The sequence below is a fragment of the Ammospiza nelsoni genome, chromosome 23 (genome assembly GCF_027579445.1).
Source record: "Ammospiza nelsoni isolate bAmmNel1 chromosome 23, bAmmNel1.pri, whole genome shotgun sequence".
Classification (NCBI taxonomy): domain Eukaryota; kingdom Metazoa; phylum Chordata; class Aves; order Passeriformes; family Passerellidae; genus Ammospiza; species Ammospiza nelsoni.
In genome coordinates, this window is record NC_080655.1 from 6669744 (window position 1) to 6791639 (window position 121896).

Here is a 121896-nt window from a genome sequence, read left to right on the forward strand (position 1 = left end):
GAGGAAAAATTTCCTGGTGCTGGATGCAATGGACCTGGCCCTGTGCTTGGGGTGCTTCCTGGGTATCCCTCAAAAGGCTCTCCTGAGACAAAGACAAGCTTAGGAAACACTGAAAAAGGGCCCAAGAGCAATGTGGGATCTGCAACACCTTCTGTGCAAGATCCAGTCTGCAAGGCTGGGTAACTGTGGGATGGGAGAGGCACAACTGGGGTTGTGCAGGAGCCCAAACCCTGCCTGTTCCAGGGCAGGCAGGCAGGGACTGAGTCCCTGTGGGGCTCTGCCCCCTCTTGAGCCAGCCCAGATCCCAGAGGAGCTGCCCTGGACTGGGGATTCTGGGTGCCAGTGCCAAACCCTGCCCTGGGGCTGTGGCAGTGCCAGCAGCAGTGTCTGTGCCTGGCCATGGGGCCAGAGCACAGCCTGATGATCCCTCCCAGCAGCTGGGAAACGCAGGCAGAGGGGCTTTGCTGAGCCAGCCTGTCCCTGCAGGGGCTCTGTGTGTCCCATCAGGAGCTCTGTGTGTCCCTGCAGGGGCTCTGTGTGTCCCATCAGGAGCTCTGTGTGTCCCTGCAGGGGCTCTGTGTGTCCCATCAGGGGCTCTGTGTGTCCCTGCAGGATCTCTGTGTGTCCCATCAGGGGCTCTGTGTGTCCCTGCAGGGGCTCTGTGTGTCCCATCAGGAGCTCTGTGTGTCCCTGCAGGGGCTCTGTGTGTCCCATCAGGGGCTCTGTGTGTCCCATCAGGATCTCTGTGTGTCCCATCAGGGGCTCTGTGTGTCCCTGCAGGGGCTCTGTGTGTCCCATCAGGGGCTCTGTGTGTCCCATCAGGGGCTCTGTGTGTCCCATCAGGAGCTCTGTGTGTCCCTGCAGGGGCTCTGTGTGTCCCATCAGGGGCTCTGTGTGTCCCATCAGGGGCTCTGTCTGTCCCATCAGGATCTCTGTGTGTCCCATCAGGGGCTCTGTGTGTCCCTGCAGGGGCTCTGTGTGTCCCATCAGGGGCTCTGTGTGTCCCATCAGGATCTCTGTGTGTCCCATCAGGGGCTCTGTGTGTCCCATCAGGATCTCTGTGTGTCCCTGCAGGGGCTGCTGATGCTGGGGGGTCCTTGGGGCTGCTCAGGTTCCTGCCCTGGCCTCGGTGCTGCCTGCACAGTTCAGGCTGGAGCCTGGGCCATGGAATTCTCTTGCATGGGAAGCCTGGGAAAGTCAGGCAGTTCTGGTGCCTGGATGGGATGGAATCCCATGGATCTGAAAATGCAGAGTGGGGTCTGTGTTGCCCTGAAGCATCACAGGCACAGAAAAGGATTCACACTTTGTGCTGTGGGATGGGAAGGGGCAGTGCCAGGGGCTGCCTGGCTGTGGGATGAGGCTTTGCTGGTGGAGCCCCATGGATTATTGGGGATGCTGGGGCTGTAAGACCTGTAGGTTTTCCACGGATTTGGTGCCTGCTCTCTTTGGGACACCAAGTGCTCTGTGGGTGCTGTGCACCCTGTAGTATCCATTTTCTCCCCTGGATCCTGCTGCAAGTCCCATTACAGTGAGCTAAATCAGTGCTGTGTGACTGTCAGCACAGCTGAGCCCCACCTTGCCTCCTCCCTGTGCTCTCTGTGTGTCCACAGACTTCCCTATCCAAAACTGGCTTTTGTCTCATGTCCACACACAGGATGCAGACCCCAAAAGGACCCAGTGGTTTCTTGGGATTCATTTCACCTGCTGCACATGGACAGAGATACAAACACGGGGTTGTGTGTTGGTTCCAGTGGTGAGCAAGAATTCATTTCCCAGCTGGAGATGTGTTCTGAGCTACACTGTCATGAACTGCCCTTCTCAGTGTCCAGGGAGCTACTCAGGACTGGGCAGCAGGACTGACCTGCACCCCTTGTAGACAGATTGGGTAGAAGGCAGCTCCCAGCCTTAGATGTGACTTCAGGTGGGATTCATGCCTGAAGAAGCTGCACACTGGACATCTCCAGCTGTGATGTTTGTGATGTCAAATTTAATCCTCCCTAGGACTGCTGGATGTGCTGCTCCCTAATGGGCTTTTATAAAACAATTATTATGTACCACACTCAAGGCCAGTGACAAACACTGCTGCTGTGCCAGGGCCCAGGAACATCTGAGTGATCACAGCTGAAATGCAATCAGGCTTTGAAGGGCTGTTGGGTCCACCCAAAGCTGGTTTAGACATTTGAGTTTGGATGCTTTGCCTTTGTGCTTAATCCTTTAGTGCTCACCCACCCTGAGCAGCCCGAGCAGAGCAGCAGAGGGTGCTCCTGGAAAGCAGCTCTGAGCCACATGCAGGGAGTGGCACCTGTCCCTTGTCCCCTGCATGGCTCACAGAGTGAGCCCAGCCTGTCTGATGGGCTGCAAATCCTCTGTTCATGAGATCCTGGCAGTGGCAGAGGATTATTCCTCAGCCTTGCCTTGAGTAAATACCAAACACAGCTCAGAGCTGAGCTCATTCCCCTTAGCTTTGAAAACTCTCTGAAGGACATCAAGAGGAGCTGTTCCTTATCCCCTGTGTGGGGCTGCTCCTGTGCTTGCCCACTCCAGCCCTGGCAGTGCAAAATCCTTTGTTCATCCTGCACTGGGCTCTGGTTCCTGCAGGTCTGATGGAAAGACCAAATCCTTTGATGTTGTCACCAGCAATTCCATGGAGCAGGCTGGGGGTCCCCAAGGGCGCAGGTGCAGCTTCCAGTTTGGTCCTGAGTAGCAGGAAAAGTCTGGGCTCAACAAAACCCACTTTGTATCCACCAGCACAGGCTCATCCTCCAAAACAGGAACTCACAGGGAGCTGCTTTTAAAGGGAAAAGGAAAGGGAGAGTTAAAGTTTCCAGGCAATGTGGGCTGCATTCATCATCCTGAGGCTCAGCCCAGCACATCCCAGCAGTGAGGAACTCCCTGAGGAGCAGGAGATGGCAGCTGGCCTGGGTAAGCAGCAGGAGGAGGAAGTACCAGCAGGTGCTTTTCAAACAGCTAAAGACAAAAATAGGAAAGGCTTCACAACCTCTTCCAAGTTCAACATAAACTACACTAAACCTGCCAAAAGCAGTTGAAGGAACAGCCAGCTGGAGTCAGAAGAATGAGCCAAAAATTCAGAGCATCTCTCAATAGAGGGGAAGGCCCTGCCAGGAGATTGGGGGATCAGTGGGGATGACAAGAAGGAGAAGTCAGGAAGGAGAGGAGCAGAGAGGAGCAGTTATTTACCTTTTCCAGTTTGTGATGCTGGTGAAAAATGGGGAGGATTCCTACAAGCTGCTCCACCTGATACATCAGTGACATTCCTGAGGATGGAGGAATGTCTGTGGAATTTTGGGGAGGTAAATGACAGACAAACATCAACACAGTGAAATGTTGATACATGTGGGGTGAAATAATCTTTTCTTTTGTGAGATGGGCGTGGAGGTGACTCCATGGACCATTCATGGCCAGCCCATCCCAGTGACAGCTCAACAAAAGCTCAACCTCATATTCCAAGGGAATATTCCAAGGGAATATTAGCTATTGTGGGAAGGGGCTAACAGCAAGCCTGTTAGCTAAAGGAGTGAGAAGAAGCTGAGAAGCAAGAAGAAGCTGATAAGGAGCTCTCTCCAAGGCTGCAACCAAGAGAAGACACCAAGAGAAGTGAAGAATTCAAGAAAGATAAGAGAACTTTGCAGCTGGACAAAGAATTTTTAGAAAGTTAGTTGAAGTCACTGTAGCTTTTCACCAATAGTGTTATGTTAATTTATTGTAGCCAACAGTTAAGGTAGAAGAAGTATAAACAATTAGAAAGTGTATAAAAAGTCAGCTATGTTGGCTAATAAAGAATTGCCATCTGTGACTGCTTGTGGTCTCTGCTTTGTGTCGTGACCACCTCAACAATGAGAAGGCAAGGGCAGGGTTGGAGCAGAGATCAGCTCTGTGATGTCCAGCACAGGCCTGGCCTCACTCCCCCTGTGCCCTGTGCTGGCTCCTTGGCCCAGGAAGGAGCCATTCCATGGGGCAGGGCCCCGAGGAGGGCACTGAGTGCCAGGAGCTGCTGGGTCTGAGCGAGGAGCTCCGCTGAGCTGGGCCTGCCCAGCCTGGCCCAGAGAAACTGGGGAGGATCCCCCACCCTCACCTCACCTTTGAAATGTCAGAACCACAGAGCTTCAACCACAGCTCAGGTGGGGCAGGTCTAGGGAAAGCTGAGGGGTTTTCCCTGCTGCAGCCTTTGGATCCTTTCAGCAATGGCACAAATGACACCCATGGTAATTAACTTTTCCATGGACTGAAGTCATGGCTGTGAAAGCTCTTGGGAGAGAAATCCACTGAGGATGAAATCATGGAATCATGAAGATCCTGGGCTGGGAGGGGCCCACAGGGATTCCTGAGTCCAACCCCTGCCCTGCACAGACACCCCAACAATCCCACCCTGGGCATCCCTGAGAACATTGTCCAAAACCCCCTGGAGCTCTGGCAGCCTCGGGGCTGTGCCCATTCCCTGGGGAGCCTGGGCAGTGCCAGGCTGGAGGAAATTGGATTTACAGCTTCCCTGCTCCTGTTGGGTAAGACAGATCAGTCCAAGCTGATTCCTGCTGCAGGGTAACAGGGTTTTTTCCATACCTTTCAGACCTTTCTTCTTTCCTAACACTGGCAAAACAACTAAAATAAAACCATCCAAACCAGAAAGCTTGAAGAATTTCAGCAATTTTTATTGATTTCAGCTTTTCCAATGAAGCAAATACATACAGTACAGCCAAAACAAAACTCTGAGACATTTTTCTCACATACCTATATCTTACAGAATACACTGTAGAGCTATGGACTGGGAAGGCTGAGTTGGTCTCACACTGGTGTGTGTTCAGAAAGGAATGAAACTGCCTTTGACTTGTCCATGAGGCTTCTGAAATGCTGGGGTGGGATTGTACACACACAAAATAAACAAAGCATTTAGAAGGAAATAGACCAAAAAAGCTCTGCTGTGCCCAGGACAGTGAGGGTGGTGTTTATTTACATGGCTGGGTGTCCAAGTGCTCCTGCTGGCCACACTCCTTCCTCCTCCTCAGGAATTCTCCATCCCTGTCTCTGTGCCCTGTCCCTGTCCTGGGGTGTGCCCTACCCCGGCTCTTCAAGGAGCAAGGAACAGGAAACCAGCTGAGAGAGAGGATGTCACAATTAAAATGATGACTTAAAAAAAATACCTCCCCAGAATAAAAAGAATTATAATATTGGAGGTGAAAACAGCATTAATTTATGTTGGGGAGAACCTCACTGGGCTCCCAGAATAGCTGGTTATGAGCAACAGCAGTTACTCCAATGTCTGAATTTCCCTTCACTTCTCAGAGTTGGGCATCAAAGTCACTTCACTGACTTGGGTGTCCAGATTTTAGAGAGACTGGGAGGAAAACAGAGGGTATCAGAGAATTTCCCAGGGGAGATCCAGCTGCAGAACAGCCCTGAAATGGCAGAATGGTTGTGATTTCTGCAGCTCATGGCTCTCCTGAGTGGGCTTTGCCCTGAGGTTTGCAAGCAGTGACAAACAGCATCCTAAAAACAGCTCAGGGGGAGGAACCTCTCTGGTGTGCCCAGCTCAGGGCAGGGACAACATCCCAGCCAGGTGAGGCTGCTCAGGGCTGTGCCCAGCCACATTTGGAAGAGCTTTGAGCATGGAGACAGATTTTATTTTTAGCTTTAAAAAACCCCTGTAATAAAAACAAGAGTAACAATGTTTTTTGTAATAAAATTTATGTGAATGATGAATCTGCCTCCTGGAGTCCAATACTCACTAATGAAATCTCCAGCACCTGTAAATTTAATTGTGAGTTGATGATCATAATGCTGTGGCTCTTTGTGCCTTGTACAGTGACTCAGTAAATGCATTAGGGGAGAAAGCAGCTGCACTGTTTTAAAATAAAGCCTAAATCACAGCCAATTAGAGTGAATTTCCTCTATATTCCATCATTCAATTTTGTAGTTGTTTCCTAATTAGTTTTCCAGAGGAAAATATCTGCTCCCAGGACTTGTGTTGGATGTGTCATTACAGATCAAACCTGAATGCAAAATTGCACAGAACACTTCACACCCAAACTGAACCAACCCTGTGGATGCTGCAGCCCTTGGGGACATCCACAGATGGGCCTTGCCCAAAGCATTTCCAACATTTTGCATCTGGGAATGCACATGGAGCAAGGGAACTGCTGGAAGGGCTTTGCCCACAGACAGGGGCTCTGTGCTCTGTTTGAACCCTCCTGGAACACTTCTGTCCAACTGGATTCTCCTGGTTCTGCCTCTCCACTTCACCTTTCTCCTTTGGCTGCAGCTCAGCACAGACTGACTGAGAAGGGTGGCTGCTCAGTAAAGTGCACGAGATGAAGCCACCCTTTGTAGCCCAAGAGGAAAAGCAGCTGGAAATGACCTCTCCCTATGGGCAGGAGCTCCCTGTGCTCCAGAGGGGAACCAGCAAGGGCCACCTGGAACTGCAGCAGAGCAAACCCAAACCTCACAGGGGGCTCTGTAGTGGGCACAGATCACCCCATGGATGTGAACTGAATATCCTGAGTCCCACCAATTAATGAGCCTGACACTTAAAATGAGACTGCTTTTCTATTTCCAGGCTCATCATCCATCCTTCCCCAAGCACCTCCTGTGCCCCTGATGTTTGAGAAACAGGGCCCTGTGCCCCTGCAGCCTTTGAGGAATAATAACCAGCACAGGCAGCACAGACAGCCTCAGCTGCTCCTTCCCTGTGGGTCTGAGCTGTGTCCCCTCCATGGGAAGGATATTTTTCTTCTGGAGAGAGGAAGGTTGTGAGAATTGAGTTGCTCTGAAATGAGCTCAGCAGTCCCTCAGCACAGCCTCAGCATCACAGGCAGATGAATGCAATTCAAGATCCCGAGAAATAAAACATTTCCAAACCTGACATCACACAAGTGCTCACATTCCTTTGCACATCAGTACCAGTTCTTTACATTGATCAATAAAAACAAAGTATGATTGAAGAGGACACATCCCTCCCCTCTTTCATTCCTGTGGCAGTCATTGATTCCAGGGGGAAAACACTTGGCCTGTCCTGCTCAGCTTCTCAAATGCCACCTTTGTCCAGGCACAGTCAGGAACTGGAATTGCTTTGGTGCCCAGAATGGATCAGGACCTGGGAATGTTCAAGCTCTGCAGCTGTGTCCCAACTGTCCTCTCACAAACAGCTTCAGGGAAGGGTGATGGAGGCCTGGGAGAGAATCTGCAGGTGTCAATTTGCTTCTTGAGATAAAGAGTTCATGTGACAGGAAAGAAAATGTTAACAATTATCAGAGAAAAATCCTAAGCAGAGAAGAAGCCCTTGTTCATAACTGTGAGGAATAACCAGCCTTGGAAAGAAGAGAATCCTTGTGTGTATCTGTTAATAATGGACAGATGCAAAGGGGGAACTTGACCTAAAATTGACTTTTTATGTGTTTGTGGACAAAACCACGTAGTGACAAAATTTTAGCATGGCAGTATTTGGTGCATGGATAGGGTGAAGTTGAAATAAAATCCTGCAAGGGGTTAAACTGCACAATCACCCTGACTTTGGGTGGAAAACAGGGGACTAAGCTGGAGGAAGATCCTGCTCCCCACGTGTGCTCTGTGTGCTGCCTGCACACACCTCTACATCACACCCAGAGTTACACAGACACACTCTTGGCAAAAAAAATAATTATTGACATCGAGAAAGTATATAAAAGTCCCTTCTCCCCCCTAAAAAGAAGAAAATGCTTAAAAATATCAGTGTCATCCACATGAAATCCACATGTTTGGTTTGCTTTACAGTTGAGTTGAACTCAGAAACTCTCTACATCTTTAACATCCTCAGGAATCATGGAAGTGTTGCTCTTCCTGGACATGAACCGACTCCAAATTCTGAAATGGAAAATAAATAAAACAAAGAAAAAGCAAAACTCCAGATAATTAAAGCATTCAAGAGATCTTTTCATAACAGCAAACCCCAACTTTTAATCTTTTCTCTGAGCCTGGCTGCAGCTTCTCAGCTGCACAAACCTTTTCACCCTGGACTTGCACCCTCCTCAGAGTCCCAGTGCAAACATCCCAACAGAGCAGGAAGGGAAATCCATTCCTGGGCAGAGGGAGGGAAGGAGCTTTGGCACTGTTTTCCCTTGGTTTGATCACAAGGAAAATGCTGGGGAAGGCAGCAAATAATTCCCTCTGCATAATCTCAGACACTATCCAAGAGACCTCTGGTCTTTCCAAAGTGCTTAAAGCTTTTCCCTTCAGTGGGAATCATGAGTGAAAAGTGCCTGATGGGTTAAATCCTCATTTCTCACTGAATATAAACCCATAACAATGCCCTGGAAATTCTGCCCATGGTTTCTCTTCCCTGATGCTCTATTGGGATTTTCAGCTGACAGAATGTGGTTCTCAACTCTGACCTGAGGTTGGCAGGCAGATTAAGGGCTCAAACAATTAGTTAAGGCTAATGAAGCCATGGATGTGCTGGAATTCACTGCACATCACTGGCACTGTCTGGGTAACACTGCTGAAAGCTCAGCAATGAGGGCAGTGCCAGGGAGAATCCCAGAAGAGCCTCACCTGTGAGGGTTTGGGAAATGCACAAAATCAGTGATTGCTTGGCAAAGAAGGGAGAGGCACAGCCAAGCTTTGTCTGTCCTGTCACATCTGTCCTGTGACACCTCCAAAATGCACAGCTGGGCAGTGGGGGAAACATCTGCCCTGGGCCCAGAGATAGCACAGCCTCTGATCTCTCATAGAAACAGACTGGGATGGAAATCTCACAAACACACTTCTGGGGTGATCAAAAGTAGCAACAATCTCAAAGGATTCCTGTGTCCCAAATCCACCACAAGGGCCATGTTCTCACCTGCAGCCTGAATGTGCATGGAGAGGCTCTAAAATCTGGAGGAGAGGGTCCTGAAGGTTGTTCCAGCTAAAGATCCCATCATGTTCTTATCAAACCCTTGCTAAAAAAGCAGAAACATAAAGTGCATATCAATTTCTACACTGAGAAAAGGAATTGAGCAAAGTGTGCTTCATCCTCAGCCAACCTCCTCTGTCAGCTCCCTGGGTACTTCTGTCACCCTCACTGATGAACTCCACAGAACCATGTGATGGTTTGGGTTGAAGGGACCTCAAAGCTCATCTCACCCCACCCTGTGCCATGGGCAGGGACACCTTCCCCTAGACCAGGTGGCTTCTCCTTGCATTGCCTTCCACCAACCCAGAGCTGGACCCTTACAGGTTTTTGGAGGGAACTTTCACTGAGTATTGTTTCATTTAGTTCCTCATCCTGCAAAAAGAGCAGAAGCCTTCACATGGTGCATGCACCCCTGCAGACTCCCATCCTCCTCCCTGACAGGCACCTCTGCAATAAACCAGTGTGTGAACACCAGAGTGACTCAGTCACACCAAAATGAGCTGGGCTGTGAGCAGAACCTGGCACAAAACCACCCCAGCCCCTGTGCAGAAAGGCCTCACTGTCAATGTGGGAACAGACTTTGGGTGCTCTGCTTTTGCCTCCAGGTGCTCCCCTTTGTAGGGATCCCTCCTCCTCTTTAATTTGGCCCTGTACTCCCTGCAGGTGCTGCTGCTTTTGAGTTGGAAAAACCCAAACTTGTTTAAAGAAAGCCACTGGGAGCTGGAGCTGGGAATTGGGAGCAGCTGGAGCTGGGGGCTGGAGCTGGCTCAGTGCCTGTTTGGCTCTGCACTTTCTCAGCTTCTGTTGCAGGGAGTAAAACAAATCCCAAATACTCCTCTCCTCTTGGTCTGAAAGTTACTCTGACTGCAGGGAGGTGTAACCACAGGGCAGGGCTATGGACAGAGAAGAAAATGAGGGGAAAGAGAGGAGGGACCTTGCCAGGCACCTGCTGGAACCCGATGGGCTGCAGTGAAGGAATCCCCTAAATGAGGGTGGAACAGCCCAGAGTGGGGGAGCTGTGCTGGGGACCATTCCAGCACCCAACCCAGGGAGGAAGGTGTCTGACACAGGCATGACACCCTCTGCTTTGTGCCCAGAGTGAGTCCCAGCAGTGTCCCCCTGCCACCTGCTCAGATGCCAAGTGCCCCAGGCTCCTCCTGGGCCCTGCCCTCCTGGCTGCTGGATCAGGGCCTTCACCAGCTCCCCACCTGAGCAGGTGAACAGCCCAGGGCTGCTCCTGACCCCCAGAAGCAGGAGAGCTGTCCTTACCTGCTTCAGCACACTCTGCAGCTCCCTGTTGGACCAAAGGTCTGTCAGGAGAAGTCGAGCAGCTTCAGCTGCTTTTGGACAGGAGCTGGGAAGGTGAAAGCAACAGGAGGATTATGGCAGGCACAGAGCAGCACCCCACAGGCACTGCTGAGCAGTGAGACAAACCCAGACACTGCTGAGCACTGGGACAAACCCAGGCACTGCTGAGCACTGGGATAAACCCCACAGACACTGCTGAGCACTGGGACAAACCCAGACACTGCTGAGCACTGGGACAAACCCAGACACTGCTGAGCACTGGGACAAACCCCACAGACACTGCTGAGCACTGGGACAAACCCAGCTCCAGCTGGCCATGAACAGGACTGTCAGTAACACCCTCCTGCTCTCTCAGCAATGTTGTGTGACAATTGTCACCAGAGCAGGGCAAATGAAAGAGAGAGGAGGATCTGAGTGGGAAAATGAGCATAAAACTGAGCAGAGTCTGAAATTTGAGAGAGGGAAAGAGAAGGGAAATAGTGCCAGCCTTTTGCTGGAGTGTGCAGGGACTGCCAGTGTGGGTGGATCTCCTGGGAGGGGGCAGAGCAGCGGGCTTGGAGCTGCCTGGAGAGGACAAGGGATGGGAGCCTTTGCAATAACAACATCTGCAAGCAGCCCAGAGCCCTTACTCAGCACAAGGGAACAGATACCTGCTCACGTAACAGCTCGAAACCGTGAGTCATCGCAGGACCTTTTATAATTTTGGAACATTTCATACCCAGATATGCCCTCCCTGCTGGCTCCCATGGCTGCTCCTCATCTCCTGGGCCTCCTTCTGGCTGTGGGACTCCTGCTCTGGGCTCAGGGCAGCAGCCCCAACCTGTCCCACCCAGGATGATGGAGAGGAACAGGACCAAGCTCAGGACCCTCCCTGTCTGATACAGCTCCACAGAACCTTGTGCCCTCAAAAACATTCCTCAAAACAGTCCCCAAAAGCCTACAAGAAATGGGACCAATAGATCATGAGGAACCTGGGACATCAACTCCACACTTGGAGTGTGGCAGGACAGGGATGGAACCACATCCAGTAAATTTTGAGGCGTTTCTCTGATATACACAGTAGCTGTTACCAAAGAAATGATTGAGTTTAACTTGGTCATAAACTCCAAAGGTGTTGTGCAGCTCCTAGTGTTGTGTGGAGGGCTGGAGGACAGCCAGAAATTCCTGAGCAATGCTTTGGGACAGAAAAAACAGGTTTTATTGCCAAATCTCTTCTGTAGTTATAAGCACACTATGCTCTGTCACCAGAATGACAATGTTTTAAAACATTTTTGCCTGAAATGTCTGTGGCTGAAAAGCCATTAAATCCCTACAAACCCAAGGTACCTGTGATCAGACAGGCAGAGCATGAACTGAACTCTCAAGGATCTGTAGTTTCAAGTTGTTTCTCTCTTCCTAAGCCAGAGTAATTCTCTCTTATTTTTGAAAAAAAATTACTTCTAATGATGCTAAATATGTGCTTTTTGCCACTATGTCTCCAGAGAACACCTCAGAAGTTTTGTATTTTCAAGCCAAAATTACCAGCATCAGTACCTGAGTCATTTATGAATTCAGGCAGAAGTTCTGAACTCTTCATTTGAAGAACTGGCATTGACTGTTTCTTCCAGCATTGACTGCTACAATTTAGATATAAAAACCTCAATATGGGCTGGTGGAGTGTGATGCCACCTTCAGTAGGTAAAGCAGCATATCCCAAACAAAACAGTGTGAATATAGTAGTGGGTAACACAGAGCAGAATATCAAGGACAGCTGATTTGGGAGGGAAATTCCTTAATAACAAATTGCCTGAAAATCAAAGTTGATTTTAATACCATCTGTCCTTTACAAATAGAATTATTCATGAAAAATTGTGGAAAAGCAATGAGGGAGATGTCCCCTGGTGGCAGTGGCAGGAGTCATCCAAAAAGCTACAGATGTAACAAAACATAAACAAGACACAATCAGAAGGAGATGGTGGGGAATGGGGAAAAACAGAGTGGGGGCAACGAAGACAAACATCTTATCCACAGATATCAAATAATGGGGAGAAATAATCCTTCCTCAAAGGACAAATGTACAAAGAACTTAAGGTGTGTCACTGAGAATGCCAAGGAATTCCCAGAACAAGCAAGAGGTTATGAAATTGATATCAAGGTGCAATCTTTGGCAGAAATAGGAAATTGGAAATCTGTGGATAAGAACTCTCTGGCACAGGGAATAATCAAGGGAAGACCTGAGGCTCTTGAAAGATTAATTTTGGTGAAATGCTGTGGTGCAATTGAACTGCAAAATAAAACTGCAATAGCAGAAGTGTGAAAAGTGAAGGAACAAAGAGAAACAGAAATAAATCCATGGTAAAGGGATAAACTGCAAATGTTACACTACATAGCACAAGGAAAGATTTTGGGAAAAGCTTTGAGTGCAGCCAGTAGAATTAATGAGGGGAATTTCAATTTAATTAGTGAAATAATGTTGCTTGAAAATGAGTAGAGAAATGTTTTTCAGACAGAAAAGGAAACCAAACACCCTAATAAATCTGGTCCAGTGGCTTGATTTTCAGAAACACCACCAGAAATTGAAGGCAGTATTAAATATTTTGGCAACTTCAATTAAAAATAATGAAGAGTGAAGGAACCCCACTGACCACAAACTCCATGTCATAGAGGAGAGCATCTGCTCTATGACAATTACTTAATTGGGATGCTCCAGGAAGAAGTAGAAACCACATCCATCAGATAAACTGCTGAACTCTTTCTGCCTTTCTGCCAGAACCCAGCTATGAGAAACATGAGGAGAAAGAAACATGGGGAGGGAGGAGAACATGGGAAAGGACAAGATGCATAACTCACTGGTCTGGAACCTGGAGTCTCTTTCTAAGCTATGCCCCTGCAGCAGTTTGAGCAGGTGGAGCTCCTGGTTTGCAGCTGGCAATGCAGTGAGAGCCCAGCTCAGCAGCACAGGGCAGGATCTGTGGGTGGCACAGGAGACACAGGGAGGGAGCACCCAGACACCAACCCAGCCTGGGGGTCAGGGAATGTCCACAGGGACCTGAGGCAGATTACCAGAGAAAACTGCAAAGTCCTGACAGGGTGCAGGGTCCCCCCTGGTAATCAGACACCCCTGAGCCCTCGTGCCCCCATCTCTGCTGCCTGCAGTGCTGGCAAGGAGCAGGTTGATGATGTGGGACTCACCACATTCAGAACCACAGTGGGGACCTGGGGGCTTCAGCCACCCCCCAGGAGAGGTGGAAATTTATTGATTTACAGTGGGGAGGGGGAGGCTCTTTCTGATGTAGGACTGGACAAATCCCACCCTAATTTTTCTTGTTTATCTTCACAGGCAGCATGTGACACTGGGAAAATTTCACCTTGGACCCAGCAAGAGCCAAAAATCTCTCCAACATCTGCTCTGTTGGGATAGCCTGAAATAATACAGCCTGGACAAGTAAGATTAGTCCTGGGTGGAAATTGTTCTCTTTTTCTTTTTCTGTAAGAAGTGAACAGCATAAAAATCTTTGAGGACAAAAATCAATAATGGAGGCAAAGGAACAACTCAAGTTTTGGACATTGTAAGAACTGGGGAGTTTCTCAGAGGACTCTGTGATCCAGGCAGGACTGGAGACATCTCCAGAATTTGGTAACTCCTCACAGCTCAGTGACTCACCTCCAAGAAAGCTCATCCCCAGCAGCCAAGGCAATTAAAGTGTTCCCAGCCCGGGTTGTGCAAGGCTGTGCTGGAGCAGCAAATTACTGAGCACTGGGCTGAGGAGCCACAGCAGGACTTCAGCACGAGTAAATAGCATTCAAAACAAGGAGGGCTTAGGAGAGGGCTGGGTTTCATGGTAATTGGGCTCATTGGAGAGTGGAAGCAAGCAAAAGCAGCAAATAGAGCAATGCTCCTTGGCCCAGGCCCAACCCAAACAAGGAGGCCCTGTGTAATGACAGAGAGTGTCTCTGCCATGGAACAAGAGGTGGATTGGAATAACTTTATCAAAGGATGATGAAGGCATGCAAATGGATTTTCACAACAGAAAACAATGGGTTACTTGTCTAAGGCATTTTAAAACAAAGACAGATGGCAGGAGAGATGAAAGCCTAGGAAGGAGAGAACATGGTTGAAGATAATAGAAGTTTAACACCAGTTTGGCCAGAAATGAACACAGAACTTGGCAAGGCTTGACAGGCTTGTGCTGCAGGGAATATGGATAACAAACAGGACAGAATTCCTACCACCAAACCCCAAACCAAGTCTTAAAATAGAAAGAGGTAAAATATGATGAGATTGCTCAGCTGGTGTAAAATACAGGAGTAGATCAGGAAGGTACCTAAAATAATTCCTGCCTATGTTCCCTCAGAGTTGCCTCTTGAGGAAGATGATTCAACTAAAAGATGAACAGATTTGCCCATAAAAGTTAAGTACAGTCCTTGAGTACCTACAGTGTTGAACCTCAGACCTGACCTTCATGACAAGGTTTGAGGGAAGCCCAGGAGTCAGGAAGTCACTGACATCCCCTGCTCTGAGGGCTGGAATTTTTCATAGATCAGAGAACCCCAGAGTGGTTTGAGGTGGAAGGGACCTTAAACCTCATCCAGTCCCACCCCCTGCCATGGCAGGGACACCTTCCACTAGTCCAGGGTGCTCCAAGCCCTGTCCAACCTGGCCTTGGACACTTCCAGGGATGGAGCAGCCACAGCTTCTCTGGGCAACCTGTGCCAGGACCTCACCACCTTCATGGGGAAGAATTTATTCCTAACATCCAGTATAAATGTCTCCTCTTTTAGTTTGAAACCATTCCCTCTTGTCCTGTCACTATCTGTTTGTGTAAAAAGTCACTTCTCCTTTTTTTCATAAGCTCTCCAAGTACTATTTTTAAAAGACTTTAAGATATTGGTGCTTCAGTTTTTAGAAATTCCTAAAATTCAGCCATAAAGTTTCCAGAGGACCTTCTGGAAATCCACCTTGCAGGATTTGCCTCCATCCTGCCTGTTTTCAAGAAAGCAGTGCTGAGGATTTCTGCCCACCAACACACCCAGTTCCTTTATTGGGAAGGAATAATGCTCAGCCTGGCTCTGTCCCTGCCCCTGCCTCGTGCCCCACACTCACCCATTCCGGCACAGGCTCACTACATTATTTAGCAAGTTGCTGGACAGGTAAGACTTTCCCAGGTGGGGGTTGGACATGATGAGGTTCCTCAGAGTGTAACAAGCTGATGTCATGATCTCCCCATAGCTGCTGGTGTTTCCAGACTGGAACGACAGGAGACGGGACACATCTGGGAGCACCTGGTGAGCTAAAGAGGTGGAGGAATGTTCCAATCAACATTTAAACACAATCTGGCACAAGTGAATGATGCTATTTGTGTTAACACCAAGCAGAGTTATCTCTGCAGGGAGACACTGAAGTGTTGGACAGCAATGGCATCGTTGTCATGAGTGGATTTTCCCAAGACAAAGCGAGGCCTGCAGGCCTTTGGAAGGGCAGTGTCGTTGGCCACAGACACTGAAGTCCAACTCAGTTCCCAAAACACTGTCACCCTCATGGTCCGGCAGGTTTGTCACTGTCCATAAAGCACAGCACGTGTCACACAGCACTGGTGACTGTCCTTGGGGCCAGAGGAAACGACACTGCTCTGCCCAGCTTTGGAGCATGGCTAGGTCTCCTTATGGGGCTTACAAAGCAAGCTGGGCAGATCCCACAGAGCTGAAAGCTGGGATCCAGCATGGGGGAAGGACTTACCCATGGTTTTGTGGAGCACAGGATGCCTGGACATGTTGCTGAGCAGAGAGGCCCCGGAGCGCACGACCTCGGAGCTGTTGGACTGCAGCAGCCGCGCGATGCGGGGCAGCCCCTTCTCCTTCAGCCCGATCATCTGGCTCATGGCATTGGACATCTGGGGGACAACACAGGAGCCCATGGTTACAGGGGAAACAGCTGGCATGATGGTCAGGCCTGGAGGAATGTGACTGCACCATAAAATGAGCACTGTACCATCCTTTCTCCTGCTGTTGTAATCCCACTCTGTCACTTTTACCTCTCTTCCCCACAGCTACGGGAGCCTGGAGAAAAGGAGGCTCTGGGAGGATCTTCTGGCTCTCCTCAGCTCCCTGACTGGACGGTGCAGGGGGTTGGGCTCTGCTCCTACAGAACAAGGTACAGGACAAGGGCAAATGATCTCAAACTACCTCAGGGGAGGTTTAGATTGGATACTGGGGAAAATTCTTCACCAAAGCAGTTGCCAAGCAGTGGCACAGCTGTCCAGGGCAGTGGTGGAGTCACCATCCCTGGGAATGTTCAAAAAGTACGTGGATGGGGCACTTGGGCACATGGGATAGTGGTGAACATGGGTGAGCAGCTGGACTTAGTGATATTAGAGGGCTTTTCCAAGCTTAATGATTCCATTATTCTGTGACATTTGAAAAGTCAGCCTCTCATGTGCTGTGCTGGTGCTGTTCTTTGGAGCCCCAGAGGAGCAGCTGATCACTCAACTGACATTCCAAAAGCTGGAGAAGCTTTGCTTTCATGTCCACGTTGCCTTCACCCTTCACAACCCCCTGGCAGCTCCCTGCCCTGGCCCTTCACAGCTCCTACCATGCCACAATGGGCTGTTGGGGAGCAGGAACAGATAATGGATGCCTTTAAAAAGCAGTCTGAGGAACAAAAATACTCATCTTAGATGTGATCTTGTGCTTGTAAATGTAGAAAGTCTAAGGATGCAGCCAGGGCAGAGGAGCTCAAGCACATCTCCTGAATAAACTGCCTGACAGAACTTAAACTGAACTTCTCAGCTGCCCCACCAGAAAGGCTGATGGAGACACATGTCCATCAACAGTGAGATGGGAGGGGACAGAAGGGTCTGGAAAACATGTGCCCTGTTCCACATTCACACCAGCAGGACTGGGGTGTGAAAAGCACAGTTGAAGGATATTCAGAGCCATCCTCTATGAGCTAAAGGATCACAGCAAGCTCCATAAGCTCATCCCCAGATTCACTTTCCATCAAATGAGAGCAAACTCAGCAACTCCAGCTCCAGCTCTGAGCTGGAATGAGACCCTTGAGGGGAGGAGCCACTTCTGCACACCCAGACAAATTTCAGCCATTCCATACCAGGAGGCTGAATTAAGTTGCTCCAGCACTGTCAGAGCTGGGTTTGGTTGTTTGTCCCTTGTGCAATGTTGTTGATTGCTGAAATTTTCTTTTCCTGGGAGCACAGAACTCCAGCCCCATTTCCCTGACCAGCTCTGCCCATATGTGACAGCCTCTCTCCACCTTCAGGTTCGTGGCACTGCTTAGTTAAATTGCCAAAAGTCAAGGTTCCCAATTATTTAGCATGGAAATGGTTGTGACAAAAGGAGATCAGAGCTGGCAGGTTAATGCCATCCCAGCAGGGAAGGCTCAGAGTGAGTCACCTGTGTCTCTGGGTGACTCCCCACACGTGACACGCCTCTCCTACCTATGGAATCATTATCTCTTTATCTCCCCATCCATCTTATTTAAATTGGGATTGATGGAGCTGGGCACAAACAGACAAGTCAAGGGCTGTCCCAGGGGAGCAGCCTGCAAGGACGTGCCCAGGGCAGTGACGTGGGCCTGTGAGCCATGGCTGTGACGTGTCCCCACGGTGCCACAGCATCACCCAGCCCCTGGCACCGCCACGCTGCGTGCCCACGGGTCAGGACATCTGTCACAGCTGTTTTACAGGTAGCTCTGAGGTGTGGACAAGCCACAATCCACAGCACAACCCACCCTGTCATTAGAGCCACCTCCCCTTGGAGCACATGCACAGGTGGTGGCTCAGCCCTTCTCCCATCTCTCATCACATCTGGCTGGGGGTGCACATCTGGGCTCACCCTCACTGCCACCCTGGGAGAGGCTGCCAAAACCAGCAGCTGCTGGCAGTGTGAGCAACAGACTGGGGAAACTTGGAAACCCAGAGTATGGGTCTGGGATAGATCCTTGGGATGCTGGCTGTAGCTCCCCATGTGACCCTGAGCTTGGAGTTAGGATCCCACTGATCAAACACTATGGAGAGACTGGCTGTGGTGCCCTGAGGTTTAAGGAGGACATTTGCCTTTTTCATGGCCAAGAAGTGATGCTGATCAGGGACCTTAGAGGTCTTCCCAACCTGACTGACTGTCGGGTTCCATGAAGTGCTGACACATTTGGGTGCACACATGAGGAGGGGAGGGAAGCTCTTACCAGCCCTCGGCTCGCAGTGAGGTTCTGCAGAGCTCCAGCACAAGCCTCCAGGGTGGCATCCTTCTTGCTCTGATCCATCAGGGACAGGTAGGTGCGGATGGCATCTGAGTGGTAGAGCCAGCTGGGGCCTTTGGGCTTGAAATCCTCCTCAGGAAGGGGAACCCCATACTCATCATTCTGCAAAGACATGAGAAACGGAGTTCAGATCCTGCTCTTCCTTTGCAGCCCCTGCCTGGGGTTGAACATCACATTCCCAATCCCTCTGTGGCACATCCTACCTCCATTTTCCCACTCCTGCTGTTGAAGCAGCCTGTGAGAGTTTTGTCCATGTACACGCTCCGGGCCATGTGGTTGAGCTGGGTGTATTTGTTGGGAACTTCAGCATCCAGGCGGTAGGAGAGGTTGTGCAGGATGCAGATACAGTTCTCCACAGACTGCATCACCCCCAGAACACAAATGCAAACATCACATTAGGCAGAAAACTATGGAGCAGCAGCAGAGAGGGCATGGACTGGGCCATAATCAGCTTTTTAGCACCATAGATGCTCTTTAGCCTTTTTCAGGGAGCAAGGGATGGGAGGGAATGAGCTGGAATAGATGTGAAGGAGAAATCTCAGTGAGCTGCTGACCCAGAAAACCTTGGGAGGTCTCACTTGCCACAGACAAGTTGGCAAACAGGAAAAGAGAGTGTGAGAGTGGTTGGATCAAACCATGAAATTCTGAATCTTGAAATGCCCCTCTCACCAGGGGTAACTTCCAATGACTCTCTGAGTCACAGCTACAGATCAGGTGACACTTTTTACCAAGAACAGGCTTTAAAGCTCCTTTCTCTGAATGCCAGAGTGCCCAACGGGAAGAGCAAGAGAGAATTTTGGCTGGATACCCATAACCAATACCAGAACCTGTGGTTACTTTTCCAAAGAACTATGTTTTGTGTGTGCTGCTGGAAAGGGGCTTCCTGCAAAAGCCATCCCCAAAAGAGGGTTTGCTCAATCCAGAGAGAATTCAAAATAACTTTGGTAACTTTGATGGTTACATCTGAAAGGTGTCTACAAACACATTTTTGTCCAAGGCAAGTGCTGCTCACACACAGCCATCAGTCACAGTCAGGGGACTGGCAGAGAGATGCCAACTCCTGGCTTCCTGCTAAACATGGTGCCAAGCTGGGGATTGCACACTTGAGTCCTGCTGGATGGCAAGATGTGGGGGTAAAGAGCAAGAGATGGAGACTAGGATGGTGGAATGGGGAAGGGGAAGGGAAGTATTCTGGGGACTCAGGAGACAAAGTGTTTTACTGCTCCTCTGTGTCCGTTAAAATTTTAAAGCTCAGCTCTACTTCAGGCCCAGAGGCCCAAGGACTTACAACCCTCCAAGAGATCCCACTGTGGCTTGGAAGGACAAAAGCAGCCAGAGTCCAGCCACCTCTTGTGTTGGTTGGAAAGGGATTTTGAGGCATTCCCAGGGTTGCAATTGTTAACTGTGGGGCTGGGAGCCCAGGGCAGCAGCTGGTACCTTGTCATCAGGGCGGCTGGAGGCCACGCAGTTCTGGGTGTAAGTCATGACAGAGTCGATCAGGCCAGGGTAATTCCTCATGGTCTGGCGCCCCATGTCTGCAGAGCTCAGGTTCCTGAGAAGCCATCGAGGAGCACAGCAGGGGACAAAGAGGAGAGAGGGTGAGTTGGGCTCTGTTCTGGCTATGGCTGTCACTGAACTGGGGGATTTTTTGGCAGGTTCAGCAAGGCTGAAGAACTGCTCCTGTTCTGGAGGCCTTTGGTGGGACTGCACCAGTGCACACCTCTCTTGCTGCTCCTTGGGACTGATTTCACTTTGAACATGTCCTGCAAGGAGCTCTGCATAGAAGACACCCTCCTAGGGACAGTCCCCAGCAGGAGGCTGCCTCAGAGGCTCTGCATGTGCCACTACATAGACACTGTGTCTCCTGAGTGGAGTTTCCAAAGGGAAGACTGGCTAAAGGCTATCGGGGCTTGTTGTGATCATCAGGAAGGTGCACAGGGTTGTAAGCACAGACCTACCCAGGGTCAGCAGCAATATCTGTGTGGAAAATGGGCTGGAAATGCTGGAGAGCAGCAATGGCTCTTGCCAGAGGGACTGACCCATCTGTGAGGTCGAAATGGGTTCTTGGACATTGGCAGCTGTCAGGACAGGGGAGTTTTTCCAGTAACAGGATATGGGTTTTGTTGTTTTGCTCTGGGTTTTTTTTTCCCTATTTTATTGCCTTATAGCTTGCAAATGAAAAACAAAGAGAGGCTGGCAGTGGTTGTGAGATATTCACTGCAGGCGTTCCAGAACTGGATCTGATGTTCACTGTGATTTGCAGCCTCCTCATTAACATGGATTCATCTGCAATCCAGAAATGCTTGAGCAGCAATGGCTTGGGCCCAGGGCAAACCCAGGGCTGTTCTCATCCCTGTGTTCTGATGTGGCAGGGCAGTGACTCAGAGTAGTCCTGGCTCAGCCCTTGGAGCAGGGGCTCTGGATCCAACCCCAACTTCCCTCACTCTCCCTGCTCCCCAGTCCTGCTCCCTCAGGCCTCTGGAGCTCCCTTGCTGACCTGCAGCTGCCAGTCTTCCTTGGGATGTTGGGCACTGCTGCCACAGGCTGGATCATTTTCAGGAGGTAGAGCCTACCTCTAGTTAAACTCCACAAGATTTTTACAAGCTGTTGCCAATGTCTTTCCCTCATTTTAATGGGATATTTTATGGTGTTGTAGGCTGGGATGGCCTTAAAGCAGAGCAGCTCATACCCACTGCACCCCATACATCCCGATCTGCAGCTGCTCGGGGAGCTGCCTTCCAGGACAGGCAAGGAGGGAGCAGCACTCCCTATCTCCCAGACACGGTTCCCAGCCACAGAAGCTGATGGTATCAGGTCTCCAAAGGCCCTGCCATGATCAGCCTCTCGTTTCATAAGCAGCTCCAGCTCCTGCGAGCTGCATGTCTGGGAAGGGCGCGGCCGGCGCTGCCTCCCTCGGGGAGAGCTTCCCTTGATGAAAGCACCTCATTATACAGGACAGGTTTTTTGCCCCACTTGTTCCCATTGAGACAAGGAGCTCATATCCAAGTGGAGGAGGAAAGTAGGAGAAACAGCAAGTCAGGGCGAAGATCCTCTACAAAAGAACTCTGGTTTCCCGTGAACAAAATAAACTACTCTAGGCTCAGTCTGCACCTCCTGTTTCGTAGCTGAGTCTCCAGATGAAATGAGCCAGGAAAAGTCCTGTACTGCACTAAAACAGTTATCAAAAGAAGAGGGAAAATGCTTGTTTTCCCCACATAGAGAATTCTGTCTTTTTGTCACCTAAATCCTTTTCTCTGAAAGCCTCAAAACTCTATAAGCAAAGTCTGTCCAGTTTCCTGGTCTGAGCTAAACACTGATGGTGATGGGTTTCCCTAGTACACAAAACAGCTTCCATTTTTTTCTGAGAAGAGACTCAGTAAGAACAAAATTATTAAAATAAAAAGCTACTAGAAAAGTATTCTACATGCAAATTTTTTTCTGCACCTTCTCTTATTCAAGAAAACTTTCTCAAGGAGAATTTTTCATGACGCAATTGTAATGAGCATGAATTCAGCTCATTGTAAGAGGATTTAGATGGCTTTAGCTTTTGCCCACAGACACAAGCTACAGTCAGTCCCTGCCTGGTGACTCACCTCAAACACCCTGTGGCATTGAAGAACACTTCTGGGTCGATAATTTCTCGTGTCCTGCTGCAGCTGCCATCAGACCAGCCCGAGAAAGGGATGATAACACAGTCTGTCAGCACAGGCAGAGCCTCCTGTATCAACTCTTCTTTTAGCTCATCAGTGGAGGATAGGTTCCAGAGCAGTCCTAGGAAGGATGTGGGACACAAGCTCAAGCACAAGGTCAGGGCATTAGGAGCTTTGTTTAGCTCAGGGTGATTCCAGCACCAAAATCCTTCTTCCCTTCACCTCTCTGAGCTGAGGATGCAGAGGCTGACTGAAACCTCAGTCCCTGTCCACCCCTATGGGAGACAGGCAGGATGGGTCTACATGGAGGTGGGCATTTAAGCATCCTTCCTCCTCCCAAAATTGCTGTTTATTGCTATTAGGTTGCGGGGGACAGCATCTCTCCAGGGAAAGACAGGCTTGCACATAAAACTTGGGACAGAGTTGAGGGTGACCTGCATCAAAAAACTCCCATGAACTCCTCAGGCAAAGGTGAGGCACCAAGGAGAGAACCCAGCCAACCCTACTGGGGTTGGCAACTTCCTCAGCCATTCCTGGAACAGCACAGGGGCCAGAGTGCAGGGAGGTGTGGGAATGGCAGGGTGACCATATCTGGGAGGGGACCTGGGGCAGGTGCTTCCCCAACAAGCACTGAGGAAGTGAGGAACATGGAAGGGCCAGGACCTCCTCTGCTTTCTGATCTAGGCCCCGCTTTGGTGCAAGAGGAACAGAAGAGCCCCCCTATGTGCTAGGGTAGCACCAGGACTGCAGACCCCAGGCAAGGGGAACCTCATGGCTGAGCAGGCTCGGGGTACCTGTGAGCTGTTTCTGGATTTCAGTGTTCCGTGTCCTGCGGAGGAGGCTCACACACTCCCTGATCCCGTTCTGCCGCCGAGTTTCGATCTTGTTGGTGGGGTTCTTGAACACCAGGTTCCGGAGGGCTCCGGCTGCCGCCCGCTGCACGTTCTGGTTCTGGCTGCGGAGCAGCTCCACGAGCTTGGCAATGCCCCCCAGCCGATAGACCTGGACAGGACAGACACGGTACAGACACGGGACATGAGCATGGGGCATTGGGAGAGACACGGGACAGACACGGGACATGAGCATGGGGCATTGGGAGAGACACGGGACAGACACGGGACATGAGCATGGGGCACTGGGAGAGACACAGGACAGACATAGGACATGAGCACGGGGCAGCAGGACAGACATGGGACAGACACGGGACATGAGCATGGAGCACCGGGAGAGACACAGGACAGACATAGGACATGAGCATGGGGCACCAGGACAGACACGGGACAGACATGGGACAGACATGGGACATGAGCATGGAGCACCACGAGAGACATGGGACAGACATGGGACAGACATGGGACATGAGCACAGCACCCGATCAGACACAGGCCATCAGCACAGAGCACAGGACACTGCTGGGACAGGGACACCCAGAAGTGCCCCAGCAGTGCCAGGGGTCAGACAGCCCATCCTGGGGGAGCTGAAGAAGCAGAGCTGCCAGGGAATGAGGGCCAGAGATGACAAGTCTGGTTCAGGCTGTGGGTCACGAGCTACTGGGCTGGAGGTTGGAGCCAAAAGCTCAAACTGCAGGAGTGGCTGTCTATGAGTAATGGCCATGGACAGAGTCCTTTGCTGATGGAAATGGGCTCCTGCAAACTTTCACCAACCTCCACAGTCTGCACCGAGTGGAAATGCTGCCTTGCCCATGAGCAGAGGCCATTTATAGCCATCTAATGACATGCTGTGGTCATTTATCTGCAGCCCGAGATCACAGGCTGAGCTCAGAGGGATGGTCACGGCCGGTGTCACCACCCTCGAGGTCAGCCCAGGCAGTGGAGGCAGCCCAGCCCCGCAGGACCCCGACACGGAGCTCTGAGGGCGGATCCTGCAGCTGAGCTCTCCGAACGCTGAGCGCTCCCGCTGCGGGATGTGCTCTGCAGCGGATCCCGCCCGGAGCCCGTCCTGCCACAAAATCCCTCGGCTGAGCCTGCTGAAAATGGACAATGAGCGAGCGCCTTTGGGAGGGAAGGAAAACAAGCGCGAGCTGGGATGAGTCACCGACCTGCTCTGGCACATCCTCCTGGGAAGGATGGCACGGCCCAGCGCTCAGAGAGGGTTTGCAACGGTAACAAAGGGTGTGGCCAGCCCACAATGGGGCACCTGAACGTGGGCTGGGCACCTGCACTCATCCAGGCACCGCCAGGGCACAGGGGCACAGCCCCACATCCGGCAGTGCTTCCAGCTCCACTGCTGTGCCAGCACAGGGAAAGCCACTTCTAAAGGGTTGGCATGTCAGTAAAACCAGGGTGGGAATAAACTCTGGTGACATCCTTGCCACAGCAGATTCATCCCTCAGTCTGCCTCCTTTGCTGCATGTTGGCAAAGGAATTGATGAGTAAGAGCATCAGAAAAATAACCTGTGCTATAAGAAGGGCTTCTCTGTAGTCAGGTATCACAGAATCACGGAGGGATTTGGGTGGGAAAGAACCTTAAAACATCCTGTCCTACCCCCTGCCATGGGCAGGGACACCTTCCACTGTCCCAGGGTGCTCCAAGTGCCACCCAACCTGCCTTGGACACTTCCAGGATGGGGCAGGCAGCATTATGGATGTGCAAAATTATCTTTGTACATGGTCACTAATTAGCCCATTGTCTCAGGTGGCTGAAATAGTCTGGAAAAGGGCTGTGGAAAAGGCTGGCAAAGGGCTGCACGGTCACTGGCCAATGCCCAGCAAAGTTCACAGTGGGATTTAAAGCAGCTTTTATCTGGCTCTGACTCTGTAGCTCCGAGATAATGGAAGATTGATGTGGTATTGGGTGCAAGATTGATGTGGAACTGGGTACAGTTGCCCCCAGGAGAGGACACTGGGTGGCAGCTTCCACACTGTCAAGCACCATCACCCTGTGCCAGAGCAGCTTGTGGTGACAACAGGAACAGTCTCCCTGCTACCCAGAAACTATTCCAGGCATTAAATCCTGACCAACTGCTGTTGTGAGAAAGTGGCCATCAATAGCTGAAAAATCTACTTAATTAATACCTGGGCCTGACTAAAGAGGCACAAAGCACCCTCATGAAAACCAAGGGAACCTATGGATCCTTGGCACTAAGGAAACCAGTCCCATCCCTCTCTTGTGCCATCAGCCCTGGTGTGGCACTGGAGGAGTCTGCTCACCTCCTGCTTGGCAGACTCATCCTGGAAGCAGGTGTGCTGCAGGTAGTAAGCCCCCATGGCTTGGTACTTGTCATCAGAGGAGCACAGGAGCTGGATGGCCTTCTGGATGGTCATGGTGCCAGCATCAATCTCATCACCACAGATCCTGTGTCAAAGAGAAATACAGAACTGGGTGAGTGCTCAGCCCTGACAGCTATGTCAGCACGGGGAGTTATTGGGAAGGAATCAATGGTAACATATTATCACATTGCAACACAGACCACACAGTGCACTTCTAGTGGATCTCTCTGTCTCAAAAAAAGAGATGGTAAAAGATGGAAAAGACACAGTGAAAAGCACTAAGGGTGATAAATTCCAGATCCAGTCTATCCACAAGCAAAGGAGACAGAAAATGAAAGCTGGGTTGAGGTGGTGGATGTCTGACCACGCCCAAAATGGAAGTTTAATAAAGAGAGAGCCAGTTCAGTGTTCCCCAAATAAAGGAGTGAGTGGACAGGAGTGAAACCATCCACCAGGTGATGAGGACAAGGTAACACAGGCAGGTAGTTTTCCCACAGCATGGGATTCTTTGATGTGAAAGGTGATGCAAGCAGAAATGTGAGTGCAGTTGATGGTCTTGGGAAGCTCAAGCAGATCCCTCAGTAAAAGGCCTGTCTGGAGTGATGGGATGGACAAATAGGCAGTTTATGAGATGCTAATAATAGCTCTGAGACATCCTGCTCCCAGGGGATGTTCACTCTGGCTGGCTCCAAGCTCTTATAAAAGATGACCACTGCCATCATCCCTGTTAGAGGTAAAGAATGTGCCTGCAACTCAGGAGGAAGGATATGAATTCCTCTGGCTTGTGGCAGGACTGGAACCTCGGGAGAAATACAAACATCTGGAGGTTCTCCCACTTGTTTAGAAACGTGAAGGTCCTGCTCTTTTTGGCTTGTTCTTATTCAGTACCATCTGTGATGGTTTAACCACATAAAATTAGAAAAGGGTCCAAACAGCAAAGCTTGTTTGTGCTTCCAGTTATAGAAATTAATGTAATTGAAGGTTCCTGTCTCCTCTCAGCACCCTTGCAGCTGAATCCTGCAGAGGCTGCATGGGGATCTCAGCTCATGGCAGTGGTGACTGCATTAATTTGCAAAGTCCAGGACTGAGGAGAGTCAAAGCCAAACTCCTGCTTGGTTTTCTGTCAGCAGTGACAGGATACAAATGAGAAAGGCTTCATTAGCAGTGGATGGAATCCAGAAGTGTGACGGCTTTCCCAGGCCAGTGAAGTTGTGGCTGTGCCTGGCTGATGATGTTCCCTGGGACTGATGGGGAGTTTCACCTGGAGGAAATCACTCCCTGATTGAACCACATTTATTCATACACATTTTTTCTACATGTCATACCAGGAGTGACTCTGTAGAGGGGCTGCTCAGCTTCAGACAATGCCACAGATCAACAGAACAGTGGTTTTTAATAAGTTCTTTAAATAAACCCATTACATTTGAAGTGTTAAACTTCACCACAAGACAGTAGCACTTCCAGGCATGGGATGGACAGAGTTGCTTTGACTGTGCCAAAGGAATGTAAAGAATAAAGGTCTGGAAAGGACATGTGGTCACCAGCAGCAGCACCTACAGTGAGATAAAACATTTCTCCTTATGAATCTAAGGGCTCCCCTCCACACAGCACAGAGCAGGGAATAATATGCACAATTCCACAGGGAATTTCACACAAAAGGCAGCATGAAGGACTCTGGTCTCACTGGCATAAAGTTACATTCAGCTTGCATCACTCAATCAAGCACCTGTGGAGTGAGTGGAAAGAATTCAGTGTTTTCAAAAACCACCTTGCCTATGTGTCTTGGACATTTTTCCTAGGAAAGGAAGCCCTGCCCTCTGAAGACACCTCTGCCTCTCTTGGTATGCAGAAATGAAAGACAACAGTCTGGGGTTGGACCTGAAGCATTCCATGTCTAAGACTGGGTAAACCTCATTCCACTTTTATTTCTACACTGCAATAAAACATCACTTCCTCATAAGACTTTCCATCAGTTTGAACCTCTATCAAAACCTGGCACCAAGGAACTTCCATTAAACTTGCAACAGGGAGAGACAAAACTGGAAAGACTAAGTAAACTAGAAATTATGGAGCCCCAGAAACCCTTGGGTTGGATCCAGGATGTGATTTTTTCTCAGTTTTTTTCATGCTCCTGAGACGATTGAGCTGAGAACTGATGGATCCTGCACCAGGGAGGGGCTTCTCCTTTGGGAACTGGGACCTGGACTGGAGGTATGGGAAGAGAGGCAGATTGGGAAAAATACCAGGTCAGTGGCCATGTAATCATAGTGATCTGTTTTGCTTTATAATTATTGAATCAAATGCACTTTTTCTGAGACAGAAGGATGTTCTCTTGATCCAGCTGCTCAAGGAAGGCAATTTTCTTCATATCCACTCTATAGAGGGACAAACCCTCCTTCAGCTGGGAAAAACTGGGATGCAGGTGCAGTTCTGTGGGAGGAAATGGGGAAGGTTCCCTTTTCCTGCTGTGTCCTCAGCAGAAATTCACAGCAGCTCAGCAGTCAGGCTCAGTCACACTGCCCAGGAAGCAGCAGGGATTTCTCCTACCTGAGAATAAAATCACCCTGGCAAAGTCCAGCAAAGGGGAGACTGTTCCTCAGCCAGTCAGGGATATTCCCAACCAGATGCACACTGTGGGAACAACAACCTGCTTCAAGACAAACTCTTGGACTGAGCCATCTCCAGCCTGGGCAATGTGACTGGTAGGAACAGCTCCAAAGGTTGTTCTTCCACAAGAAAGAAGCAGACTAGGAAGAGAACACAGCTAGAAATTATTAAATGGAGACAAAGAAGATCAGATTCTGGAATGGAAGGCAAACAAATACTGAAGAGGATCAGTATCAGAGAAATGAAATTTCCCTCACCTTTCATGAGCAGATTGTTTTGTGTTAATCCCCATCTAAGTTTCTGTCCTGCTTGTTAGGGCTACAGCTCCCAAGAGAGGAGGAATTAACAAATTCCATTGTTCATAAATAAAATCAGAGTAGAGACTCTCAAAACAGTACTCAGCACATCCCAGCATTCTATCCCAAATAAAAACAAACCAAAATGAAGGTGCCTTTCATCGTACTCGGTTCTGCTTTCACCACCTGGCTTAGCCCTGAAGAATTAATGTTTTGATATTGATCAGCTTTAATTATCCCAAAAGACAAGAGATAGATCAGAAACCACCCTCAGCACCTTTCCTGTTTCAACAGCTCCTGTCCTTCCCTCTGTTTGCTGTACTGCCAGAGAAGCTGAGCTCAGGAGGGAATGAATGGCTGTTGGGGACACAGTGTCCCTGAGCTTCAGGCACAGCACAGAGGCTGCAGCAGCTCAGCCAGGGCCAGGTCGGTGTCACCAGAGCCAAACGTGGCACCAAGAAATCCCAGAGGGTTGTCACAGTCTATACTGCCCCCTGCACAGCTGTCAGCTGAGGCATCCAAGACCTCTGCCAGAGCAACTCTGAGATGTTCTGGATCCCCAGGTGCCTGGACAGACACTCACATGGTCTCTAACGAGGTGTTTCAGTCTCCTCCACACTCAGAGGACTCCAAAGGGAAGAGCATCCACATCTCCCAATGGGGCCAAAGGTAAGTGTGGGTTTGCAGGTGCCCATTAAAGGCTCCTGATCCAGATCAGCAAACCTCAGCCAGGGTGTCTGCAGACACCCAGCTCCCCGTTCCATGCTCCCAAAGAAGAAACCCCCCTTCTCCAGGGGTGGGATGAGTCTGGGCTCTCAGCCATGTCTGCAGCTCAGACATCTGGGATTCCCTGAGAACAGCAAGAGGTGTTGGCTTTGTTAGGGGGTAACTCAGGGACCTGTCTCTGAATTCAGCCCCACTGGCACTGGCACCTCAGCTCAGAGAGAGGCATCTCCTGCAGTGCTGTGACCAGCTCAGACCACTGCAGGGCCACTGATACCACGGCCACCACCTTTCCCTGTCTGTGCCATGAGGCCCCTGGAGCACAAAGCACAACAGCTCTAAGCAGAGCTAATACAATGTCAGTCCCTGATGGGCACAGATTTCTTGTACCTCAGGTTCCAGTTGGAGGGGCACAAACATTCCAAATTTCCCAGGAGAATTAAACATCCCCTTGTTTGTTACTGCTTCTTACCACTGCTCCCTGATGACCAAGCAGGATGTAGAAACTTTTATCCTGAGTGGGCATAAATAGTATCAATAACATCAATAACATTGCAACATGTAATTTAGCCAAAAGCTGCCTGCTCAGGGTGCTGCCCTGTCACCTGGAGCATGCTGCAAGTGCCACCCAGCAGAGGAAATGGTTCCAAGTGGGCAGATGTGGGTGGTCTCCACCAGCTGCTGAAATCACTGCAGTGCTGCAGCTTCTAGGGTGAAGTACTGCAGCTCTGGGGGATGTCACAAGAGATCAGGAAGGAGAAGGGTTCTGTGGAGAACAGGGAGTCCTGGCACCAAGAAAACTCCTCCAGCTCTACCAGACTCCAGAGAGCAGCATTTTGGCAAAATGTGAGTGCTGCTCATTGAGAGCAGCCTTTGGGCAGGAGCCACTGGAAAACCCTGAATGTCTGAGCCCAGGCCAGAGATGCTGAGCTTGGAAATGTTGATCCAGATATGCCATAGTGATTACCAAGGCTCAAGTCTCTGAGTGAAGAGAAGTATGTCTGGAATCCCAGAATCACTGAGGTTGGAAAAGATCTCTGAGACCATCGGGCCCACCTGTGGCCAGTCCTCACCTTGTCACACAGCCCAGAGCACTCAGTGCCACATCCAAGGTGTTCCTTGGGCACCTCCAGTGATGAGGACTCCTCCACCTCCCTGGGCAGCCCCTTCCAATGTTCAACAACCTCTTCTGTGAAGAAATTTTTGATGTGAAATTTTTCTGTGAAGAATTTTTTTTTTCCACAGACAGTGTGTCTTCCACAGACACACTGTCTATGGAAGAAATGGAACAGACATGAAAGGTCCCTCTCTGCTCACTGAGGCAGGATCATGACTGGGGCTGGTGAAGAAGAATAAACTGCATGAGGAGTTTTAAATAGTGTTCAACCTCCTGATCTGGCAAACTTTGCAGAACTCAGATTTCATCACCAGGACCAACAGCATGGGATGAGTCAACCCCTGTGTCATGATTTAGTTTATAAGGGAATCATAGAATGGCTTTTCCTGACAAACAGTTCAGTGTTACACTGCTCAGCAGGCAGTTGGAAGAAAGGGGCTGTGGTCAGAGCTGCTGCTGTAAGAGGGAGGACTCTGAGAGATATCAGTTATCAGCTGTTATCAGTTATCAGCTCTTCCCTGTCTCATACAGCCAAACCCAGTTCAATAAATGGCAGCAATCACACAATCAAGACCAGTTGTGGAAATTAAATAACTTTGTCACCAAATGCAGAGGGACTGCTTAGCACAGACAGTTTGACAGTTACTGCACAATCAGAATTTTGATACCTGCACACCACTGTTGCCACCTGAGAACACTCAGTGACCCATCCAGGTCACACCATCCAGGGAGACCAGATCCACAGCAGAGGATGACTGAGAAGCACCACTCTGGAGCCAGTCCATGGGCATTACAGAGTTTTGTGTCACAGACAGACCCAGTGGAGCACAGGTCCCACTGCAATCCCCCTCACAGCAATGGAAATCACCCCATGGATCACCTCAGAAAGCATGAAAAGCATCCAGCCCTTCCCTAGCTCTTGCAGGTTATTGGCAAACCTGCAGACAAGACATCCAACAGATCCCAAACCAGGAGATCTGCAGCACAAAAACTGAACACAGAATTCTCCATGTCATAGAGGGACAAACTGCACCTGGAGAATGACCACAATGGAAGGACAGAGCCCCAGACTGGGAACTGGCAGCAGCTGTGACCCTGCATGGGGAGGTTAATAATGGGGTACCTGCAAGCAAAGCTCTCCTTACTCAACATCAGGGGAGCCAAGGGAAGATTGAAATCTCTAAGTGGACAATCCTCCAGACACAACAGCCCTACATAGCAAGGAGAGCCCAGACATGTTCCTGACCCACCTCAGAAGCCCCTCCCCAACAAGAGCACTCTGAGAGCAAGGCCAACAGTGCCCTGCAAGACACTTGTGAAGGCTAAGAGTCATCCAAAAGAGTAATTTTTTCCAAAAAGGACAACTTTGTATGTCTCCAAAGCTTTAATGACAACCTCCTCCCCTCTGAACACAACTCCTGTACCAGTGCCCCCTGCACCAGCCCAGCTCTGCAGAGCTTCAGCCAGAGCAGGGACTGTGCCACAGCCACATCAGATTCACCCAGGAGACCCAGCCCCAGCTGAGCCCACAGCTTGAAGCCCAACTTGGAACCTGAGGTTTCCACAGCAGAACCAGTTCTGCCAGATGAGCCGTGCCCCAAGCCAGGAGTGTGTAAATGGAGCCACTCCCTAACCAAGGGCAACCAGAGCTGGAGAGGATCCCTCTCAAAACAGCAGCTCTCCTCCCAGAAAATGCCATCATTCTCCAAGTGACCTCTCTAAAGCCATGAGCAAGCCCCTGACCATGGCTTTGGCCAGAGCCTGCCAGGGCTTTTGCTCCAAAGCTGTGTCCTCCCTAGGAGAAGGCAGCTGCAGCCCTGAGTTCAGGCATTCTGCCATCCTTCCCACTACACTTTTCTGCTCCTCAGTGAGAAATTCCCTAGAACAGATCACTTCCAGTTTGTGTAACATCTCTGGATCCTGTTCCAGAGGATTTACAGAGCCGCTGACAGCAGCAAAACAAGGCTACCAGTGCTCTGGGCTGGCCGGGGCTAATTTGGCATGTGCCAAACATGGAGAACTGGGCACATGAGCCAAGGGCTCATGATAACATTCTAATGGGGCAGTGATGATTCTTGGCACCCATGCTCTGGGACATAGCCTCCTACTCAGTCCCAAAGGAGGGAGGCTTATCCAGAGTAACCTGGGACATTCAGATGTGGAAAAGGGCACAGTGTGGCTTAGGCTGCTGAAAGGGAAGGGGATTTTCTCAGTATCTCCATCATTCCTTGGGGCAACAATTCAACGGTTTCAGACCTTTGCTGGGAGTTCTGACAAAGCCTATGAGACCTTACAAACAGTCTCACACACATCCTGCAGTGGGAAATTTCTCCTTGGAACCAGGGACCACCAGGAATGAGTGCAGGAGCTTTTACTGTTTGTGTGACAAAATTCCCCCTGTGAGGGAGTTGTGAGAGCTTCTGGGCTGGTGCAGAGCAAGTCCTGTGTGATGGTGATGCAGCACAGGAAGTGCAGTAACCCTGGGAACTCTTGTGGAAGCTGCAGCCCCTCCTTCTCCAGCTTTCACTGCAATGTTTTGCAGTTCAAAACATGCAAACCATGGTCTTCCAAGGCTTCCAAGACTGTGGTTTGTGCAGACCAAGCCTCTCCCAAGACTGCAACAGGACACGGCTGGTGCTCCAGAGCTGGAGGTAGCACAGGGCATTGGGGCAGTGCTCAGTCACCACCCAAACCAGGTGATTGCCAGTGGGAACTCTGCTGCATTCACAGGTGCAGCCTTGGGAGGGTTTGAGCTCACTGCTGGGATTTACACATCCTGTGCTTGTAGGCAACATCTACAAGAAGGGATCTGATGCTCAAACATGATGGACTATTCTCCACCCTTATATATTTCCTATCCCAAATGGGACTGGATGCTCTGGACAGGAAAGAATTGAACAGCTTCCACTGTCTCCTCTTTCCTGGTTAGTCAGATTATTCCAATTAGGATATTTATTTCAATTTATGGCTCAGATTTTTTCTGGAACCAAAATCAGACCTTTTGGGCAAATGGAGAAGAGGCTGGGTGGAGAAAAGAGAGGGAAACATCACTGCTTAGCAGGCTCTCAGCTCTGCTCTGAGTCAGACCCTCTGGAACTGACTCCTTCCAAGACAGGTTTTTTTTTGGGTAAGTTTTCTGCCAGGCTGAAGCAGCAGGACAGCCAGGACAGACACCATGACTGCACACCAGGCCTTCTGCTCCTCACCTCCCCATCCTCATATCATTGTGGGTTAATGCCACCACAGACACTGAGGGATTGTGTTGCCCAATATCACAGAGCTACAGCAGAGATAGCTGCACTGAGCCAGTCCTATCAGCTCCCCTCCACAGCCCAGGAAATGCAATAAAGCCCTGAAGAGTGACTCATCTGACCCACTTAGCTGCAGGATGCGCTGCTGAGGGCTCTGCAGCAGCTCAGGTGCCCGGCTCTGGTGGGCAGAGCTCCCAGCACTGCCCAGGCTCCCTCAGGGTCAGAGTGTGAAATACCAAGCTGTGTTTGGTGTCAGGTACATACAGGTAACGTGTGTATTTGTGATTGTCGTGTGGAAACCGACCATGGGACAGTTGAGAATTCTAATAATAACTGAGGAAAGCAAAGCATGGAAGAAGGCCTTTGAACCTATCTTTTGTTTGCAATTAACCTTGGTTGATTTAGGAGCACTGGAATTAAAGTGCTAAGGATGTTGCATTTGCTTGTAGTTAATCCTTAAAGAGTTCTGCAATAATAACCTTTTGAAGTATAATTTTAGAATATTGCTTGTATCCTTGAAACTATAGCTTTGGAATATATATAAAGGAAATGTGCTTATCTCATGCCTTAATAAAGCAGAGAAAAACAGCTTGAGAAAGGAAGATGAACATCATCTCAAGGATTTATAGTTTTGACCAAGGGAAGCTGGACATCACTGTTATGAGATTTACAGTCCTTGCAATTAAAAGGTGGATCCACATCTGGAGAGCTGGACCTCACCAGATGGGATTCTTCTTTCAGAAACCAGACCAGCACCATCTGAGGATACTCCTTTTGGGATACATCCTGAGAAAAACTAAATCACAATGGGTATAGAATTGTGACGTAAAAATTGGGAATAGAAACTGCTGATGAGTAAAAATTGGAATAGAAACTGCTGAGAAACTTTATGAGTACCCCTATAAATACCTGTAACCCTCAAGTATTGGTGTGCAGCTGGAGGGAACTGTACCCAGCGCTGTATTGCTCATACTTCACCATATTAATTAATAAATTGATTGCTGCTTGAATATTGGCCTAGTCAAGCTTCTTATTTATATCAAGAGCACTTACTTGGATATATTGGCCTAGTCAAGCTTCTTATTTATAACAAGAGCACTTACTTGGAGCTGGACTGGGCCTGTCCATAGACCCCGTCCTGCTTGCAGCTCATCACGGGCTGGGCATAGACCACGTCGGGCTTGTTGCTCGAGGGGCAGGACAGGGCCCGCGCTGGCACCTTTTTGCTGGTCCTGCTGGTTCCCTGCTGGGTGCTGCAGCTGCTGTAGATGCTCTGGCGGTTGAGGGTGGCCTTGTGCTCGGCGCGGCCGCCGCCGTGCGCCTTGCGCAGGGTGCCGCGGGGCGGCTCGCAGTAGAGGTCGGGCTCGCTGCGGCTGCTCTTGATGTTCTGCACGAAGCAGTAATCGCTGCCGGCCCGGGGGCTGCACAGCGCCTTGCTGTGCGCCCGGCTGGCCCAGCCCTCCATCTGGCTGTACGAGCTGTAGCGCCGGTTCTCCACGTCCCGCTTCAGCGTCCCGTTGTAGAGCTAGTGTGAGAAATGCATGTGTTTTGTGATATTATGATTTTAAGATGAATCAAAGATACAGTTTTGCAAAATTCCTTCTTTAAAATGCTATACAGTATCTTCACTGCTTGTCTGGTCAGTGCTCCTTAGACTGTGGCGCAGTTCATCTGAGCGCATGGATACATGCTTATATTATATGTGTTGTGTTAGAAAGTAATGCTGTGTTAATGCTCTTAAGTACTGTGTTAAATATAGTTTTAGGTTATAAAAAATGTTAAAATAGAAACTATGCTACGTAGGATTATCTTTTAAAGAAAGGACTTGCAGCGAGATAGCAGCCACAGGACACCTGAATCTTTCAGAGAAAAAGAATTCATTGCCCTCTTATCAGAAGAAATGAACTTCTTCCCACCTTGAAGGCACTGTTAGGATTCAGAGGAAGAAGTTGACGATGACCAGACAGAATCCTGTATTTGAACAGAATTTATGCACCGTGTATGAAGTGTATGAATATGCAACAGGCCATTGCTTTTAAGGGTTAATCCTCTGTTAACGTGGGTCCTTTTTCAGGCTCGTGCTGCCCAGAAAAAGGTACCCGGACATCCGTAACTCTTTGTATTTATTGTCTCATATTGTCCTAATTCAATTTGTCCAAATTGTTATTACTCTAATTGTGTTACTATTATTTTATAACCATTTTATTATTATTAAACTTTTAAAATTTTATAAGCAAGTGATTGGCTTTTTTCACAGCTGCCAAACACAAACACGGCATCAGGGCTGAGCTGGGCATGGCCAGGCCTGCCTGGCTGCCTGTTACTGCTTTCCTGGGCCTCCCAAGTGTTTTCATGACCAAAATTGATGGGAGGCTTGTTGGAATCCAGGACATCCCTCAGGCTGCCCTGGAGGGCTCGAGCCCCTGCCAGGGGGCTCAGAGACCTTGGCACAGAGCCCAAGACCCCTGTGCCTTTGATTTTGACCCATGGAAAAAATTACTAACCTTATATGAGGAATTACAAGCCACGAAAGTTTAAGTAGAATGATAGTTAGTTTGTCACAGGGCGAAAAGTAGAATTTGGGGGTTTTTAGAATGGGGTTCAGAGTTCCAAGATGGAGGAATTTGGGCGTGCCTTGTCCTTCTTTCTCCTTCTTCCTAGCCTCCATCTTCTAGCTGATGGTGGCACTTTTGGATTGGATTAGAGTAGGAACACACTGTCTAACATAGGTGATAGGTATTGGAAAATAATTGTAAATAAAGTACAGATAGTTTTTAGTATAAAAACACAACACAACCCTGAAGGCAAGCAGTGCGCCACTGACTGACCTGCTGAAGGAATCTCAGCAGGCCAGGGAAAGAATGTTACAGATAACAGAAAATAAACAACCTTGAAAACCAGAACAGAAGAATCCTGACTCCTTCTTCGGTTTCCAGGCTGGAAAAAGAGACTCTGACACACCTCGGGGTCGGCAGACGCCTGAGAGAGATTATCCAACCTGCAGCCCTTACAAAGGAGCCAAACCCCACCTGGGTACCAGGGACACTGAGGGATCAGGATGTGGCATCCAGGAGCTTTAATTACAACTGAAAGCTGAAAGCCAGCAATAGAGAAAGTGCTTTATTCCCAACACACAGGGTCTAACCCACCCTGTAACTACAGCACCTCACTGCATATCTCTCACCATCATGGAGCCTTCCAGCAGTCCCTGCACTTATTTTTAATTTCCTTATGCTCCTTTCTTCTCCATGCCATCTATTAGAAAGGGAGTAAAGGGAGTGAAAAATGAGTAAGAAGGGATTCTTGAATCTTGTTTCTTGAGCCAAGAAACAAGTGGAGACAATGAATATCAGCTTATGAGTTACAAGGTGTGTAGTATCTGCTCAGATAATGGGATGCTGTGGGAACAATGGGCAATATGCAATAAAAACTGAGATGACTAAGACAGGAAATAAAAAAAGAAAGGATAAAAGATGGTAAAATAAACCATCTACAATTAGCAAAACAAAAAGATGGCTTTAGCTGCCCTGCTGTCAGTTCAAAATGCCTTCATCAGAAGTCCTCCAGATTTGCATCAAGTTTGCCACACCAGGATTGAATTCAATCTTCTGCCATGTTAAACCTTTGGGATGTCAGTTCTGGCTTGTGGGAGCCTGTAGGGTTATGCCCAAATGAGAGACAACTCATTCAGGTGTGTACTACAGAAAGAAAAAGAAATTGTTTTAGGGCTGTTTGCCCCTCAATGCTGAGTTTGTGCTCTGCATCCCCTCAGCAGTCTGGCAAGGAGATCTCCAAGATATACAGCAAACAGGGATAAAAAGAACTAAGGAATAAAACTGCCTTCCCCATGTCCCTTTGATTATCCTGGGAAAGCTTCTCCATGGTCTCCTGTTGGATCAAAGTGTTTTTTTCTCATCCAACTCCAAGCAGGGGCACTTTGGGTGCTGCTTCCTGCAACGGCCACTCAAGGGTCCCTTTGGCTGGGAGAGAAAAGTCAACACTGGCTCCTAATCATTTCCTTGGAATTGTGAAAAGACTGTGTCTGGTGTAATAGTTCATGTCACTGAAAAAAAAAATTTCCATATTTCCTAACCTAGAAACACTCTGTGATGGAGAAATGGGAATCCTCTGCTGGCTAACCCTGGAGTCCCTCAGCTCTGCCCTAACTCCATCCCAGCCCCAGCACACTCAGCATCATTTCTGCCTCCAACACTCTGCAGAATTGTCATTATGTTAATTAATTAAGCTAAATATTTCCATTAACAAACTGATCTTCAGGAATGCAGGGAATCCTCTCAGCTGTGTCCCAGAGAGCTGCAGAGGTAACGGCTGAAACCCTTCCCTGGCACCACCTGGGTGGGACTAAGCTCTTTAGTCCAGCTCTGCTGATGCCCAAATCACTATTCTTTGAGTAGTTTTCATATTTTCAGATGTGCATCTAAACAGGTGAAGTGCTGCAAGGGGACAAAAGGGGAGCAGCTTCTCTCTGTGCCTTCTCCAGAGGACATAGAACAAACCTGGTGCTGAGTGGGGCAGGGGCAGGTTTGGAGCCTCCTGCAGAGGGGTTGGGAAGGACAGGTTGCAGGTGAAAAGAAAAGCCACATCACAGTACAATGTGATGAGTCTTGGGGGCTCTCTGGCAGTGGGACAAGCCCTCTGCTGCCCAGGATAAATCCAGGATCACCACATACACAGGCTCTCTGATCCCATTGCTTGGGATGCAGCACACACACAGCAACAGCGAAGTGACCTTCCATGAAGTCATGAGCTACCATATATTTCCTTCTGAGCTGATGTCATCCTCATTTCAATTTATTCTCCTGGGTTCAGAAACCCTGGGGACAGTGAGGGATGGACAGGGCTGCAGTGGGAAGGTGCAGGGTGGACTTTTTGCTCAGTGGAGCCGCTGGCAGCAGCCACAGGACAGAGAGCAGTTTGTCAGATGTGAGCCCTGCTGGTTTTCTTTATGAGTCAGTTTAAGCTGGGATTATTCTGCAGGGCTGTCAGAAGCTTGGCAGAGCTGTGGAGCCCCTGGGCATCTGCTGAAACCGACTCAGGAAGCCTGGAAGAGGAACTCGTTGTTTATCTAAAGCTGGATTTGCTCTGCAGTGCACTCACTGAGGGGAGGGGGGAGTCTCTGTTTACTGAGACAGAATCACGGGTTCTCGATTTCCTGCTGGGTTTTAGAGTGGCCATAGCGTTGTCCTCCTTGGCAGCCCTGAGACGGGTGAAGCTGTTTGCAAAGACACCTCTCTGCAACACAGGAGCCCTGGCTGCAAGTCCGAGCAGGTCCCAGCAGGGCGGGGGAGCCTTTTGCAAACTCATGGGAAAATCGTTCCCGTGTGATGTGAAGCTTATTACCAAAGGCAGTCCAGGACTTTTATTGCTGATTCTACCAGATGCTTGGCTGAGCCCATTTTAATCTCTTTCAAGTGGCACGGACCTAATTGGTATCTCAGAATTCCTTTTTGCAGCAGGAGCCTGATCCAACGGCTCCAGATCGATGAGGATTCTCCTGCCAGCTCCAATGGACCTCAGACCTTGAGCCTGTGAATCCCTGCAGGAGTGGGGCTGACCTGATCCCTTCCTGGTCCTGGCAAAGCTTCCCCACAGTAAAACCGAAATCCCTGTGTTGAATTCTGACCCAGCTAAGTCAGGGACTGGAGCAAATGTGGCCAAGGGAATGGAATTCCTGCAGCCATCGGTGAGACAGGACACCCAGCGAGGAAGAAGGGAAGCACTCTGTCTGCAGAGATGCCATCTCTGAGAGCAAAGGTGTCACACAGTCTGTGGTTTTAAGAGCTACCAGACAACAGCTCCCAACTTCTGCTGATGCCACTCTGGGTGCAGGGAGCTCTCCCTGTGCAGAAGAGCAGCAGTGAAAGGAAAGAATCAATCTCTGGCCTTCAGACCTCATCAGTGCCCAGATTTCCCACTGCTGTGAATTGCATCTGCCCACTGCCCACAGGTGCGTGCATGGTGTGCCATCCACCCCTCTGCCCTTCAGGAGTGTGGGGAAATGATGGGAAAGACCAGGAAGTCCCTCACAGTGGGGTGGAGACAGAAGGCAGTGATTCCCTGTGCACTGCAGCATCTGGGCAGCATTTTGAAGGGTTCAGGCTGTCACTGAGGCTTCTCCCCACAGGAGCTGAGAAGCCAGGACAGCCTGGAAGGTGTCCCCTTCCATCACACAACTCCTTGGATTGCCAAGGAGCAGCCCAGAAAAGTCATCCATGTCCCAGGCTCATCCCCCAGTGTGGGCTGCAGGGAGGGAGAGGATTCTCCCATCTACACTGCTCTTGTGACACCCCACCTGGAATGCTCTGCACAGTTCTGGTGCTCCCATCATGGAACTGTTGGAGCAAGTCCAGAGGACCCCACCAAGCTGATAAGGGGACTGGAGCAATTCCCCATTGGAGACAGGCTGGGACAGCTGGGAATGTTCAGCATGGAGAAAAGAAGGTTGTGTGGAGACCTCACAGCACCTTCCAGATCTGAAGGGGCTACAGGAACATAGAGAGGGATGCTTCATCAGTAACTGGAGTGACAAGACAAGGGGAAAGGCTTCAAACTGCCAGAGGGCAGTGTTAGATGGGATTTTGGGGAGAAATTCTTCCCTGTGAAGGTGGGGAGGTCCTGGCACAGGCTGCCCAGAGAAGCTGTGGTTGTCCCATCCCTGGAAGTGCCCAAGGCGAGGTTGGACAGGGCTTGGAGCAACCTGGGCTAGTGGAAGGTGTCTCTGCCTATGGCATGGGGGGAATGAGATGACCTCAAGAGTCCCTTCCAACCCAAACCCTTCTGTGACCCTGTGATCCTGTGATTCTGATTCCAGCCATTCCATCAGGCCCTGGGAGTCCCTGTCTTTAGGCTTTAGGATGCAGGAGGATGCTCAGGTGCAGCCAGGCCACCTGACATTCTGAATTTTAGTGTGAACTTCTCCTCCCCACTGTGAAATGAGTGTCTGTGTGAGGCCAGGCCTTGGGAGTTCATTCACAGTCAGACAGGGAAAGCAGGGAGGGAGGAAAGGCACTGGAGATGAGCACTGGTGTCTCTGCTGCTCCTGGCAGGCCCAGGAAGTGCTTCCCTCCCTGGCAGCAGCACCCACCTGCCTTCAGATTAATGAGCATTTGTGGATCTCCAGTTCTCAGCCTGCAGTATGTTCTTGGAACAACAACTGGAATATCCAACACGAGACAGGTAAACAAACATCTTTAACCTCTTATTTCAGCTGGAATAAAAGTGGTACTAGAGAGAAAGTCAAAAAGGCATTTCCCCAGCCATCAGCCATGAGTCCTTTTCTGTTTTTTTTTCTTCCACAAACCCTTTTGCTTGGCAGGAGAAGTCTCTGTCCTCCCCCTAGTTTCCAGAGAAGCAGAAGCACAGAGCAAGGTGCATCAGCCCAGGAATGACACCCGGATCCAGCTCTGCCTTCCCACGTCAGAGCCCTCCCAGAGAACTGGGTGGTTCTGATTCTGCATCTGAGGACGCCATCAGTTCATTACCTGCCTGGATTTTTTTCCCTTGCAATTTGTTTGTTTCTAGAGCTGCAGACAGAGAAGTGAGGGCTCCGTATAAACACGTCAGGAGCAGGTTTCTCCCAGGCTGGAGGGCAAAGCACAGGAGATGCAACCTGAGCAGGTCCCACCCTGAGCGCTGGGTGGGGAGAGCTCCTCACGCTCCTTGCGAAACCCTCTGAGTGCTGCTCCCTCCATGGCAGGGAGAAAAATTGCAAAACCAGCAAATACATTGTTTATCTATTTCTGAAATGCTCCTTCCCACCTCTCCCAGAAGCTGCTATGATTTTTCATCTCTTTTTTCTCATTCAGCTGAGATTTAGGTCTTGCTGGTTCTGTTTGTTCTGGCCAAGGAAGGCAGTGTCCAACTTGCTGCTCCAAAGCCTAAAGCCTCATGCAAACCTCCCAGGGATACCCAGCTCTGACCAAGCAATGATGTGCAGTGACTCTAAGCCTTTGTTTTCTCTGGCAAGATTATCCAAACCACTCTCTTTTGGGTTTTTTTTTTTTAAGCTTGGATGCATTGTCACAACAGACAAAAAAATTTTGATCTGAAATCCTTATGGAACAAAGCTCCCACTGACAATGAGAGGTTTTGTCCAAAGAGGCAAAGGCAGGCAGGGACAACAGTGACCACCTCTTGTTCAGGTAATGCTTTTCAGAGAGAAAGCTCTGACACTTTGTCCCACAGAGGAGTTTTGGTTATAAATATTCCTACAGTCTCTGGTGCAGAGGGATCACTGGTGTGTGTTTCTCATTAGTGCCATAATGGATGCAATTACTACAGATAATTGCTTTAATCCAGTACCACCAGACCAGCCAAATATTCCTTGGTCTGGGAGCATGGCTGCTCCTAGAACCATTGTTAAAATAACACCTGGGCCTCCCCTGGAAGAGAGACACTGAGGGGCTGTAGCTTGTACATGTAAGGGAATGGAGCTGTGGAAGGGTCTGGGGCACCAGGAGTGGCTGAGGGAGCTGGAGGGGCTCAGCCTGGAGAAAAGGAGGCTCAGGGGGCCCTTCTGGCTCTGCACAACTCCTGACAGGAGGGGACAGCCTGGGGAGGGTTGGGCTCTGCTCCCAGGGAACAGGGACAGGACAAGAGTAAATGGCATCAAGTTGTGCCAGGGGAGTTTCAGGTGGGACATCAGGAGGAATTTCTCCATGGAAATGGTTGTTAAACATTGGAGTGGTCAGCCCAGGGCAGTGGTGTGGTCACTGTCCCTGGAGGTGTTCAAGAAATGACTGGACCCTGCACTCAGTGATGGGTCAAAGGTTGGACTGGATGATCTCAGAGATCTTGTCCAAGCTCAGTGATCCTGTGATCCTGTGAAAGCCCCAGTTCAGCTCTGTGGGTATAAGGATCTGCTGGAGACAGGACACATCTGAGATTCCCTCCCCAGCACATCCAGGGTTTGTTTGCCCTCGTTGGGGGCAGTGCTGGGGGGACACACTGGACACATCCACATCATGTGGGGGATTTCCTTCTTGTGGAAGCAGCAGCATGGAGAGCCAGGGAGGCTCTGTACCTTGTCCTGGCCCTGCCTCATCCTGGTCATGCTGTGGGACCTGGGAATGCCCAAAGTCCCTGTCAGCAATGGACCTGCCAACCCAGCAGACCCAGGCAAGAGCTGGGTGGGAACTGAGCCTCAAAGGTCTTTGCTGGTGGAACCCACATGCTGCCCTCCATGTGTTTAGGATTTGGTTGTGCCTCTCTAAAGCTGTACCTGCAGTTGGGGTGAGCACCAAGGTCCCTCCAACCCATGGACCCATTTGGCTGTGGCTTTGCAACACTGCTGGAGAAACTCCATTTCTGGGGTGAACTGAGCTGTCAGAGACAAGGGTGTGGCTCATGCTGAGGCTTCTGCCATGACTGCACTGCTCAGTTCAGCCTCCTTAACCCTCCCCTGGGTTTGCCTGTGTAAATCGTGGTCACCACTGCCCCTCCTGTGGGACCTGAGGTGTTGCTCACACCAGGACACAGCTCCTGAGGCTGGAGGGCTTTGGGAACTGCTGGCCACTCTCAGCTCACAGTGGCAGTAGGGTGACAAATGTTTCTAAGGCTCCACAGCACCTGGGTTGAGGTATCACCCTAACAAAGAGGGGTTTGCAGACATGGATCCTCCCATTACTGCATCCCAGTGTGGATCTGAGCAAAGGGATTCCCAAAGGAATTCCCATCCTTGAAAGCTGTGCCAGCCCCTGACACATGAGGCAAGGAAATGCTGCAGCCAGGAGCAAACCCACTGCCCTCCAAGTGCCTCCTGGAGAGCCCCACTGGCTCAGTGCTCCTTGCACTGGCAGTGAGAAGGGGCTCACTGGGGACAGTGATGCTGCAAATGAGGCAGCCCGCAAGGGGAATTAACAGAAAAGAATGTAATTTGTAATAATGGGTGAATTGGAGAGTTTAAAAGTGTTAGAAACAAGGAATTATGGAATCATTAAATTAGAAACGCCCTCTAAGATCAAAGAGTCCAATCATTAACCAAACACTGCCACATTCACCCTAAGCCATGTCCTCAAGAGCCACATCCACAAGTTATTGAACACTACTGGGGCTGGGGGCTCCACCACTGCCCTGGGCAGCCTGTTCCAAACTGACTGATCCAGAAAGAGCTCTGTCTCCAGATCCATCATCTCTCTTACTCTAATATTTCAACATTAGTCTCACAAGATTGGGAAGAAAACACAGAAGTGAAAGTTTGACATTTCCAGGAAGACACAAAACAAGACAAAAGCAGGAAGTCGGGGATAGCAGCTTTTAGGAGCTGTGGGTGCGAGAGGACACCTTTAGTGTCACCATCTGAGGCAGTGCCTTAGATCAGGACACTCCAAAAGCAGTGTCTCAAGTGCAGGTGCTGCAGAACAACACCCTGGAAATGGATTTCCCACTGCACCTTTTTAACTCCAGGGGGACTGGGAGGCAGCTATTCCCCTGAATATTACACTGGGTCACTTCCCTGGAGTATCTGAGCTTGCCTGTGCACCTCAACAGACTTTGCCCCTTTTCAGACACATTCACAGCAGCAGCTCCAGCTGGAAATAAGTCCAGCAGCTTTGCCTTCAAAAATAGATTTGCTTTATCTTTTGTTTCACATCTTACAACCCAGGAATTACAAACAGGAAATATTTTTTAGGAAGCCCAGAACCTGCACAGACTTCAAACAGGTCTGTAGACAAAAGCTGAAGTTATCCCAAGCTGGAGGCTGGTGGCGGATGTGTGGAACCTTTAATACTATCTAGAAAAAGCAGAATGGAGGAGGCTGCTCAGTGTGGTTGGGGAGTCTGGTGTCTGTTGAGCTCTTTAAGCACATTTAGGTTTGAGGTTATGTGTTCCAAAGTGCCAGTGGCTCCTGGGACTGCTTGCAGTCATCTCCCTGTGCACTCATTTCCCTGCTCCATCCAGCTCCTGTGGCAGAGATAGGGATCCAGGGGGGCTGATTCATCCTGACCTGACAGATCTCCCAGGTGGAGCAGATGAATCACTGCCCCTACCTCTGCCTTTGTTGGCCAGGGGAGGAGTCAGACAACTTGTCAGGACTAAATGGCTGATTCTCAGATAGACTCAGGTAAGATAAAGTTTGCTGTGAATCCTTCACAGGTCCCAGTCCTTTTTGCTGAAGTAACACAGATCCTGAAGACTTTTATCAAAAATATCTAGAATTAAAGACTTGCATGACACTTAAATTTGTAGAAACACCTTCCCTCCTCAGTAAGTGCAGAGGAGTCTCTCAGAGAACAGACAGAGCTGCCTAAATCCCCAGAGAGCCTGAAGGGACTGAACTGTTTTGTCTAATGGAGGTCCTGAACTTTACCACCTTCATCACCACCTTCCAACTGTTCCTCAGAACACCAACACTGCTGACTGAAACCCCCAGCAGCCAGTGGCATGCCCACCTACCCAGCATTTGTCCAGCTGCCATAATGATTGGGAACAAGATCAGGAACTAACAACAGGAAACAATAACCCTCACATCAGCAGCAGCAGCTGCAGCAGCACCTTACCAGCATGAGCAGAGCCAGGCCTTGGCTTCCTCCATCTTTACCAAAAAACCCATCTACAAACCCTTAGAATGTCTGAAACAGAGCAATTTTGCTTGGACAAAGCACAGCAAACTCCATTCAAGAATCACAACAGGCAAACAGCAACATATCAAAACAAAACATCTCAATTGTTTGAGTCTTGAAGCTCAGGTGCTCCACCTCTACCTCGGGAACTGCCTCAGTTGCATTTTTCTAGTGGCCACCAAAACCCTGCCTGGTTACCATGGCTGGACCCTCTGCAGGGCTCCACCACTGTCTCAGGGATAGAGACAGGAGACCTGGATGGATGGACGGACCTGTGCTCTGACACATTACAGAATCCCAGAATGCCAGAATGGTTTGGGTTGGAAGGACACTCAAAGCCCATCTCATTCCACCCTGCCATGGGCAGGGACACCTTCCACTGTCCTGGGCTGCTCCAAGCCCTGTCCAACCTGACCTTGGACACTTCCAGGCATGGGGTAGCCACAGCTGCTCTGGGCAACCTGTGCCCAGGCCTCACCTCTCTCACAGGGAACAATTTCTTCCATCCCTCTCAGGGAAGAAAATCCCATCTTAACTCTGCCCTCTGGTTTGAGGCCATTCCCCCTTGTCCTGTCACTCCATCCCTTGAAATAATCTCTTTTCATCTCTCCTGTAGCTCCTTCAAGTACTGCAAGGCCACAGCAGGGTCACCCCAAAACTTCTCTTCTCCAGGCTGAACAATCCCAACTCTCCCAGCATTTCCTCACAGCAGAATTCTCCATCCCCCCAATCTACTTGGTGCCTCCTCTGAACAAACTTTTGCCATCTGGGGACAGGAGCCCCTCTGGCAGGGATTTAACCAGCACAGGAAGGGACACTGAAATGGGCCAACAGACAGGCTGGAAAGAAACATTTCAAAGACACTCCAGTGCTCCCAGTTTTCCTACTGAACACCCAGTGAAGCAAACTCAGCAAGTGACACCACTGCCTCGAAGCCATCATGCTCCAACAAGGCTATTAGGAAAGACCCAGGTAAATCCTTCTGAAGCTGAGGAATGTATGTGCTCTGAACAAGCAGAGGATCGGGCAACCACCAGGAGAAGCTGCAGCCCTGTCTGTGTGTTTGGAGCCACCAAAACCTTTCCTGGTTCAAACCTTTGATGGCTGACATGGAGCTGCTTTACAGTCCCAGGGTTGTTGAAAGGAGTCCTTTGCTTTTCTCATATTCAAATCCCAGATCTGTGAATTGCTCCTTTCTGCTTTAGAGCTGATGAAAAGCAGGAAACAGCAGAACACAGGCCTGAAATGGAGGGGCAACATGAGCACAAGCTGTCCCAGTGGACTGTGGAGTGGTTTGGAGCAATTCCCTGTGTACCAGGGATCTGTCCCCAAGGACCAGGAGCTCTGTGGGATGTCCAGACTCACACTGCACAAAGACAGGTACCATCTCACCTGTGCTTCTTCTGGAAATCTACAATGATTTTTTTGGAAATCACTGTGGAAGAACTGGACCCACTTTTTTGCAAGCACAGAGAATATCTCTGAAGGGTCTGCTGTAGCACTGAGGCTGGGAACAGCAGCACAGCAGTTCTAATGCAAATCCCCTGCTCCACATTCCCCAGCCACATTCATGTCATTCAGAGCCATGTTTTGGTGCACAGGAACAAAGATGGGAACCCCTGGATGTGCTCCAGGCTTGAACTGAGCTGTGATAGTCTGAACCCAACCCTGATCCCTCAGGCAGCTTCCAAACTCTTGTGCCATTGGATACCAACCTGCAGATGCAAACTAAATCTTGGTTACTCTAAAATCCCCACAAAAAGCAGCTTGGGGCCCTCAACCCTCCTCCTCCACGGCACTGAATCCCTTTCTAGGAGAGTCAGGATCCCTATCAGGTGAGTTTCTGAAGCACTGTGACCTCCCTATGTGACTGTGAGATTTTCTTGCTGTCCAGGGGACCTCAGACCATGCCACAGTCCCAGATCAAGGAGGGTCTTACCGGGTATCCCCAGTTGCTGTTCCCTGTCTGGGTTTTGGTGTAGTAGCTGCCCCGGGATGTCCCGTAGCCATAGCCATCAGCTAAACCATCATACATGGAACCTGCAAATGGAAAAGGCATGGTCAGCATGAGAAAGCATTCCCAGGAGAAAGGATTCCCAGCAGGTCCCTTTCAGAGCACAAAGCTTTTTTTAACAGCAAGATTAGTTACGGAGAAGTGACAGTTATAAATCTCAACAGGAACACAGGGAATACAGGCAGGAAGGGGAGCCCTTGTCACTGCTGGGAACTCCAGCCCTCACACCACAGACCCCCCAGGGCTCCCCAAGGTTTGCAGCACAAATGCCCAAGTGCCATAAAACCTAAAGCAAAGGAGCAGAAAAGGTGAGAGTTGGGGATGGTGTCTGACATCATGGAATCACAGAATCCCAGAATGGTTTGGGTTGGACCTCAAAGCTCATCCAGTTCCACCCTTGCCATGGCAGGGACACCTTCCACTGTCCCAGGTGGCTCCAAGTTCCATCCAACCTGGCCTTGGGCACTCCCATGGATGGGACATCCACAGCTGCTCTGGGCAACCTCACAACCCTCACAGCGAGGAATTATTTTCCAATATCCCATCTAACTCTCCCCTCTGACAGTGGGAAGCCATTTCCCCTCGTCCTGTCCCTCCAGGCCGTTGTAAATAATCTCTCTTCATGTTTTCTGTCAGTTCCTTCAGGTACTGGAAGGGCACAATTAGGTCATCCCAAAGCTTCTCTTCTCTAGGGCTGAACAATCCCAGTTCTCTCAGCCTTTGCTCACAGGCAAGTAGTTCCTTTCCTCTGATCAGCTTGGTGCCTCCTAGTTGTAGTATGAGAGGAACCTGATGATATTTTGTGCTACATGTCCCAGAATGTCTGGCCATAGAAGACTTGCAGTAAACAGAATTTCTCTCTCTGAAGGCAAAACCTACCCCTGACCCTTTCACCAGTTCACTCCATGTCTGAATCCTACCAATCCCATCAGCACGAGCAGCCTGAGCAAGGCTTGCTAAAACCAGTCAATGGTCACTAACAAACACCATGGATAAAGGATGACCCAGTCTATTTAACACCTGGGGATCTAAAACAATCAAACACTTCAAAACCTCATTGCACTCTTTGAATTCCAGTCTTGTCTCTAAAAGATCACTTTGTGTGTCTATACTTTCTTTTCCTGAAAATGTATAGAACTCCATCATTATTTTTGGGATGCTAGAGGAATAAATGAGACTGGATCTCAGATTTGTTTTTTAAAGATGCAAATATCTTCGATCAGGAGGAACCCATCAGCCATTTTTTCTGTTTCTCAGTGCTTTAACCAGAATTTGGATTTACCAACCCCAGCCCTTCCAAGAGCTCTCCCAGCAGTCTCTGGCACTGCAACCTTTGGATCCCTCCTAAAACTATTTTTTACTCAATACCACACTCATCACTACAAGACAAATGAAGTGAATAATTCTCTTTCCACAATGGAATTCCCTTAGCCCCCTCTGGATGGTCCAAAAGAGTTTAGGGTGATTTCAGCTTCATTTTCATTTCACATATTGAGAAATGCTCAATAATTGTGGCATCTCAAGTCCCGTTATGAGGAAGTGCAAACCCTACACTCCAATTAACTTCCAGAGGAAGCTCTGAATGTCTAACAAAGTACAAAATCAGGACTTACCTGTCCTAACTTATGCACCTAAACTGGTGGGTAATGTCAGAAATATCCTAATCTCTGTGACTGTTTGATAAGACTCATCTCTGAGATAAACTGGATAAGCTTGACCACAAAGGCCCCGGAGCCACTCAAGTCTCCTCCAGCCACTGATCCTTGGAATAAACTTTATTTATTGCCCTGCCTGAGGCACCCAGAACCTGTTATGGTGATTTGGTTTGTGGCTAAAAATTCTTGCATTTTCTCAGGAAGATGATTCCTGTGGATGTGGTGTAAATAATGAGATTTGCTTTCTATTGTCAGCAGGACTGCACCTGGAGAACATCCCTGGATGGAGAACAGGCAACAGCCAGCTCGGCTCTCAGCCCTGGCCCTGTCCAGGAAACCATAGGAGCTCCTTTTCCATAGTCTGGAGATTTGGTGGGCACTGCTCTTCACCCAGATCTCCCCAGCCCCAAGTGCCTCATGCACAAAAAGCTGCACAGCACTTGCTGATAAGACAAAGAAGTGGCCAGGGAAATTCAATGGGAGATTCAGTCAAGCCCTTCACCCTGTGCTCCCTCTCCACCCTGGGATTTCCTTTCAATTCCACACCAGGACATCAGTGTTGGGCCTCAGCAGCAGCAAGGCAGGGCTGGAAGTGGTGAGTTTGGGCCAGGTGATTCCCCAGGACACAGAGTTATCTGATAACCATAATTCTGAACACGAAGGTAAAGCCATTCCATGATAAATTCCTGGGAATTCCTTCTTCAAATCTGCCTCTTGTTCTCTGTAAACATTCTGTAACTGCAGGTGAGAGCAGCTGGACCATTTTCCTGAGTGAGCAGCTGTAAAAAGGGGTTCTGTGCCTGACTCACAGGTCTCTCTGACCAGTCCTGACCAGTCCTGCCTGGGAACCACACTTTTCCTTTCAGGATCTGTTCCTGCCATGCACTCCAGACTTTGGGGTTAGAGCAAGGAGATACCCAAAATAAGTCAGTTTAGGCACATCTGTAACTTTCTTCATAAATTCACTGCTCCATGGCCAAATTCAGGAGATCAGGCAGCAGGTTCAAGTTTATGTTCTCCAACAGGGAAGGGTTGCCTTCACCTACCAGAACTTGTACATAAGAGCTTATAAACACAGAATTATACAGAACCTCAAACATTCAAGGCATTTTGAAGTCACCCTGCTGGCTGGAGAAGATGTTTCTCCTGCCACTACTCAACTGGGATTTATTGCTTGGAGAGCTCAGTATTGAGACAAGGAAAAACCTGGGGATTTTCTGGTGGAGGTGGCTGAAGAAAACCTGATCTTTGTGCAGGTTTGGACACTTCTCTGCTTGGTTCATCTTGACAGAGAGCTTGACAGCCAGTATCCCCAGCCCCCAGGAACAGGAAGGAGATCCCTCTTTCAAACACCTCAAGAATAAAGCCCACACAACCTGGTCCCAGGTCCTTGGAATTGGGATAAACCCAGGCAATCACAAAGACCATTTGGGCCAGGTGGAAATGCTCTCAGTAGGAGGTGCCCCCCTTGTGCTTTTTTCTGGCTGTGCCCACAGGTCTGTGTCCCAGCTGTTGTTACCCTAGCAGCTGTTTAGGTCCCTGAAGGGCCCATGTGCACTTGGGCAAACACACAGAGTCAGTAACACAGAACTAGGGAATCACAGAACCACAGTGAGCTCGGAAAAGTCCTCTAAGATCAAAGAGTCCAACGTTCCCCCGGCACCGCCACGCTCACCACTAACCCACGTCCAAAGTGCCACATCCACACATGTTTGAACATTCCCAGGGATGGTGACCCCACCAATGCCCTGGGCAGTTGTGCCAGGGCCTGACCACCTTTTCCATGAAAAAATTTTCCCCCAAATACAACCTGAAACTCCCCTGGCCCTCTCCTCCTGTCCCTGTTCTCTGGGAGCAGAGTCCGACCCCTCCAGGCTGTCCCCTCCTGTCAGGAGCTGTGCAGAGCCAGAAGCCTCCTCTTCTCCAGGCTGAGCCACTTTCTCACCTCCCTCAGGTTCTCCTCATGACAGAGGACCCTCAACAGCTGGGACAGAGTTGGAAAGATGTGGCAGAACCACCCAGATGTGGTGCAGCCTCTCAGTGACCATGTGGGGCAGAAAACAACCCTGAAGGCTGCTGAGATTTCCCCCTCCCCAAATTATCACTCCCCTATGACATCTCCTTTAAAACTTAGACACTTTAAAATCTCTTTTATCGTCAGTGGGACAATTCATGAGGGCAAAATTCAATTACAGCAGATAAGAAGTGCAAAACCTTGCGGTGCATCTCTGTGAGCCCCCCTACACTGCTCCCACTGCCCTCATCCCCTTCTCCATCCCTGTTATCCATTATTGCAGAGCAAACTGAGAGCATGGAACCCAGTGTAGCTGTTCTTGATGAGTTATTTCCTCTCCTCAAAGGCAGCTCTCCTCTCTTGCAGCTGGCACTGCTGGCAGGAGGAGAGCTGTGCTCCAAGTGCCATTTTCCCAAAGCCAGCCGGACACACAGAGGCAACGTGGAGATTGTGGAAAAGGATTCTGTTAATAAATATTAATCTGTGGCAGGGAAAGGCAAGACAAGAACCAGTCACTGGCAGTGCAGGCTAGGCAAGTTAAATCATAAACTATGCACAGCTTTAAACAATAAGGATGATTAAACATAGGAAAAACACAGGGAGAGCAGAGGCCTGTGGGAGGCACAAAGCAAAGCCTGGGTGCCTTCTAGGAGAGAAGTGTCAGTGAAATCCCAGACATGGAGATTCCTGCAGGAATGACAAAGCTCCAGTTCTGCCTTCTGCCCTATGAGCAAATGGGGATTTTTTGTATCCCAATAATCTAAGATTTGTGGAAGAGTAGAACCTTTCACTGAATCATCTCAAGCTAGGGGAAGTTACAGAAGTCTTCAAAAGACTTTTTATCCCCTAAATCTCATCTTTCCTTCATATCAGGGTCCTGATCCCCACCAAAGCCAGATGGGGTCCCATCAGACCTTGGTGGAATTACTCTCCTCTTAGCCACAGCCAGCACAGAAACTTTTCAATCCCAGCTCAGCCACAGGACAGTTAGATCTGACACTCCTTGGATGTGTCTCCTCAGTGACAAACCACTGGCAGAACCTTCCTTTAGCCACAGGACTTTGTAGAACAGAGCTGATGGCTACAAGGAGCTGGTTCAGCTTGGCCTGGCCTTTTCCTCTGCCACGCTACTGAAACTAATTTTCTCCTGGAAATGTGCATTACTCACAAATTCAGGGGTAGCCATCTAGTTTGGTATTGCCATGGGGAGGACAGATAAGCCCTAGAGCAGAGCCCACAGACCCTACCCCTAAGGAGGAGAGACCCCACACATCCCAGACTCCAAAGCCACCCTTGGGAGCAGCTGCAGCTGCTGTGCTGAGCCAGCCCCCACTGGGCTCGGGAGTGTTCTGCTGGCAGCAGTTTTCTGCCCACTGTGCCACCCCAGTGCACACCAGTTTGAGCCCACACTGGCCACCTTGCCCTGGGGGACACCAGATCTCCAAAGTGGCCACAAGACCTTGACCTGCTGGACTCCCAATCACCAACTCATTTATGGTTCCATCAATCCCTGGGATAGTGAGGGAGGGTGTGCTCCCCCTGAAGGATACAACACCCCCGCCCTGCTGTGTGTTTGAGGGTTCCATGTCCATATTCCCCATCCTACACACACCAGGACACGGCTCCTGTAGGTAGGGGAAGCTCTGGGCCCTGCTCCAGCTCCAGCTCAAACCACAGCTCCAAACACAGCAACAAACCTGGACCTGGCCCAAGAGCTGCCCAGCCCTGCTCTGGGACTGTCTGGGAGCAGAGGGAACAAAGCACTCAGGCACTTGTGGGGGGCTTTGGGAATCCCCCAGCTTGTGCTGCCTCTGAGGAGCATCTCTGGGAAATCCCAGGGGATGCAGGGAGTTGAAGTTGGATGAGGGTTTGGACAGGCAGAATCCATGCTTAACAGATCCACACAGCCTCTCTGTAGGAAAAACTAATTTTTCTCATCAGGGCAGCCCACCTGATCTTTGGGCAAGAGCAGTAAAACCCAACACCTGAAAGCTGAGCCTGACCCACTCCGACACCAACGAGGAGACAGCCCTGGGAAGAAACAGCAACTTCTCACCCTTCTGGGATTCCATCCAGGAATGCATGGGATGAATCAGGCCCCAGCACCTTTGCTGGCCAACCACCCCTGGTGGGAACGAGGGGAGGGGGGGCCTGGGCCCTGCACTTGGAGGCAGCTCCTGGGAGTGGGATGTGACTCAGCTTCCCCGGGACACAGAAACCAAAGCTGCACATCTCCACGCAATTCCCATTCCCAGACATTCCCCAAAGTGTCTGGAGGAGGGGTTTAGCTTGTTGAGCAGAAACTGGCAATTTGGCAATGTGCTATTTTTTTTTCCCTTTCCCAGAGGTTTCACCTGGGCTCCTCTCCAAGCTGAATAATCCCCCTCTGCCTCCCTTCTTTCCTGCCTGTGGATCCCTCTGCCCACTTCCCTCTCCATCCAGAGCCACTCAGCTCATCCTGGTGTGAATGTTATTTTGTCAGGTCTGTCACTGTAACACCTTAGGCAATAAACCCTCTGGAGGTGGGAGGAGATTCCCATCTTCCACTTTGGTGGCAGACGAAAGCTCTCCTTGCCCCAGCCCCCCTTCACCTGCTGGAATCTGTGTTGACAAAAACAGAGGAAGCAGGGATTTGTTCCTGGCACAGCCCACCTGCCCTCACCCTGGAGATGCTCCATACCCTCTGTTCCAGCAGCTCCAGAGCAGGGATGGCTCCCGAGGAAGCACCACCTCCACACTCCCTCCAGCAGCCTGCAGCCACCCAGCTTCTCTTGCTAATCCAGCCCCAAACATGTCTCTGGACCATGGCAGCTCACCAGCACAGGATTCAGCCTCACAATGCAGCTTGAAAGAGCTGCTGGACAAGGCACAGCTCCTGAAGGAGGTATCAGAGCCTGGCCCAGCTCACCCAGGACCCCCCTCCATGCTGCTCACTCCAGACTCAGCTGAATGCTCAGTCCCAGCTCCAGCACCCCAATGGCTCCCAAAGCCTCGGGATTTCCTCTCCCTGGTGGACTCAGTCAGGCCAGAGCTCTGTGGCTGCTGGAAAAAGCACCTCCAACAGCCAGAAGGTTTTGCACAGAAGTTGTCACAACCCTGGGTTTGCAGCTTCCAGCTGGGGAATGCTGGGCTTTAGCTCCAGATCAGCTTTCTCTAGACACAAGGATGGCAGAGAGAACCATTTGCCAAGCCTTGATCCAAACAGGAGGGGTTCCAGTGGGACACCTGGCTGCAGGACTCAGCTGATTGTTTCTGTGGCACACACCCAGTGCACAGAGGTGGAGCAGCCGCCTGGACCCCAACACAGCCAAAGTGAAGGGGGCTGTGAAACACCCCCACCAACCAACACCAGGGACACTTCTCCCAACTCATCTCCTTCCTACCACTCCCATCAGGGTCCCAGAGACCCCACACTTCTCAGCCTGTAACTGGGAGATGTGTTGGGAGTTCCAGAGGTGAGTCCCGAGCTGAGGTTTGTGTCCCGTGTGTGGTCACAGCCTCCTGCTCTGCACCTGCCCCGCGCTCAGGAGCAGCAGAGCCCCAGCCCACGGCAGGGCGGAGGAGGAGCACTGTCAGCTTTGCTGTCCACAGGAGGGGGTGGTGGGGAATTCCAGCCGTGGGGGCACTTGCGGAGGAAGGATTTGCAAAACCAGACAGCTACTCCAGCTTTAGACCCAGGGAAAATTGGTTATAGTACACACTGAAACGTCCAAGTGCCTCAGGGATGTGGAGCAGAGCAGCACTCCCAGGGATCAGCTCCAGCCAAGAAGGAGTTGACGCTTCCAGCTCTGTACCTTGTCCTAAACCCTTCCAACCAGTGCAGGAGATCTTGGAACCACCTGCCTGAGGTGAGCCAGGAGAGAAGCAAAGCAATCTGTGCCCCCTCCACAAACCCCACCAAGGCAGCCCCAGCACCAGCCCTGCCCCGGAGGCTCCCTCGCTGCGGGACTTTACCTCGGTTTGAGTGGCCCACGCTTGACGACACCGACGACTTTTGCTTCTGCCTCTTGACCGTCATCATCACCTGCTCCTGGACTCGCTGCTTGCCCGTGCCCTTGGTTTTCAGCTTGTGGTCCGAGGGCAGGGCCAGCGTGGAGCTGGCCTGGTCCTGGAAGCACTCGTAGGCCAGCGCCGTTTTCAGCGGGGAGTGGAGCATGGCTGGAGGCCGCGGGCGCGGGGCTGCACTCGGCTCGCACGGACAACACGGGGCCACCGAACACCGGCTCTGCTGGGCTTAGTCCCCCGAAGCCCTCCTTGCCATACGTCCCCTGGCCCAGGGTGTCTCAGGGCTGCTGCTCGCAGCTCGGCTCCCCGGCGTGTGAGCAGTCACACCCTCTGCCAGACTGGATATACAGCCCTGCCCGCACACACCCACGCCTCCCGCCAGCCCCGGCACCCCCGGGCCGCTGAGGGCCTGCCCGGCCCCGGGCCTGCCCCAGCCCCTGCCCAGCCCCGGGGCCGCGGCCGTGCCGGTGCCAGGGCGGGGGGCTCCAGGGCTGGGCACGGGCACTGAGAGAGGTCGGGCTGAGGCTCTGTGGGTCTGGGTGGGAAACGGTGCTCCCCGGGGCTGGAGCATCTCCCACACGGCTCCTCTAGGGCTCCAGTGTTTCCCTCAGCCCCAACTGCATCAGCCCTAAGAGATGGCCCTGCCTGCAGGAGCAATGCTGCCCACAGCGCCCGCTCAGAGCCCAACTCTGCAAGCACAGGCTGCAAATCCACCCCTGCAAGCCCTGGAGTGCAGGATTCCTGCAGGATTCCTACAGAACGCCGGCCCCAGGGGTCAAGGAGGGCCCTGACAGTCCCCTGGAGAGCCAGGGACATCCCCCCAGAGGGTGTCCCCTTGTCTGAGGGACAGGCCTGGGCAGAAATCAGGGCACTGTTGGGGCAATTTTTGCACACAGCTTGGGGTAGCAGGGAGGAAAAGAGGAAATTTAGCAAGAAGAGGAGATAAAATGGCTGTGCAAGAAATGACACGCCAGGCTATGAATGGCAGCAGAGAGTTCTCCCTCTGCCAAGCCACACTGCAGCAACTCGTTTGCAGAGAAGTGAGCACCTCGCTGCTGGTGTGACCAGTTTCAGGTCACAGCAAGTGCTGACAAAGCTCCTGCCAAGCCACAGGAGGCTGATACAGGAGAAGAGGAGCAGTCCCCATCAGGAGGGAGGCTGAGGAGAGGATGCCCAGGGTAGAGGCTTCCTGGGTGCTCCAGGATCAGGACCTGGGTGCTTGTGCCAACACTCAGAGGAGCAGAGCCCTTTGTGCTGCCAGATGGATCAGCTGGGAGAGAAAAGAATGTGTGGAGTTTCCCTCCAGTGAGAATCAGCAGTGCCCAGGGTCTGACCTGGTGCTTGCACTCCCATCCATCAGGTTTTGTGTTTCCCTGGTGGTTTGTGTCCACCTTTCATGCTTTGTAGGAACAAGAGCAGCATCAGAAAGCACAGAGCAGGCTCCTGGGAAAGATGAGCTTTGTGCACTGTCCTTTTCCATGCTCCAGGATGCTCCTCCCATGAAACCCAGGAGTAGAAAGCTGGGTTTTGTCAATATAACACAGGAGTAGAGCAACTAGAGGGTATTTATTTGCCTTTGGTCCTCCCTTCTCCCTATCTTCCCTGATACCTCACCAAGGGATGCAGAGGCTTTACCCTGCTCCATCACCCAACCAGCAGGACTTTTAGACTAGGCAAGGCCAGCCTGGAGGAGGGTGGGGGCTGCCCAGGACCGGGTGGGTGATGCCCAGTGGAATGAGTGGATGGGGTGAGTGGGTGCCCTCCTTTCCTGCTGCTCCCGAGCATTCCCCGAGTGGGGATCAGGCCGTGCTGTCCCAGTGCAGGCAGGAGCAGCACAGCAGCTGTGCCCGGCTGTTGTTTTCCCCTGCCCCACTTGTTTCTCCTGAAAGCTCGATATCGATGCCAAGCGGTGTTTTCGCAAATCAATGACAGGCTGTCAGCGTCAGGTGGCTCCTGCACAACAAAGTGCCAGCTCTCGCAAACCTGTAATGTCACTTGGCCCGGGGCGTGGAACAGCCCTGTCCCTGTCCCCGCGGGAGAGCCGCGTGTTTATCGCATCCCGTCACTGCGCGCTGGCATCTCCCGGTTTCATAACTCGCCCGAATTGCTGAGCTGGGCTGCGGAGCTGCGGACAGGGAGCTCAGGGAGGCTTTCAGGAAACAATGGTTTCTTGGGGCGAGTTCGCACCGTTTAGCCCAAGGGAGGGAATCTCCCGGGATTCTGCAACAGATTTCAAACCCGTATGTAGAAGAGCAAAAGATGCTTAAACGAAGGTTTGTATGGCAGTTCTGTGCGCACTGCGTTCTGGTATCGGGCTGGGGGTGTCCCTGAGCGGGGCACGGGAGCATCATCCCGGCCAGCCCAGCGCAGCCCCGGCAAAGCAGCAGCAGCAGAGCTGAACTGAGCTTTCATCCGCAGCGCCCCGAGCAAATTCCCTGTCTGCCTTTGTGTCTGGAGCTCTCGGGCACAGCGGGCAGGGCTGAAGGGACGCAGAGCCGTGCCGGATCGGGCTGCGGTGGGCAGGGCTCGGAGGGTCGATGCAGGCGGTGCCGCAGGACGCGGGGGCTCGGGGGGCTCGGGGGTCCCGGTTCTGCCCCACAGCGCTCGGCGAGGCCGTGACTCACCCTCCGCACCCACTGCGGGACACGCCCTGTGCATCTGGGCTCTTCAAAGCATTTTTGTGAGAGTTCCTGGGATTCCTGCCAGCTGCCTGATCGCAATCAAAGCGCTCGCTGGCCCAATGCTGCTCCCAGAGAGGCGCAGGATGCCTGTTCAAACTTGTCGGGCGCTCCTGAGCTGCAAGTGTCTGAGGCACGCTCGGATTCTGCTGGGGGAAGTCATTGTCCCCAGCCCTGGTGACAGAAGTCCCGCTGTTGGGGGTCACCTCAGCACCGGGGGTTGATCCTTCCTTCGGACAGGTGGTGGCCAGGAGGGACAGAGGTGCAGATGCTGGGGATTCTCGTATTTCCCAGGATTATGCTGTTTTCTGAGCAGTGACTCATCCCCGCCCCAGCACAGCTGAGATTTCCAGAGCCTGGCAGGGTTCTGCAGGAGGGAACCTGCTCTTCAGACTTGCACACCTTGGTTGCACTCTGCCTGCCTTGAAAGTGTCTCTTTTATGGGATCAGAAAGCACCATAGGAAGGGAGCAGATGGAGAGCTCAGACCCTACAGAGTAACAGGACACAGCTGGAAGAGAAAGTGGAGCTGCCATGGTGAGGAAAGCCAGGCTGAAGCCTGCTAAGGCTTGTGGCAAGGCTGTTCTTGAGCAAAACCTCCCCTCCACTCCTTGCACACCTGTGGCACTGAGAGGTTTTTGCGGTGGTGCTGTGGGAGGACAAGAAGGCAACAGTGCCAGGCAGGTCATGGGCTGGCCCTTGGCAAAGCAGGGACACTTCTCCAGCCCCAGAGATCTCCTGGTGTGCATGGAAGCTTGGAAAGAAAGGAAATCCCTGATTTCTCTCCAAAACAAAAGGATACATCAGGCAGAGCAGCTGCATCCAGCCAGCTGAAAGCCTGGGCTGCACAAGGGAGAGAAATGACCCAGGAACATCACTGAGGTGTTCCCTGACAGAAACGTGGAATGTGTGAGTTAGGAAGGGGCTGCCCCTCTGCCCAAAGCAGGGCTGAACCAAGGCAGCACCCAGCTGCTCCGGATGTTGTCCAGTGCAGGTTTGATGGAGATTCCACAGCCTCTCAGGCCTCTCTCCCAGTATTTGACTGTCCTCACGGTGAATTGTTTTTCAGGTATCTAAAAGGAATTTCCCATGTCCCAGTTTGTTCCCATTGCCTCTGCTCTCCCCATGCACCTCAGAAGGTGTGACTCCACCTTCACAGAATCCCAGAATGGATTGATTGCCTTGGAACTGACCTCAAAGCTCATCCTGTTCCACCCCCTGCCACAGGCAGGGACACCTTCCACTATCCCAGGTTGCTCCAGGCCCCATGCAGCCTGGCCCTGGTCAGGGATGGGGCAGCAGAGCAGTCCCTAATGATTTTAATGGAGTTACCTGTGCATTCCAACACGAGCAGATGCAGCGTCTGTAAAGCTCCTTGGTGCCACAGAGGGAGGAGCCTCCTCTGCACCCTTGGCAGCTTCCAGTGCCCAGCAGGAGCCTTGAGTTGGCAGAAATGGCAAAAAACCACAATTAAGTCCCCAAATCAGCTGTGTTTTGCTGTCAGACCCCTCAATCCCCCCCTCTCAAATTGGAGTTTGCAGTCCCCTGGAGTTGTGAGTTTGGAGTTTAAAATGGTTCTACTTGGCCAGTTGCATAATGTTCACTCCTGGTCTGTGCATGGAAGCCCTAAGTCTGTGGAGTTGTTGGTTAATTTGCTTAACCCCCCATTTTTCCCTTCTCAGGGAAGACCTCTGGTGCCAGAGAAAACCAAACCCAGCGCTGAGTGAGGAGGTGACTCCAGCCTGGAGAAGCAAAGGTTCCCCAAAAGTTCCTCAGAGATTCCCCAGAGGTTTCCTTGTCCCTCTGGGAAAGGCCCAGAGCCCCTCAGGGTGCTCTGGAAAAGGACAAGTGACACTGGGCAGCAGCTGCAACAGGGACAATTCCAACTGCCCATAGGGAAAAACCTTTTCCCATGGAGTTCTGCAGCCTTGGGATGGGATCTTCTCTGAGCACTCACCGGGGCAAGGACTGCAGTCACTGGAGCTGGCCTTGCACTGAGCCCTGCTGTGAACATGGCCTGGGGCTCAGGACCTCCCAGAGTCCTTCCAGCCTTCCCTGATTTCCCTGACCTGAAGGGCACTGACAGTTCCCACACGTGGAGCTCTGGGTCCTGCAGGAGACCCAGCAGAGGGAGATGTTCCCTGACAGTGACAATTCTCTCTTGGCCTTGGCAGCCTGGAGCTGAGTGTGGCCCAAGCACCACCTGCTCTCCCTGCCCCAGGACAGGGCTATGTGGGACATTCCTGCACAGATGATTTGATCAGTCTTCTCCATTCCAAACAGAGATGTGTGGCAGGAGGGCAGGGATGCACTCTGGAGCATCAGCCTCCTCCTCTTCTCCTTGGCTTTTGTGCCATGCTCAAACACCAGACCCTGCCTGAGGACCAAATGCCTTCTCTGCTCCTGGCTCCCCTTTGGATTTGCCATGGAGTGTCACCAGCTCCCTCTGCAGCGCCTGAGGCTGCTGGGATGTGGAGCAGGAGCTCAGCCAAGCACCTGGGAGGTGGAATATCCCTAAAGAAGGGCCCAGGGGAGGTGACACCGGCTCTGCCCCGAGCTGCTCCAGCCAGGGGTGAGAGCCTGGCCAGGCTGTCCCAGCCTGGGGTATCTGTGCTCACTCCCTGCAGCATGGAGCCACAGGGACAGGGGCTGCACTGGCAGTGCTCAGCTTCCCAGAGCAGCCCAACCTCCCCTCACACACAGAAACAGCATGGCAGGAGTTCAGCCTGGGGCTTCAGCACATTTCCAGTCCAGAGGGAATTTTGCAAGGCCACACCTGGCAAAATCAGCACCAATTGTGCAGGGATGACTTGGATGCTTGGACACCCCCTTGGATGTCCTTGCTTGTCTCTAGCACTGTTCCCTGATGATGTTTCAGGTTCCAGGTCATAAATTCTCTTGGAAAATCTGTGTTTTCCTGAAGTCTGAAAGCGAACATGTGGATAATTTTTCCACCTTGCAAAGCCAATCCAGGACAGACTGTTCCTGGAAAGCACGAATGAAACAGAGAACCTCTGCAGGCCATGCTGGTTGGCCTCAAATGTGATCTCTAATCTCTGGTGCTGGGTTTCAGCATTAAAATAAAATATACCCTTCAGTAATGGTGTCAGTAGCATGATTTGCATAAAGCTATGGAGTGGTTCAGAGTAGTTTTTATTTAACAGGGTTTCAATGGTTATTTAGAAAACAGAATGAGTTTCCAGGTTATCCTGTTCATCCTTTCCTACTGGAATTGTTATCACCAAAGTCCTTCCCTGCAACCCTCAGTGGGTGCCAAGGGAGTAAATAAAACCTGGGAGAAGAAGCTCTGCCCCACACTTGGCATCCAGTGCCATCTTCATCCCCTCCTCCTTGGGTTTGCCCCCAGCACCACAGGACCCCTGGGCCTCAGGAGTGGGGAGGGCTGGAGGATGAGAGCCATGGGTCAGCCCTGCTGTGTGTGTTCCACCTTGTGAGTGACCCCAGAGAGTTCTGCCACAGCCCTTGGCATCCAGAGCCTTCCTTGGAGGAAGTCTGGTGCTGCTCAGTTGGTCCTGGAAGTAACCTGGGACAGTCTGTGCTCTCTTCTCAGCCATCTCTTCTCCTCATTTTCCCAGGGTTCCTCAAAGCAGCAGAGGCTCCTCAGGGATTGCAGTGGGATTCCACAGGATGCACATAGGGGGAGGATGGTCCCCATCAGCACAGCCTGCTGCACCCATCCCAGGGAGGAATCAGGTGCTGCCCAGGAACCAGAGCCTTGCCAAGGTGGGTGGAGAGTCCTGGGGCAGCTGCTTTTGCAGAGGAGGGGATGATCATGGACTCAGTGATACTGCTCTGCCATGGCCTGTCCTGGTGGGCAGCAGTGCCGGGCAGCGCTGGGGCCAGGGCACCACGGGCATGGGGCCCAAGGTCGGCATCTGGCAAGGACTGACCGGTGCTGGCAGTGGCACCAAAATCTTCCTGGAATTCAGGAGGGCAGGAGGCCAAGCCTGGAGATGGCATCACTGCAAAGCTGTGATCCTAAAGCTCGGCTCCTCCCTGTGACAGGACAAACAGGGCAGTGCCACTTGGCAGCCTGTCGTGGGGACACAGCCCTGCTGAGGGGCTGGCACGTCCCCATGGCAGCCACAGCACCCCAGGCCTGAGGGGGTCCAGCACAGGGCACGTGTCTGACCCAGGCACTCAGAGCAGCCTCCCCCCTGAGCTCCCAGCAGGGCTCATTCCAAGGGAAGCTCTTGCAGCCACCCTGGGTAATGGGGCCCCAAGAACAGGCTGCACCCCCTGACTGTTCCTCCTTGCACCACGTCCTCCCACATGTCCTCTCTGAGGATGTCACACCCTGCCACGGAGGTGGCACCAGCACCAAGTCAGTCCCTGGGACAGGGCCAGCTCCAGGGATCCTGAGCTGGGCCTTCTCTGCAGGACCCTGGGCTCCATCTGGGTCTTTGCTTCCAGGCTCAAACTCCACCTCAGGCTTTGCTCTTGGGCTGCTGGGCTGGGTCTGTAGCAAGGAGGGGCTCTGCCAGCAATGTCCCCAGGTGAGCCTGTGATATTATCTCCTTGAGCCAGGTCTTAGGAGCTCTTGGAAGAATATATCACACCCAAGATAGCTCAGCTACCTCAGATGTCATAAAATCAGCAGGGTGGCTTCTGTGGCAGTGTTGGAAACAGAAAAGTTTTAATAAAAGGCAAAATAACAAAGTTCTTTACAGAAAACCCAAGCCAGAGCAAGAGGGTAAAACACCTCACAAAAGTGATTAGTTCCTTTGTTCTCTTCTTTTTCTAGTAAATTGCTTAGGAGGAACCTTTTAGCTCCTGTCCAATTGGCTATCCTGAAGTTTGAGGTGAAGTCCCCAAGGTCCTATGAGGTGTCTTTTTACCTAATTGAGGAGAGAAACTTCTGGGCTTTTTTTTCCCTTTTAAGGAGACAATGGATAATTTGGTCACTCCCTCAACAGGAGGCACATTCCTACAAGTCTGGGTGTGAACATCTCCCCCCAGAGCAGCTCCTTCCCAGAACTGGGACAGAGACAGAGCAGGGGCAGCTCCCCCTGGCCAGGGCACAGCCTGGGCAGAGAGGACTGGGAAGAGATGGGAGAGAGCAGCAGCTCCTTGACCTGCTCTGGAGAGGCTTCTCAAGTGAGATGGGGACACAAGGAGATGGAAACTGGGTGGGTTGGTCTTGTCCTGGAGGGGAAGCAGAGATCCTTCCTGCTCCATCATCATCCTCCCCTCCCAGGGCACCTCCCTGGGGCCTGCCCTTCCCTGGCACCTGCATGACCAGTCCTGGTGCCTGTTTCCAGTGTGACCTGCTGACCACGTCCCTTTTCCCTGCTGACCACGTCCCTTTTTCCCTGCTGACCAAGTCCCTTTTCCCAGTTCAGAGTTGTGATGCTCTTGCTCATCAGAGGTGGGACCTGTTTGTCAGGGGATGTCCAAGGACATCCAGAGGGGACAATCTGTGTCCTCAGCCGTGATGGAGCTGAGTCAGGAGCTGCTGTCAGGCCCCTGCACTGAACTACAAGGGCCACCCTGTTCTGCCTGGTGTCCCCCTGTCCCCTCCATGTGCCATTTGCCACCAACAGGGGAGCCGGGACTTGAGCCCATGGAGGTCCAGCTGGCAAGGACAAGGGCTTGGCCTGCCCTGCAGCCCCAGGGTGGTCAGGACTGGAGAACAGGAGACAAAGGAAAGGCTGGGAGAGCTGGGTTTCTCAGATTGGAAAAGTGAAATTTTGGAGAGATCTTTCAGCTCTCTGCAGCCAATTAACAGGAGTTGACAGAGAGGCCATGGAGAGGCCATGGAGAAACCCCAAGGGCTGGAGCCCCTCTGCTCTGGAGTCAGGCTGGGAGAGATGGGGATGCAGACCTGGAGAAGAGAAGGCTCCACCTTAGAGCTGCTTTCCCAATGCCTAAAGGGTCTCCAAGAGAGCTGGAGAGGGATGTGGGACAGGGGCCTGGAGGAACAGGACCATTCTCAAGGGGAAGGGCTTCCACTACCAGAGGATTAGAGGGGAAAGTGGGAAAGAATTGTTCCCTGTGAGGGTGGGGAGGCCCTGGCACAGGTTGCTGCTTAGGGGTGGCTGAAAAGGAAATCTCACATTGCTTCTGTAGACGGAAGTGCCTCGTGCTCCTCCTGTAATCACACCAGGCTGACATTTTTCCAATGAGGGCTCTGGAGGTGGTTTCAGGAGTGATTGAGTAGCAGCTGTCCTGACTGGGCTTTAATCTCTGATTTAACTTGATTGGATAAAATACAATAAAATTTAGAGCCTTCTGGGCAGAAATGGGGTTTAACACAAGTTTCCCAGACACTTCTACTCCATATTCCACTTGAGGCCTCATGTCCTGGGCATTTCCTGCCCTTGTGGGGAACTGAACAAGAGAAGAAAGAGCCCCTTGCTGCAGCCCAGCAGCAGCTTTGGGAGGAGGGAGCCTCCTTGGGAAGAGAAACTTCTTGTCCTTGGCACAGCACATGGCATCCAAAGCATTTGCCCTGGCTGTGGGAAAGCAAAGAGGACAAATGTGCAACTAGGACACTTGTTCAACATGGGCCAGGATGAGAATTCCTGTGCCAGTGGCTGGGACAAGGAAACACTGGCCAAGGGGACCCCCACCCCTGGGTGTCCTGAGGTTCTGCCTGATCAGCAACATTGGAAAAGTCATCACAACAGGAGGCACAGAGACTGATCTAGAGTCCATGGGTCATCCATCATCCATCCATGGATGGGCTCCCAGCTATCCTGCTTTGGACACCCCTCCTCAGAGCAGGTTGTGTCCACAGATCCTGTTCTCAGACCCTTGTGGTGGCCTGTGACACAATTATTGTTCTCAGAGGGGTTTTTCCTGTGTCAGAAATAGCTGGAGGGAAGGTGAGGTGGCTTTTATAGCACAAGCCCCAGGCTTTGTCCTGGAGAGAGCTGGGTGGAACAGCTCAGAAAAAGCTGGGGAGGGAGCTGGTGATGGAGGAGCCTGGGCTGGAGCTGCTCCCTGAACCCTCCCTGCAGCACAGGGACAGCAGGACAGGGCTGTCACACACTCAAGGCACCCACACAGGATCCAGTGGGGGACAGGTTTCTCCAAGGCCCACAGAAACCCAAAAGCCCAAGAGAGCTGCTGAAACGGCCTGGGCAGCACCAGAGCCCCTTCCCTGAGTGCCTGGCTATTCCCACAGGGAACAGGAGTGTCCCAAGGGTGCTCCCAGAGTTTCACAGGCAGTGTTCCCCCTGGGCAGGAGGCTGCACCTGAACTCTCCCTGTCCTGGATACTTGGGAGGCTTCATGGGGAGAACAGTTCCTGGGCTCTTCCTATCCCTGAAAAGTGGGGAAAAGGAGCTGCTGATGATTTGGGGTAGGTGTCTTTTACCCATGGAGCTGCTGCTCTGGAGCCTTTCAGGAGGGGTCACAGTATCCTGCACTGGGGCAGGGAAAAGACCCAGAGACCTTCTGTGCTTCCCTCCCAGCCTGGGCCATTCAAATCCTGCCCTTCCTCAAGCCCCATGAGTTCCCTCTGGCGCCAGGACAGCAGCCCCTCCCAGCAGCAGAGAGGGGGTGCCAGGGGAGCTCTGCACTCTGCCCTGGGACCAGTTTGGATGTGCCAGCCATGCCTGAGGTCCCTGCTGGCTCCTCACGTGTGCCCAGGGCTCAGCTCTCAGGGCAGGGAGGAATGCTCAGGGGCCAGGTCAGTGCTGCCCACAGCTCCCAGAACTATCAGGGTGGGACTGACTCACGTTTGGGATGTGCTAAAGGCAATGAGCTGTTCTCTGGACACTTCTCCAGAGCTGGCACAGGGAGGTGGTGCAGCCCTGCTGAGCCAGGTGCCCTCTGCTCAGCCTGGCTCCCTTTGGACAAGGCTCCAGGAGCTGTGAGTTCCTGGCTGGACGAGTTCTAAAATCCAGCTCTCAGCTCCTTCTCTCAAACACGTGTCCCTGTAATAGAGGAGTTTATCCTCTGCTGGAATGAAGCAACTCAACCCTCCCCTTGCATTGCTGAGCCTTTCAAGCATCCTTTGATAAGCAGTGTGAGTGCAGCTCCCTGGGCATTGCCACATCTGCTGGCGTGCTCTGCCCTGCCAAAGCCGAGCTCCCGGTGGTTATAAATTAGCGCCACGCTGGGCTTTCATCTGCTCCCGAGCAGGGGCGGGGGCAGAGGCCACGCCAGGGCAGAGCAGCAGGGCGTGGGCAGGGGAGAGGCAGCGCCTGCAGGGGAGCGGAGCCCCGCAGCCCCTGCCATCCTGCAGCAGGAGGGAGCTGAGCTTGGGGCACAGGAACAGCAGAGAAACCTGGGGCTCCCTGGGCAGGGACAGCAGCAGGAGCAGCACCAGCACCAGGCAAAGAGGGAGGAGAACACAGGGAAGGGGCTGGAGGGGAAGTCATGTGAGAAGTGACCGAGGGCACTTGGTTTGTTCAGCTGGAGAAAAAGAGCTGAGGTCGAACCTCAGCAGGGACTGATGCTCTGATCTCTGCTCTCTGTGAGCAGGGACAGGACCCCAGGGACAGGCTGGAGCTGTGCCAGGGCAGGGTGAGGCTGGAGATAGGGAAAGGTTCTTCCCCCAGAGTGTGCTGGCACTGCCCAGGCTCCCCAGGGAATGGGCACAGCCCCGAGGCTGCCAGAGCTCCAGGAGTGTTTGGGCAGCGCTGCCAGGGATGCCCAGGGTGGGATTGTTGGGGGGTCTGTGCAGGGCAGGGGTTGGGCTGGATGGTCCCTGTGGATCAATTCCAGCTCAGGGGATTCTGTGATTCTCTGAGGCAGCACCATCCCATCAAAGGGACCACACAGAGGGCAGGTGGCTGTACACGGACAAAGAGGGAAGAAAGGCAGAGCTGTGGGCACAGGAAAAAAGATGCTGCACAGGCCATCATGTCTGGAACCTCCAGCTACTCCAAGGCCATCCTGGAGGGGATGGAATTGCCCGGGCTGGAGCTTTGGGCCAGGTCACAGCAAGGCTTCCCTGCAAAGGAGCGAGGAAATGAGAGGGAATGTCATGTGCAGGGTAACAGAACTTCCCAGGTCAGAGCCTCTGGGTCTGTCATGCAAATCTGCATCTGCTGCAGAGGCTGAGCCTGCCCAGGGCAAGGAGGAGCCCGAGCCACTGGAGGGATGAAGGAAACCAGTGTGAGCCACTGCAGCAATGGCACTTTGCTGCTCACAGTGGTTATGTGCATGTTTCATTTCATAGACTCCCACAATGGTTTGGGTTGGAAGGGACCTTAAATTCATCCCATTCCATGACAGGGACACCTTCCACTAGCCCAGGCTGCTCCAAGCCCTGTCCAACCTGGCCTTGGACACCTCCAGAGATGGGGCAGCCACAGCTGCTCTGGGCACCCTGTGCCAGGGCCTGCCCACCCTCACAGCCAAGAATTCCTTCCCAATATCCCATCTAACCCTGTCCTCTGGCAGTGGGAAGCCATTCCCCCTGGTCCTGTCCTTCCAGACCCTTGTCCCAAGTCCCTCTTCAGCTCTCTTGGAGCCCCTTTAGGTGCTGGAAGAGGCTTTAAGGTTCTCCCCAAAGCCTTCCTTTCTCCAGGCCGGATAGCTCCAATTTCAGCATGTTCCTTTCTCTCTGAGTTTTCAGATACCTCTGCCCCCTGGGCAGACCCCCAGCCCTCTGTCAGTGCCAGGGTTGGGCACACACTGAGAAACCTCAAAAGTGCCTTTACAGAGCAAAGCCAGCAGCTGAGGTGCCCAGATGTGGAGATGGTTTCCTCATCAAACAGCTCCTTGTGTGTAACAGGATCTTCTCCATGGATCAAGGTGCCTCCCAAGGCTGCTGTCAGAGCAGCACACACAGCATCACCTTCACTGAACTGGGGCTGCCCTTCTGCATCCCTGGATACAAGAGCTCCATCAGGCACAGCAGGGGTTGGTTTAATCCCACACTGTGGCCCCCAGGCTGTGCTCCATGGGGATCCCCACATGGGGGATCCAGCCCCCACTGCATTCTCCAGACATGGCCTCAGCAGGGCAGGGCAGGGCTGGGCAGGGCAGGGCTGGCACCACCCTACTGCGTGGCATTGATTTCCCTTCCATGTCATCAGCCCCAGAATTAAGATTAGCAGGAAATGGTGGTCTTGTAGACACCTCCATGCAGCTCTGCTCATGGCTGACAGATACACCTCAGGGCTGGACAAGCTCCTTCATCCAGACACATTCCCTGCAGGAAAAGTGTCGTGGGTGGAAAGGGCCCTGGGAGCTGCAGCTCTGCACCCACTGCCCAAATCTTGAGAGTTTCAGCTGAGCTGGGCCCTGCTGTGCTCCCACCACAGCTGAGCCACTGCTGGGACACTGCAGAGGGTTTGGGGACACCCCACACTTGTCCAGGTCTTGTTGCCTTCAGTGCCAATGGCAGCACCTCCAGCTGGAGCCTTCAGCCAGGTCATGTGAGCTGTCAGTGTCCCCTCCAGCCTCCACAGAGCCCCTTTCCTGTGCAGGGAACAGAGCCCAGCTCTGGGGTTCACACCAGGACCCCCAGCCAGGGGGCACAGGGAAGGCACCCACACCCCCATGGCATCCAAACCCACAGGAGCAGAGAACAAAGACTTGGGGTAACAGCAGAGCTTCCCCCCTTGGGAGCTTCATCCCTGCACAAGGAGGGCTCCAGGAGGGGATGGCAGCCAGTGCAGATCCAGGGCCAAGGGTCAGAGAGAGGCTCCATCGTGTCCCCATCTTGTTCCCTGCCCATCCTGCCCAGGTGTGCCCATTTCCTGTCACTGCCCATGAACAAACTGAGCATGAAACCCCTGACCCTGCAGAGGGAGTGCTCCAAACCCTGCCCCCAACAAGCCATGGAGCAACCCAAGAGCCCTCTGGGGTCCCATTCTTCCTGCCCAGGATGGCCACATCCCAAAGCAGCCCCCTCCAGCACATACCATCCCTCCCTGGCCAGACATTTCCAGTGTGGATGTTACAGGACACGGGCTGGGATTCCCCCTAAGGAACAGACAGTGCTGTACAATCTGTGCCAAATTCATCCCTCTCGTGTGGCCTAAGCAGCTGGCCCAGGACTGCTCAGGGCTCTGCTGGCACCAGTGGTATTTAATGTCTTCACCAACGGCACAGGGAGGGATCCCTCAGCAGCCTTGCAGCTGCCAGGGCACCTCAGGTTTACAGCTTTTCCTGCCCGAGTCTCCTCAGGCAGGACAGAAGAGCTCCAGGTGAGAGATGCCAATGGCAGCCCCTAATCGAGGCTCAGGGGGGCTCCGGTGCCTGCAGGCTCGGAAGGAGCTGAATTGCAGCGACAGAAATCCCCGTCGGGGAGAGCCGGGAGCTCCGCAGTCCTGCAGCACCGCTCCCTGGCCAGGGAGGGACGGGACGGGCTGTGCTCCAGGGCGGAGCTGCTCCAGGGCCGCGCTCCCTGCTCAGCCCTGCCAGACCCAGCGGCTCCCGGGTCCCCTCCTGCAGCTACTGCCCCCGGACACGGTGCCAAACTCGGCTGCCCCCGGACACGGTGCCAAACTCGGCTGCCTTTGCTCCAAACGCTGCCCAGCGTCAGTCCAGGCCCGTCTCGCTCTGCCAGGAGCTCGGGCCGTGGGGCCACAGAGGAGTTACCCTTCCCAAAGAGAAAAGGACCCAAAGTCACCCCCAGGGACTGCTGGGACACTGACACCAACAGAGCCAGGCCCTGCCCGGGGAGGACTCCACACTGCGGGATGCACCGGAGCTCTCTGGGACAAAAAGGGGCTGAAGACGCGAGCACAACTCCTGCCCCCACTCCTGCTCCCAGCATCCAAACTCCTCCTGGAGGCAGCAGCAGCTCCTTCCTGAGGGGCTCCAGCAAGAGCCGAGTCCCCAGCCCTGAGCAGCTCTGTCCTGCAGGGAAGGGATGGGACACACAATTGAACAGAGGGACATGGACATTCCCAGCCCACAGAGAGCAGGAACCTGCAGAGGGTGAGGAGGCACAGCCTTGGTCACGGTGCTGGATGGAGAAAAGCCTTTCCTAAGCAGGGCCTATGAAGGGAACGAAAATGGACAAGGAAAGAGGGTCCAGTGCACTCCTGAGTGAGATTTCAGCACTCAGAAACAGCCTGGAAGAGCCTGCTGATTCATGGACAGACTTGGTCCTGCTCTCCAAGTCACCAAAGATGAGATGGAGTCCAAAAAAAAGAATTTGGGGGCATGGGAGGAGGAGGAGAGGGTGGTGGAGGAGGATTGGTGCAAATCAGCCAAATATCCCAAACCTGCTGCCCAGGGGGCTCCTGTGTGAGGAGCCCACACTTCCTGCCCCAGCAGGATCCACCCTCCCTGCTCGGGGGCTGAGAGGAGATTTTGCTGTAACGCTGCTGGAACCTGTTCCCCAGGTTGTCCACGCCAGGCTGGCACAGGCACTGACCTCAGCAGTGCCACCAAAGCCAGCCCAGGGACAGGGGACAGCTCAGCCCATCAGAGGACAGCCTGCCCTGCACAGGGTGGGAGCCCAGGCTCAGCTCATCCCTCCCTCCCAGCTCGGGTGCATTTCTCTCCTCGTGCTCACAAACTCCACCAACGAGGCACTGCTGCTCTCTCATGGGATGGGAATTTTGGGAGTGGCTCCCAAGGACTCCCAGGCAGAGGCTGCAGCAGTGCCACCCCCCAGCAATGCCACTGGGACCTGGTGACAAGGAGCCACAGGCCAGGATTCCTCCAGGACATCCTTTGGCCATTACAAATAGTTCCTGGAAGGAGGAGCAGCCCCCCAGAGTCACAGAATCTTAAAGATTTGGACTGGAAATGATCTTAAAGACCAACCAGTTACACTCCCCTGCCATGAAGAAATAACTTCCATTAGCCCAGGTGGAAAAGGATGAAAGAAACATTCAAGTTACAAAAAAATTATTTTTATTTATGTGTTGTTATTAATAACTGCTAAACTGAACTAAGAGCTGGAGCTGCTGGATTGGACCCAATACACTGGGAAGGTTTTCCAGTTGTTTTGACAGTGAATAAAATAGGTGGACAAAGAGCTGCTAAGGAGATGCTGGCACTCAGGGAAAGACAGCAGAACCTGGCAGCCAGTGGGAAAAGGTTCTGTCCACCCTGTCCCACCATGGCAGTGCCCAGGCCATGCTGGGTGTGCTCTGAGCTGTGCCCACACCTCCCAGTCCCTTCTCTGGGAGAACAGGACAGCAGGACAGTGTCACCTTCTGCAGCCAAGTGTGGCAGGTGAAGCCCTCAGCAGCTGCCAGGGCAGGATGTTCCTGTGCCCACCCCAAAGCCATTATCCCACCCCTGCCATGAGGCCGGGCACCACTGCCCAGGATGTGCTGCTGAAGAGGAGCTGATCCCAGCCATGTCCAAGTCCTGCTCAAAGGGGGCTCCCCCCGTGTGCAGGGGACACTCAGACTGTCCCTGCCTGCCCGAGGCAGCGCTGGGGACCCTCTCTGGTGGGACACACACCCCTGTCCCTGTGGGATCCATGGGGACGCTCCCAGGCCCTCACCCCATCCCCTGGAATATGGGACTGCCCTGCTGTGACTCCCCTGCCTTCTCCCCACACCTCACTGGCTTACAAATTCCAGGCTGGAAAAGGAAATTGCCGGTGTTGGAGCAGGACAGCGGGACCCAGGGAAAGGCCGGACCTCTCTGGGTGAGGAATGAACTCCCCTGAGCACGGCCAAAAACTTCATCCATTTTCCCAGCAAAGGGGGAATTTCCGCTGCCCCCAGACTAGACCCAGTGCCCAGCACCGGGAACATCCCCAAGATTTATCCACGGACTGGGTCTGCAGCAGGTCCTGCACAACTGTGCTGGAACCGAAGCCAAGGAGCTGCGCTGGTGCCCCGTGCCTGTGCTGGGCATCTCCGGCCATGCTGGGCATTCCCGGCCGTGCCTGGGCATCCCGGGCCGTGCTGAGCATCCCCGGCTGTGTTTGGGCATCTCCGACCATGCTGGGCATTCCGGGCCGTGCTTGGACATCCCGGACCGCGCTTGGGCATTCCGGGCCGTGCTGGGCATCCCCGGCCCGGGCGCTCGGTACCCGGTGACCCCGCGCCCGCTCCCCCGCGCGTTCACGGAGCTCCTCTCACTGCGCCCCAGGCCCAAACCGCCACCTCTGTTTCTCCTTCTCTTCACTGTTATTCTCCCGCCCTCTCCCCCCTCCCCGGCCCTGCTCGGCTCTCCCGGGCCCGGCCCGGCCCGCGCTGCCGCCGCTCCCCCAGAGACCGCTCGGTGCCCGCGCCTTTGCCCAGGACAGAGCAGCGCTCGCCGTCCGAGCAGCCGCGGGCAGAGCCGGGGGACGCTCCGCAGGCACAGACTCGGAGCCCAGGGACGCTCCGTAGGCACAGACCCGGAGCCCAGGGACGCTCCGCAGGCACAGACCGAGCGCTCGGGGCCCGCCGCTCCCCAGGTCCCTGAGGGACAGAGGAGCCCAGGAGACCACTCGGGCCGGTCCTGGGCGCCGCCATCTTGGCTCAGGGCAGGGAGGGCCGCCATTGGCTGGGTCGGGGAGGGCCCCGAGGCTCGACCAATCACTGACAGCATTGGCGTGATGGACGCGGGGGGGCGGGACCTGTTAGCGGGGCGGGAGAGACCATCTACGGGCGGTGCCGGGGGGCCCGGGCGAGCCGATAGCGCCGATGCTGAGGGCGGCTCGGGCTCGGGCCGCGCTGGCCGCGCCGCAGCCGGGCCTGGCCCGGGAGAACTCCCGAGTCCCGTCCCAGCGCACCCTGCCACGGCCCGGGACACCGGCCGTACTCGGGGTGCCCCCCGCCCCTCCAGCTCGGCACTGGGGATCACAAAGGCGATCCCCGGCAGGGACCCGCCCGCGGCTGGGATCGCAGCTCGCTGGTAGAGCGGCAGCCGAGCATCTGCTGGAGCTGGTGCAGACACCTCAGGAATCTCCTGCTCCTGCTGTGCCGGGGCTGCCCGAGGGCCCTCAGCCCCAATTCCAGCTTCCATCAATCTTGGTCCTTGTGCTCATCAGTCAGGAAGCGGGTTTGCCCTGCGGGTGATGTCCCGCTGCCTCAGGGCCCGCGGCAGGAGGAGCTGAGGGAGCAGTTCCATGAGGGACGACCATGTGCAGCAGTGAGATGTGAAACTGCAGCAGACAGGGACCCAGGAACTGACTGGGATTCCTTCTCCAGAATAAACACGGACTAAGAGTAGATTTCCCTGAATTGTGGTTTAATTTCATTATCTACTGCTGCTACATCTGTACAACATTGTACAAAATGTAATCCCAAGAACATTCCCGCCCCGCTGTTGGCTCCCCTCTCTCCTGTCACAAAGCACCCTTGGCGCTCTGGCTGTGACCCTCCCACAGCCAACACAACATTCTGCTGTCCAGGCCCGGTGCTGGGAGCCCCTGGCCATGGCAGGAGGTCCCTGGGAGTCCCTTTCTGCTCACACAGGAAGGATTTTCCACCTCTTCTGCTCGAGGCAAAGGCTCCCAGCAGTGCCATGGCCAGGGGCAGTTGGGTGCACAGGTGACGCTGGGGGTGATTCAGGACTGGCACAGCCCTTGTGCAGCACATGCTGAGGGTTTGGGGAGTTGCTCTGCTCACACACTGCTTGTAGACTGCCAGTCCTTCCCACCAGAGCATTTGCACTGGGAGCCTCACCTGCCCCATGCCAGGATGGTCTGAGATTTCATCTCCTGCCCAGACAAAATGAGCAGGCAGATATCTTTTAAACTTAGGGGTTAGGGAAGATAATCTACTTAGCAGCTACTGGTAGTAGAACATATGCAGAGCTGCTTTTGCCAGATTTGGGAAACCTGCAGAGAATCACATGGAATACAAAGTGATTGTTTTGGCTTGAAAAAGCATATGTGAAAGGACCAGAGATCCCTGATGTCCAGAAAGGTCCTTGTTGTGGGTGAGTGCTGTGGCAGGATGGTCTCTCCCACCCACCTGTGTTCTCCACTGGAAGTTTGAATTTGGCCAATTATTTTTCCTCTCATTTTCTGTGTTCCTGAAGCTTCTAAGCTGTGTTTTAAAGGTCTCATAGAAAGCTTGATTATTAAAAAAACCCCATACAGTGCTCTTAAAGCTTTTTTCCCCCCAGTATTGATGGCAATGCAGCATCATGTTCAATATGCAATCACTGGATCTGAAAAATAACACCCTCAGACTGTGAAGAACATCTGACAATAAATGCACAGCCTTCATATGGACGAGTCCTCACCAAAACCTTCCCATCCTTGGAGCCAGGCAGGGATGTTCGCAGCAGGGCCATGCTACAGGGAGGAGTCTGAAAGTGAGAGTGAGAGAGAAGCAGCTCAGGGTTGTAGTGAGGAAGATCAGAAATAGTCTGAAAAGCTCCCTGGGAGGGGCAGCTGAAATATTACAGGGCCTAAAAGTCTGCAAGAGGGTAACAGGGGTTTAACTGACCCATTTTGCCACTCCTGTAATCCCAGTAAGGTATTTTGCATATTAAGAAAAATATTTGCTTCCAAGTAAAGGATATTTCACTGGGTACAGTCACCAACAATATTTACCCCAAAGTCTATCCAGGAGTCTATCCCCAGCCATCCCACTGCCCTTCCATCCACAGGAGGATCCCAATGCCTCTGACCATGTCGCTCTTTTCTCCCTTTGTGTTGGCTTTGGCCAAACATCAGCTGCTCTCTCAATGCTCCCCTCACCTGGCACATTTGCCAGGGTCTTTATTCTGCAGCTTCTGCACTTGAGAAAAATCTAACCTTGATATCCTACCTAATGAAGATGGGATTGTTCCTTCTAAAAAATTTGCTCAAGCTCAGCCAAAATCTCTGGGTCATGTAGAAACCAAGTGGTCTTTCCCATCTGCCTTTTTATTTCTGGTATTTGATCACGAGTACCATGATCAGGAATTCAGTTAAACAGCCCAGAATTCCCATTGCTTTGTCAGCAGGTGGAGCTGGCTGGGGACCATTTCTGAGGCCCTGGGCAGCAGTGACAGCCCTGGATCTGCCAGGGAAGCAGCAGTGCAGTACCTTTGATGGAGAGGAAGGCTTTGCTGAAGGCACGTCCCACTTCATTGCTGGCTTCCACCATGTACTCGCCCTCGTCCTGCTTGGTGACCCCCAGCACCACCAGCGAGCACACGCCGAAGTCGTTGGTGCAGAAGTAGTTGGGATCTCTGGAGAGGTCTCTGCTGTCCTTGTACCAAGTGACTTTTGGTGGGGGATGGCCTCCCACAGCACAGCTCATGTGGCACTCGCTGCCTGTCACCACCACGTGGCACTTCAGCGGCACCAGGAACCTCGGGGGCTGGTTCTGGTTAACTCCCCTGTATTTCTGTGCTTTCACTCGAAATTCAGCTGTGAAATATAAAGCACCAAACACACACTCAGATACTGCTCCCAGCACTGCAGGGTTTGCAGGGGTTTGCTTGTGCAGTGTCTGGAATTCTGCAAATTACCAGAGATCCCATGCACCTATGGATTGTAACCTCTGCTGCTCCTCAGAACTACACAACATTTAACTTCAAAGTCAGAAATTTTGGTTTATACAATACTAAATCCTTAGATTTTTCTGGGAATTCATTCTGGGGCAAATTGCATGTCATGATGGCTGGGAATGAGGGTCTGTCTGCATAATGCCCCTGCAGAAAGGACAAACATTCCCTGCGCAGCTGGAATTCCTCAGGGCATCTCTGTGCATTCCTGTTCTGGGCCACTGAAGATTCCCAGGAGGAGAGATCCATTTGAGGGTGCAGTGTTAGAAGCAATGAAAGAAACAAAACACAACACAGAGAAATACTTGAAAATGTTTTACCCTTTTTTTTCCAGATCCTCCAGGGCTGCACAGTCTCTGATGGATCACTGGCTCCCACGTCATTTTTTGCCACAACCCTGAAGTAATAATCCCTGCCTGGGACCACCCTGGTGAAGGTGAACTTGTTGTTGTAGATCAGGTCCCCCAGCACATGCCACAGGCCCTTCTGGGACTCCCGTTTCAGGACAGTGTAGTACAGGTTCTTCTCCCACTGCTCAGAGGCTGAGGGCTCCCAGGTCACTGTCACTGTGTTGGGGACATTCTCCTCCAGCTGGATGGCTCCAGGGGGCTGAGGGACATCTGCCAGGGGAGGGCACACAATGTCACAGCTGTAGGGACAGGGGCACAGAACCCTAAAATTCTGGAGTCTGTTGCATGTGTGGGGCTCAGTGACCATGCTGGTGACTGGAAGGGACAAAATGCCATTCCTTGTGCAGGCACACAGCTGCATTTGCCATGGACTGAGCTGCTGCTGCACAACAGGAGGGTGGTACAGCTGAGCTGCCCCTCCTCCTGGGGTCACAGCTGGGAGAGCAGTGCTCAGTGTCCCACAGCCTCTGCTGACCTCCCTCATGCTCTGTGCAAGGACAGTTTTAGTCAGTGGATTGCTCTGTCCTGCAGACAAGTGAGATCATAAAGTGCCTTGACAATCTCATAGAAAGCTGTTCCCTGCTTGTCCCTGTGCCTGCACAGACAAACTGCAGCAGAGCTCAAGCTGCTAAACTCAGCTTGTGGCCTTCTGCCTACTCACAGTAAATCATGGAATCCCAGACTGGTTTGGGTGGGGAGGGACCTAAAAGCCCATCCAGTCCCACCCCTGCCATGGACAAGGACGCCTTCCACTATCCTGGGTTGCTCCAAGCCCAGTCCAGCCTGGCCTTGAACACTTCCAAGCATCCATGGGCAGTCACAGCTTCTCTGGGAAACCTGTACCACCCTCACAGGGAGGAGTTCCCAATATCCCATCTAACCCTGCCCATTCATTGGCAGTGAAAAGCCATTCCCCCTTGTCCTGTCCCTCCAGGTTTTGTCCCAAGCCCCTCTCCAGCTCCCTTGGAGCCTCTTTAGGCCCTGGAAGGGGCTCTGAGATCTCCCCAGAGCCTTCTCTGCTCCAGGTGAACACCCCCAGCTCTCCCAGTCTGGCTCCAGAGCAAAGGGGCTCCAGCTCTCTGAGCATCTCCGTGGCCTTCCCTGGAATTGCTCCAGCAGCTCCAGCTCCTTCCTTTGCTGGGTGCCCCAGGGCTGGGGCAGCTCTGCAGGTGCAGTTCCACCTGAGGGAGCAAGGGGCAGAATCCTCCCCTGCCCTGCTGCCCACGCTGGGGTGTCACAGACATATTTTGTGAAAAATCCTTTCTTTAGGAATTTTCTCCCTTCTGAGAAGCTGTGGCCTCAGCAACAAATGTAAACAATGGTTATCTGCTGCTGTGGAATGTAACAGGTGCACCTGTGATTGGTTTCCTGTGCATGTTTGGATTTACTGACCACTCACAGCAGAGCTGTTCTTGCTTTCTGTCTGGACACAGAACTTTGTTATTAATTCCTTTTCTATTCTTAGCTTAGCTAGCTTCTGAGAACTTCCCTTCTATTCTTTTAGTAAAGTTATAATGTAGTATATATGTCATAAAATAATAAATCAAGCCTTCTGAACATGAGGTCAACATTCTCGTCTCTCTCTTCACCCTGAAGACCCTTGCAAGCCCTGTAACACTGGGGGATCAGCCCAGGGCATGCCCAGCTCTCACCCACCAGCAGCCCCAAGTCCTTGTCCAGGGCTGCTCTCAGTCCCTTCATGCCCAGCCTGGACTGGCGGGGAGTTGCTGGTATATTTGCATGGACGGCAGTGAGTTACCTGTAACTTGAACCTGGAAGCTGAAGGTTTCGCTCTTGCCCAGCCCATCCCCGAGCTCCACAGTGTAGGTGCCGCTGTCTCCGAGTTCCGCTGCCCGCAGCAGGAGCTGGCTGCTCCCCTCCCCGGTGCTCACGGCAGCGCGGCCGGGCAGGGGCAGCCCGTCCTTCAGCCACGTCACCGCCGGCTCGGGAGATCCCTGCAAACAACAACCACTCACTGCCGCTTCTTTCACCTCCACGCTGTGTCCTGTATCTTTAGTTTCATTATCTTACCCCAAACATGCGCCTCCTCAACACAGAAATGTTTAGAAATACAGATCCACGATGGATCTGAGAGCCCTGATCTGTTCTACAGTTTCTTTATGAATTCTTTTTCCTTTTTGTCCTTTAAGGATGTAATTGCAGGAAAGTGTTCTTTTGAACTGTGTCAAACAGGCTATGCCAGATCAAGGACAGATAACTTCAGGAGAGAGTATTTTCTGCTTTAAAAAAAAAGATCTGTTGGTTTTGGAAAGAAAAAAAACATCCTCTAAATCTTTATTTCCATTATGCCATCTTTGGTCTCTTCTCCCAGAGATTAGGAGAAAGGCCAGCAAATACACACACACTTCACTACCCTCCTCTGGTATCCCAGACTTTAGAGGATCATGGAATCATTTATGTCTGGAAAAGACCTCCAAGAGGATTGAGTCCAACCCATGCCCCATCCTCACCTTAAAAGCACTTTTACCCTTTTTACACAAAAGATGTTCCTTGGACACCTCCAAGGATGGGGACTCCAAACCTCCCTGGGCAGCTCCTTCCAAACCTGACCACACTTCCCATGAGGAAAAGCCTGTGTTGTTCCAAGCTCACTCCAAAGCACTGAGGTTTCTCTCAGTGCCTGCCAAGTTCTCAAGTGCTGCTGCTTGGTGAGACAAGCCCAGTGAAGGTGCTGCTGGAAATGGTGCCCCAAGGCCTTCTGAGGGAGTCACAGGGAAATCTCTGATTTGGGCAGTCTGACAGAGCAGCAGCAGATGATGATAACATTGATAAGGCTAGGTGGACAGCATTGAGCCTTGTTGCAGAGGTTAAGGAATGACCACAATGTCATAAACACCAATGCCAAGACTGACTGCTTGATTCTGGCCTGTGTTTTCCTCACCCTGAAAGACTACACAGCACAGGCAGGCCAAATTATTTGCCCAGTGACTTGTAAACAAAATTTCATGACATAAAAACAGTGGCTCAGTTTTCCTGTCTGCCACAAAACCAGGCAGGGAATTCCTCCAAAGCCCTGAATACCCACCTCAAAGGGAATCTTCACCCGGATGGGATCCCCTGCTTTGATAAGCAGGAAGCTTTTCACTGTGTCATCTATCAGGAACCTGGGAGGGACTGAAAGAGACGAAGATTACTCCCAGAAGGTGGATGTTGGTGCAGTCCCTGGTGACAATTGCAGTGTCCCACCCCCTGGTGCCTCTCCCAGCTGAATGAGGCTGCTGAGGGACTCACAGTGGGAAAAAGCTCCCTGGTTCAGTTCCAGATTGTACACCTCTCAAATTTCATTACTATTTATTTATCACCATGACTAAACAAGGGAAAATGATGTAAAAATACATTCACAACAATCTCTGTATTCATGTGATGTCTCAGTCACAGAGAAATGGGCTCTTTGCCACACTTTATCCCATCACAGGGATCATCTTTTGTGTTTAAATGGTGGCTGGAAAAAGGAAGTTCCAATGGGCACTTATAAAATATATGCAGTACAGAGCACAGAACATCCACAGGAAAGCTGCCAGAGTTTATCTAAAATAGTATTTTTTAGCATTTAAAATATTTTCTTTTCTCTTTTCATCAATATACTACACCAGTTAGTATTTATCTAAGCATACCAAATACAATAATGCTAAATTGCATTTAGTGTTTCCAGTGTAGAACTGAACACCTGCTTTAGATGGATTTATTTGATTTCATTTATTTTATGTTTTTTATTGATAAATGGAGTCTCCAGGCATATGCCAAAGTAGACATTTTCACTTAGGATCCAAGTTAAGGAAGATGAACCCCTCAGAGAATTATCTCTTACATCTGTAATTCTGCAATGTCCCCAAAGAGCAGGGAATAAACAGAGCTGCAGATTGTAAATAAAGATGGAAAAGTGAAAATGGTGAAAACTTTCAAACTAAACAATTAAAAGGTAAAATAAAGTATCCAAAACATAATTTAATAATGTGATTTAAGACAACGAAATAAAATTTTTAATTTCAGAAGATTGTCTAAAAGTTGAATGGAAACTCTATTTTTCCATTGGAAGAGTGCAAGCAGGGCTAAGGCACATCCAGGTTCTGTCTGGTGACTGTGGAGTGGCCCTGCACAGGGGGCAGAATGTCAGTACAAGGAGAAAATGGAGTTCTGAGAGTTGTTTTATCCAAAGGATTCTCTAGATGAGCTGAGCACTGTGCATTGCCTATCTGCTATCAGTTAATACTGACACTGCCCGGCTGAGGTGAGCAGAGAAGCCCGAGGGGAGCGGGAGCAGCGCTGCCCTGGGCGAGGCTGGGCCTGGGGGCGGCTGCTGCCGGTGCGCCACAGCCCGGCCGCTGCTGCCGCTGCTGCTCCGGGACAGTGCCCGGGGAGAGTGCCCGGGGAGAGTGCCCGGGGAGAGTGCCCCGTTCCTGGGACAGTGCCCGGGGAGAGTGCCCGGGGAGAGTGCCCCGTTCCTGGGACAGAACCGGGGAGAGTGCCCCGTTCCTGGGACAGTGCCCGGGGAGAGTGCCCGGGGAGAGTGCCCCGTTCCTGGGACAGAACCGGGGAGAGTGCCCCCGTTCCGGGACAGTGCCGGGGTGAGTGCTCCGCTCCCGGAGAGAGTGCTCCGCTCCCGGGACAGAGCCCCAGGGGAGAGTGCCCCGTTCCGGGGAGAGTGCCCCGTTCCGGGGACAGAGCCGGGGAGAGTGCCCGTCCCGGGACAGAGCCCCAGGGAGAGTGCCTCGTTCCGGGACAGAGCCATGGAGAGTGCCCCGTTCCGGGACAGAGCCGGGGAGAGTGCCCCGTTGCCAGAGAGAGTGCCCCGCTCTCGGGGAGAGTGCCCCAGGGAGAGTGCCCTGTTGCCGGGGAGAGTGCCCCGTTCCCGGGACAGAGATCTGGGGAGATTTTCCCGTTCCCAGGACAGAGCCAGGGAGAGTGCCCCGTTCCCGTGAGAGTGCCCCGCTCCCGGGACAGAGCCGCGGGCCCCGGACTCACCCAGGGCAGCAGCAGCAGCTCCAGCACACGCCTCCAGCTCCGCGGCCTCCCCGGGGCCGCCATCGCCGAGGGCCCGGACGCGCAGGAACAGCTTCTCCCGGGCCTGCAGGCCCTGCACCCGGCACGAGGTGCTCCCGGCAGGGAGGGTGAAGCACTTGGTCCAGCTGAGGCTGTTACAGGGCCTCATCTCCACCTCGTAGCCTTTCACGTCATTCCCGTCTTGTACTTCAGGTTTGTTCCATGTCAGGGTGACACTGGTGCTGTCACTGCTGCTCACTTTAAGGTCCTGCACTTGGCCCGGAGATTCTGGACAGAGAAATTTTATTTAAACTATTTTTCTAGGATTTCTCTTCCCTCTTCAGTCACTGCCTGAGATTCCCAACATTCTTGCAGTGCACTGTATTTCCACCATGCTGTGTTGCCCCACATCCCAGTTTTTCAGAGCTGGATCTGGATCCTTGCTCCTACCAGCCCTGCAGTAACTCCACAACATTCCAAAACACTCCATGGCCCCTCCTGAGTGTTCTCCACACTGCACATTTCTCCCCACTGGGTACTGCCAAATCTTGACTTGGACATCCTACAGGAAATCCTTCCATTCCTTCCTCCAGCTGATTCTCAGCCATGAAACATTCCCCAATTACTGATCCTTGTCTCCACACGCTTTTACAGAGAATTTAAGAACATCTCTCCATGAATACCCTGAAAGCACAGCACAGGGCAGGGCAGGGCAGGGCACTTACTGGTGGGGTCCCGGGCAAAGGCAGGCTCTGAGGGGTCACTGGGCTCTCCTGTGCCAGCAGCATTGACAGCTGCCACACGGAACTCGTACTGCACACCCTTCTTGAGGCCCGTCACCTTCAGTTTCTTGTCTGTGGAGAGGAGAGAGGCGAGAGGAGAGAGGAGAGAGGAGAGGTGTTGCCTCAGGGAAGCTGTTCCCCATCAGGAAAGGTGACACAACAAAGCTGTCCCTTACTTCAGGCCGAATTATGGATGGAAAAACTCTCAAGAGCCATAAAAGCTGTCACTGATTCCCCTGCCATTCCCTAGCCAAGTGCATGTGATCTTCTGGGATGTGTTCATTGTATTCTTTTCAAAATCAAACAGCCCTTGAATCACAGAATCATTTAGTTGGTAAAGACCTCCAAGGTCACCCATCACCACCTTGATGTGAAAGGTGTAAGATCCTAAGCAGCTCCTAAACCCAGCTGACATTTTTGCCTTTTCAAATCCCTCGGGCTGTTCCAGGAGTCAGATACCCACCTTTGACAGGCGCGTTGGTGATGGGCAGCCAGGTCACTGTGCCCTTCTTGCGTTTCTGAACAATGTATCCCTTAATTTGGGAAGTGCCGGTTTTACAAGGAGCTTTCCAGGATATGGTGATGGTGTCCTTGCTGGCACTGATGATCTCAGGGCGATCTGGGGCACCAGGGGAGCCTACAAAGAGACGAGGGCTTCATTATTAGCAGGTATGTTTTTATGGCAAGATAAAATGGTGCTGTGTGGAATTTCTTTTTCCAGATTCCCCCAGGTATTCCAATGGATGTGCTTTGAAAACCTGGCTGAGACCTGAAGCTGTGGATCCTGTTCCCCAAACTGGATCCAGCATAGACGCTGTTCCTTAGGTTGAATTTCACAAAAGACCTGCTGTCATCAGGACAATTCCTCTGCCAGTGGGGTGTGTCATTCCTACATATGAACAATCAGCATCATTCTTGCTTACAACAACAAGAACTGGTAAAAAAATGGGTTTTCTTTGCCCTCTGCTAAAGTGTCCAAGGTACAGAATCATGGGAATGAGAATGGAGAACGAAGATAATTAGAACTACCTGTTCTAGTATTTAAACTTCTTGAAGGACAAAACCAATATACAGTTGTTTGGAGATTGGGGGAGTAGAGTGGTCATGCTGTGAAGGGCTGCACATATAAGTTCTTTTGCCTGTGGAATTAAGAAAAGGCTTCATATGTTCCCCTTGCAGCCACACTGAGAAAAATTTCCTTTGATCTTGATGTGCTTTGCATGAAACTTCCTTTCCAATCCAAAACAGAGCATGACCAAGCAATAATTACATCTCACTCAACATCAGCAGAGCCTACAACAAACTGCTGCTCTTGCTGGGCAACCTCCACAGCTTTGTGTGGAGACTGAAGTTGAGATCTGTAGCAACATCCACAATGCAGTGAGTTTCCTCTGATGTCAGCTTTGATAATGAATTAACCAATTTGAATTGTGAATTATGAGAAGTTCTCCTCACCTTTACCAGCAGCCTTCACTTCCCCTGACTCCAGCGCATCGCTCACTCCCTCCGCATTCATGGCCCTCACCCTGAAGTAGTAGCTCATCTCTTCCTCCACTTTGTTTGTGGTGAAGCTGGTGCAGCTCCTGGGGGTTTCTCCCAGAGTCTCCCAGTCGTTCCTGCCCACCTGCTGCCTCTCCACAAGGTACCTTTGCACTGGTTTGCCCCCGTCGTCCTTTGGGGGCTTCCACTGGATTGTGATGTTGTTGGCGGAGCTTTCGACAATTTTGATGGGTCCTGCTGGAGGCTGTGGCTTGTCTGGAAAGATGAACAGAGACACAGCTGGCTCCAGACCCAGACCTGCTCCTGGGTTTGGAGCAGACACTGTCCCTTGCCCACCAGCTGGGAGACTGTTCTGATGAAATGCAGGCACAGTTGTAGGATGAGGGCTGGGCATGTGAATTGCCTCTTCCAAACTTGACCTCTTCTAACTTTTGATGGAGAAGATGGAAAGCCAGGCTCTTGCTCTCCCTGGGTCAATAGTTCTCATAAGAATTGCACCAGTTCAGCTTGCTAATACAGGCAAACATCATTTCTGGTCTCCCAAAGGAGCCCAGACATTTATGGGAGGGCTGAATTGGACCTTGATATCCTATTTCAGATTTGCATGCTGTGTACAGTCACATCTCCCACAGTGTCTGAACACCCAAAACTCAGCTGCTTAGGCCATGAAAAACCAAACTAGCTTTGTTTTCCCTTGTACTAAAGGGCATGAAGCATGTTCGGCAATCTTTCCTTGTACCCTGATTTTGGGGCAATATACAGTGTCTTGTTCCTTTCTAAATACCTACTCACTCCAAACAAGGTTGCCACCAGTGTCAATGGATTCCCTGCCTAAGTTTTACAGTGAAAGCCATGGTGAAGGTTATAGGATCTTACCTATCACCATGAGCTTTAGGTTGATCTCCAGGACACCACTGTCGTTCTTGAGCCTGACTTTGTAATCCCCACAGTCCCTCCTGTCGCAGCTGGAGATGGACAGTGTGGTGCAGGTGTCTGTCTTGTCCACACGGATCCTGGAGTCATCGCCCAGCTCCATCCTGTCCTTCAGCCACGCCGCCCTGATGGGCCCCCGACCCTCAAAGGGGATCCGCAGCTTCACCCCCTCCCCGGCCTTGGCCACCGTGGGGACACTGGTCAAGTTCTTGAGGAGAACTTTGTCCACCTGGGGAGGATCTAAGCAGGTGATACAAGGTCATTAAAAAACACAATTCAAGGAGGATAAGGTTCACCTTGGAGAGAAGGGATCCCCTCATGGTGCTGCCAGCAATGCTTAGAAGCTCACACCTCTTGGATCTGAACCTTTAGTTGTACTTTGCTACAGGATAATTATCACAAAATTTTGTGGTATCACACTGTCCTTTCACTGGAGAATATTTCTCCTAGGCAACACACTAAACACAAGAATGAAGAGTCTGCCCTGGTGAAGTGTTTTGTGCACCCCAGAAATATTTGAGTTGCTGGGTCCTTAGTTAAATTTGCAAATGCAAAATGAACCAACCTGTACAAAAAACATTTCCCATTTATCTTGTAATTCTTTATAACAAATTTATCTCAATAACCAATAACATGTCTCTGAGTAAATATATTACATTTAAAGCCCATCTCATGCTGCCTTGGTGGTTTGAGTAGACTCACCTTCAACAAAAATTGAAGCTTCAGTTTTTACATCTCCACCTTCAAACCTGTATTTCCCAGCATGAATATCTTCAACCTTGTTGATGATCAGTTTGTGGACAAGACCTTTCTTTTCAAATACGACTCCATCCATGCTTGTTAACTACAAAGTAAAGGAGAGAGACCCATCCTTTTTAAAAAAAAAGTAAAAAATGCAATCCATACTAAAACTGGACAGACTACAATTTGAAATGCAGTTGAAAAGATTTGGGAATGTCATGCATATTTAATGACAATATTCTGGTATTCTGTTGCCCAGAGAAGCTGTGGCTGCCCCGTCCCTGGAAGTGTCCAAGGCCAGGTTGGACAAGGCTTGGGTCTAGTGGAAGGTATCTCTGCCCAGGGCAGGGGTGGGACTGGATGATCCTTAAGGTCCCTTCCAACCCAAACCATTCTGGGATTCTGGGAACCCTTCCAGGGCCCCACTCCGATGCAGGTGGCTGTCAGGGGGAAGGACGCCTTGACAGCACCCTTAGGAAGTAGAGCCAGAGAGCAGAGCATTGCTACCCAAAGCCAACACCAAGCTCAGGGAACCCACCTTTAGGCCATCCTTAAACCAGGTTCCTGTCACGTTGTCCCTGCTGACCGTGCAGGACAGCTCAGCCGGGTCCCCCTTCAGCACCCGCACGGTCGCCAGCTGCTTGTTGAGGTAACAGCGCGGGACTGAACAGCACAAAGGAAGGGAAAGAGGCTAAGTCTGTGTTACAGAGAGACACCTAGAGCTAGAAGTGCATGTGCATGTGAGATGGAAAGAGCTTCTAAAAAAAAAGGTCCTCTGGTCAGGAGAGGCTTTTGTGCCACCTCGCTGTGGGCCAGCTGGATACACCCAGTGCCTTGAGGACCATCCCAACATCAACTGTATCCCAACATCCACCTCATGGGCAATGGATTCACCACAAATCACATTATCCAGCTGTGGATTTGCTAGTTTATGTCTATGCTAATCATCTTGGCTCCCTCTACAGCCAGTGGAAAAAACCAGGCTGCTCCAGGGTGTGAATATACTGCTTCATCCTCCTCTTCTTCTGCACTGACCACACATGGGGCTGTCCAACACATCCCCCTAAACAGCCCCAGGCACACTGTTCTCCACCCTTGTATTCCTCTTTCTCTTCCCAAGTTCTCTCCTTTACCATCACAATCTCCTCTCTAATATATACCCCACTCCTTCCTCCTGAACCCCAGCTTTGATGATTTTACTTCCTTGTTTATATTTATTGTTTAGCAATGATAATTCCCAACTTGTGAACCATCCCATTAGGTCAATATTCCCCTCTGATTATACACCTGAAATTTCTAATGCCTACAATTTTCACATCATCATCTTGTTGGTGGAGCCACAGGTTTTACTCAAATGACTGCAAACACATTACTCCCCTCTTATTCTATGCAACACCTTACTATTCCTGATGTTACAAGAGAAAAGAGCTCTTTACATTATATAATCCCATATATGCAGGCACAGAATTGTTCCCAGAACTTAGAAAACACAATTCTTGACAGTAGGTGTTTGAAAAATAAAGTGAAAGCTTCAGTTTTGAATTAGAACAGTGTCAAAGAAACATGATGATATTACTTGAAACTTTATGGGAACTGGTATGTTTGTGAACTGGTCTGTTCCATGATATGTGAAACACAAATGAAGAGATGAGACCTGGTTCAGATCATTTAGACAAAGAAAGTAATTTAGACCTTTAAGGCAGTTTGATCAGAGCACACTGTGTAAGATCAAGCAGCCAATCAGAGGGAGAATTAGGAACAGATCATGGGACAATGAGATTTCTATAGAGTTGTGTTTATCTAAACCACAACATCCAATTTCTTTTCAGGATTAGGGATGTGAGTATCAAAATGCAAAGACCAGAAGTCACCAGTTAAACACGTACCTTTGATATCATCCAGGACACTCCGTCTCTTTTGTTTGCTTTCCGTCTTGTTCGGGGAATCATTTGCTTTAAGATCCAGGTCTGGTTCCTGGTTTCTCTGGTTTGCTGAAGGAGGTCCACCGAAAGGACCTGACACCTGGCCATAACTCAGTGGATCTTGACCAAACCCACCTGAGCTACTCCCGTCAACAGATCTGTCATGGGATTTACTCCCTGCCTCTCCAAAGGCAGAGTAAAGGGAGCCCAACTGTGTGAAATCTCCTCCCTCTCCCCTGGCTCCTCCTGGACCTGACAGGGACCCTCTGTCACCAGCTGAACCTTTGTTCCCTGGCCCTCTGACATCACTGGCAGCACCCTTTCCAGTTTCAGCTCTCAAAGTTCTGCCAAGATGTGCATCCAGCCCATATTCTCCTCCTGGGCCACCAGCAGCTCCCACACCTCCTTTACCACTGACTGAATCCCATCCATCCCCTCCCGGCCTCCCAGCTCCACCTGCACCAGCTGTGGCTACACCTGACCCTCTGTCCTCGCCATAGGGAGACCCTGCACCCCACAGGGCAGAGCCTTCCCTGGAAAAGCCCCCTCCTCCTGCTCCACCTGCATACCCCGGAGCTCTGCTCAGCGTGGCATCCGTGCCACGGCCCAATCCCATCGCTTCCTCACCTCCAAGGGGAAAATGGGCAGCTCCTGCCACAGCCCCAGCTGGGAGACCATCCTTTCCATAGGGACCCCCAACAGCCCCTGCACCACCAACACCAGCTCCAACTGGGAGACCATCTTTTCCATAGGGACCCCCAACACTCCCTGCCCCACCAGCTACACCAGCACCTGCTCCAACTGGCAGACCATCCTTTCCATAGGGACCCCCAACACCTGCTGCACCACCAACACCAGCACCAGCTCCAGCTGGGAGACCATCCTTTCCATAGGGACCCCCAACAACCCCTGCACCACCACCACCACCAGTCCCAATTGGAACACCATCCTTTCCATAGGGAGATCCAACTTCCCCTTCACCACCAGCCCCACCAACACCAGCTCCAACTGGGAGACCATCCTTTCCATAGGGACCCCCAACACCTGCTGCACCACCAACACCAGCACCTGCTCCAATTGGCAGACCATCCTTTCCATAGGGACCTCCAACTCCCCCTGCACCACCAGCCCCACCAGCACCTGCTCCAACTGGCAGACCATCCTTTCCATAGGGAGCTCCAATTCCCCTGGCGCTCGCAGAACCAGCACCACCAACACCTGCTCCAAGTGGCCGACCATCTGGGCCATACAAAGCCTCTCCAGCACCAGCACCACCAGCTCCAACTGGGAGACCATCCTTCCCATAGGGAGATCCAAATCCTCCTGCACTACCAGCCCCACCAGCACCTGCTCCAGCTGGGAGACCATCCTTTCCATAGGAATCCCCAACTCTCCCTGCACCACTAACACCAACACCTGCTCCAGCTGGGAGACCATGCTTTCCATAGGGACCCCCAACTCCCCCTGCACCACCAGCCCCACCAGCACCTGGTCCAACTGGCAGACCATCCTTTCCATAGGGAGCTCCAATTCCCATGGCACTTGCAGAATCAGCAGCACCAACACCTGCTCCAAGTGGCTGACCATCTGGGCCATACAAAGCCTCTCCAGCACCAGCTCCACCAGCTCCAACTGGGAGACCATCCTTCCCATAGGGAGATCCAAATCCCCCTGCACCAGCCCCACCAACACCTGCTCCAAGTGGCCGACCATCTGGGCCATACAAAGCCTCTCCAAGTCCTCCTACACCAGCTCCACTAGCTCCAGCTGGCAGACCATCCTTTCCATACGGAATTCCAAATCCCCCTGCACCAGCACCACCAACACCTGCTCCAAGTGGCTGACCATCTGGGCCGTACAAAGCCTCTCCTGCACCAGCTCCACCAGCTCCAACTGGGAGACCATCCTTCCCATAGGGACCTCCAACACCCCCTGCACCACCACCACTCCCAACTGGGAGACCATCCTTCCCATAGGGAGATCCAAATCCCCCTACACCAGCACCAGCACCAACACCTGCTCCAAGTGGCCGACCATCTGGACCGTACAAAGCCTCTCCAAGTCCTCCTACACCAGCTCCACTAGCTCCAGCTGGGAGACCATCCTTCCCATAGGGAGATCCAAATCCCCCTGTACCACCAGCCCCACCAGCACCTGCTCCAACTGGCAGACCATCCTTTCCATACGGAATTCCAAATCCCCCTGCACCAGCACCACCAACACCTGCTCCAAGTGGCCGACCATCTGAACCATACAAAGCCTCTCCAAGTCCTCCTACACCAGCTCCACTAGCTCCAGCTGGGAGACCATCCTTCCCATAGGGAGATCCAAATCCCCCTGCACCAGTACCACCACCAGCAACAACACCTGCTCTAAGTGGCCGACCATCATACAAAGCCTCCCCAAATCCTCCTGCACCACCAACACCTGCTCCAGCTGGGAGACCATCCTTCCCATAGGGAGCTCCAATTCCCCCTGCACCAGCACCAGCGCCAACACCTGCCCCAAGTGGCCGACCATCTGGACCATACAAAGCCTCTCCAAATCCTCCAGCACCAGCACCAGCACCACCAGCCCCAGCTGGGAGACCATCCTTCCCATAGAGAGATCCAAGTCCCCCTGCACTACCAGCCCCACCAGCACCTGCTCCAATTGGAAGACCATCTTTCCCATAGGGAGCTCCAAGTCCCCCTGCACCAACACCACCAAAACCAGCCCCAGCTGGGAGACCATCCTTTCCATAGGGAGACCCAAATCCCCCTGCACCAACTCCACCAGCACCACCAGCACCTGCTCCCAGTGCCTGACCATCTGGACCATACAAAGCCTCCATTTCTCCTGTGGAATTGCCACCTCTACCAGGTATAGCTCCATCTCCACCTGAAAGGCCTCCTGGCCCATACAATGAGACAGATCTTCCTGTCTGGCCTAACTGACCACTGTCATGAGGTGTCAGGCCATCCTTGCCATAGGGAGTCCCTGTTTGTCTCTCTCTGTTTATACCTGCTCCATTCATATCACCCACAGTGGCATGCCCATCCTTGCCATGGTGGGACCACAATCCTCCTGCCATTCCAGCACTTGCAGCATTCCCCACAGCTCCAGTTCCTGGACCAGTCCTGCTGAACAGATCACCCACACTGGCTCCCACTCCAGTTGAATCAGGATCAAGCCCATCTGGCACAGAACTTCCACCACCCAACCTCCCAGCACCCCGAAAACCAGCTCTGTAACTGGCATCACCTAAATTCCCATCCTTGTCATGCTGAGAGCCCAAACCTTCTCCATCACCCATGTCAATGTCAACAGCACTCAGCAAACCTTCACCTCTGCCATCTACAGAATTCCGTTCACCTGCCCTTCCTCCTGCACCACCAAGACCTGCAGTGCCTGACACAGAGTCCATGCCATGGACAGCCCTTAACCCACTTCTGCCCCCTTTCAGTCCAAAGATGCTGCCATCATTGACTACTGAGTCTCCATCTAGACCTGCTCCAGAAAACTGCCCAGGCCCCATCTCTCCATTCATGTGGGTTTTGCGTAGCCCTTCTTTTCCCAAAAAAATTTGGCTTCCATCTCCAGAATCAAGGGAGTGTGCTTGGCCCCTGCCTTGGCTGCTGCCTTGACCTGTTCTGCGCCAGCCACTTTTCTCCCCAGCAGAGGATGTGGAGAAGGAAGCACGCTCTTCAGCAGCAGCTTGTTCCTGGCGCCGAAGCTTCCTCGCCCTTTCATTGTCTGCCATTGTTTCTTTCAGCCACTCAGATGTTTCCCTTACAATCTTTTCTTCTTCATCCTGACTCCTCTTTCCTTTGGCATCTGAAGTTGCATTGTTCCATGGCAGCAGATTTACAATACACAGAAAAAGAGGGGAACAAAATAACAGAAAATCAATAGGACATGCACTGCACCAACAACCAAAGAAAATGTGTTAGCACTTTTTGAATTTCATTTTAGGACACATACACACAATACATTTAAATAAATTTAAAATAATTTCAAATCCTGAATTTTTCAATGCCACATTGAGACAATGAAATGTTAGTTAAAGACAATTATTTTTAGTTAAAACACATTGTTTTTTAATGGAAACATGCTCATTATAACAAACAAACAAACCAACCAAAAGTAACAGAAAAAGAGACTTCCAGCATGGCAGGTCTGATTTAGAGGGGCTGAGACTGTATGTGGGATTCATTAATTCCATCTGCCTTCACCTTCCAGATATGGAGGAGTTACAGAATATTCCATGCACAGAGGAGCCATCGGTTCCCACCCTGGAACTGGGATTTCACAGCTCTGGAGGCAGCTTGCACATCTGGATAATGGCTGGTTTAGGGATGCCCAACATGAGGACTAAAGCTTTCAGATAGGTGAATAGCTTTGGATTAATCTGAAATTCAGGCTGTTCTGAGAGCAGGTCACTCACTGCTTTGGTTTCCAGGTCAGATATAATTTATCAGAGCTCACAGCTCACTGAAATCCACAGGAAGTTTCTTTGTTTCAGAAACCTACGTTGCTTTGGAGAGGCCTTTGTGAGAGAGACCCCTCCTGCTGCTGCAGGAGGATCCCAAAGGAAACCAGAGTCAAAGGGAACCAAAGGAACCACCCTTCATAAGCAAACAAATATAAACCAGGTGACTGTCAATGTGCCTGCACTGTGTTCCCACCTTCCCAGCTTCCTCTGAGCTCCTTCCAGCACGTTTAGCTCTAACTGGGAATGAAAAATATTATTTAACAAGAAGAATGGCATTGATAGTGTAGAACTGAGAGTATCAAAAGCTCCCTGAGCTCCTGACTGCTGCACTGTGATGCCTGGGACAGCTTCCTCAAAAACATGTGTGGAGATAGGGAGCATTTTTCCAATAAGTGATGGAGAATGTGCTACTTCATCATAGCTGTAGAGCAAACAAGCCAATAGGATTCGTCAGGACTAATTAAAAGGGGAAAAGTTGGTCTCATATGAAGAGGAAAGAGGGTCTAACCAGCCATTCATTTTTCCAGACAGGATTTAGAGTCATGGAATCACAAAATGGTTTGGATGGGAAGGGACCTTAAAACTCATCCCATTCCATCTGCTGCCATAGGCAGAGACACCTTACACTGTCTCAGGCTGCTCCAAGCCCCATCCAGCCTGGCCTTGGGCACTGCCAGGGATGGAGCAGCCACAACCTCTCTGGGTACCCTGTACCAGGGCCTTCCCACCCTCTCAGCCAATAATTCCTTCTCATTATCTCATAACCCTGTCCTCAGGCAGTGGGAAGCCATTCCTACTGTCCTGTCCCTCCATCTCTTTGTTCCAAAGTCCCTCTGCAGTTCTCCTGGATCCCCTTTAGGCCCTGGAAAGGGCTCCAATATCTCCCTGGACTCTCGTCTTCTCCATGCTGAGCACCCCCAGTTTTCTCAGCCATGATTTTGAAATTAGAGGCTCAGCAATTCATTTCCCAGCAGAGCAACATCTCCATGAGCCATCATGCAGTGAGAAGAATGTTTTGTGCCAGCACAGCACGGGAACACCCCACTGCCAAGCACTCACACTCCACGAGGAGCCAGGCGCTGGAGGAGCCCTGTCCCGCGTCGAGCGTGTACAGGCCGCTGTCCGAGGGCCCCACGTTCCTCACGGTCAGCTTGTGGCTCAGGCCATCGGGTGTCACAGAGATCTGGTGCTTGTCACTGGCCTGGAGGGGGTGGCTTTTGTGCAGCCACAGGGGCTGGTGGCAGGGCGTGCACAGCACACACTGGAACTCGGCGTCGCCGGCCTCGGCACAGCGCACGTCGGAGAGCGGCTGCCGGAACCGTGCCGGGATGGCTGCAGGGAAACCGAGAGCTATGGGAAGGAAACAGCTCCTGTGCTCCAGGAAAACTGTTACAGCTGAAGCAGGAAACAACGGGAAGTTGTGGTGCCTCTGAGCATCGGGTTACTGAGAAAAAGGAAAAGCTTGGATGTGCTTCTGTGCCCAATTCTGCAGAAAAGCAGATTTTTGTGTTTATTATCTTCTGAGACATTTTTACCTCACAGCATGGATGTGTTGCCAGTCTGTTATAGTAGTAGTAAAATATCTGTATTGTATTTGAATATCTGTATATACGCCTTGCCCTGATAAGCCCCGGATGTTCTAAATGGGCTGCAGCTGTGATGTCCTTAATTGGGTGGCAGCTGTGGCTAGTGAAGATAACTGTGATAAAAGAGGGTGTGCTTGGCCAGTCAGGGAGAGCCTGGAAGGAGCCCTGATGAAGAAGCAGCAACAAGCAGAAGAAGAAGCCTGTGCTGTGAAGAATTGCCCCCCAAGAAATATCACTGAGAAAGTATGGGACTTTAGAAATATGATTGTGACAGTATGGGACTCTAGAAATATGAATACAACAGTCTGTAGTCTTTGATGTGTTCCTGCAGTACAATACTTGGACTGAGTTTGTTGTTATTATTCTGAGCTCACAGAAGCAAACTGTAATGTGGGGTAGTTAAGGCATGTGCTCACTGTCACCCACAGCCACACTGGTACTCGAGGTTAGGCCTGTTCCCTGGGACTGCAGATGCAGCACCTAAAGCATTTAATCACCCTCCTGCAACTTTTCACCTGTGCCAGACAAGGAGCCCTTACTGGGCCCAAAAAACTTTTGTCACAGTTGCACACCAAAACCATCAAACCGAATTCCTTACCTTGAGCATCCAGTTCTGTTGAGAAGACAGGGACGTCCTCCACCCTGACCTGGTAGACGCCCGCGTCCTCGGGCTGCACGTCGTTGATGGTGAAGCAGTACCGCCTGCCCACCCTCCGCAGGCCGTGCTTCCTGTACTCGTCCCCGGTCCCATAGCGGAGCCGCTCGCCGTCCTGCAGGGAGGGCAGGAGGGGAGCAGTGTCCACAGAGGCTCAGACAGTGCCAGGCATCTCAAACACATCAGGACAGGCTAGTGCTACAATCCCCTTGTTGATATAAATGAGTAACCTCACCGTGCCCAGGGCTCTTTGCAGTACACAGGCACTGTCTGGGCAGTGAATCCTGCACTGAGCAGGGCACCAGGCTCTGAAACTCAGCAAAACAGCAGCTCTTGGCTACCCACATAAGGGTCTGAAGCTTAATTAATACACAGTTCTTGCAGCTACAAAGACAAAGCACTTTCTATTCTAGATTTCAGCATCCTCATAGCTGGATGAGCAGGAGAGTTCATCACTTTCTGCAGCACACTTGGGTTACATTGTCCAAATTGTGGCTCATTGACTTCATGTCATATACTTGATCCAGAAGATTCATAGTTAGTCTGCCCTCCCCCTCAGGGCATTCTGATTTCCCCTGGATTAAAGCCTCTAACCACAATTTGACCAAAAATTATCTTTCAGAAAAACACACCTAGCGCTGAGCACCTGCAGATTCCATCTGTGGGACTATGGATCTAGAGAGGGAATGTTTTACATCTCTGAGATCTTCTTCCACAGGGGGAGTTATAGTGCAATAACATGCAATAACAAACTTGAGAAAGTGCATAAAATTTATATGAAACTGCAGAATTTCTGCAGCCTGAAAGACACTGTTGGGGTGATGGTCTTAAACTGAAGGAGGGTCAGGTTAGATATAACAAAGTGGGTGGGGAGACCCTGGCACAGGCTGCCCAGAGCAGCTGTGGCTGCTCCATCCCTGGAAGTGTTGGACAGGGCATGGAGCAACCTGGGCTAGTGGAAGGTGTCCCTTTTGAATGTTTTAAGGTCTCTTGACCTTTAAAAGGTCCCTTCCAACTCAGCTATTCTATGAATTTCCTGAAGACACAAGGATGCCAGTAACTGACTGCATGCTCTGTATTGGATCTTCAAATCCACAGGGACATCCACCACCAAAGGTCACCCCACACCCACACTGCTCCCTAACCAAGCAGGCATCTGCAAAAGACAGACAACCTTAAGGCATTTATTTACTCTCAGCCACTGCCCAGCAGATGAAGCCTTTTGTGTAGAACACTGGAGGGGGTGCTCTGAGCTGCTGCTGCCCCACTCATCCCCCTCACCTTGAGCAGGTAAACGTTGCTGTTGCTGTTTTTCAGCTCCATCTCCAGGCTGAACGTAGCATTTCCCTCCTTGTTGACTCTGATGTGTTCAAAGTTTTTGAGACTATGAACTAACTGCAAAGAAATATTGAAGAACCTAGTAAATGGTAAAGCTGCCATGACAAAGGTTCTGAAGCTGTTGAATTAACGTGAAATCTACTTTAAAGAGCTACCTCTAACATTATGTAGCAGAAGTATCTGTAAGTCACAGTTCTGGTACAGTGAGTTGCAGTGTCTGTAAGTTGCCACAGTTTCCTTCTGTGTATAAATTATTTTTATGTGTTGCCTCCTGGTCACTCCCACACTGTCCATCCAGGTCTCTACATGCCCCTGTATGTGAAGGCCAATTTTTACTTTTGGACATATAATTTTTAATTTGGCATCCAAATTCTCATCAGAGACAACTGCATAACCCTGTGGTCAGTATCTCGTAAAATCTGTGAACTGAGCTTCAAAAAATTCATTAGCATTTTCGTCTGCATGAGTAAAAGAAGTGGAACTTCTTTTAAATATTGTCATAAATCACTGTCATATAACAAAATTTTCATCTCCAAAGCAATTTAGGAAAATATAGCCTGTTTTCAGAAGCTTCAATTTCTCAAAAATGAGTGGTTTCAGTTTATTTACCTTGTCTTGTTCACTCTCTGTTTCTTTCCTCATCTCCTGCAGCTTCCTCAGCATCCCACGGAAGTCAGCAATTCCATATTTTATACAGATTTTCTCATAATCTCTCCTATCTGCATTCAGCAGCAGCTGCCACACAGCTTCTTTGTCCAGGGACTTTGGTTTTGGTGCTGCAGCCCTGAGAACCAGGAGGGAACCATTCAGACATTTTCACAGACAACAAGATGTCCTGTTTTTCTATCCCTAATTCTCTTTCATCTCCATCATTCCTGTAGTTCACTTGGCCCTGTAGGTGCAGGCAGGAAAGACTGGGACTCTTCCAGAGCAGGTTTTCTGCATCTGTACTACAAATTAAATGGTGCCAGAGAACAACTTCCACCCTGCTGAATTATCCCCAGAGGGTCTGGCACAGTTTGGCCCAGGCCAGGTAACTGCCTAGCACAGCTCGGGGCTCCCACAGAGATCATTATCAGCAGGCTTGGAGCTCCCCACCTGGGGAGGGAAGGTTTGGGAAGGGAAGGTTTGGGAAGGTTTGGGAAGGGAAGGTTTGGGAAGGTTTGGGAAGGTTTGGGAAGGTTTGGGAAGGTTTGGGAAGGTTTGGGAAGGGAAGGTTTGGGAAGGGAAGGTTTGGGAAGGGAAGGTTTGGGAAGGTTTGGGAAGGTTTGGGAAGGGAAGGGAAGGGAAGGGAAGGTTTGGGAAGGGAAGGTTTGGGAAGGGAAGGTTTGGGAAGGGAAGGTTTGGGAAGGGAAGGTTTGGGAAGGTTTGGGAAGGTTTGGGAAGGTTTGGGAAGGTTTGGGAAGGGAAGGGAAGGGAAGGGAAGGGAAGGGAAGGGAAGGGAAGGGAAGGGAAGGGAAGGGAAGGGAAGGGAAGGGAAGGGAAGGGAAGGGAAGGGAAGGGAAGGGAAGGGAAGGGAAGGGAAGGGAAGGGAAGGGAAGGGAAGGGAAGGATTGTGCCCTGTGCACCTGGCAGTGCAGCTGGGCTGGCAGCCAGAGCCAGCAGTGCATGAGGAGCTGTCCTTTGGACAGGAAGCCACTCGTGAGCTAAACACAGGGAAGCAGAGAAACACAGCCTCCCTTCAGAGCCTCGTGGTGCTGAGGAAATACCCCTCCAAATGAGGCTGCAATCTTGTGTTCATCTCAGTCCAGCTGGCAGGGCCAAGCTGCTCTGGCCTCTCTCTCCACTGGGAGTCTCACCACAACTTTGGACACAAGAAGTGTTGCCCTGAAGGTCTCTGGAGCTGTCCCCTAGCACTGGGAAACATCCAGTGGGAGCATGGCCCTCACTCCAGAGCCTTACCTCTTCCTCAGCATCTTCCTGGAGTCCTGGAGTGTCTTCTTGAGCTCTGTTACAAGGGTGGGAGAAGCAACAGTCACATAGCCAGCACTGTGAAATACATCTCCCCAAAGAAGATAATGCAGAATAGTCACTGACAACAGGTCTTTCTGCTGAGGTCTCTGATTTTTTTTCACATTTTACCAAAAATCTGTCATGAAACTTTGTCAGTTCTCACTGCCATGCTCATCCTTTGAGTGCCAGTGAAGTTCATCTCTCCCTAAAGCTTTTCCCTCTTGAGACCCACTATTTTCAGCCATGTTAACAATTTTGATCCAGTTGTGTTTAACATCCCCAAATCCCTTTTTCCTTTCCTAATGATTCCACAATCACTAACTAGAACAGCCCAAAACTGTTTTTAAAATCATCACTTTAGCAAAAGGTAAAGAGCAAGCAGACAGAGATGACAGAACATTAGAGGCTCATTAATCCTTCTCTTACTCCAGTCTTTACAAGTTTGGGGTAGCAATAGTGTGGCAGAGAATTTTTCTCTCCGTCCCCCCCCCAGTAATATATTACACAAATAGATCTTTAACTTACCATCAGCAGCATGAACAGGAACATATTTTGCCTTCCTCTTAAAGCCAACTGATCATTTATAAAACAGAAGGAAAAAAAGCCACAGGATGAACAAGATTAGATTAACAGCAGTGAACCAATGAGCCATGAAACCACTGTATGTGTTACCAGTGCAAGAGGGAATCCCAGTTTGGATTTCTTTGTCAATCTGATGTTTGCTCCCTGTAAACTCCATCTGTAAAGGTGATATTTCTATTGCCATCTACTCTGTGCTTGCTGCAGACTCCACACAGAGGAGGAGAGCATTTTTGCCCTACCAATTTTATGGTCTAAGCAATGGGAAGAAATATCAACATCTTGTGTTAGAGATGGGAAGCCAGGGTGGAAATGGCAACTGCAGATAGGTGCCTTCTAAACTTCTAACCTTGAAAGGCACAGAGGTGACATGGACACTTCAGATATAATCCATCTTCTGCTCAAGTGGATCCCAAGAAAATCAGCTAAATCTGACCCTCCAAGTGCCCATTTCTCTGCACTGACTGTGACAGAAGAAGGAACGAGGTGCAGAGACAGCCACAGAGGGATGGAACCCTCCCAAAGGGCTGATTCATTCAACACCATAGAGTAAGGACTGGGGCAGTTCAGCAGTAAACCCAGAGTGTCTGATTATGGACCAGTGCAGTGAGCACAATTCCACTTTCCTCCCCCTTGCCTTAAAGCTCACAGTGTTAGGGAGCCACCAAAAGATCTGCAGTCTTCAATGAGGGGAATACCAAACCTTCACACCAAGAATGCCCAGACAGAGTCCAGCCAGCCCAGGGAACAGCACAGCACAGCCTGTGGAGCTGCCAGGCCTACCTTGGAGGATCCTGAGGCCAGCAGAGCACGAGGCCTCTCCGTAGGCATTGACAGCACAGCAGCGATACAAGTCACTGTCACCCGGGGCCAGGCTCTTGATCTGCAAAGGGAGAGCACAGAAACTGCTCACACAAAGGGCTGGCGTTCAGTTCACCTTCAGCTTCTCATAAAGCAGCTACTCAGTGGCACCTCAGAGGCTTCTTCTGTTCCCAGAAGGGCTCTAAAAAGCTTTGTTTGCTTATTTTTGTGTTATCTCAGAGCTAGGGATGTGTAGAATCATGGAATACCCTGAGTCTGAGGGGACCACAGGATCATCCAGTCCAGCTCCTGGATAGGACCCTCACAACAATCCCACCCTGGGCATCCCTGCCCAAACCCTCCTGGAGCTCTGGCAGCCTCGGGGCTGTGCCCATTCCCTGGGGAGCCTGGGCAGTGCCAGCACCCTCTGGGGGAAGAACCTTCCCTGATCTCCAGCCTGAGCTTGCCCTGGCCCAGCTCCAGCCTGTCCCTGGGGTCCTGTCCCTGCTCACAGAGAGCAGAGATCAGAGCTGTCCCTCTGCTTCCCCTCATCCCACAGCAGGTTTTTCTTGTCCATTTCTCTCAGTTCCACAAGTCCTTTCTGAAATATTTGATTTTTACCTGCAGAATGAATTCATTTGTAGCACTATTGAAGGACATTTGATATTTGGCAGGATCATCCATTCCTTTCTGTGTACGTGACCATTTCACCTCAGGAGCTGGGACACCTTTGACGACAGCTCTGAAAATGGCATCTTTACCTTTGAAAAGAAACAAGGATTTTGTTATTTAAGACAGGCTTGAACATGAGGACTCTCAGGCCTGGCCCCTTTTCTTATCAAGAGTTATCCCCAGAGTGAGTAATTTCTCTTATTTTATGCAGAAACATTCTTCAAAAATAATATCTTGTTTTGCACATCAATAATTCAGGTTTTTGTGTGTATTCAATCATAAAAGGCCTTTAAAACGTGGCACTACCCTGCCAGATGTGGCTGCTGACATCTCTGACCATCACTGAAATCAGAAGCCTGACAGCAACTTCAACCCAGACTTGCTTTTTACCCATGAAATGTCCAAATCCCTTCTCATCACACATATTCTTTATCAAATCCCACTGTTTCTCCAATCTTTAACTGGCACCACCTTGCACTCCAAACCCACCAGGCACTGCTGTTTGAAGAGACAAGGGAGGGAGAAGAGAAAGAGGTTACTCTCCTTCATCCCTGCTCCCCAGCAGCCCACCACAGAAACCTCCAGCAGCTTTCCCACTGCCCAGAACAAACCTCTTCTCCAACAGGCTCCAGAACCACAGGGAACACTGGGAAACAAGTCAGAGAAGTGACTTGTGGGAGTGACTGGGAGTAGGAATGGAGGTGAGTTATCCATGGAAACACCTCAGGGTGGAAATAATCACTCTCTCTTACTTTTTAATACTCTTGCTCTTCAGGTGACCAACACTGTTAAAGATTCTCCCTGGAAAGTCTGGCAATATTTCTCACACCTTTCTGGAGTCACCAGCACCAAACTTATTTGATGGAACAAGTTCCTGCCAGCAGATCCTTATCAAAAGACCTTTTCCAGCCTTTGAGATTGCAGTACTATCTCTTATTGAAGTCTGATTGCAGTTATCCCTGTATTACATTTTAGCCACTTTGGCTGCACTTTCCCAGGCTGGCCACAGACCACCCAGCCAGAAGAATCAGCTCAGCCATGCACTGAACACAGTGGGGTGATGACAGAGTTAAAGGCCCTCGTGGTGCCTCTACACCGGCACAGAATTACAGTGACCAACATGAATGCACAAAGAACGTGCTGGAAATGAAGTAACTTGGAAAATTTACACAGGTGAAAATATAGACAGGTGAAAATATAGACAGGTGAAAACTTAGGCTGAAACATGCAGGTGGAAGAGGAGGAAGAGGGACAGGTTCCACTAGAGGCAACTGTGCTCCGTCATAAAACCTCAGTGGCTCCTGGAAATCCACAGGTGAGTGTGGAACACCAAAATCCAAGCTGCTGGTTCAGTTCTGGCAGGGAAGAGGAGCTACACGATGTTCTCAGGCCACTCCACACCAACAAAAAAGAAAAAAACAAAAGCACTCTCTGCAGGTGCACAGAGACACCTCTGGGAGGCTCTTCACTGATTCCATTTATTGGCTCATCAGCTGCCTGCTCTGTGCTCTGTGCTCTGTGCAAGATCCTTACCTCGTTCCTTACAGAATCATCATAGAACCATGGAATGGCCTGGCTAGGAGGGACCTCAAAGCCCATCTCATTCCACCCTCTGCCATGGCAGGGACACCTTCCACTATCCCAGGGTGCTCCGAGCCCTGTCCAGCCTGGCCTCAGACACTTCCAGAGATCAAGGGGCAGCCACAGTTGCTGTGGGCACTCTGTGCCAGGGCCTCCCACCCTCACAGCCAAGAATTCCTTCCCAATATCCCACCTAACCCTGCCCTCTGGCAATGGGAAGCCATTCCACTTGTCCTGGCACTGCAGGCCCTTGTCCATCTCTCCTGGAGTCCTTTTAGGCACTGGAAGGCTGCTATAGGCTAAACAGCACCTCCAGTCAGCATATCCTACTTTAAAAGCAGCTGATTTTAGTGCTGAGCACAAGTTCTTTCAACAGGAAAACAAAAGCAACAGCTTTTTCAATATGCTGAATCTTTTGCTGCATAGTCCTTACTGTGAGAACTCCCTGCAGAATTCACTGGATTTGCTGTGCACATCAGAGCCAGATGTTGGTCTTGTATACACATAGTGACAACTCAGGAGACCTTTGTGAGTTCTGATGGAATTGTCATCAGTGTAACAAAGACTTTGGCCACACAACACATTTTTTGTGGTCATGTCAAATCACTTTAGAAACTCACTTGATTTAATCATGATATTTTTTTCATGTAGGTGGGACATGGAGTCAAACCGCCAGATCTGTGGCTTTCCCTGTTTATCAAGTCTCACCTTCCTGCAGTGTCAGAGTGAGTGGTTTCTTCTCAAAATCAGGTGTACTGCATCCTTCTGGAACATCATTCACAAACTGAGTGACAACAACTCCTGGGATAGAAGATTTCTTGAAGATTTTTACTAGAAAATCAAGAAAAAATACATTCAATTTACATGTCTATCCTTCAGAAAGAATCTCTCAGTCTGCATTGCCTCCTGCAGAGCAATAACTGCTCCTGCTCAGCTCCTCTTGAACCACAAAGGTCCCACCCATTCCAGTGCCACAGGCTGTAAATGTGTCCCAAGGCTTGGGGATTAAGGTCTGGGTGGCTTTGGTAAAGCCACCTTCTGGTTGTGGTGGCTTTGGCAAAGTTGTGTCCGTGTAGGAAATTCTGCAATCAAAGTCCTAACCAGGACCACCTCGGCTCACAGCTCTGGCCACGGTTTGGCCAGGGAGAGCTTTGCATCAGTTCTTGTTCCAAACACAAAATCTGGCATGAGAAAAGCCCCAGTGCCAAGTCAGAGCCTGGTGGGTCCATCCCTGCCATCTCCAAGGTAGAGAAGCAAGGTGGGGTTGTTCCCAGGGGAATATTCCCCAGAGCTGTGTCTGTTCTCTCACCTGTCTGATGGCTGCTCATGATGCTTTGCTCAGCTTTCCGGGGTCAGCACAAACAGATTGCAAATTCTCCTTTGAAAAAGACAAATACTTTCATTATTTACAGCTTGCAAAGGAAAGGACAGACCTTAACACTGCTCCCTTTAGTGACACAGTTTGTCCTTCCTCACTTGCCACATCCTTGCAGCCAAGTAGAGGCAGAGCTGCCAATCAGCCTGTCATGCCCAGCACAACCTGGGTATGAGGATGATTAGCAGGGCTGAATGGAAAATGTACACATCCAGTGGTATCCCTCTGTGTCACCTGGCTTTCCTCTAAAGACCTCCTCTCGTGTTTCAGGCAAACATTCACCACATGGCACTCACGTGGTGGGTTCTGATGGATGGCAAAAGCAGTTGCTGAGAAGAAAACCACAGAGATGGATGTCTAAACTGGGGCATGGAGCAGAGGTACATCCTGATCTCATTTAGCTTGGTTAAATTAGCAACAGACCTGAGAGCAGACAAGAAGCCTTTAGAAGGGAATGGTGAAGTGTGAGCTTGGCATTCAGGAGTTATTGTTATGGATCATTCAGGGGACCTTCTGCCAAAAGAGTCTCTTTCCCTGTATTTTAAATTGGACAATGTGTAATGTAACACATCCCTGCCTTGCAGCAAGCTGGGAAAGCAGATTCTCTGTCATGTGAGAGATGCTCAGGAACTATAGAGTTACTGCAGCTCTGAAAGAGCAATTAGATTGGATTGCCTGTGGCATTAGTGCTGTGTCTCTGCTTAACCTCTGCACTCCTTCAGTCAACAGAGGGACACAGGAACATGCCCCTTCCATCAGTTTTGAAAGGCACAGGGACTTTGGGAGCACACCTACACCAGGCATTCATCCAGCTGAGCCCTGGCACCTGATGAACACGTAGGGGGGACATCTTGTCACACATTCAACTCTGAGCTGCATTGTCTGGGTGAGAATTGGTTTCAGCTAAAGGTAAGAGACAACCTAGTGAGCAAAAATAATTTGTGCTGGATAAACCATGCCCAGGCCAAAGAGAGTGTCATTCACAGCACCTCTGGGTCAGCTTCTGAACCAAAAAGTGTTTTGCCATTACTCAGCAGCTGCAAAGAGCCACAGACACCCCCCTACAAAAAATCACCGGCTCCACTTTGTCCTTACCACCAATCTCGTTTTGGGGCACTGCACACACGACAAATCTCAGCAATAATTGAAATCTCTGAGGCTCCCTGGCCTCTGTGGAAATGCACTGAGACAACAGCACTGGGAAATGGGAGAGGGCTGTGTGAGCTCCAGCCAAGCCCTCTCTCCTGTCCTCTCCTGGCCTGATCTGGATGTCCTCTGCTGCTCCCACCACACATCTGTGTGCTGCTAGTCTGGTACCTCACACAGTTACTTCTGTAATCCCCTGGGAGATGTCTTAAAACCTGGGAATGAAGGGAATGAGGAGCTTGTGGGAAGGAAAAGACGCAAAACGGAACTGAAAAGAAGCTGATTCCAGGGCACCCTGTCCTGCCCCAGACAGGGCATTGCACAGTGAATGGCTGAGATTTTTAGATGGATTTAATTCGTCCTCCACAGTACTGAACCACATTAACAACAAACATAATCCCCTATTGCCTCTTGTATCTTCCTAAACATGTCACCACTCCTGGAGCTGGAATGCCTGATGCTTACAACACTCACCCAACAGGATGACCTGACACCAGCTTGCAGCAGCTTTCCCCTAAGCTCTGTTTGTGTTACACTTGCATTTATTCTTTGCTCCTCCTGACTCCTTTCCTCCACGCTGGGCAGTGGAGAGGAGCAGCTACTCTGAACCAGCTATGGGGTACAAATTCAGCTCCAAAGCCTTTCCTGGCATCTCCAAATGTTTCATGTCAGAATGATTCATTCTCAGCCTGGTGTGACAGTGGACATGTGTTACCATAACAAAAACTGCTGAGAGAGGGCTAAATTCAAATCTAGTTTGGTAAAAGCCCCAAATACTGGCAATATTTGCACAGGCAGTAATAGGCCCTATCTCCCAGTGGACAACATGCACTATGTGCACTATGTATAAACTGCTGAGTTTACAGAGTATTAAAGATTTCAGAAATTCACTTGGATTAAAAATAAGCTCCTGTGAGTCCTTAAACTCCTGTGAATTCCTGACTTCTGGAGAAGGAGAAGGAAGCATGTTAATGCCACACATTGATTGCAGGGTTAAAATAACAGTGCTGGATATGAAGGGAACATTCCTTCAGTGTAATGAATCCAACCACATTGCATTTTCCAGTGTCTTGTGTATTAAATAAGGACCAGAAAATAACACCCTGATTGGCACAGAGTCCCTAAAACCTACTCCTGCTTACTTTCAAAATTTTTACTCCCTTGTTACGTGAATGATCATGGCTTTGTTCTGACTCCAGTTCAATTTAGAAAAAGAAATCGCAGGATTTTTAAAATGAGACAGCAAAAGCCTTCCAAAAATTGTCATAGTGTAATTCATATCTTCACTCACAGGTGCTTGAAACATTGGTGTCCAAATGAGGATGATTTATTCAATGGAATAAATGCTTCCAAGAGGGAGTGACCCCTCCCCAGGTGAATGCTGATAACACCCCCAGCACAACAGAGTGACACTGGTAGCAGCTCCACACTCTCACTCCTCTGTAAAACACATCCCTGTCATGCATTAGCCTTGTTCAGCTATCCAGTTGGCCATTCCTCATTCCAGGCAGAAGTCTGTCTGCTTTGCAGCTGCAGGGACATCCCCACTGGAGACACAGGGAAAGCTTCCATGGCTTTGGGCACAGGGCTGGAGCAAGCCCTTGGCTACTGACAACATTTTTAATGTCCCAAAATAAAGCTAGAAGCCTGTCAGGGTGGGAGGTTGCCCTTCATCCTGTGTGTTCATCAATCTGTCTGGATAAGACAGAGCAAGAGACCAATCCCTGTGAGCCTGACTGGACACCACTGCTGGGGCCATAAATCAGCTGAGTGAATAAGCAAAACATTTGGGAGTCAGAGGATTTGTAGGTGTGGGGGGAGTCACAGGGAGTTATTTACAGGCTTCAGACAGTGCAATACAGAGACAAGATGTGACATAATTGCTGGCAGACTGGCGAGCAAAATTAGCCAAAGCTGTAGGGAAGGCACACGCAGAGAGTGGTTCATGGGGAGGGGATGGGTGCAGAGGCTGGGATGTGCCACGGGCATTGCACAAGCACAGACACAGTGGGGACAAACCATTAGCACACACTTAAACCAGTGACAGTAAAGTAATCAGCAACACAGGCAGCATTTCTTTCATAAAAACATCACAGAATCTGCTGAGCTGGAAGGGACCCACAGGGACTGTCCAACCCTGCACAGACCCCCCAACAATCCCACCCTGGGCACCCCTGGCAGCGCTGCCCAAACACTCCTGGAGCTCTGGCAGCCTCGGGGCTGTGCCCATTCCCTGGGGAGCCTGGGCAGTGCCAGCACCCTCTGGGGGAAGAACCTTCCCTGAGATCCAGCCTGACCCTCCCCTGACAAAGCTTTTCTCTTTGTAATTCTCTTTGAATTTCTCTTTGTAAATCATGAAAATCAGGGTGGTCCTGACACTGAAAATGTTCTAAACAAAACAGCAAATTGTTGTGAGCTCAGTCAAATTCTGGCTTTGCTTTACTCAGATCCAGATACTCAGTGAGTATATTTCACCTAAAAGTTCTCTTTTAGCTTTGTGTCGGCTTTCTGTGGTTTTTGTTAACTTGAAGTAATCTTTTGAGCTCGAGTCTTCCCATTTCAGATGAATTTTCAAGAAAAATTTCAAATGCTTTGGTTAGAACCACAGAACTGAAGGCCAACAAACTGCAGAAGGGAAACTTCATGAAAACTTCTGAGCTGGTCACAGAGCGGGAATGTCACAAGCTCTCCAGTGATGAATGGAGGTCTTGTGCAGAGTGGGGAGGAATGTCCAAGGATCAGATTTTGTGTGACTTATCCCTTTGGTAAATCTATACCTGACCTGATCTTCTCCTCTGCTCCAGGGATTATGAACACGACCTAAGTGCTTGCTCAGGATCCACAGAAACACAAACTAGATACACTGCACCCATTTATGTATGAAAGTGGCACTGATACCAAAGGCCAAGAGGAGACACACACCATCCCTATTTTCTAAGGGAGAAAAGGCCATTAAGCCCCAGCAGTGAGCAGGAGAGTGAATCCATGTCCCTTTGGAGCAGCAGGGATGGGATGGCAGCAAGAGAACTGCTCAGCCTGTGCCTTTCTGTGGCCACAACACTCCCATGGATTTTTCATAACAGAAACAGACTTTGATACAGGCAAGAGATTTACAGCAAGGATCACAGAGCAAACACAACAGAGTCTCACTGCCAGGAAGGAAAGATGACATATCCCTACTCACTGTCCAGGATGAAAACCCGTAGGAACCCCAGTGTACCTGTGCCACAAGTCCCCTGCCAGCTCCAAGGGAAAATGACAGCAGCTCTTCAACAGCCTGGCATCTTCCCAGGGAAATCAGTGTACCCTACAGGAGCCCACTACTCCCAGAACATTTACAACCATTTCCAGAACTACTGCAACACAAACCCACATTCAGTGTGACAACAAAGGTGTCACTTCCCAGTCCCAGCTCTGCATCACCCCCACACAAATCAGTGCTGACCTGGCCAAACTCACCACTCTACAGGCTGAGCTTCTGAGAGGATCCTCTGGAAGTCACTTCTGCGTCTCCAGGCCCACAGTGTCTTTGTTCACTCAGAGCACAGATCTCTTCATAGCTGTCCAGTGGGTCCCCTGGTCCCAGGTATCAGTGACCTGTGGGAAGGAAGATAAGCCCCTTATCTGTCTGGTGTAAATGTCACTAAATGGCAAAAGAAGCAGCAAATTGCCATCCCCCTCACACCTCTCCAGTCTCACAGAAAGTGAGGCTGTGCCCAGGAGCTGCTGGGTGTCTCCACACTGAGCTGGAGCAGCCCTGGGGGCTCATTATAGCCCCACACTCCCCCAGCCCAGGGGAGGTGCCCTGCAGCCCTTGGCAAGGCCGGGCTCGGCCAGGGCCAGCCTGGCCAGATGCGACCATCAGTCAAGGCCAGGCTGCATCTCCAAGGCAAGACCTTGGGCCTCAAAGAAGGACAAACACTTGTGCAGATCCCAGGAAAGGACAGGCTGTACACCAGGTTGTGCAGGACACACCAGAAGATGGGTGTGTCCTACTCAGAGGCCATGAGTCCTTAGGAGATACCACAATTCCTTAGCAGAGAAGGAAAACCAGTGAATTATTGCATCTGTGTGTGGGTCAACCATGCCTGGGCTTGGCCCTCAGCACAAGAGTCCCTCAGTCTGGGCTATTCCAAGAGGCCTGAAAGAAATCCAGCTGCTCTAGAATAGGTCCACTGCTACAGCCAAAAGACACACCTCAGTTTGCTCCTTTCCTTCCAACACAGACACAGGCTGATCCCTTTCCCATGAGCAGCAAACAAGGCCACTTATTCTACCAGTGGAAGGTTCCCTGCCCATGGCAGGGAGTTGGAATTAGATGGTTTTAAAGTTCTCTTCCAACCCAAAGCACTCTGGGATCTCTGATTTCCATGGACAGGAACCCAGATGTACAAGTTCAGTGCATTGTGACCTCAAATCTTTTGCTTCTGGTCTGCCCTTGAAGACCTTGTACACCTTCCTTCCTCTGCTCAGAAAGCTCCCCTAAAGCAGAGCAGCCTTTGTTTAGTTCCTGATGTTCACAGAGATGGCCAGTCTGCAAGTTCCCTTCTCCCAGGAGCTCGACCTGCCTGGCCTGAAGGCTGCTCTCACTCACTTCAGCCTGAGAGCCCACAGTGGTTGCTTTCCCTTGCATTGGGTGAATAAATTCATACTAAATCTCATGTTCAACTGGAGAGGAATGGCTGGCTCCAGAAGGTGGCAAGATAAGTGTTTTTACTGTGATGGCCATGGCTCATAGGCTGTCTGTGCTGGCAGAACCAGAAGAAGGCTTTCCTATGAGAAGATGATAATTTTAAAATCTGAGGCTAATGGGAAGGGAACACACAGAAAACCCTTGTGCCACAGCTTAGACTCCTGTTGGATTGCATCAAGACAGAAGAACCACAGAGAGCACCATTTCCACTAGCCTGAGAAAGAAGATTCTCACTCAGGTATCAAAAATTTCTCCCTTGCAGGGCTGGGAATCACCATTTCAACCAACAATTTAAAAGATAAATGTGAAAATTAAATTCTGGAGTTATTTTCTTTACTCTTTCTTTCTTTTCGACCATTGTTGCTGTTGCCAGTGTTTACAGCTTCCCAGCTCATGAGAAAACATGTCAACAGAGGAAAATGGAATAGCTCAAACTGATGCCTGGGCTAAGATCCTTCCTGCTACCTTTGCAGGCATATAAAAGTAGAAAGTAGAAGCAATTAAAAAATGAAATATAAACCATTCGAAAGTTGACAAGCCGAGAAAATAAGACAACAAGGATCTGGGAAATCTGGACGGCTGCTGGACAATCCTCTCAGTAGCAGCCGCTGTTTTCTAGCAATGTGGGACTCCCACAGCATTTCACCTGCTTTGGACAGTGATCATCCCAGAGATGCTCCCTCGGACATCAGCCCTGCTGGTCCAGGACAGCAGTTTGTGGCTTTGCTGACTGGATGCTGCAGCTTTAATAAACCCCATTGCCGGACAAGTGTCAGAGAGAGCAGCACTTTGGGTAAGGCCTGGAAATGATCCCACAGGAAGCATTAACCTGCCTCCCTGAAACCTGCATTCAGCTCTCCTCAGCTGCAGCAGAAGCAGAGTTATCCCAGAGGCCTGAGCTATCCAGGACCTCAGGGATTTCCGCTGTTCCTCTTCCCATGTGTTCTCCCTTTGCCGGCATTTGCTCCCCACAGAAAAGTGCCAATGGTGTTGAGTCTCCCGTCACATTTAGCTGCTGGGTCTCAACTGAGGAATTCCCAATTAGACAGACAGTGGGGTCTAACGGGTCTAACAAATCCCAGGAGATCCACGACTGCTCCTGTTCCACTGATCCCACAAAACTGATCGTGCTTTGCCTCATTTCCAGCCCTGATTTTACAGTTTTTGTGGGGCCTCTCCTCCAGGGGCACTGATAATTTAAAACCATCTGCAACAGAGCAACCTCCTCCAAGAGCTTGACCTTCTTCCATTTCACAGCTTGTTTTCCATCCGCCCACCCAAGGCCCTGTTAACCCCTGTGTGCCAGGGCTGAGCCACCAAGTGCCACTGGGAGCTGCAGAATGTCACTGTGAGGCTGGGACACTCAGTGGGCACTGCTTCCCCAGCAGCGGGAATGTGCTTTTCCCTGAAAGTCAGGCCATTCACCCAGGGAAGGGCAGTGAAGAAATGTCCAAAGGCAACAGCTGAAGAACAGTTATTTCAGATTGAATTTAAAACTCTGATTTAACTGGAAACAAGACTCTTCCAACGCTCTGGTTTCCTTGTAATTCCCTTCTTGGAAAATTGATGTCAAGTCTTCCTGCTCCGACTGTGACAACTGGCACAGCTCTTCCTACAGGCTTTGGCACCACATGGCTCAGAAAGGGCAAGAACTCAATAAACCAAGACCTGGTAGGTTCAAAACCCTGTTGGATTTTCAGTCCATAAAGAAATGACCAAGATCAAAAACCAGGCCAAGATACCCCATTTCCCTGCAGCCTGGTGGAGAGTCCTGTCTGCTCTAAGGGTGGCATTGGTGGCAGGGAGGCTTCTTTGGGGCAGAAATATTCACATATGAAACGGGTGAAGATGTGCAAAGCTCAGTGGTCATGTTCCAAGTCCATCTTGACATAACAGCAATGAGAATCCCATAAAAACTATACAAGAAAATGGGCATGGATATGGAATAAAGGCCCACATTCAGGGAAGATTACAGGTACCTGCAGCCCTCCAACCACCCAACACACTATACCAAATCAGGTGAGTCTGGCAGTGCTGGTCATTCTGGTCATGTGTGAGCACAGGGACATTGTGTGTTCAGACCAGGCCAGGAGCCAGCTGGGTGACAGAAGAACATTTTGCTTTCCCAGGAGAATGTCCTGCACCAGGATGAGGAACAGTCACACCATGCATGTGAGTGCCCCAGTGAGTCTTCCATAGCCACAACATTTGAATTTAAGTAAATGTGATGTTCCAGTTACTGAGTACTTGCTGCTCTTTTCAGTGGGAGATGCCCATTCCCATTCCAGTCCCTCAACACCAGTTCATCCATGTTGTAGAGTCCAGAAGAAATGGAAGGGACTTGTTTCAAGCATGAACATGTAGTGATTTTCCCTCCCCACATGTTCCAGTATGTCCCTCTGTCACCTGCAAGCTGAGGGCTGCTGTCCCTGTGCACACAGAGCCAGGGTCAGACCCTCTGCAGCTCACTGGACTTTCACACAACACAAGGAGCTCAGAACCAAGGGAATGAAAGCAGAAGGCACCAGTGCTCTGCTTTCACAGTGCAGATCAGCTCCCTCATTCCCACACTGCTGAGGATTCCTTCTGTTCTCTTGCTCAGTTCTCTTCTCACTGGTTCAGTGTTTGCACCCACGACTGACTGAAGGGGTTTGCTAGCAGTCCAGGATGTAGCTGGAGCCTGGCTGCCTATGAACCCAACACTCCCACTTTTCCCAGTAATAGCTGCTCCCATGACTATCCTCCTTGCATGTGCCAGTCCCAGGGCTGGGATTTACTTACCATTTCCATCCATGAAACAAAATAGCAGGCAACAGACATTTAATAAAGACTCGCCAAACATGTGATTAAACATCAACTTATTACCAGACATATCCCAGTCCACCAGGACTTTCCATTCCCCTTGAGACACTGAAGAGAACAAGGGTTTAAGCCCTCTGGGCTTTAATGAATGCAGAGAACAAGGGGTGCCTGTACAACTTCCATTTGACCTTTCATGGCCCTCGGGTTTTGCTAAATATCCCTCTCCAGCTAAAATTAACTCTGTGTGTTGGGGGCACCTCACTGACAGCACAGGCAGTCAGAGGGTTAACAAAGCTCACTGCATGCAACATATTAAACAATAAAATGCAACCAGGGATTGAAGGCTCTATCTATGTCCCCCTCTCTGCTTCAAACCAGAGGCACAGCAAACCCTCCAGCTCTGAGGTCTTTATGTTGTTGCAGGATTTATTTTGCCCCTGCCTGAAAGTGGCAACAGATGAAACAAGCCCCACCCTGGCCTGACCAGCTGTTTCAATGTTTCATTCCCTGATGTGCTGGGAAGTTTCCCACTGAAATAAATGGTAAGAAATTATCTCTGGTACCTCAAGAGGCCGCCGCATGTGCCACCTTCCCGTTGTCTATGTGGGACAGCAGAATTAATCTCAACACCGACCTGGCAGTGTCTGACCTGTGCTGGCACCAGTGAATGTCTGGCACCTACAGAGGTGCCAGGGGACTCACATTTCTGGGAATGCTGCCCCAGTCCTTCTGAAGTTTGTTCACTGTCACACTCTCTTTATCCAGCACTAAAATATCAGAATAAAATAAGTGTCATCTTAAGCCAGAAAATTGTAAGAGCATATGTACAAGAAAACAGATATGTACTAAATGAACCAGCCTAACCTTCTAGAACTAAAAAATGAAGTCATCTTTATAGATAAAAAAGTTAGTATTACAAAAAGCAAAAAGAAACAAAAAAATTACTAACAGACATAAGGGTGTCAACCCGAGTAAAGCAACACATCTACCAATTAGATTAAGAAAGAGATGCGTGCTTACCTCGTAACCAAAATAAAACTACCGATCAAAAGATGCATAGACAACACAGAACTACCAATTAAAAAATACGTGACTGTATAAACCAAGAGAAGTAAATATAAACAATGTTTAGAAGCACAATAAACAACTTTTACTTAATTCACATTGAATCGTACAAAGTCCTTTGTCTTCTCTCCTCAGAAAATTATGCCAGCATCCAATGGAGAAATAACCAAAATCACAGAATTATAAAGTCATACAATGGATTGGGTTGGAAAGGACCTTAAAGCTAAGCTCGGTCCACTCCCCACCAAGGGGAGAACATCAGGTTCCTTAGACTCCCCTCCAGAAAATGGAACTACAGGGAAAAAAACCCAGAAATACAGAAAAACATGGAAATACAGAAAATCAGAGAAAGAGAGGGCATCTCATTCCTTTCATCCCCATCCGTTCCATGAATTCTGTGGTTTTACAGAAGGGTCACTGAGCTCCCCTTTCTGCAGGAATGAACCTCCCAGGGGCTGCACCTCTACAGGGTCTGTCCCAGTGCGGGGTCTGTCCCTCTACAGGGTCTGTCCCTCTGCCTGGTCTGTCCCTGTGCGGGGTCTGTCCCTCCACAGAGTCTGTCCCAGTGCAGGGTCTGTCCCAGTGCAGGGTCTGTCCCCGTGCGGGGTCTGTCCCTGAGCGGGGTCTGTCCTAGTTCAGGGTCTGTCCCTCTGCAGGGTCTGTCCCCCTGCCGGGTCTGTCCCCCCGCAGGGTGTCCCCCACCTCCCCTGCCCTCGATCACACGGACCTCAAACACAGCAGAGCTCGCAGCAAGCACGGCTCCGGGTGCGGAGCAGGTGCCAGCACTCACCTGCGGCTCTCAGCCCCAGTGTCCCTCCAGCCGAGTGCCGTCCCCTCCAGCCGAGTTCTGTCCCTCTAGCCGAGTGCTGTCCCCTCTGGCCAAGTGCTGTCCCTCTAGCCGAGTTGTCCCCTCCAGCCGAGTTGTCGCCTCCAGCCGAGTTCTGTCGCCTCCAGCCGAGTCCTGTCCCCTCCAGCCGAGTGCTGTCCCCTCCAGCCGAGTTCCGTCCCCTCCAGCCGAGTGCTGTCCCCCCGCAGCTGCACAGGCCGGCCGGGCTCAGCGCGGGTCGCTCCGGGCCGGGCCGGGCCGGGCTGGAGCCGCTCAGCCTCTCCCGTCGGTGCCGCCTCCCTCCCGCCGCTGTCCCGCGGTGTCGCCGCGGGCGGGGCCGCCTGTCACAGGGCTGTTAGCTTGCGAGACATCCAGAGGATTGGGATTGTTATGGGCACCCGGGCACCTGCCTCCTATTTGTTATTATTTCAGTCCATTCCAGTAATGGTGCTGAGCAAATTTGAGATGAACATAATTCTTCAGCATTTCACAAGTCAGTGGGATGGTGCTTTGTCTGTGGATTGTGTTTCCTCTTCGCAGCCACTTGTTACAAACTTTGACACAACTGAAGGGCTCTCGATGTTTTAAAGGGAGCTGGAGTTCAGCTGGTTTGAATCCCATTCCAGGAATAAGTAGGGTCCCTAACAGAACAGATAAATTGAATTTCAGAGAGAAGTCAGTGGCCAAGCATGGTTAAAGATGAGACTTCTTCACATATACTCTTTTTAAAAAATAACTCCTTGAAAAGTCAGATTTATAAGGGATGGACAGACCCCTCCAGAGCAGCAGTTCACAGTGTCAATGTGAATTTATCTCATAGTGTTAATGTGAATTTGTAGTGTACACTGAGCAGTCTGAGTCTGCACTCTTGTTACACAGCCAAGAGCAGCTGCTGTTACCTACAGTCATTTGTACACCTTTGGATAAAAACAGCTTTAACAGGGAATTTGGAACAAAAAGATCAGGGTGAAAATGGAGATCAGACATCTCAGCAAACTTGCAGTAGTAATTCTCTGCTGTGAGAATTTGTCCAGAGTCACCTGGAGTGAGGGAGATAAGTCTTGAGAAAAACAAGACAGAGGCTCAAAGTTAAAGACCCCAGGCAGGGAATGGAGAGTTTACAGGCACAGTTTCCTCAGCTTGCAGAGGGCAGTGGGCACCCAAGGGTCACCCAAAGGGCTGCAGGTTGCAGATGTTCCAGGTGTTTCCTTGCCCCCATTGCCCATCTCAGGGACAGGGACATACTGGGGGATTGCCAGTCACAGTCATTTCAGAGGCCAAGACTTCCTGGCAGACATGAGCACACCAGGGCTTCTAAAAAGCAAATTAGGATAAAGTTCAACTTTCTCTGTCTTGTCCTCTTCAAGGAAGCCAATGTGCCTGTGGGAGAGGCTGTACCTGGAGCTGTTCCAGCCTGCAAGGTGGGCAAACCCCTGTGCCACCAGTCCTGCCTGGATCCACACCAGCCTTAGCCCATGAGAGGCAAGGACCTAAAGCAAACATCATTTCCAAAGGTTTTGCTTCTACCCAGTAAAAGCAATGTCCCCACAGCAGGCAAGGGGCTTGTTGTGCCCTGGATGTAACTGTACCTCAGGTGCCTTCAAAAGAGCTCATTGTACAAAGGAACAGCCAAGGCAGGAAGATGAACCAGGAGGAAAGCAGGTTTGCCTGTACTTTAATGTACTTTCCAAATGGGAATATAATTCCTTTATTTTTACTTTAGATTAAACAGATTTTTGAGTTCAGATTCTCAGTCCCTTGATACCACAGAAGCCAGCTGAAATCTGCTCAGGATTTCCTACCTTGCCCCTCCATAGCTAAACATCTTTCCTGTGGAGGAGAGAGCTGGGGCACAAATTGCTGAGCTTCTGCTGGAACAGATTGAAGCCAGAAAGTGCAAGTGACACATCCCAAAGGATCACATTTACACACCTTTATGCACCTTTACTGTTGGCACAACACAGAAGATCCCATTTAATGTGGTAGAAGAGAAAAAACATCCGCTTCAAAAAAACCAGAGAAGTACTGACAACTCAGGTCATGCTGAAATCATTCTGATAGACTTGAAAATATGTCCCAGTTACGAGACCTTAGCACCCCAAAGGGCAGTCTTATGTAATGTGCTTTACTTAGCAATCCTCTGACATGGGCATTCCCAATAAAACAGTGTAAGGATTTGTAAGCCTGAGTATTCCCTTGCCTCTGACAGCCTCATAAAGATTATTTCCTATCAGACATGTGAGAGTCTCCACTGGAAACCCACCAACACTGCATCTGAGCTGACCTGACCATTCAAATTCTAATTTCATCCCAAATCAGCAGGTGGTTATTGGTTGTTTCAACATGGCATTTGTCAGGAATGAAAATTCTTTGCCAAAATAAGCCATTCAGTGTTATTTACGACACAGACAGATTCTGTTACTCTCCCATAGGGTATTATGCTCAAACACTGTTGACTGAGCCAGGCCTGGCCCTCTCCCCTTTTATGTTTGAGTGCAGCCGTTAAATTGTCTTTTAGAAGTCGCACTGAGGGCAAAAAAACCCCTCACTTCTCCATTAAATGAGGATGAAGCACAGAAATGACCCATGAGTGCATGAACACTGAGAATTGTTTGCTGTGACAGATTAAACACAAAGTCCTTCCGCGCTCTTCTCAAGCTTTGTGCTCAAGGTGGAGTGCCAAGAAGTGGCCATGGACACACCAGAGGCAGTTGTACCCATTGTCACAATTGTCACATCCCAGGCAGCCTTCTGACCCCAGCATGCTGTGTTGACTCTGTCCCACACAGACACCACAGCACTGTTTGAGATCCAAGCACAAGCTCCACACCAACCCAGTATGCAGCTAGCAGCAGAGCACCTCTCTGAGGGGACAAAGACCTATTTTTCTTGACATTTGCCACCCCTCAAGCAGCCATCCAGTGTGCCACATCAGAGTCCCCTCAGACACCTGAGCTTGTACAATGCAGTGTCCCTTTAAAGCCACACTCCTGCAGGGAGCACTGGAAGCCTTGGCTGTGAGAGGCTGATCCAGGGGAGAAGCAGCCCAGCAGCTGAGTGACCTGTCCTAGCCAGGAGCTCAGCACACACCTGGACACGAAGGGAAAGATATTGAAATAGAGAAACTATAGCAGGGAAAGTGCAGGGGATCCTTCCCCTCCATTACCCTCTCCCAAGGAGGAAAGCCAAACTCCTCTCCCAGCTGTCCTACAGCCTTGGACCAAGGGCTGGGAGACCTGTGGGGCAGAGAAGTTACTGTAAGAGCTGGGTGATGGGGAGTGCTCTCTGGTGGAAGGGGCAGCCCCAGCAGGGGCAGGACAGGAACCTTACTGACCAGGTAAACTCAAGCCAGCACCTGAAGGGGGTGAGCAGAGAGGGAATGGTGACAGGCTCCATCAACTGTCCCCATCAATGGTCCTGTGATCATCAAAGGCCAGGGAAGAAGTCAGGTCCAAGGTCAGCCTGGGAAGGCCATACAACAATTCAGGAAAACCTGAAAACTGGTGCAACTGCAGGAGAGTGCAGGAAGGGGGTGAAGGCTCAGGCCTGAGTTTAAACAGAGCCCCCTGGCCATGGGCAGAGGTGTAGGAAGGGGACCCCAAGTGAGCTTGCTCAGGATGATTAGGCCCTAATTAGTGCCCTCATAGCCCTATCCCTGCAGAACATTTCTGTGACACATCAGCTCACCCAAGTCTTGCACAACGGGGCTCTCAGCACCACACTTCAAACTCAGCTCCCTCCCCTCCCACTCTCCGTAAACTCTCCTGCCCCTGTGGTGGTTCTGCTCTCCTGCTGGTTTCCAGGCATGGATGGTCTCTCTATCCCCTCTGCCAGTCTGTGACCTCAGAAACACTGGCGTGCCCATGTGCCCTCCCTGTCCCTGGCTGCAGGGAAGGGCAGGAGCAGAGCCCTGGGAAGAGGCAGGGAAGGCACCCAGCAATGGACAGACAGTCAAGCAAACAGGGATTTACCTCTTCCTTCTCTCATTCCCCAGCATGTGACATGAAAATCTGCACTATTTCATGAATGTGCCATTCCCTAGTTTGGAGCTGAGGAGGAAAGTCCTTTTTTGTTGGGAGTTTCTGTTGTTCTGAGAAGTCCAAATGACATTTGCTCCCTTGCAAGCTCTCTCAGTCTCTAGAAAGAATCTATGAGATCCCACTGTCTTAACTTTCAAAACCATTGCAAGACTTTTCCCAAGGAACTTAATTTGATTCCTGTGCATATGCAGTGAGTTGATCAATGCTCTCCAGCACAAAAATCCTCATCCAGGCTCATCCCTGCAGGTGCAGCTTCTACCCTGCTTTCACACTAATGCTGACTTTCTAAAGTGTCACAGGCAGCAATGCTTCTGTTTAGGATCAAAGTTACAGCAAGGAAGATCTCAGAAGTCTCTGCCAAAGCAGTTCCTTGCTGGGGCTCTGCTGTGAAGCTGAACCAGCTGTGAACCCAACCACAGGAGTCTCCTGACAGTTATTTCTCTGCCCCAGGGATGAACCAAGCCCAAAACTGGAGATGCCCAGGAAGATCATGGTCAGATGGCCATGTGGCCTGGCCCAGGCAGCAGGAGAAAATGAAGCCACTTCAAGGCTCCTGAAGATGCAAAACTTCATTTTTCAAGTCACCTCAGTTTGAAGCATCCAGACCTAAGAGGTACTGAGTACCTGGAGCCATCCCTAACATCACTGGGTTCATCTGGATGCACATCTCTTGGTGCCTGCATGCTGGGAAAACCCCTGGGATATATCTTGGTGCTCAGGGCTACCTGTATTTGATCCTGAGGCAATGAAAACATTCTGTGTTAAAATAAATCACCTTCCCCTCCTTTAATGCCTCACACTGACCTTTGTCATCTCGTTGCAACGTTATTCCCTTCAACACAGCTGAGTTTAACTGCCTGGGAAAAGCAGATCCTCTGAGAAGAGCAGGCTGATGATCTCATGTCTGCAGCCCAGTTTACAAACTGTCTTTGGCAGTTTCCAGGAGTTGGTTTTCCTGGATTGCTTTGGTGACCCATAGTCACACACACTCCCTGTTTTCCACCCCCAGGCACATCCTGCTGTTCCCAGACAGACAGACAGACAGGCTCTGGGCTCGGGAGGGACAAGTGAGCAGGTCACTCTTCAGGTGATGGATGGATGGGGAATGGATAGATGGATGGATGGATCGTTGAAAGGAGCAGGATAATGTCAGGGGTGCTGATCCATCCTGGTCAGACTGGGAGAAGGGAGGAAAGGAGGGGTGGGTGTCAGAGAGGGATCCTGTGTCAGAACTGTGATGGATGAGGGAGATCTGTTCTGGGAAGGGTGGCTGGGGCAGACAATGCCAGTGCCAGGAGCTGAGCAGGAGGAAACCAGACCCACGCAAGGGCCCTGATTAACCTGCAATGAGACAGACCTGGGCTGCTGCTCTGGGGCAAACCGAAGGGCAAGCAAATTGCTCATAGTTCGAGCATTTCCAAATCCAGTATGTCCTTGTCAATCTCTTGGACTGACAGACTGGCTCAGGGCTGTGTGTGACCATGACAGTGAATGGCTCATGCTCTCATTCATGAACTCTTCAGCTTCATTCAGCTTATTTTTCAGACATCTCTCATTTTACATTCACCACTCACTCCTCTCTGTGCACACAGTGAGTTCCAGTTTGAAGGCCTAACCAGAGCAAAGTTTCTCTCCCCACAGTGACCACAGAGGGGCTGAGCTGTCCAGGCAGCCCTCGGTGGAGAGGAGAAGGAGAGAAGCCTCACATGTTTATCATTCACACCAGCTGACCTGTACTCCTCAGTTCCACTACCAGTCTGGACTCCTCCTGGCTCCTCAGGCCAGCTGGGTCACACTGACAGATGCCCAATCTTTGCTGGAAGCAGGAATGCACTGCTGAGATGCTCTCCTGGCCACCCTTCCCACCCCTTTCATGGCAATATTGAGGGACTTGGATCCCACTCCAAGTTGGCAGCAGAGCAGAGAGCAAGCTGCTGGTGCAGGAAGGTCAATCCAGCTGAGAACAAGATTCTCAGCAACACAGAGGAAAACTCTAAGGAGCTCTAAAAATCAGGGAGCAATCCAACAAACCATTAACTGCTGCTGCTCACCTTCTGCAGGTATATGAAGACAAAATTTCTGGGCTTTGTGCATATTTGTCTTTCAAAGCACAATTTTAGCTCTCTCTGATACATCTACACAAAAAACCCAGCTTTCTCTTCCTGGTGTAGGATTTTCCCATTTATCCATCATCTTCTAAGTGGCTGATACTCCAGGTGCCTTTCTTGTCCCTGTTCTCCCTCTTTATTTATCCTGTTGGACAATTTGTATCTCCTTTGCAGCTTATGAATATACACCTCATTGATAAGGACATTGAGATCTGCAGTTTGTCTTCTCTGGAATGGTTCTGGCCTCCTTCCTGACTCTCTAGGTATGCCTGCAAATATAGCACAAGTGCATGGCTCACTGCTGAGCACAGCCTTGAGAAATAAACTACCTTAAGCAACAAGCCACAGCCGTCTGCGGCAGAAGCCAAGACTCACTGGCCTTGCCACATGCCACAAAGGTCACCAGCCCCAAACTGCCCCAGCAGACAGGACAGAATGCCAGAAGCCAAGGACATATAAATCTAATGACTGTCAGCTTAACTATGTCAGCTGATTGCTGAGCTCAGCCAGAGGGGGAAAGGAGAAGATTTGCCCCAGTTTGACTTTATAAGTCTCAAGAAATTGGGACCCCTTTCAAAACAAATGGTTTTAGCAATTCCTTAAATGTTTCACCCAGGAAAGGTTCTTTAACCCTCAGCTCTGTGGTGTAGCAGTCAAACCATCCACAGGTCCCAGAGCTGGTCAGAGGAGGGCAGGAAAGCTGGGAGTCTCCACAGAGGAGCTGAGGCCTGTAGGATTTATTTATCTGCTGTAATTCTGGAAAAGGGTTTATTATTTGTCACTTTCCATTGCTTTAAGCTTTGTTTCCAGAGATGCAAGGGCAGAGCACTCCTACAAGGCTCAGGGTCAAGCAAAGTCACACAGTCACAGAATCATGGAGTCATTTAGGTTAAACACCTCAAATATTGAGTCCAACATTCCCCCAGCATTGCCATGTTCACCACTAGACCCTGCCCCCAAGTGTCCACATGTTTTCTGAACACTCCCAGGGATGGTAACTCCACCACTGCCCTTGGCAGCCTGGTCAGGCCTGGTGAACCTGAAAGACACCTGGCCTGGCAGGTGACAGAGAGATGCAGCTGACAGTCACTGAACCATGGAGGTGGCACTGACCAGGGCTCTGGAGGTCCCCAGTCCATCCTCCCACTCAGGGCAGCACTAGCTGGAACACCGGATTGGAGCAGCCAAGGCTTTTCCACTGAGTCTCAGCAAACACCCCAAACTCTCACAAGGATGTTCTCCCTCTCTTGTGACCAGTCCTAAGCCTGCAGCAGCTTCCTGGAGATGCCTTTTCCTAGTGCCCAACCTGAACCTCCTGAGATGGAACTTGTGGCCATTGCCTATGGCAATTTGGAAGCACAAAGAAGAGTTTGTCCCTCTGTCCCCTCTGTGACCACCCCTGCTCTGCTGGCCACATGTCTGTGGATTTAGCCCAGTGTGCAGAACTTTATGATGGGCACATAGAACTGGCTCATGTTCAAGCTGGCACCCAAGAACATCTCCTGTCCAGGTGGAATGGTTGTGCTAACTTTGAGCAGTGAACATGAGATAGTGAAGTTTCTGTGGACAAGTACCAGGGCAAAACTGCAGAAACTTGCTTTCTTAAATGTGAGGAAATGGATAAAGGGATAAAAGGAGGCAACAAAAATTAATACAAGAGAGCTCAAGGTGAAGGTTGGAGTGACGGTGCCTGTCAGCAAAGGCGGGACATGAAGAAGGGCAAGTACTGCAGGAAGGAGAACTCCTGAGCTGGAAAACATCCTGACAAATCCCATCCCATCCCATAAGGCAGTTTGGAGATGGAAGCTTCTAAACCTCAGCATGCCAGAGTCAGGGATTTAGGATTCCTGGCAACATTTCCCTTCTAATGATTTTGCTTACCAGAAAGTCTGTCATTAAGGCCCTGTGAGGAATTGGTGTCATGCTGCAGTCTGATATCAGCTATTATTAATAACTGGGGAGTCCTGGCTTATGAAAGGAACACATTTGGGTGTGCTCAGATAAGATCCATGTTGTTTCATCTGAATTCAGTGGGGAGGAAAGCATGAGTGATCAGGTTCCTTTGACCTTGTACAGGTGCTCTGAAGATGCCATTCCTGCCAGAGAATTGGGTCTATTGCTATTCTCAGGGGCCTGACTCTGATCCTCAAGTGTTTTGTTACAGTACAAAGGCAACTTTAAGTATAAGATCTCAGTTCAGGTGTTTCATCCCTGAACTGGGGCAGATTTTCATCTCTCTGGTCCATTTTCATATCTCTGTTGAAATCTGCTGGTTTCCTTCATTTCTACATTCCATAGCTTCCTGAGGCTGCAGTCTGAGACTGACTTAAGTGGAGACACTCACAAATGAGAGACCCAAACATAGGGACCTCCACAACAAATACAGATGGAAAAAAAAATATTATTTTTATTTCTACTATGACCTTGATTCCCCCAAGGTACTCCTTTCACATCTTCTTCACACCTACAGATTCTGTCATGTTTCTTGTCCTGATGAGTCTGAGAAGGGATGCTTTGCCAGCTTTTATGCCTTTTCCAACCTGGTCTGTTTGCAAAGCCTGGTTAAGTGATTAAGTAAGAATTGACAAATATCAGCCTAGGTAGGACAGCACATGTTCCTTAAGACAAGCAGTGGAAAAAATCTAGACCAAAAGAAAAGGGCTGACTCTGCAGCACTGACTCTGGAGCACTGAGAGAGTGAGAATATGTGAAGCCTCCATTTTAAATCATAATGATGGCAAAAATGGTGATGACAAAGATGACTGGAGAACAAAGGACACAGGAATGTAAATCCATGAGAGTGTGGATGGAAAACTCCATGTGCAATTCCAGCACGAGCGGGTAAGTATTGCTGTCAGGGAAATATCCCAATTTCTGAGGCCTCCACCACAATCCAGGAAACACAACTGAAAACCAATTTCTCAAGCAGGTGGAGGTGGCACCATGGGCTGCTCAGTTAGTAGAGGGAAAGCTGTATTAAAATAGAGTGAGTAAGTTACTTTGTTCAGCCCAACAAAAGAGAGATGGGTGATAAAAAATATTAAATCTCTTACAAAGGTAAATAACAAAAGGGGACACAAGGTAAGAGAAGGACAAAGAGAATAACTGTCCATAAAGAGGAATATCAGGAGACTTTTAACCACCAGATGTGGCTAGCCCAGCCTCCTGGTTGGAATAACAAGGTGGAATATCTGACAGAGTTACCATAGATTTATTTTATAATGGGAACTTGGTGTCACAGCTTTCTGCCACTCAAATTCAGAGGCCTTTTCTAAGGTCAGGAGATCTGGGAGGACAAATGGCCAGGAGACACTGAGCTCAGAAACTCTTGGCTGCAGTAAATGCCAGTTGGGGGTGACTTGCTATACAGCTATTTTGGCAATTTGTTGTCCTGACCCTTGGACATTCTCTTTCAATTGCCAGTCTACAGTGAACTGTGTGCACAGCACGATGGCCCCCACGTCCCAGCCCAGCAGCAGGGCCATGGGAGAGCTCTGGGTACCACAGTGCACTCACCTGGGTGAGCAAGGCAGTGTCACAGCAGGCGTACAGGCTGCCAACACCCTGCCAGAGAAGCCCTTGAAACAGGAGATCACAATTCTTACCTCCATGTCCTTTGGACAGAAATCCCAGATGGGTGTTTCATCCAAACAGAAATACACATTTTGTCTGTGTGTGTTCTCTGCTGTGATGGTTCTTCCATCATTTGTGTGTGGGTGCCTCTGGCAGCATTTCATGGGATGTGCAGGGGGCTCTGGGGCCTCAGAATCACCACAGTTTCCTGGGGTCCCTGACTCTGCTGACTTGTGATGGAGAGTGTGGGAAGCTGTGACCAGGGAGCGTCCCCTCCTCCCCCTGCACACCCAGCTGACAGCAGAGCTCCTGCCCCAGCACCCTGCACCATAAATTACTCACAGCCAGCTTTAGCACCTCCACAGAGTTATGCCCCAAAGCTTTCACTCCCAGTGGCTCTGGAAGGGGTCAGTGCCTCTGCATGTCCAAGCAGGTGTTGATAATAAGGAAATGCCCCCCCGTGGTGAGAGGAATTTTAGAAGCTGTGAGGAGAGGTCGCAGGCACAGGGAGGGCAGTGCAGGTGGCTGCACCCACTGACTGCCCTGGGCACTTGGCCTCAAGGACAGAGCTCTCCCTGCAAAGAGATCCCTGGCAGAGCCTGTGCCAAACACAGCTGCTACAACAGCCTTTGGGCCATGCCTTATGGTTAGGAGCAGTCTGCTGCAGCAAAAATCCCAGGCTTTCCTGAGGAGCTGGGAAATGCAGAGCTCTTGCATCATTTCACTTGAGAAACGAGCATTCCTGA

At 50.9% G+C, this 121896-nt stretch overlaps 2 protein-coding genes across 2 annotated transcripts; both read right to left on the reverse strand.

The window, feature by feature from the left end:
- Nucleotides 1-4646: 4646 nt before the first annotated feature.
- Nucleotides 4647-54873, reverse strand: PKP1 (plakophilin 1). Its single transcript, XM_059487864.1, has 14 exons — nucleotides 54534-54873; nucleotides 46836-46936; nucleotides 34418-34839; nucleotides 25261-25405; nucleotides 22885-23092; nucleotides 22034-22211; nucleotides 19878-19992; nucleotides 18644-18799; nucleotides 18366-18542; nucleotides 15906-16059; nucleotides 15273-15459; nucleotides 10151-10235; nucleotides 8828-8927; nucleotides 4647-7851 (listed from the first exon to the last, which is right to left on the reverse strand). The coding sequence occupies exons 1-13, from the start codon at nucleotides 54733-54735 to the stop codon at nucleotides 8856-8858; spliced, it is 2202 nt and encodes a 733-aa protein (XP_059343847.1). The 5' UTR covers nucleotides 54736-54873; the 3' UTR covers nucleotides 4647-7851; nucleotides 8828-8855.
- A 17448-nt stretch (nucleotides 54874-72321) lies between these two features.
- Nucleotides 72322-111723, reverse strand: IGFN1 (immunoglobulin like and fibronectin type III domain containing 1). The gene is made up of 25 exons (XM_059488139.1): nucleotides 111394-111723; nucleotides 105503-105640; nucleotides 100832-100900; nucleotides 100231-100353; nucleotides 97891-98030; nucleotides 97252-97351; nucleotides 96415-96462; nucleotides 95839-95884; nucleotides 94546-94720; nucleotides 93880-93993; nucleotides 92542-92713; nucleotides 91417-91689; nucleotides 85848-89699; nucleotides 84500-84624; nucleotides 83923-84064; nucleotides 83164-83460; nucleotides 82243-82542; nucleotides 81251-81424; nucleotides 80731-80859; nucleotides 79988-80293; nucleotides 78051-78139; nucleotides 76764-76959; nucleotides 74915-75214; nucleotides 74131-74457; nucleotides 72322-73406 (listed from the first exon to the last, which is right to left on the reverse strand). Exons 3-25 carry the CDS (start codon nucleotides 100848-100850, stop codon nucleotides 73393-73395), a joined length of 7461 nt encoding a protein of 2486 aa, XP_059344122.1. The 5' UTR covers nucleotides 100851-100900; nucleotides 105503-105640; nucleotides 111394-111723; the 3' UTR covers nucleotides 72322-73392.
- Between the last annotated feature and the right edge of the window lie 10173 nt (nucleotides 111724-121896).

Bases quoted from the DNA above. Each gene is read 5' to 3' on its own strand.
- PKP1 (XM_059487864.1), bottom strand. From the start codon at position 54,735: ATGCTCCACTCCCCGCTGAAAACGGCGCTGGCCTACGAGTGCTTCCAG. The intron at 18,800-19,877 runs GTACCAGCTGCT...GGGGTGATGCAG, and splicing joins CCAGCCGCCCTGATGACAAG to TCTGTGGAGAACTGTATCTG. The intron at 15,460-15,905 runs GTAAGTCCTTCC...CCACCTCTTTAG, and splicing joins TGTGCTCCACAAAACCATGG to CTCACCAGGTGCTCCCAGAT.
- IGFN1 (XM_059488139.1), bottom strand. The intron at 94,721-95,838 runs GTAAGGCTCTGG...CCTGGTTCTCAG, and splicing joins AGGAAGATGCTGAGGAAGAG to GGCTGCAGCACCAAAACCAA. The intron at 80,860-81,250 runs GTGGGTATCTGA...TCCTCTCCACAG, and splicing joins CACCAACGCGCCTGTCAAAG to ACAAGAAACTGAAGGTGACG.